Below are 131,259 nucleotides of genomic sequence, written 5' to 3' on the forward strand. Positions count from 1 at the left end.
TAACAAAATGATCGTTCTTTTGTTTCACATTGGAATACGAGCGGCGTTCTTTCCGTTGATCGACCCGAAGTATCAAACGATGACTGCATAATCAAAACAAAATAGATAATCTAAAGTCTTACACGTATACGCACAATTATAGGGCAGTACGAGGAATTTATATACAATATTATATAGACTGTACATTAATGTGTAAAAAGTTATCAATCGAACGCGACGACGATCCGTAAGTACCTTTCCGAGGGAGAAAATAAGTTTTCCCCTCCGCTCTCTCCCATTGTATGACCCTTGACACGTGCGTTATTTGTACATTATTTTTACTTTTTAACGTCGGATACGACAGAGTGATGTCAAATGCTCGACTCTTTTCACACATAATCAAAAACCAATATTAAACGAGTAGTTACTAACGTAAAGAAAAAAAAAGCAATGATTATAGTGGACGTTAATAACCTTAACATTTTAACGGGACGTTGTATTGAGATTTTCGTTTGTTACACTTTTTCGATTCCGTTTACTCATTCGATTTTTATCGTTGCATTTTTCTTTGCAACGTGTTTGATGTGCGTACCTCTGTTGAATGAATTGTAAATATATCTACTATTTTAAGTAACGTATGCGTTTGATTTATCTCGACGAGTTTTCCAACTTTTGAAATAATCTTAGGATATAAGGTAGAAGAAGTATAACAACAAACGAATGTATTAAAACTGTACACATCTAAAAGTCATGTCAATTTTATGGAAAAAAAAGAGAAGAAACACGAATGTTATTCGATGAACCTCGAGGCCTACGTTTTGGCGCAAAACCGAGCTTCGAGACTGTGTTCTGTGTTATTGATATGTTATATTACAATTACAAATAAGAATAAGAAAAGGGAAGGTTATATACACCGATGATCGTTCGGAATTTCGGAAAGAAAAATCCCCAAAGACTCGAAATTTGTCCTCCCGGGTGTCAGCTCGTTTTTTTACGCAATGATCGCGGATGCGATTGACTGCACAGAGCTGCAGATCGCAGAGCGAGGCAGTGCATTATACATGTACAAAGGTATTTGGTATATATTGTCTTTTTGATATGCGTTTTTATTGGAGGCCCGCGTAGCCTCCGCGAAAGCACTTTCTCGACGAAACTCTTCTCGTTTCTTTTCCTCGCTCGCTCTCTTAGAATAGTTTCCCCTTTCGACGACGTGCATTTAAGACTGAGCGACGACAGCAAAGCCAGTGCCAAAGAAGCATCCTCAATAAAAGTCTCACGAACAAAACAAAACTCACTGCAAGCACACGCGATTCCGTGAACGAAGCGCAGACTTAACGTTATAGAGAAGATGAAGAGGTGACTTGGTGACTGTAATCCGCAAGAGTGACTTCCGTTGTATAGGCCAGAGTATTGTAATAACGAGCTCCGCATCGAAGCAACGCGCAAGAACTGATCCGTACGAATTTAAACGAGGACTTTTTCTTTGTCGACACTTTTGTATTCTAGAGAATAAACAAAATTGATCTGGTGCGACCAGCCCCAGTGATCGCCATGCAATAAAAGCACACCTGTCTTTTTTCTTCAGCCCCCGCCTTTCCGCGTCGTTGTTTCTTTGCGCGGAAAACCACCGAAGCACACCAAGATCAGCTCGGTTCTCGTGCCTTCGTGCCTCTGTGAAGGGGCAGCGACAATCGAGAGGAAGCCCGCTGCCAAAGGGAGCTTGCCGAACAAACACCGAAGCAATGACACGCTCCACTTAGCGGCCTTCGTTTGTTTGCTCGCAGCAAGCGATAGGCGGGGATTTTCGCAAGCGGGTCCCCAACGAACGCACCCGTCGAGCCTATCGCGCGGCCGAGCCGGCGGAGCAGCCTAACTCGAGCGAGCGGATGAGTGCGGATCCGGCGAGAGAACCCAGCCCGAGGGTCCTTCCATCGGCGCCCGAGCCCCTCGAACGGCTCGCTGACATGCCCACCGACTACCACTGGGACAACCTGCGCTACGTCGAGGCGGTGCGCCCCGATCGCCGCCGCGGCAGCAGTGAGTACGCCTGTCGGTCGTCGATCGGTTGGCCGGACGCGCGCGCGCCGGGCACCATCCAGGTCTATGAAAACGACATTGGGGCGTGCGGCGCAGTATCGGGAGCAGTTGAAGGCGAGTCCGACAATTGCGCCTGATTAAGGCCGATCGCGGGCGGACGAGGCTGGCCCGGCGACACGCCACCTGCGCGCCGAGTCGTCGGCTTGGACGGACCCTGACGCGCGTCGACAATGAGCGCTCCTCCTCCTCCTCCTCCTCCCCCCGCCGCTCGTGCTGTCCAGATTGACATTCGGAACCTGTGCCGGATAGCACAGTCGCGTCGCGATTCTTCTTCTCGTTGCGCGGCCGCTGCCGACGACGTTGCGACGAGCGCGCGCGCTAATTGGCCCCGCGAGCTCTCGCGTGCACGCCGATGAATATGCATCGTCCCGTCGAATTAGAGCGAGCAACGAGTCTCTCGTAACGCGCCAGCGCCCTGCCTCCGCGCTCATTTTTATCGCGCTCTCTCTCTCTCTCGCTCGCGCTCTCGATCTCCCATTCGCCCGAAACGTTGCGATTAATCTGTCGAGGCCACGGCTCGGGGCAGCGTCAATAGCGCGATAACTCGGCGAGTCCGCGACAGTTTCTCCAATCGGCGCGAGTCGCAATTGCCGCCGACGGCTCCAAGCGGAACCGCTCGGATTTTTGCGTGACCTCCCGGCCGCTCGGCGTGCCGTGCTCTCGGCGTTGCATCGTTAGCGCTCTACTGTCCTCATAAAGTGCCCGTGGCTCGCGACGACCGAACGCGCTCGAGCCGACCTCGTCGCGAAAACAAGCGGCGATCATCGTCCCTTCTTCTCGCTTCGAGCGACGTCAGCGCGAAGCAAGCAGCGACCAGGGAGGATGCGCCTGAGTCGACAGCAGCAGCAGCAGCAGCAGCAGCAGCAGCAGCATCAGCAGCAGCATCAGATCAGCGACGACGAGGACGAGGAGGACACGTGTCCAGCAGCAGCCGCGGGCATCTGTCCGTCCTGCCGCCTCGCCGTCAACAAGGACACGGGCCGACACAAGTACGTTTCCACGCATGCCGCTTCGAGCCGCGCGCGACGGCACGATCAAAGCTCGCGAGCGTCGCGAGTATGAAAGCACTCGAGAGCCCGCGCGAGCGCTGTGTACACACGCTTTCACCCTCGCGAGCTGACTCTTCCGCGGGAGCACTCTCTCGCTCTCTCGCTGAGCGCCGAGGGGAACCGCGCGCTTTTCCCTTCCGCCCGATTGATCGCTTGCTTCTCGCCAGATTCGCTGCGGCAACACGGCACTGACGCGCTCAAGGCTGCGCTCGGCGCTCGTGCGACATCTCATTGAAATTTATTGCCCGGCCCGTCGCGCTCGCAATTATTTCCTAGAAGTGCCGCTTCGACGAGCCACCGGTCTGCCGTTCAACCGCGAAACGCCTGCACTGTCGACACCGTGCGATCTCCAAAGTACAGCGCTTAGCGCGACAATTTAGCGCGCGCGAGAGAGAGAGAGAGAGAGCGAGGGAGGGAGAGGAAAAGCTCGCGGACCAGGCGCGGGCGCTTTAGCGAGCGCGGCACGCAAAGGCGATTTTCCACTTGGCGTCCATTAACGAGGCGAAAAAAAGCCGAGCGCTCTTAGTCCACCAAGTGGCAACGGAGCACCGATTGAAAGCGAGCTATAACGAGCGCAGATGGTGCATGGGCGGCAATGACATTTGGCGGACGAGGATAAGGTTCATGCTGCTGATCCCCGCGGTCATACTACCGCTGACGATCATCGTCATCGCCCTGTCCAAGTCCACTGTGGTCGGCAAACTGTCGATGCGCAACAGCCAACCGCAGCAGCAGCAGCAGCAGCAGCAGCAGCAGCAGCCGGCGCCGCCGCCGAGCGCCGATGACGAGCGCGCCGCCGGCTTTATACGTGAGGAGCTTGACCTTCGATTTTCAGCGCGCGAAGGCTGACCGAGCGACGAATGCCTGGTGATTCACAGCGGGAGCGCGCAGCGACTACGTCAAGCACGCGGAGCTGAGCGTCCGCGCGTTGCAGCCGGACCTGCGGACGAGCTTCCTGCCGGCGGAGTCCCTCGACGCCCTGTGCTCGCTGCAGCGGCGAAAGCGCGACAGCCAGCGCCAGGTAAAAGCCCGCGCGTTGCTCTTTTCTCCGAGACGCCTCGTTAGCCGCGTCCCACATTCCCGACTCGTCATTCTTTATTCCATTGGTCCGCAGCGAGCAGCGCCGGCTTCAATCGACGCCGGCGCCACCACCACCACCACCAGCGCTGCCGCCACGAGGACGTCAAAAGGGCAAGCGGCGACGTCGCCTCGGCGGCATTCAACGGCTGTGGGAGCGGACCTGAAAAGCGAGCAGCCGCTTCGGGAACTGCAAGTAAATTTCTCACGGTAGAACGTCCGAAATAAAAAAAAAAAAAAAAACTGTAAAAGAAAGAGCAGAAAAATGAACGAGCTCTTTTTTTCTTGCTTCTAAAGCCGCCTCTCGCTTCGCTCTGTCAGCTCGGCAAAGCGCTCGCGTGCACCGCCTCGAGAGCTTGCGCTTCTATTTGGGCCGCGCGCGCGCGCGCGCTCGGCTCACCGGCGGCGCGCATTAGGAAATGCATGTTTTTCCGTGGCCGGTCTTTTCGCGGGCACGAGGCATTTGTCCGCTTTCTTCCGTGGGCGCTCCGAGGCTTGATTGCGCTCTTTTCTTCCGCGCGCGCGCTCGGAAAACTGTTTTGATGCGCCCACGCGGCGGTTGCTCGCGCGTCACCTCGTCGCCGTCTGCGCCGTTCCGCATCGCCATCCTCCTGATCGAATGCCACCAGTCGATTATTCGCTCGATCGGCGCGGTAGAATTAACGGTGCCGCGCAGCTGTGTCAATGGTTGGACACTCGATTATCGTTGTTATCGCCACTGCGAACCAGCGCACTCCAACCTTTTGACATTGGACTCGATCGGCGACGAATACTCGCGTCACTCCGATAAGTTTAACTCGATTCAAATGTTAAATTCTTCCGAAGCACGGCTCGTTTGTTGCTCGTATGACGCGTTTGTTGATCGAAACAAGCAGAAGTTGATCGAGACAGGAAGGCTCGCGAGATAGCTAGCAAAAGTAAACGAGTTTGCTTTGCCACTCGAGGTAGTCGAATGTTTCAAGCAGACTCGTGAAATCGAGATAGGCAAATAAGAGATCGACTCGATTGCAGGACTAGGCCCGCGAGAAGCAGCGCCTCGTCGGAGGAGGACACGGAGGAAGAGGATTGCATCGAGGAGGACGGCGACTTGGAGGAGGATGAGATCGCGGACGAGCGAGAAGAGGATTCCGAGGACTCCGAGGACGAGGACGAAGACGCGCAAGTGGAGCAGCAGGAGGAAAAGCGCGGTGTCGCGGTGCACTGGCGCACGCGATCGACCGTCGAGAATTTCGACGTCGACAAGAGCCACAGTCGCGAGGACGACGACGACTCCGCGGTAGGACGCTCCCTCCTTTCTCTCTTTCTCCCTCTCTCTCTCTCTCTCTCTCTTATCAAGGAGAGCCAATTACCTTTGAGTCGAGCGCGCGCGGCTCTTGGAGCGCATCGTGTCCTCGTGTCCTCGTGTCTCTGTGCATCGCGTCTTTCTTCCTGTTTTCTCTTTCGTTCTCGGGCGGTTGGCAAGCTGCCCCCCTCCCTCTCTCCCTTTTCCATCGAACCGTCCTCGATCGATCTGATCGAGCGATGCGTTCGCGTGCTTTCACGGGTAGCCCTACAGCGTCGAGGACCACGAATCTATGGATTATCGTGCCTTTTGGAGGAGCAACTGGGACGAGGACTTCATTCGCAAGGCTCAAGGTACGAAGCTTGCCGAGACAGAGCTGTTCCACATCCATACGTTTACTCTACACCGCAGCTAAGATGATGCTGAAGTACATGGACAGAACGGTAGCGGCGTGCGACGACTTTTATCAGTACTCGTGCGGCAACTGGGACAAGTACAACAGCATCCCCGAGGACAAGACGGGCTACGACGTGTTCGAGACGCTGCGCGAGTCCCTCGACCTCGTGCTCAAGCAGCTGCTCGAGGAACCGGTGTCCAGTGCCGACGCGTACGACGCCAGCGCCGTTCGCAAGGCCAAGAACCTGTTCGACAGCTGCATGAACAGCGGTGAGCGGGCGGGCGACGAGCGACCGAGCGCGGGGCAGCGCGACTAACCGGCTGTGTGGCCCAGGGATACTGGAGCGCCGGCTGGAGCGGCCGCTGCTCGAGTTGCTGGACGACCTGGGCGGCTGGCCGATCATAAGACCCGAGTGGGACTACCGTAGGTTCGACTGGCTGCTGCTCGTCGCACGGCTGAGACTCTACAGCAACGACATCCTCATCTCCGAGTGGATCGGGCCCGACATCAAGAACAGCGAGCAGTACATCATCCAGGTGGGGGAACGTTATCTTTCGGCCACGCGCGCGCGGACGCTAATCGGCTCCTCGCGCGCTCGGCAGCTCGATCAGACGAGTCTCGGCTTGCCCACCAAGGACTACTACCTGGAGGCCTCCAACACCGTCTACCTGATGGCCTACAAGAACTACCTCGTGACGATCGCCAGCCTGCTCGGCGCCTCGCTCAAAAGCGCCAGCCTGCACGCCGAGGAGCTGGTCCGCTTCGAGATTCAGCTCGCCAACGTGAGTACCCGCGAGCGCCGCCTCTCGTTCGCCACTCGTTCACGCCCAGGCCCCGGCAGATCACCCTGTCGCCGAGCGAGCGGCGAAACTCTTCGGAGCTCTACAGGCGGATGAGGCTGGACGAGCTGCACGCCCTCATACCCGAGATCGACTGGCACAGATACCTGTCGCTCGTCCTCGATCGGCCGGTCGGTCTGTCCGAGCCGGTGATGGTTTTCGCCACCGAGTACCTGCAGAACCTGGTCAAACTGCTGTCGCGGACGCCGCCGAGGTACGCGCGCCACCGGCTAGTCTTCGGTCCAGAAATGCGGATTTACTTTCAGGATAGTGGCCAATTATCTGTTGTGGCGCTTCGTGCGACATCGCGTGAACAATCTAGATGATCGGTTTCAAGAGGCCAAGCAGACCTTCTACTACATCCTGCTGGGCAGAGAGAAGGCGCCCTCGCGTTGGAAGAACTGCGTGGCCCAGGTTAACTGGAACATGGGCGTGGCGGTCGGCTCGATCTTCGTGAGGAAGTACTTCGACGAGACGAGTAAAAACGACGTAATCTTCGCCAGCGCCGAGCGACCGCTCGACTCGCCTGGACTAACGACCATTGCCTCTGCTCGCAGACGCTGTTCATGACGCGAGAGATACAGAACGCGTTCCACGAGCTGCTCAATCAGTCGCCGTGGCTGGACACCACCACCAAACGGCTGGCCAGCGAGAAGGTCAAAGCGATGCAGCTGCGGATCGGCTACCCGGACTTCATCTTGCATCCCAGCGAGCTCGACCGCCAGTTCCACGATGTGCGTTTGACCGGCTGTCGAGCGCGACGGCTCCCCTTGGCTTCGATCTAATGCATAACCGTTTCGAGCGCAGGTCCACATTCACCCGGACAAGTACTTCGAGAACATCTTGAACATGCTACGCCACACGACGCGGGTCGAGCACGACAGACTCGGCACTCCGGTCAACAAGACCCTGTGGAACACTGGTCCGGCTATCGTCAACGCTTACTACAATCGCAACAGGAATCAAATAAGTAACGAGCGCGAGTTCTGCTGGCCCGACCACGCGTCGCCTGTCTCTATCTTGAGCGTCCCACTGTTGCAGCCTTCCCGGCGGGGATACTGCAGCCGCCGTTCTATCATCGATACTTTCCTAGGAGCCTCAATTATGGCGGCATCGGCGTTGTTATCGGCCATGAAATCACTCACGGCTTCGACAATAAGGGCCGCATGTTTGACAAGTTTGGTAACTTTCATCGATGGTGGAGCGAGGCAACTATCAATGAGTTTGAGCAGCGAGCTTCGTGCTTTATTGGTTAGCTATGCTTTAGTTTTGCTTAAAGTTTCACTGGCGCAACGCTTCATTGATTGAATGCTGGATTCTGCTGCCGTTGGAAAGCTCCTCGCATGGAAATAAGTTGCAATGTCGGTTACTTTGATTTTTAGATCAGTACAACAAATACATGGTAAAAGATGTAGCTTTGCAAGTCGACGGCTTCAATACTCAAGGTGAAAATATTGCCGACAACGGTGGTATCAAGCAAGCTTTCCGGGTAAATAATATATTCTTAAAATCAATTTAAAAACAAATTGATAAATAAATAAGTATCGTCACAAACTGATTCAGTCAAATTTTAATAAAACAGGCTTACGAGAAATGGTTATCGCAAAACTCGGACGCCAAAGAAAGTTTGCCAGGTATCGACGCAACTGGTAAGCAACTTTTCTTCCTCAACTTTGCGCAAGTTTGGTGTGGCTCGATGCGGCCCGAGGCGATGCGACACAAAATCAAGACGGATCTACATTCGCCTGGCCGCTTTCGCGTGATTGGCACTCTGTCGAACTTTGAAGAGTTCTCAAAGGCTTTTAATTGCCCGTTGGGAAGTCCTATGAATCCTGTGAACAAGTGCCTCGTTTGGTGACTTCCAAATTGCCTAGACTTTTTTTTATCTTCCTTTCTCGTTTAGTTTTCGAGCAATAATCGCTTCGTGCTCATCGCCGAGCAATAATCAAAACATGAAATAGTTTTTAATAAATCGCTCATAAGCCATGACAAATATTTCAAACTACATCGCGTCATATATAGTAAAGAAACTCGAATTTATTATAAAGCTCACATATACAAACAAGTAGTCTAACGCGCGTACACTAGGCAGTCTTCTCCTTGAAGCCTACAACTTTACGTAATTTGCCCCATAACGAGGGTAAATAGCCCTGCTTCTCGATGCGTTTGAGCACCAGCCGCTTGGTAGAAATGTTGTGCAATGGACCAAAGGCCAACGCTACTGCCGTACATGCTAAGCAAATTACGTTGTATGGCATGCTGAAATCCGGCGTTGGTAGACTTATCAACAATGTTTCGGTGCGCAACTGTACCAGATAGCCTTCGCGCGTTGCGTTAAATCTGAAAAATCGAAACGTAAAATCTGATTTATAGCAAACCGTGATGAAATATTTTTGGCAACAAATTTCGTACTTTCACGTTTATTACAGCATTTTTAAATATAAGATATACGTGCAATATATGTTTAAACGCCCCTTTTTTAACGTAACTATAATACTTTAACCACTCGTCATAACACCAATGCTTTGCTTAAAAAAATGAAAAACGAAAAAAAATATAAGTAACTTACGTTGACGTTATTGTACTGCCTTCCTGTGGCAAAGCAGTATAATTTCTAGCGATGGGCAACAGTGCAGTTATTACTGCAGGTCCCATGTAAAATCCATGATTCGCGTCTGGCGGATATTCTTGCCACTTTAGGAACATATACTCGATATCCACGGAGAACTTTGTTACCGAACGCGCTGGTAAGCGTAGGACTAATTCTAAATAATATGGCTGTTGCCTTTCTTTGCCAGGAATGTATCGTTGAGCCACTGCAAGCAAATAATATTTTATTGAATAAATAGAAAATGAGAAACTTTTCAGCTACTTCTTAATGCAAATCTTACGTGGTTTTATGTCCACTCCATTGCACGTTATTTTCATTGAATGTAAATACAATGGTAAATACCAAGGAACATTTTCCAACAAAACTACGTCTATATTCTGCCAGTGATTGTTGTAAAGCTTTGTTACCAGAGATCCCTTCTCCTGTCCATAGCCTGCACAATAGTGATTAGTATGATGATTAAACATCTTCATTAAAATTATTTTATGTATTTGTAAGTGTAAGAATAAAAATTACTGTAAAACAACCATAGAATTTTTATTTACCTATAATGTATCTATTTGCATAGAGAATTGATGGATAATTGATTCCAGAAGACTTTTGCACTTTGTGTACTGTAGCAATACTGAAAGCTCCATCAATCGTATTTGATCTTACATCATAAATTGCATATTTATTTTCTTGTCCTCCTCTTAGACTGGTTGTTATTCCAGATGGTGGAGGTGATATTTTATAAGAGTGAGTAGTACCATTACTAGTGAGGTCCACATATATATTACTTAACGTTGCAAGTGGACATGCACTTCTTAATCCAATCCCAAATAACTTGCGAATTGACCAATCCTAATATGCAAAAGTATTGTTAATACCAATTATATAGATTAAAATCTATTGATTGAATGTTTAGCATGATTTAATTTATTCACCTCTGTGTCAAATGTCACTGTATCATAAATTAGAGATACTGTTTGTCTAAGTTCCAAGGTCAACTTGGTGCACATTTTATTTTGGCATATTGAACGGAAATGAATACCTACTGAGTGATAATTGGTATTATGAATATAAGCTGAGTTTAACAATGTTGCAAGTCCTCTCTAGAAATCAGAATAATTATTATTATTAGTCCATTGTAGTGTAATTTTTGAAAATGGACAATTAAATCCATACTTTTGAATCACAAGGTAGTAATTTTTTGAATGGCGTAAGATTTTCTGTACATGCTGTTTCTCGTGGTAGAGATGAATATCTTAAATGACTAGACTTTGGTGATTTGGTAACCACTCCTGTAGGCCTAAAACTAAATTCTGGTGACAGACTATTTGATGAACTAACAAAGTTTAATGAAGCACACAATAACCCAGAGAGGGCATTTGTTAAACCTATCCACTCTTGATCAACACTGTATTAATAATAATAATAGTTGATATAAAGGATGAACTTGTATTAAGGTGATTGATGTATCAAATTATAACAAATATGATTTACTTTTTGACATTTTCATTAAACCAAGCAGAAATTTCAGCACCAGGTCCAGCATTGTAAAATGGGTATCCATATTTTTCATAATTCCAAAGACCCTCTGTTAGGGAAATATCCATTTCATCAACATGATGCCTACTTATAATCTCTGCTAATCCTCGAGGAAATAAATGTGTATGTTTCACTTTAAAAAAAAATTCAATTGTTTTACAATGCATAAACAATGATGTTATTTAAATATTATAAAAAAATTAAATTATTACTTACAAGTTTCAGCATTATTCTCAGCATTCCACAAAGTTGTAAATTGAAAGAAAGTGTAAAGATAGCCATTTGGCAGAGGTTTCAGCATCAACTCTTCATCAAATGTGTCAATTTGTGCAAACGACAAATAAATTGTGCATTGAAAGATGAAAAATATTTTTATTAGATGACTCATAATTAAATCGATAAGATTTAGTAGACCTTCTCATTCATAAAATCTCATATTTATAAATAATAATTGATCTGAAACAAAATATCGTTATCATCTGATAAGTTATATGATATTTCCAATGTTACCATTTAAGCTAAATTAACACTACTTGAATTAATTGTTATTAAAATTGACACTTTATAAGAACATTTTAAATAAAACTGTATCTTCATGTGTCAACTTTAACGAGGAAGAGTCGTATATGTAGCGATTTCATGGTCCACCTATTTTCTCACTAGATGATAGCGGCCATCCACAAGCGGTAGGAATCTCGCTTTTTGAATATATAAGCCCGCATATATAGCAATCCCATTATTCCGAACGTATGAGATAAGTGTTATCGGCTGTCGATAGTTCATAAGATTTAAAGTTCAAATTCAGTTTTGATATGTATAAAATGTTAACGGACATTAATTTCACTAAACACCAAGTTATATCAATTTCTATGTTTTACATTTTTGTCAATAGAAAATAATATAATAATAAAATGATCATAGTCATCACAAATTTTATTTCTGTTTGTCCCCTCGTTATATAACAATGAAACACGATCTTTCCATTTGTCTTTTTTTCTTCCGCTCTCATCATTAATTACTATCAAAAGTAAAATTTATTGTTTACAAATAATATGCACTTCGACGGTAAATACAATACGAAATTTTTCATTTTCCACGCTATAATCTACATGATACTCTTCATTATATGTGTAGTAATCTGTTTATCGTGTTGCAATAAAAGTGGTACAAAATAAACCGATATTTAAGAATGTTTCTTTTTAAATCGTGAAAAATGTTAAGTAGGTAAATATTTTTCTAATACTTACATTTAATACCTACATACGGAAAAATTTTGAAAACGTTAGCTACAATTATTTATTCCAAATCAGCTTCAGAAGATGAAAATGTAAAAAAAATAAAACTCCAATAGAAATGAACGATGGTGTCCGCATAAACGGGACGTTTCATTTCTGTGTTCCTATAAATTTCTTTCGAGTATCTGGATATCAAGGGGGAAGAGTGGGAGATTTTTTATTAATAAAAGAATAACATTTTTTCCAACAAAGCAGAGTGATTATTCGTTCGTAATCAATGTAATATAAAACTAATTTTAATCACGATATTTATTTTATCGGCGTGGTCTGTCTATGTTTTATAAGCCGCCGATTACGTTCCAAATTATTTTACGCTCTTTGATCGGATTGATAGCTTAATTTATGATTCTAAGTTAAATATTATGTTGTTTTTTTCTGGATTTATAAAATGTTTAATCTTGTCGTTACTTTTTAAGAAACAATGTCAAGTCAGCACAAAATGATTTGTTGGATATCGATATAAACTGTATACATTGATGTGAATTGAGTTTATTGCCATTTGTGTCTGTAAAAATTTCTATCAGATACGAGTTTATAGTAATTTATAAGTCTTGCATCAGTGCATTGTCAAACAATGCGTTTAATAATTGATATAATTAAATAAAATAAGTACAAATAGAGCTCATTCAACAATCTTATATTACATCTGCAGTAGAAATACTAGATATATCACTATTGATGTTTTTTTGGTAACAATTTTAATTAACTGAAAAAGAATTTTTTCAAGTATTTTCAAAATCCCATTGGCAGCTTTCGAGTTCCAAAGTGTTTAGTATATCTGTTATTGCCATAGTATCATTTTCTAAAATTATAAAAATTTAGAAAATTTCATTAAAATTGCGTCTAGTACATTTACATTCAAAGAAAAAGCTACCTAAATTTTGCTTAAAACGCTCGTGAAGAGGTATCACAGGATTCAAAATATCAAGAAGAGTAGTTTCAGTCCTTTTGCATTGCTTGAAAAAGGGATGTTTCAACAAATGGTGAACGCTAGGACGGTTATCCGCTTCGCGTTGAACACATTGTTCAGCTATTTCGTGGAATGTTTCAGAAAATTTACGCGTCTTCATTTCTTCAATATTTCTGTTGGAATTTTCATTTGTTTCATCTCCTAGAGCTGAAATAGTGATTGTCCATTTTAATAAATACATATTGATCGATCTAAATGTATTTAATAGAATGGATAAAAACAACAATTTTCATTTTAAAAGAACAGTGACGAATAGCATTTACATTGATCAATATCCATTGAATCAGCCTGGTAAGTAGATCTGTCAATAATGTTAGGGATAAAACCTCTAACTTTTTCAGTCAACATCAGGGTGTCTGGACAACCATGAAAAGGAACAATACCATTCGCTAATTCACATATTGTTATCCCAAGGCTATAAATATCTGATTTCTCATTGTACCCTCTGAGATCTTGCTGAAGCAATTCAGGACTCAGCCATTTGAGATTATTTGTACTTGATTTAGGAAAATTGAAAATTGTTCGTTGCCATTTACCACTCTTAACTGCTTCGCAAGCATATCGCATACCACAGATAGATGCTTCTCCAATTCCAGATATAAGAATATGACTTGCTCGTAGAGATCTAAAATATATATCACAATTAATAAATCAATGTTGTAGACTCATAGCAATTAATATATTTCTAGTAATCATTTATTTACCTGTGTATGATGCCCTTTCTGTGTAAATAATCTAGTCCATGAAGAACGTCTTTTACAATAAATGCAATTGCAAGTTCTGGAAAACCAGATGTAAAAGATTCTTGCAACAGATTACTGCATGACCCATAATTCATAAGTGGTGAAATTACATACACATCATGACCAGACACAAAAGCATTCAAATAAGCAAGAACATTTGGATGTTGAAGTTGCCTTGTGGTCACAATCTCTTGCTGAATAAGACCATAATCATCTGATTCTTTATTGTCAATGAAGTATTTTTTAATGGCAACATATGTATTTGTTGGTTTGTGATGTGCTATATGAACTGATCCAGTTTCATTGTTACTCCCATCTAAAGGCACATCTGGTTGTTATATTATGATACTCCAATGATAATACTCATTAATAACTTACCTATACGTGGCCCATAGATATAATTATTCAGATTTATATCATACATCTTAATAATTTTGCGAGCTTTTTAAAGAAAACATAAAGAGTTTTCTAGCATGTTTTAATTTCAAAACAAATGAATTTAATATTTAAGTATAAAATAGATCAGAGTAACAGTAATGAAACCTATATCATGTTGTTATTTACTAACTTGTAACCTTACATCATGGCGCCAGTTCAATGAATTAGAAATTAAATATATTTGCAAAATTCAAAGGAAAACAAGCATCCGTATATATTCAAATTATACTACGTTTGTGCATAAACTTTTTGTTTTTTTCATTGATGTATATATACATCAATTTCGATTAAAACTCAATCTATGGAAATATGTACGTTAGGTCTCTGATATTATAATGGACGCTATACTCTATGATGATGCGACTCGAATGGCAAAAGATAATCGTACGCTTTTATAAAAATCAGTTTATGAGAATGACATCGCACAGATGACGAAAATTTAAATAGAATGAAACGAGATATCTGATAAGAATAAAAATGTAAATTTAAATCTATATACGTATGTTTTTAAAAATGAAAATTATACAGGATATTATGTGCATATATTATTTTATAAACAAGTAGTAAAATTCATCATTGTAGGAAAAGGAACATTTTTTTTTAATTTTTCTTGATATGTATGTGATTGGTAGAGAACTTTTCAAAACATAATTGTCCGAAATATATTTGGAAGATTAATTGGGAAGTGCAGACTTGAGATGCCACGACGACGTCATCTACACCGGTAACATGAAATTTATACATTTAAAAAAATGTTAGTTTTAATGCACTTACAAATAATATAGTAAATTACTGAAATTTTTACAGTACATTAGTAAAATAATATTAATTAACGTTTAAAACATACTTTTCGTATTTTTTATTGAACAATGATTTTTATTTTTTATAATTAAATTTCGAGCTTAATTTATTTTTAAGCAACTATTTTTTTAATTCGGATGCTTTATTGATATTTTTTAACAGAATTAGTAACAATAATTGATCTTCTAAATAAAATTGATCAGAGATACAACAATATATATCTGGTATAATTTGCACAAATGTAGAATATAGAGATAAGTATTTTGTTAATAAAAATGAAATGATATAAACGTTATACCGAGTATATTCAAATTTTATAATTTCATTTTCATCATATTCCTTAAAAAATTCATTTAAAGTATTAAATATTTTTAACAGTCTCATCCATTACTAATTTGATCTAGAGATAAAATTTCAAATGAAAATGTTATAGTTCATTTCACATATAAACATTGAATAAGAACACTTTCTACAATATAACATTTGAATTGTTTATAGTAATTTGTCGTTATTTGTCATTTGATACTTCAGTTATTTTGCATAGTATTACATCTATTAGAAAAATTGTGTCTAAAAGTGAACAATGCTTAGCAAAATAGAAATTAAATTACTCAAATAAAATTTAAGTGACTCAATAAAAATACTTTTTTGACACTCCGTATGCAAAGTACGTCTTTCCCGCATACTTAGCGAAAAACGAGCATTGAAAATCGTACTTTCCACAAGTCGTATTGAAAAATACGGTACGGCACATGTTTGGGAAAGAGTTTCTCGTCTCGTGTGACATTTACGCCCGAGCGAAGCGAGAGAATCTACTTTCCCGCACTTGTATCGTAATATACTATTAAGGCAATATAGAGAATCAGGTTCTTGGAAGCTTGATCGAAAATAAAGATTCCAGTGGAAGCAATTAACATTAATATCATAAGGAATTCCGTAGATTTATATGACAAAGAGATAAAACAATGAACTGGAACAAGCAAAATGTTTTTGAATAAAAAAAAGGAATCGTGCCAACGAGTTATTTAACGACATTATTGTTTGTAGATGCTTCAAAAATTTCTATCTTGATTTGTAAAGATTCCTTACTACAAGATTATAAATTTAGCGTTGATAACAACTGACGTCCAGTTTCCATCAATAAAGATTTTACGTGTTCCGCGTGCACGATCTGACCACAAACGTCAATGTAACGCTGAAAGGTTTCATCATCATCTTTAGGTAGGATGTAATGTAAAGACTTAAGAGGTAAAATTTCTGCTGCATATTTTAATGTATCTAAAAAAATTAATTAACATTGTTATTAATGTATACAATATTTTAGTACACATTTTTTAATATGTTAAAAGTAATTAGTTTACCTATCATTGTCTGCTCATAGAACAAATGTAATTCTTGACTAGAATCATTATTTGAAATTTTTTGCTGTAGCAAATCTACCAGTAATTTCCATTCCGTTTCTTTGGTATACATATCCTGTAGTTAAATTATAATCAATAAAAAATGAACATTAAGGATACTCGATGTTTGTTTTTCAATCATACCTTAGCATATTGCAAAACAGCCTGAGGACACTGTTCTATCAACATTTGCGTAACAGCTTCCGTGTTTCTATTGCACAAAGTGTGAAAAGCTAAGCTGCCGTCGATCTCTTCAGTGTTTAAAAATTGTTCGACTTCTTTAAAACATTCAGCAGGTAAAAAATCGCTGGCCATCAATGCTTGTAGCTTCAGTAGCTCAACTCGAATAGTCTTATCGTTATTTGCGTTATTTAATTTCGAAAAATCATCCAAATCCAAGGCATTCATGATTTTTTTGTAATCTTTTAAGCAAGGCGGCATCTTATCTAAGTATTTTGGTCTCTGACTCTTGAAGAGGTAAGCGTCATAATTTTTCCACTCTCCGTCGGCCAAAGCTTTATCTGACTTGTAAACTTTGGATTGCATCAATTTACCTAAATAAGATCTGACTAAAATTGTGAAAGCTTCCACTAAAGCGTCATTGTAGGTGACATCGTTTTTATCCTGCACATTGTCAAAATAACTCTGAAGGTAAGTTTCCAGGAACTGTTGCAAACCAGCTGCTGCATCATGCCCATCACGTCCTACCCTTGATGGCAAATATTCTAAGAAAACCTGTACACGATGAAATTCAAGTATTAGTTTTGTACGAGAAATAAATCAAGCATTCCATTGTACAGTCATGGAGTTTACCTGCATGACTTGATGAAGAGAAAGCACCTCTTCTTCGACTAGTTTTGTAAGAATTTCCGCAAAAACTTGACTTTTACGACAAATTAATTTAGCCGCAAAGTCTGAGAAAGATAAAATAGCTCGGTTCCTCGAATCGAACACATCGTCGTCGAACAGCAAATGCGGATAATTCAATACAGTACGCGAGAGAAATCTATTCGACACAGCTTCCAATGCATTTTCAGCGAGAAATTCTTTTTCCGCTTGAATGTACAGAAGCGAAAGTGCTAATTGAGTATAGTCATCTTTAGTCTGCGACGACAAGAGTTTAATTAATTTTTCCGTGGTATATTCTCGTAGAACAACGCTTCCCAAGACCATATTTAATAGATCTTCGCGACTCTCCGAGCTGATTATTTCAACAATATCTTGACTTTGGAAAAGCGCATCGGCTTCCGGACCACTTTTGACAGTCATTAAAATGTCCCTGATGTAGGTCACCAAGCCTGGAGCATTGAATGTCGATTTCCTCGAAAGAATTTCGCTGGGTTTTAGTCCTGACATTTTATAGTATGGAATGCAAAGACGTCGTTCTAATTCGGAGTCGGATTTGATGAAATAATCTCCTAAAAGGGCACATGACTGATTATAAAGACTCTCCACTTTCGAGTCGTTTGGAGACTGATCATTGTTATTACTTGGTAAATCTACTACATCTTTTGCTAAACGCAACATGGCATGGGCTTCCTCTAATAAATGGCGATAGGTTGATGGACTAGTTGTTCTAAAATAAGATGCATTTTCACTTAACAAAATTTGAATTATTACCTCATTTTCTAATAAAAATATTTGTATTTACCTGTGATTTTTCGCAGCATTAACAATATCATAATAAATATTTTCTGGTTTAGGTAAAATTAAAGAATAGAGAGTCCAATTATTTTCCACTTTAGCTAAGAGTGTGATGCTTTTATCAGAATTTATTAATTTCTGAATGCTTTGAAAGGGACGTAGGCCAATCAAGCAAACAGGTTCAGATATATCTGGACAAACAATTTTCATATGCTGAGGAGACATTTTTGCAATATGATGAGATAAACGTAGTGTATAGGATTCCAATCCAGCTTCCGTTAAAGCATGTAAAACAGTGTACTCTAGTGCAACGTGTATTACTGGAGCAGTAAAGGGATAAGTGGTCAGGCATGTAGGATTAATATCATCACTGCTTTCTGTGTTGAAATGATAAATGTATCCTTCTTGAGTTGTACAAATCAAACATGTTACTCCATTGAGATATTTGTATTTTTCAGATCTAAGTATTGACCTTTTCAATCCATTGTAATTGTGACTAATTTTCATGTACAATGGCTTCAGAACAGAACATGTAAAAAATTCCATATTTGCATCTCCCCTAGGTGTGTCATATGCTTTAGCAATTTTTAAACGTAGAATGCATTTCACCATGTAATTTTCTGACCAACCATTATCTGGAGATGTTGTTTTGATGAACACTTCTGTATCAGCGGAATTAAGTATGAAAGGATTTAGAGTGTGTCCTGGCCCAGCTCTTTCCAGAGAAATAGAAGGTAAATTTATAGAAAAAGGCTGACTACTATGCTCGACGTATCCTTCATTTATTAAAGATTCCAATTCTGGTTTTTCATTGCTTGCCAAACGGTCCCAATCGATATAATTACCTTTCTTTTTTGAAGCTGATAAATTAAAAAGACTGTGAGGATTGGAATTCCGATCAACATTCTTTTGATTAGTATTATTCTTATGTTTCATCAAATTGGAATCATTACTAGCAATAGAGTTATCCATAGTCTCCATGCTACAGAAATCTGTCGATATGGTTGTCTTGTCATTGGAAGAGGAAGTTGTAGAAGTGAGACTACTTAGATGATCAATATCATCATACAAAGGATTGGTAAGTCTAAACACAACAAACTTGGAGGAATCCATCACTGATATGAAATCTTCTACAATTTCTAAATGTAAGGGTGAAAAGTGTAATCCTAAAGACCATGGTCTTGCTTCAAAATCAATAAATTTCAACTTTGATGGATTCTGTGTCTCTATCTTGAACTCATGTAAAATAAGAGTACTACCTGTAGCCACCAACAAGTTACCAGTAGCTTGACAGCAAGCTATAGCCGTAGGCTTGGAATTCAACGGCAACTCAATCATCTCCAGGCTATTTTGTGGCCTATTCAAGCTGGGGGTGACCCTTCCAGCAATCCTAGCCCTCATAGCTTGTCTCTCCTGTGTAGCCCAGTTAACATACACCCTAACAAAGTTGTTGGTGTGCACACTGTCCCTGGTGACCTTGGATTCCAAAGCGGCGACATAGTTGCCCTTGGTGCAGTGCACGAGCTGACAGGCAAGGTCAACGGTGGGAAAAGCAGTGAGGAACTTGAGATCAGGTACGGTCAAGTCACGCACCTCGACACAGTGGCTACTAGACGCGAGTAATAAATATTCAGCGACGTCGGTATTAGCGACGCAACTTGCTGTCGGCTCATCGATTTGCGCAACATTCTGCTCGAGAAAGTTGTGCACCGGTATCACTCGCACCATTTTTCTTACAACTCCGTTCCAGCTAACCGCCGTTGAGTTGACTTAATTAGCCAGCCGAGCATGGCTCCTGTGTTGTTGCGTGTCCTGGACAATTTTTACGGCTGATCGTAGTGACGATAAACCGCAAGAGGTGTGGTAAGTATATACTTACTGGTCGATATCCTATAGCAAGGAAAGTTACGAGACCAAGAGAAAACAAAGGAAATACTATCACGTCGCAGACTGTGCGTTTTTCTGTTTTTGACACTTGCCGCACGCGATTCGTCTGCTAACCTATTGTTGGACTGGGCTGGGCGGCGGTAGTGTAGTAGTACTATATAGTAGCTGCAGCCGTTCTTTTTTCTGCTCGACATAAAAATACCGACGCATGCGTAATGCACGCGCATAGTTCGCGGGGCGCGTCGATTTTTAAAATGCACTTGGGCAACGCGCTAAACTATAGTAAATAATGCAAATATACCGTGTGCAGCGGTACTTACAAGTCGATCGATAGGCCGAGAGCACGTTAGCTGAAAGAAAAATTGATGAAATATATGACGGCAAGTCTGTGCGCGTTCGTGTTACCGGCTCGTTTTCAACTGGGCGCCGCATGTAATACACACGGTTCTATTATTAGCCCGGTTGTAATAACGTGCAAATATTATTCGCGGCGAGAGCTTTATCGCCTGTATAGCGACTTCATTTTTTACGACTTTGTAAAGTACTTCCGAGAAAATTACGCGACGTCTATATATATATATACACATCTGAGTGAATTTTTTGTCGCTTACTCGGTATTATAATTATGAAGTTGGCATTGAGTGCTAAATCTCCTCTTCGTATTGATTTGTCGCTTGCGAATCAATTTCGTCTCCGATTTTAGAACGCGAATGTTTCGAAAGGGTCATTTCCAGCGCTGAGTAATCGACACGTTCTGTCGTAAATTTAGAAGCGTTTAACGAGCAATTTTGCATGCATTCAGACTATCTAGCTGCGTTAGCGTTATAAACGCCGACTGATTGACAATGAAAACAAACGCGAACATCGCAGTGTGCAGTAGCGGAGTCGATTGTTAATTGCAGCTACTTTGTTTGTTTGCTAATGCCAAGTTGCATGCCTCAACGGCCAACCAAGGCATACCGCATCGTGTCGATAAATTGCGTTTTACTGCTGAACTGTATCTTCGTGTACAGGGTCGATTTTTATTTCCCGAAGACTTTTTCTTTCACCGATCGAGCAGTTTCCAATCGTTTTCTAATCTTCTAATCAACGTGAATAGCAAGTCTTCGGTGCAGTGTACTATTTCACGGCGTGTTTCGGAAAGACAACAATGGAAAGGGAAAAGTGAAAAGGACCCGGCGTAGTCAATAAAGAGCGCCTGATAAAAATGCTGTGTCCATGTGTCGTGCATATATAGGCGGCAAATCAATCGGCTCGCGCCCCTCTCAAACCCGATAGAGCGATTTGATAACACGGCGAGAACGCGGAGAGTCTTCGTAGCTCCGTATACGCACCTTTCACTTTGTTCGTCGCGTGTTTTCCGCGCCCTCGAAAGCAAAACAGGTCCCGCTGGATTTCGATTGGGCAACGTACGTATATGCAGTGAAGCGTGGCTGCAAACTGCATGTACGGCTAATGGACGCGTTGATGAAACTGTTCACTTCGCATGGGAGTAACAAGTGACGTTTCACGGCGCTCACCGAGACACTTGATTACGATCGCTTGCCTCCTCCTCTATCGAGCAGTCGCAAATCCGATGACACAACTCCGTTTGATTTTCGAGGCGAATGCACAGAAGTAGATCTGGCCGATCTGGAAGAGATACGTCTACCAGAAGAAGGCATACGCGTGCGTGACGCACGTGTCGAAGCCGCTCCTTTTCCACGGCAATAGGGCGCGCCGTGCGATTAATGTTAAGCTTTCTCTCTTCCAGTTGTTAATCAGCGATCGATACACGAACAGCTTCTCCTCCTCAGCTCTCCCCCAGAATGCTCGATTGATCGCGCGCCCAAGCTTTAATTAGATTAATATTGTCCGGGTGACACGTACGTTCTGTTTTCATTTTTTCTTTCGCGATGATGTTGCACGAGGGAGTGCGCTCGTGGCTGATCGCACGACCAGAAGCTCCGTTCTAATAATACGCTTTTCGATTACGGATTATCAGCAATTGCATACGGCAGAACACTACAGTTTGCGTACCCGAGTCTATGATAGCAGTTGAAATATACTGCTCGCGGTAGGGGAAAAGACCTTCGTTTCTTACAAATGCGTCGCAAAAAGTCAGGCCCCGCTTTTGCACCAAAGAAAGTCTTGCTCTGATATAGTTTGATTAGTGTAACGGTGACGAATAGCCAGACGGTGGGGTGGTGCGCGTGGAGGAGAAAAAAATTCGATCGGCCTATACGCGAGAAGAATAATTTAAAGAGACATAATGCACGAGCGATGAATTGCCGAGGTAAAAATTTAAGTCGTCGTAGCGTCGATGACAAATGAGGGGGTATGTCATAAATGCGAGCAATCGCGAGACGAGTATATCATTAGCTCGCTGTCGGACGACGCAACGAAGCCGAAGAAAAAAGGAATACTTACAACGATCGTCGTATAAGGTGTCATACGGTATACGAACGCGTACGCAGGACACGCGGTTTCCTCGTGAGTGCGTCCAATCAATCGTTCATTCACGATCGTATTCGTCGTTACTACTATAGTGAGGCGGTGATATCCCGCATTACGCATATTGTAGGGAGCCTTAAAAAAACAGTCCGCCGAGTTCATTTTTGGCCTTATATTATGCCTACGGTCGCATGACTGGTGGCGGGCGTATAGAATACAGTTACACCAACCCGCCTGAAGTGTGTGTCGGTGCGTAAGGAGTGCGCGCAGACGTTGCGATAGTCGACGTCGCAGTGGGTATAGCAGTCTACGAATAGTAGAGCACGCGACAGTCGTAGTGCTGCGGCTGTAGGTGCCAGCTGGGTGCCAGAGAAACAGAGAGAGGGAAAAAAGAGATAGATTGTGAACGCGTGTGTGTATGTGTTTCGGTTACGGTAGGCGCGCGCCGCGAGCAGTTAAGAAGTGCTTTAGCCTGCGCATAACATCATATAGTCGATTAAGTAGCTAGCAGAATGGAGCTGGCTCGCAACTTCGCCAAGGCATTTTGGTCGCCTTACGTCTGGCTCCCGCCCAACATCACCTGGTCAGACATTGAGCCCACGCCCGAAAACAAATATGCCAACTACCGGCACTTGCCCTACAGTCTACTTATTGCCTTCGCCTTACTTTTACTCAGATACACTCTCGAGAGGTAATCTTTATTCCTTGTTTCTTTTTCGATGTTAGTTGCCGTTGATTTCTGATGACATCGACGTAATCTACGATCTGAGAATGTCGATGATCCTTCGTGTTGGCTAACGTTTTGGAGGTTAGGTCGTAGATGCGACAAGCACGCGCGCGAAAGGATCCTTAAAAGGAGAGTCCGTTATACATTGTTGACGACTCGAAATTATGATGCCGGCCTATACTCCATTTTTTTGTTATTGTTTATCATAATTTCTCTATTTTTCTTTTAAATTGTTACTTTTCTTCCTATAGTTTTTTCTTGATTTTCTTTCTTTGAGTCACTTTGGTCAGATTGCGAGCTTCTTTTCCTGTGCGAATCTTCGCACGTACCATGTTCGTCGGAATGCCATTCGGTACGACAACGTGAGTCATTCCAATAATAAACTTTGATCTGCGGGAATAACTGGAGTTATAAGCGAAAAAGATGAGAAGTTTTGCGATCGGTTGTTTGTAGCGCAGATTTATGATGTTAAAAGTTGTTGCGTGTCGTCGCGATTGTCATACTTGACAATTTCATGCTCAGACGCGCGTATTACAAGGTGAAATTTATTAAGCAGGTTTCAAGAATTAGACTCTTTAAGTTTATTTACTTGGTCGTACGATACCTGGTTCTTTCTTTATTAGATCTTGGTAGCTCGCGGATTTTTTCGTATAGGGAAATGTATCTTAGCAAGTGTCAAGGGCCATTGGCAGGATTATCAATTACTATCACTTCTTTATACTGATAGTCTGTTCATTTATGCTGATTTTTGTAATCTATTTACTGCTATTTATGGAATTCTTATTTTCGCATTTATTTGGTGGCCAACCTCTTGACCTTCCTGTTAATGATTAGTAATCAGTTTTTGAAGTTCATGTATAGAAGGAAAAGATGTTCCGAACAATGCTATAACAATAATTAATAGTTATATAGTTATAGTTATTATTTTTATTTGAATAATGTATTTTCAAATATATGAATTAATCTTATCTATATATTGTTATTAGTGTTACTTTTTGTAACAAGTATTTCTGAATTAACTAACACTTTGAAAAATATTTAATTTTTATTTTGAGCTTAGGCATTAGTAACTATAATATTATCTTCGCAACAAAGTTTATTCATTATATGAGTCACTTTCTAGCTTATCTATAATATCAATTGATAGTCACGATGACTTATTATAGATTGATAAAGCAGATTTTATTTTTTATGGTAGGTTGGTATTTGCACCATTTGGAAGGAGTTTGGGAATCAAGTTATCAAGAGCAAAAAAAGCAGATCCAAATCCTGTCTTAGAAAAAGCCTATAATGGAAAGAAATGGAAGCAAAAACAGGTAATTCTTAATAAATAAACATAAATATTAGATATGAGTTTAATATAACAAATTGAATGATTTCCGATATACTTTTGAGGAATTTCCAGTTCTGTAGTCTTTATGCTAATTTTATTTTATAAATGTAAATCATTTTATATAGATAACTGCCCTGGCTAAGCAAACGGATTGGACTGAAAGACAAGTAGAGAGATGGTTGAGGTTGCGACGTGCTCAAGACAAGCCTTCAACATTGACAAAGTTTTGTGAAAACAGCTGGAGATGTTCATATTACATTTATTCCTTTATATTTGGTCTCTACGTTCTATGGGACAAACAGTGGTTGTGGGATATTAATCACTGCTACTATAATTATCCTTTCCATCCAGTATCTGATGATGTATGGTGGTATTTCATGGTGTCAATGGGATTTTACTGGTCACTGAGCATATCTCAGTTCTTTGACGTTAAGCACAAAGATTTTTGGCAGATGTTCATACATCACATAGCAACTATTGCTCTTATGATCTTTTCCTGGGTTGGTAACCTTGCTCGGATGGGTTCTCTTGTCCTTCTAGTTCATGATTGTGCCGATATTTTTCTGGAGGTATAAATTCATATGAATACATTTTCAAAATAGTTTCTTTTGAAAAAATCCATCTAACAAGTTACGATATTTTTTACAGGCGGCAAAAATGGCTAAATATGCAAAATATCAAAAATTGTGCGACTTTATTTTTGTAATATTTACTGTACTATGGATTGTTACGCGTATGGGTGTGTATCCATTCTGGATTATCTACAGGTATGCAGCATCTAATTTAACTAATTTACAATTTTTGAACTTTACTCAAGATGCAATACTCATAAAGTATGTCTTCTACAGCACCTCAATTGAAGCACCAAAGATTGTGCCCATGTTCCCTGCATATTACATATTCAATGCACTATTAAGTCTACTATTAGTTCTACATGCATTTTGGACTTACCTTATTCTGAAGATAGCTTACAATGCATTGAATGCAGGACAGGTATTTACAATTTTTATTTTATTTGTTTTTAATTGTATGTTAGACACAAATGAAAAATTAAACTATTTCTTTGAAGATGGAAGGTGATATACGTAGTGATAGTAGCGAAGAAATTTCGGAAGAGTTGAACGGAGCAGCTACAAATAATGTTAATCGCAATAGTAAGCCAGTAGCGCGACAAAAGCAAAACTAGCGTAAATAGTTCATTGTTGCCTCAGCGAACGAAAAAGTATTACGTGGATCAAGAGTCAAGAGTGGAAAGTTGTGTTGCCGCTGACGTATGGTGACGATGAATGACAAGGACGAAAAATGAAGATTAAAGTTTTGTAATTAAAGTAATTAGAAATTATTTAGCTCGAATGAATTGTGGACCGTTTGGAGTGTTTGGATTAAGATTGAATGTGTCACGCACCTTCAGTCGATCCTCTAATCTTATTTTTTACAGTCGATGAAGCGCTTTTTTATGAAAGTAGCCAAAGAAGGTGTTGTGCAGTTGTCGCCTGTTTATAAGATTGTCATTACTACGTAGTGAATTATTCGATTGTTGCGAAATATGTATGACGTTTTCACTGTATCTTTATAACATACATCTTAGTTCGTCGAGATTTATGTATTTTTTTCTTTGATCCTACGCACCTGCCAGTTTGTAAAGAAAAACGTTATTCCACTGTTATTTTGTAAACTTACGTATTAATAAATATTTTGTATTTTACTCTTATAATTGCTTTCATTCATTCAATATCTTAAGCATATTATCATTGAGTGGAATAAAGTTTTTTTCTATATTATAAAAAAGAAAAAAATATGGCTCTGAATTGAACCACATGAAGTTATTATACATCGCGCTTGTTGCAAGGGATTCATTTGAATATTATAAATTCATTCCCAAAGAACATCCAAATGAACATTCGCTAATTTTTAGAAATGACTCAAATAAATAAATCTGTTCCAAATTTGTTTATTTTTTTATTACCTTATTAAAAAATGACATGATGTTATGTAAAAGATAAACAATCAAATTAAGCAGAACATAATTTGTATTATCATTTTTATATTTTACATGGTATTAAAAATACGTAATGCATAAAATACAAAGGAAAATATGCTTAAGGATTAGGATTAGCATTTGGGCCACGTCTGCGGCCGTATGTTTGGACCACGTTGACAAACCTACGGTTGTACTGGATTCGTCTCTTAGCACGTCCAGTTTTTTTCTTACTTTTCTCTTGTTTTTCAACCTGAAATTAAATTTTTTAATATTAATATAACTAATTTACAAATAAATTTACATTAGTGAATAATTTTTGTTCTGAGTTTACGGGGAATAATTCTTTTGTTGGATTAAAAATTTATGTAACAGATGAATGAAAAGTAAAGCTTAAATAGCCACTCTACTTCACTTTAATCTGTAACATTTTTCTTGCACTGCTATTTTACTACACTTTCTTTTTTACAAGCTGCAGCTTAGATCAACCAGTGCCATAAGTCAAAAATTGTAATTGCGTGGGAAAAATAGTTTGAATAATATTTTAAATAGATCCGTTCTTAAGCTAAATATAATATTAACAAATTAAAAACTAATTTTTAAAAACTTAAAAAATATTAAAATTTAATATTTACTTTCGGTGTTTGTCCCTTTACTTTACCAGCACGAGCTAAGGATCCGTGAACCTTACCTGAAAAAGAAAAATAGATAAAAAAAAAATTACTAAACACTTGCATAATAAAAGTTTTACATACGATTTGAAAACAATGATTTTAAAAATCAATTATTACCTCCGAGGAGAGCTACTGACAAGTCTAAGGTATTTGAAGGAAGTTCACTAACACGGACTTCATCGCTCAATGGAGCACCCGCACAGTACAGTTGAAAATCAACATCTTGAAATGCTGTTAGTCTTGCCTATCAAGAAAAAAATTTATTGTTGACAAAACGAACATAACTTTTAACTAATTTATTCTTATATTGTAAAATTATGTTGAAAATCTATGAAAAGACAAAAGAATTTGAATTCATTTCATCTCCCTGAGACTTTCTTTTACTCTTGCATTATTGCTCGTACTGACACTGCTGATATTTACAATTGTCAGGTTATCATTTAATGCATTAATTATCAGAATTATAGACTTAGTTACAATAGTTCCATATTAGATTTGCACTATTATTAAAATTGTTGAGCAAAATATATTGATAAATTTGAGTGCTGAGAAACATACTACGTACGTCAGACTTTATTAGAAAATAACGTAATTATCAAAGAAAAGGAAAGTTATAAAATAAAAATAACTCAACACAATCACATTACACAGCTGTAGGTAATCCTAACCTTGATTTGTGCCACCGTTTCATGATCCTGGCACTCGATTAAATGCGACTCTTGTCCTCTAATGTGAAGCTGCATTTTGTCTGCTTAGAAAATATATTTGATATATTATTTATTTTGCAAATGAGAATAGCGTGAAAAAGTTAAAAATCTTTATGATAAACAATACACGAAGTCACGTGTAAACGAATGCTTTCTATCGGGCCAAACAGTATTTAAGACAGTACTTACGTCACTACTTGAATAAAATCCGTCGAATATACAATGAAAATAATTGCACAATGATTGAGTGCAGTAAAAAACGATAAAATGTTAAAAATAAAGCAACAAATGGTACAGGGTGTTACCTCGTTTCCTCTGTCACAAAGTGAAAAGGCCGAAACCGGAAATCGCTAAATCTAGCTAACCTGTTCATGCGCAGTAGACATGAAATACATATGTATACAAATGCTTACTCTATAGTCTATATAGTCTATACTACTTCTAACTTCCGTCTGTATACGACCAGTTTTGGATATGTATGTATACATAGATGATCGACTGATTTTCTTTAAAATAATTAATAGTAATTGGTACAAATGTTATCTATGTTGTAACGAAACATAACATAAATTTTAAGTTTTTTGTGATGAATAGGTCAACATGTAAGAGATTTTTAGGAAAATTTTTGAAAAATTTACTCCGTAATCATGATCCAAATTATTTGTAAATTTGTTTTGAATAATTACAATATTGTTTCCGCTATTTTCTATCAATCAATCAATCGAACCTTTAATTTATCCTGCCATTGTATACTTCGGAAGGCTAATTATAATTTCGCTTTTGATCTGTTAAAACCTAAACGATTAAGTCTTAAATAGAGTTTATTTCACATTTAAGATCAAAGTCACTTTTGTTTTTAATTGTTCCGATAACTTTTAATCACCTTTAAAGTAATTAAGCTAGGTGAAATTCTGTTTTTCTACTTTGTACAAATTATACTTGGTTGTAAGATGATAGAAGCATGATCTGAACTGAGATCATTAGCATATATAGTGTCAATTGATCTACAATTAAATATTTTTTAATGAGGCTATTGTTTATTGAATATAAACTTATATATAAATTATATAAGTTATGCTACGCGAATGTAAACAATTGATATATTTAATGTAGCAAGATATAGAATAAGAAAGTTATTTTATATATAGAGTGATGGTTTTTATATTCCACCTTAATAAACTGTAGGCCCAAAAAATCTTACTGACCGCTGTTTCACCATTCTAAAATAGAGGGGAGGTAAGTCAAATCGATCTACATGCTAATATAACTATATAGTTAACCTATATATGGAACCAAGCTAAATAATGTCCAGGTACTCTCTGCAGCGTTGATTCTACATGAACATAGTGAATAATAATAATAAAAACAACAATAAATATAATTGTAAAATTACAGTAAAACAAATCAAGCAAATAAATATCACTTGAGCGCATCAAATAAATTTATGTAATTATGTTAGCATAATTACAAAAAAAAGGGGAATATATATATAATGCTTATAGTTCTTACTATTTCAGGAAACATAATACAAAATCATTGTGAAATGTGTAATCTTTTAAAATTACTTATCATAACCAAACTAGAAAATATTCTCTATTGTCAAAAATCGAACAATTTTATTCTCATAGATTCAAAGGTATAAAAACTAGCATTTTTCTCAAAATTTATTAATAGTAATTATTTTTCTCAAAATTTATTTTAAAAATAATATATAATGTATGTACATGCAAATAATTTGAATTAAAAATATGAAAATTATTTTATATATTTATATTTAAGCCGAAACAGAAATTAATATGATTTTGATGAAACGTTTTTAAATTAGATTAGGTAGAGTTAAATATAAACATGCGCACTATATGAGCCAATCAGATTGTGTTTATCTTAGCTTCTCAACATTCGGTCATGATTTTTTGATAAGGAGATGATGATACCTATATATGATTCATCGAGTATGCTACCTATAGGTATGCTGTTTCATATTGCATACGGTGATATGATGCTCAACCAATACCCATACTAACCTACAAGTAATAACGAATTAAAGCAGTTTTCAAGCCTTGGTGATGCAGTGAGGTTTGTGTACTTTTTGAATAGTACTAACTAATTTATTACATGTTTATTTGAGCAACTTGAGGTCGAATTCTTTATATTATTTATAGCTAAAGCTGTGCTTTTAAATTTTGGACGATTTTCAAAATCATTTCATGGACTGCTGAACAAGAATTAAATGCAAAATGGATAGTTTAGCTATCAATAGCTCTAATTTTATTAATATAGTGATCACAAGTGCTCTTAATGAGGCCTACTTTGTAGAACGAAGATTTAAGAAAGACATTACAATACAGGAGTTCAAAGACAAGTTGGAGTTATTAGTTGGTTGTCAATCAAAGGCTATGAAGCTGGAGGTTTATAACAAAAATGATGATGTTGTATGCAAACTAAATGAAAATGACCGTGCTCTAGGTTCATATCCAATTCAAGATGGTATGCGAATACATGTCATTGGTGACAGCGAAACAACTGGAGATCCATCAAATGTTGAAAAATTTGAGTTATCCGAAGAGGAATACTCAAAAAGATCAGACACAGTTAAAGCATTTTTGAAAGAACATAAATTAGGAAAATATAATGAAGAGGAAACTGCGAAAAAGGAAAATGAAAAGAGGCTTGAGCAAGAAAGGGAAGAGCATCTTGCTAAAAGTATGAAAATAAATGATAGATGTGAAGTCAGTGTATCAGGTAATCCGAAAAGAAGAGCAACTGTAAGGTATGTAGGACATACTGATTTCAAGAAAGGATGGTGGATTGGAGTGGAATATGATGAGCCTTTTGGCAAAAATGATGGATCAGTTGCTGGTAAGAGATATTTTGAATGCCCAGACAAGTATGGTGGATTTGTAAGACCAAACTGTGTAGTAATTGGTGACTTTCCACAAGAAGATTTTGACTTGGATGAAGAATTTTAACTGAAACATTTTTAGACATATATAATCCATATTCCAGCGCATTTCTTTATTTATTTGAAAACAATTCAATCACCGAGCTCTTTTATTTTTGGAATTTACGACATATGTTATCAGCATTAGTAATCAATGCACAACATAAAGTGTGATAATAAAACAGTACATTACGTCTTTCCCGTACGCTTGGTGAAAAACGGGCGTTGAAAATCGTACTTTCGATACTCCGTACGGAAAATATATACTTTCGGCACAGAGTGTCGAAAAATACTTTTTGAAGTCCTCATTGCTTAAATAATTTGTACAAGATAATCACAAATTAAAATAAAATGGATATTTTTTAATAAATTGAATGTACAATAATGTTTGATATTTTAGTTGTAAGTCATAAAGAATTCAATGACTTCATATAAAAAAACATAAAAATATATTACAACACTCAAATGGTGACTCGATTTAGTGAATGTTTACAATAGTTTGAAAGAAATTATACATTTTGTTAGAAATGTTTTTTTGAAAACAAGAAATGACTTAAACCATTTCTCATCGAAATGAGTCATTAAAATTATTTATGATTACTGTATTAAGAGGTAATATTAATGAATAATCGAAAAAAGTGCTGAGCCAACCGTTTCGTCATTAACTGATTAATTTTCGCGCAGATGAAATTAGGATAACAATTGACAGCCAACGACATAATTTGATGTGGCCGGTTTAGGTTGAAACATGCCAAAATGATCTCAAAAGTACACTTATAATTAGCGTAATCTCGATCAGGTTTACTATGCTAATTATATTATCTGCAGCTAATATAAGCGGCTTCTCTCCGTACTATTTTACATATTTACAAGATTGAATTAAATTATGCGACGGAGATTCTTGGTACTGCGTAGTACTGAGGCAAAACCAGAAATTAGGAGAATCCTATAATTATTGGCAAAGCTATGCACATGGCAACATTCTCTATAGCTGAATAGACAGGTAGCAGAGGTCAACTAACCAGTGATAAAGTTGTCATATACCAATCCCTATCACCTCTCACTAGTTTTTATGTTTATCGACTTACCTTTTATCTCAAGAATTATCACAGTTGATCGCGTGCACTAATCACGTTACAAATTTTCCGAATATCATAAAAGATTACGAAGCAGTTTCATCTATACCTTCGAGTATTCTTGGCATATACGCATATATATCTTCGGCAATCAGTATTGCCGAAGAATGTAATTTATCCAAATGTTCCGTTGCCTATCTGGATATATTCTAGACATATTATTCTAGAAGAGCTCGACGGAAGAAGGCTATTTGCAATTTTCGGTTTTTTCAATTCTAACAGAATTACGAATCGCATTCGATAGTCAATACTCCATCTATGGCAATACACAAATATAATTTTCCAGTCACTCTCAGACTGATTTATTTAATTATTTATTGACATTGAGTTGTCTGTGATTTTCATTCTCTAGAATAGGCGGGTAGCAGAGAACGAGGCAGAGGTCAACCAGCTGCTGACAATGATCATCAATTAGAGGAATGCTGGGGCTGGAATCTTTCTGTATAAAAAGTCCAAGACGAAGTGAATTGGAACAGTGTCAGTTCAGCCGCAACTGCAGAGAAGAAATGATCTATCTAGTTAACTCTTTGCAGACTGAAATTTCGTTGTAGATTTTTCAACTTGTTGGAAATCAATATATGCAAAGTAAAATGTAGTTCCAGATTCGAAGACAAAAATCTCCATTCTTCGAGTGCGAGGACAGTGACAATGAAACGGTGGCTTATGTCAAAGTTGGTATTATTACCTACAGCCGTCTAATGTGATTGTGTTAAGCTATATTTTTAATTAAAAACTTACATTTTCTCTAATAATGACGTTTTTGCCAGATACTTTTTATTTTCTATTCAAACAAATGTTCATTTGAATATAATTTTGGGACTGAATTTTCAATGTTTAAATAGTATATCTCTTGCACTAAACGCGATGTGTAATAGCTATTATGTGATACATTTCAAAGATCCACATTTTTTTATAATACGCAGGAAATAACGGTATTCCATTTAGCGATCACGTGCTTAAGAAATTGAATGAATGAGGTAATTGTAAAAGTAAAATACAAGATATTTATCAATGCGCAGGTTTAAAAAGTAACAATGAAACATAACATTTTTCTTTACAAACTGGTACGTGTATGGAATCGAAGAAAAAAAGTATATAAATCTTGACGAATAGATATGCCTATTATGAACATACGGTAATAGCGATATGTAACTTACTACATCACGCCTTTTGGCTACTTTATAATAATTTAAAAAAAATGCTTCATCGACTGTAAAAAATAAGATTGGAGAATCGACTGCAGGTGCGTGCTACATCCACTCTCAATTCAAATCTCCCAAACTGTCCGTAATCTATTGGAGCTAAATAATTGTTTCGAGCTATATAAATAATGTTTTAACTATATAACTTTAATATTTATCATAATATTCGCTCTCTTATCATTCATGGTCACCAAGTACGTTAACGGCAACATAGTTTTTCACTCTTGATCCATGCAATACTTTTTTCGTTCGCTGAGGTAATTATGAACTACTTATGCTAGTTTTGCTTTTGTCGCACTAATGACTTAATATTACATTATTTGTAGTTGCTCTGTCAATTCCTTCGACATTTCTTCGTTACTATCATTTTCCATCTGCAAATAACAGTGTTCAATTTGTTATTTATGCCTGAGATATAATCGAAAACAAATAAAATAAAAATTGTAAATATCTGACAGAATTAGAACCAATTGTAATCAAAGAAACTTTTTAAATATTTACTTTACGATTAATTATAATTACTAAAAATAATAAATTATACAACAAAATTTTGTTAATTTATTTCATACTCTGTAAATAAATGTGCTGATGTTTATAAGCTGTAGCCATTCGCAAACAATTAAGAATATTGCTCCAATATACGAGGTCTGTCCCAAAAGTATCCGATTGATTTAATCTTCGTCATCCGGGGGATGTTGTCTCGACTTTCACGGGCTTTTTTCGGCCGTAGCTTGGATGAAAGCTTCCACTGCGAAGATTGTTATTTTGTCATAACTATAAACCCATGATATATCTCCAGTAATAATTTTTTTTTAAAAAGTTTTCATTACTATTGATCATTTCCAGATTGTCCTGAGTGATTTCTAATTGAAAGTTTTTTCGCTGGTCTGAGAGCAGTTTCGGAATGAATTTTGCACACGCACGAGTCATTCCCAAATTCTCGGTTCAAAATTCGCCAAAGAGTACTTTTTAGTATTCTAACTTCATCTTCCAGTTCTTTCATAGTTAAATGATGATCTTGTTCAACTGCAACACGCACACGCTCGACATTATCCGACGATGTTCCCGTCAAAGGTCGACCACAAACAAGAATTACTGTCAACAGATGCGCGGCCACTTTTGAACCACCTATATCTTTTTTTATTTGTGTTTTGCCCATGCACTCATCTTTAAAGGCTTTTTGCAACATTTCAATAGTTTCCGCACAACTTTTACTGAGATTAAAGCAAAATTTTATGTAAATTCGCTGTTCAGTTCGTTATTCCATTTTTGGCAATGAACGAATTGCAACGAACACAAAAAAGTCATTGTAAACAAATACAAGTTGGTCAGGAACTAAGGCGTTTCATCGGTATCTCGGGCTACTGACGAGAAGGAGGAGTTGCTGGTGAGTGGTGACGTTCGTATACCTTTCAGAGATTGCCTAAGTCCGCGCGAAGATATGAACATAGGTCGGACACTTTTGGGACAGACTTCATATACAATAAAGAGGAAAGTAAATAAGAATGAATTACAGAAAAGAAAATTCGTGAAAGCTTTAATATGATATTAAAAAGCTCATAAAAGTCTTATAGCTAGAAGACTTGGAACCTTAAAAAAATACGATATCAATTTTAGGAAGAGATTAGTACAAAGCAAAATAAAAATATAAATTTTCAAGTAACTCTAAAATAAAATTCAAATGTTGAATTTGAATTCAGCCAGGTATAATAAGTCTGTTAAACATAAATTAGCATAAAAAAACATTGCAACGTCACTTTCGTTCCACTTCATCAAAAGCGGGCTAACCCCCCCCCCCCCCCCCCCAACCCCAAATGCTTAAAAAAGCGACATGTACGAAGAATTGGCAGCCAATGATTAAAAGTCCAGCCAGTACGCCTTACAAGACACACGGCTGCTCGCGTGGCGGCATTTTTTGCTCTTCGCGCTCGCCCTCGCGTATAACCTAACCAACAATCAAAAAGAAAAGGAGCAGAAAAGAAATATCATAAGTAGCGACTTTGGTAGTGAAACGTCGTCGCCGTCGCGATGCCTATTTTCCGAGCCAACAGATAGTACATAAGAAAAGGAACTATTCGAGCGTGAAGCGAGACGGCAGAGTTGTCGTCCACGAGTGAAGGAAGGATATATTACAAGGAAAAATGAGGTTACTTTTAACGAGTATATGGCTTCTGCTGGTTATTTCTATCAACTCCGTCTTCGCCTGGGACACTGAACAGCTTGAGGTTTTTGACGTCGTCGAGGAAGTCAATCAGAATTTCTACGAGCTTCTTGGCGTGCCACAGGTATATTTTTTATATTGTCAAACGAGACTGTTCTTCTGTGAGTTATTTCAGCTGTTTGGAATGATTAATGGAAATTTAATTGAGAAAATCAGTTTTAAGCACTTTACTGTCTGTCGAGCGTCTTTAAAGGGATGAAAGTAATTTATGAAATTCAATTGTTTATTTAATAGAATATGGCATTGACTTATCTGATTGATAATGGATTATTTCTAAGCTGAGTATTGAATCAATGAAGAAAAGCCAAATTTCTATATAAGATCTTGATAACTTTTTTCGTTTATATATTTACGCTGTAAATACTTTTAATAATGATTATTTTGAATCATAGTTTTATTTTTCTTGTTATCATAAACAAATCTAGGCATGTCATCTGAAACATATGGCTGGTAGGATACATATATTTAAATAGCATAATATTATGGAATATGTGGAAATAGAATTGGATATTTTATTAACATATTCTATAATAAATTATTTCATTTCAAATTCTAGAATGCTTCTTTACAAGATGTCAAGAAAGCTTTTCGAAGGCTATCGTTGGTACTCCATCCTGATAAGAATGATGCTGAGGATGCAGAAGTGCAATTTAGAAATGTAATTATAAATATATTTGTACATTTAATTAAATGTAATTACAAATAAATTTACTGTATTATTCTTTCAGTTAGCAGCAGTTTATGATGTCCTTAAGGACCCTAAAAAAAGGGAACATTATGACAATGTTCTCATTAATGGACTGCCAAACTGGCGGTCTGGTGTATATTATTATCGTTATGTTCGGAAAATGGGCTTATTAGAGACAAGTATTACTCTACTGATTATAATAACCATTGGTCAGTATTTGTGTTCTTGGGCAGCTTATCTTGAAAAAAGATATACATATGTAAGTATACCTATTAATCAAGAATTTTATTTCATTAGAAATCAATGTCATTACAAATTATTCCTCGCTTTGTTGCAGAAAGAAGTGTTAGGTAGTAAATTACAAAAGTTACAAAAGAAGAACCGAAAGACGAAGATGGATGTTCCAGACTTGGCAGACATATTGGAAAAAATTCCAACTCCTAGCATGTGGAACACCTTACCATTTCAATTGCCAAAGTGGATGTATACCTCGATTGTTGGTATTCCGTCCGCCATTCGTAGTATACATAGAATTTTAGAGGAGCGAAAGCAAAGGAAAAAGCAGGAGGAAGAAGAGGCTCTGTTAGTTTTTTAGTAGCATGTTCTCTTACTGCTTACTTATTTTATTTGGCAACTCAAATAATTTTTATGTGCTCATTAGAAACATTATTGTAATGTTCATTATTATATTCACGTAGTATTTTTTTTAAGATTTTAATCATTGAGCATAAGAAAAAGTGATAGTGATTCAATTCATGAGACAAGTCAAATTATACTATCAAGCTATTTTTTCAAAAGATTTTATACTAAGTTGCATTGAGTAACTGCTCATAGTCGCTTTAGATCTTGAGCTGTAAACCTATCATCTCTAAACATGAATTAATTCTAAAGAGACCTGTTAATATTCATTTTAAAGAGAACTTAATATTACAGTAAAGCACAAGAAGAGGAGGAAGAGCCGGAGCCAATACCGCGTGGACCAAGAAGACGAAGGCAAGGATTCACGCCGCAAGAGCGCAGTGAACAACCTATTCGAGAAAACTATAACAAAAAGCCAAATGAGACGTTGAGTAATCATGTCATGGAAAAGCAAAAAGTTGGCGGGGGTCTATGGACCGACGATGACATACTTGAGCTGATCAAACTCGTTAAGAAATTCCCTGGTGGCATTCCAGATCGCTGGGAAAAAATCGCTGATACAATGAATAGAACTGTTGCCGAAGTTACACATATGGCCAAAAAAGTATTGTTTCATATTTTTTAGTTTATATTTTGTGTTAAAGAGTATTATATATTTGAAGGTTTATTTGTTACTAGGTGAAAGATGAGGGCTTGAAACCCAATCAACCAACCGAAGAAGTTCCTGTTGACGAAGCTCCCAAGAAAGTGAAAACACGCGCTGAAGTTACTGATAATATCACTGAGTGGAGTCAAGACCAACAAAAAGCACTTGAGGGTGCATTATTAAAGTATCCAAAGACAGGTTCGTCAGACAGATGGGAGAAAATCGCTTCATGCATTGAAGGCAAAACGAAGGTTCGTAAAATTTGTACTAAAACATTAAAATTTGTCATGTGACAGTTATTACAATTTACAATATTGACTGCAGGAAGAGTGTCAAGCTCGTTACAGATATTTAGTCGAAGTGGTGAAGAAGAAAAAGGACACGCAGTGATCGCGAATGGTTATATTAAACTGAAAGAAAGTGTATAAAAGAATTTGGTGCTGCGTCAGTGCGATTGGTGTTATAACTGTCTGTGTGTGATCTCCAATGTGTGCGAGTTGATCTTTAATACAATGATGAGTTTTGTTACACATATACCAATTGGTGATGTATTTATTGAACATAAATTTAATAATTTATAAAAAGCAAACATGCGTCATTGCCGTCAACCAGTAATAATTAAGTTTATTAAAAGACTTTCCTTATTAATCAAGTGGTGGGGGAGATTAGCCTATTTACCTCTCATGATTAGGGAATCAATGCTAAGGCACCTTTACGTATCACTGCAGAGTTCAAATGAAGTGGCAATAACAAAAACAACAACAGTCTATTAAGTGAGCCGTAATTAATTTTATTATTCGAACTTTGCTATTGCTTTGAGCAGTCAAGACAGCTACAATCTAAATGATTTCAAAATTTGAGATTAATAAATGTGATTAGCTATTTTTATAGCAATAAATTTTTTTTTACTACGTCACACTTTATACTATTTAAAAAAGTAATGTTATGGTGTGTTAAACACGTGGTATAAATCAATTTATATTCATATTTGCACAGCACTATTTTATCAGCATATTGATACATGATATAAATAAACATAGAATGATAGAGTTCGAACTGACTTTTACCAAAGTAATATTTATAGTTCACATAGCTGACTAAAACTTCATTTCTTCATCGAAAAGTAACTACTACACATGAAAATTGAAATGAAAAATGAAAAATACTACTCATGATTTCAAAAAAAAATAGGACATTTTACATTCGTAATCTTGCAAAATGTGAATAAATAAACTTGCTTTAGGAAAAAAAGGAAGAAAATAGATAAACAGAAAGTAATGATTTGATTTTCCTTCATTTGTTATAATTAGACGTAACTTTTGCTTACGTCTTTAACTTTGTTCAGTTAATAATTCAATTGTAACAGCAACAAAAAAGTTGAAAACGATCTCGAGTTACAATGAAAACAAAAGAAAAATGCAAATTACAATCTAGAAGATGACAATTGCAAAATCTTTGCCATAAGTTTGCACATCTGTTGTAAAGATATCGTGCAAATCAGTCGAGAAGTAGGTGTACGTGCACCCGTACGGGAGCACGTCGAGTTATTAGTGGATAAGCATTTGCTAAAGTCGAGATGAATTACAGCTAATTGAAGACATTTGGCTTCTACCTAGATTATTACTTACTCTTGTTCGATGTCATTAATTAATTTGAATTTACTCGTTTCGTCGCAATCGTTGGCTTATATATTGTGGCTTATATATATATATATATATGTTGTTCTTATCACATCGTAATATTCTAATTCATCAACGTTTGCTCGAAATCATCTTTACTTGATAATCACGCAAATTAGGCCCATTTGCAAGGAATAGCATTCGAAGATATCTCATTGGCGAGAAAAAGCTGTGGAGCGATGTTTCAGGCGACAAGAGGTCAAATATGCCAGCGTTGCGAGATTTTCGAAGATCTTTTCGGTGTTGCAAAACAACGAGTACGATTCATGAACTCGAGTCGCTTACGGAGATTAGTGTATATTATCTTAATAGTAATAGCTCGCAAGATCGGCCTTTATTTACAGCTCCAAGGCACATAACAGACAGTCCTATTCATTTGATTTTCCCCTGGAAGTTGAAAGTTATTACCACCTCTCGTGCGCACACACGTGAGTACACGAAACTGTCGTACGGCAGTTTCATCCTCGTACTCCCAGTGTAGCGCTCGACACTGTTGAATCACCATCCATATATCGCGGCATCTAAGAGCTTTAGTACACAGGAAAGCCCAGCAGCAATCGGCCGACATGGCCGGTCGACGAAAACAGGTAATGGCACAAGCATAGGGGGGAAGGGTCGCGATATCGAGGATCTTCCCTGTGTCATCACCACTCGGAGCGTGACAATTTTTCAACCACCAACAGTATTTGCTTGCCGCGTTGTATCTTTTGAGAATGTTTATTTCGAGTTCGATGATAATGTAAATATTATCGGTTGGCGCGATGCCGATTTGGGATTAACAGCGCTTGACGTTACCATAACTTTTCGACCGACAACATTGTGGCGCGATTCCTATTAAAGAAAAAAAAAAGAAAAATTTGGCGTCTTCGCGTGTCTTGTCATTCGTTAACCCATGATATTTCGCAGGCGAGGCCACAGGCGAAGTCGTACATGAAGTCGCAGGAGAACTCGCAGGAGAACTCGCAGAATAAGTCGCAAGAAAAATCAGAAGAGGAGTCGCGGGAGAACTCGCACGATAAACCGCAAGAAAAATCGGGAGAGGAGTCGCAGGAGGATTCGCGGAAGACGGAGGAGGAAGAGGAGGCGAAGCCGCGGCCCATAAGTGCCGACGGCCACGTGGCCGTATTCCCGACCTGCGACAAGCACAAAGTCCCTATTCCGAAGCGAACGCCGAGAGAAAAATACCTGATAACGAGCATAACGCTCATGGTGGTCTCGTATTATTTCTGGATGTTCACTGGAACCTGGCTGGCCTTCAACGATACGTTCGACAAATATGCCACTTATCTGAATCTTACGCGGTCCGTGCACGTATTCATCATTGACATGGGCTCGGAGGGCAGTCGCATCAGCTACTTCGAGTTCCACGTGCACGCCCTGACGGATAATCTAGTATTCGACCAGGGGGCATACACCGAGGCTACGCCCGGACTGAGCACCTTCTTCGACGATTCCGAGAAGGTAGTGGAATCGCTGAATAGATTGGTGACGCAAGCAAGAGACACGTTGCCAAAGGAACTTTGGAGGTCAACGCCAATATGGCTGAGAACTTCCGAGGGTCTGACCCTGATGCCCTTGGAAAAAGCACACATCATTCTCGATGAGTGCAGTCGCGTGTTGAACAACTCGGGTTTCATGGTCGACGACGATTCGGTCGACGTCATAAGAGGCAGCGACAAGGCCATCTATTCGTGGTTGACCATCAACATGCTAATAAGAGCATTCACGAATCGGCCCTTCACGGTCGCCGCTTTCGACTTAGACGGTTTCTCGAACAACGTGGCCTTCGCCGTGGATTCCAAAACCATCGATCCCAGGTACGGGAAGAAGTTGTACCACGTGAGCGCCTACAATCGAAACTTCACCGTCTATGCCGACAGCTTCTTGACCATGGGGATGTTCGTCGCAAGGAAGAGAATATTGACTCATCGGGACAATAACAGAAATAACAAAGTGCCGTACGCAAACGTGACGACCATTCACCTGAAGTCCGAGTGCATCTCTCCATCTATACCCGAAATCGTGTGGAATTTCCGTAAAAAAACTCTCATCGTGAAACCACTGATTGATGATCGCCACGCGACCGATAGAATAATCAAGTGCTTAGAAATTGTTCGCAAAGTCGTTAAGAAGGTTATCCCCTATCCATTACCAATTCACCCAACGCAGAGGGTTTACGCGTTCTCGAATTACTTTGATCGGCTGCAGGAGGTACATTGAAACTCGCTGTCAGCTCAAGCCTTCAGAACCTAAATACTACGTATCTAACTTTTTGACAATTATTTCAGGTTAAATACTTACAGCTCAGTAAAGGTGCAAGAGTGACCGTTGGGCACATTCAGAACTTAGCTGCAAAGGCTTGTGAACAACCTGACTTGATGCATCCATTCATGTGCTTAGATTTGTCCTTTATATATGTCTTACTTCACGATGGATTCGGTCTTCATTTAACAAAACAAATAATTGTAAGTGTTTTTATTACGATACTTGATTATCTGAATGAAAGTTTTGTAATGAATCACTTTTTAGGTAACAAATTATATTGAAGGTCAAAATTTGGATTGGGCATTAGGTGCTGCATACAAAGTACTTCAAAACAGAATGAAATAGTGACTAGCTCTTCGTTTTAGATTCCAAGGTGCTTTATACACTCAAGCGAATTATTACATTTATAAATATATGACCCTTCCATGATAATATAGAAGGTTTTAACGATCTGGATCTGTGCGATTGGACGTTGTAACTTTTAAACGAGTAACCGTTTGCAATATAATATCGATTGTGTATAATGTGCCAATAAATAATGTGACTTCATCGAATTAAAAAATGTAGTTGTATTTTCATGTTGTTTGTTAAAAATCAATTAGGAAAACATTAGTATGTACAGTGTGACGAGATTTACCGTTACAAAGTCAATATGATTGCGTTCATTGTACGTCGTTATTACTAGTTTACTCTACGTACTTAATAGTCTACAAATCTTACCTGAGAATTACTTACATTAACTAGGAATTAACTTATTAACTATGAGTTTTTCATTTTTCTCTCTTCCTTGTATTTCTGCAACATCTGTTTTAAGCCATGATGTTTCGGATGTTTCTTACCAGTGCAAGCTTCGCAAGAGCAGATCGTTGGTACAGTGAGTACTCGCTTAAACGTTATGCCGTCTTCGCACGTCAACTGGACATTGATCTTCTTGTAGTCTAACGGCTGGCAACACGAGCAATCGATCACTTGATCCCAAGTTTCTGCAGACAATATTTGAGCGTTAAACAGAATTGATACGATTGAAAATTCCGATAGCAACCGAACGAGTAAACATACTAGTGTCATAACGCGTCGAGGAATCGCAGTGCCCGTAGCATTCCGCTAAGCCCTTAATGGGCTCCATGTTTTTACACACGCCGTGATGTCCTTTCTTCTCGGCGATTAGTCCTATAGTTTCGGAGAAGTCGAACACCTCCGCGACGCATTCTACAATGAAGCAATTCGAAAATAGTCCATCCATTGGCAATAATTGAGTGCTTAATTGTTTACGGCTTACGTTGTTGGGGCTCAGCTCTGTATTCGCATTTTTGGCAACATCCGTCGTGTATAATCATTTCCGGAGCACAATCTATTTTCGGACATACGGGAGAACTCGTGGTTATGAGTAGCTGTAAATTAAGAGCAGCGACGTGAATACTTATGCTGGATAGGTAAGTTGAACGAAATTAATTGGCGTTGCGTTGATCGATCTACCTGATCGCTCTTTTCGGCGCAAGAATATGTCGTGCAATTGTCGCTGGAGTACCAAGTTTGACCAGGTTCGTATAAGTAGTCGTCGACGATGCAATATACTTGTTCGCATTCACCGCAACATGCTTTGGGATCGGCTGACTTCTGGTACTTCCAACCCTTGGAAAGCAAACATTTGATTGTCAATTTATTGTCAAAAAATCAAATATTGTTGTTTGTTACTTTCGGGCAAGCCGTGTTACAAGTCTTCGACTCCTTATTCTTGACGATCTGACCATCTGGAGTCTCAACGCAAGACTCCAATACACAACTGTCTAATGAATTATTCCACGAGCTTCCAGCTTCATATACCAATCCATCGGCGAGACAGGCTATTCTTGTAAGTTTCGGACAGCATTTACCGGGTACCGGTACCATCTCTATTTGGTAATTAATTTTGTCCATTGGATTGATCGTTTCGCAAGTTTCGCTCACAGATTTCACGTGCAGCTAAACACACGAACAAATTCAACGATTGTAAGTGCGAGAAAATGCCGACATTCATAAGAGATGAAGTCACTTTACCGATCCGTTCTTCTTTTCGCAAGTACTCTTCACGCAATAATCGTCGGAATACCAAACGTCGCCCACATCCTTAAGTATACCATCGACGACGCAAGCGTAAGGTTTGCACTCGCCGCAACAAGAAACACCACGATCTTGGCTCTCCTGATATTTGTAGCCAAGCTCACAAATGTCCGTGCAAACCTTCGTGAACGTCTTCTTACGCAAACCGTTCGAGTCTAGTAGACATTCTGTGGTCACGCAACTGTCGTCCAACAGAGGATACCATTTTTCTCCAACCTAATTGCCATTAAAAATAGCCACGAAGATTTTCATTTGTTTATTTTCTTTCTATTTTCACGTCAAAAGTGCGTAGGGTACGTGCCTGATAAACGCGATTATCGTCCTTGCAAGCGATCCTTTCGAAACTAGAACAGCACTGAGACTCTAAAGCGTTACTCTTCAACACGTAGTCATTTGCATCCGGGTGGTTCTCCAATTTTATGCAATCCTTCGTAACACATTTCGATGTAGGTACGCCATCGTTGAAGTCACATGTGCAAGTCTTGCATAATCCATCTAGCCAGACATCACCTATTTGCTTCGCTACGAGGTTTTCATTGAATTCGAGATCGTTGCTCGAGTCCATATAGTACAAGCACAAATCCTTAGGTGGTTCTGCAAAACGACATTATCGGTAAATTCAAATCAACTCTCCTTACTTTCGTTTTACGCAGCGATTTTTCTACGAACCACAGATAATTCGAGGGCAACAAGCATTTGGATTATCTACAGTTACAACTTTATAATACTTTTGACATATTGGTACCGGAGGACACGTTTCTGGTTTACAAACTTTCGTCGTCTTCGGACAGCATCCAGATATGTCGGTTGTCATCGCGTAACCGGGCTCTAGTACGTCTGAGTTCGATCCGACGTCGTTATCGTACAGCGAGCATTGGTCTTTCGGTACACATTCTACAACAAAACAGATTTCAGATTCGTACCAACTGAACACGCAGAAGGAATACAAGGTGATATAGTACTCACGACAGATGAATTTCTGGCAACCGTTAGCGTCTACGGTTACTTTGAGCGTTTGGGCATAGCCACATTGCGGTTGTTGCATTTCCATGCAAGCTGGTGCTTCTGTGGGACGAGGCACTGCAAAACGCAACCGAGCAGACGAATTTATTTGAAGAAAAAAAAATACAGTGATACAACATCTTCACTAACCGCACAAGTATTTCGGGCAGCAATCGGTCTCCGTGCCCGGCACTATCACGGCATCGGAGTGCTCGTTGCAGACAGTCTCGATGGCAGGACACTCGGCGTGACTGCAACTGATCAGTCGTTGCTTACAGGTACAGTGAGTGCATTTATCAGGTTGCCAGGTGTCTCCGTCGACGTGACCTTCCTCGTCGCAAGCGAAGCAATTGCGCGTCGGTATGCAAGTGCCGTTCTGCCAAACGAAATCCTCGGGGCAGAAGCAGCCCTCCACCGGGTCGGCTCTGCACGCGACGGAGCTTTCGATGGTCTTGCAGGTTTTTGCGCAGCCTGTGCCGCACGCCTGGTACTCCAAGTCTGTCGGCAACGATGAAACGTTCGATTGGCAACGAGAACAACGACAGAGGTGATGGAGCGAGTCGCTGCGATACTCACTGTCGGCACACTCGTAGGGGCAAAGCTGCGGAGTACGCCAGGCAATGCAAGCCCCGTTCATCGTGCACATCCTGGCGTAGGCTTCGAAGTTGGCGCAAGCGTTGCCACCCTGACAAAGGGTGTCCTTGCAGGCGAGGTAGTAGGGCGACGGGTTGACCATTCCGTGGCAGCGGGCGAACGCGACGTCCAGCAGCAGTTGCTCGCAGAAGCCGTTCATTGACGGCTGTTCCGCGCAAGATTTGGGCGTCCTACTCGAGCACTGCTCTGCGTCGACGTTGAGGTTCAGCGAGTCGGGCAAGTTTTTAGCCGCCCAGCTGTTGCCGAACTCCTGCTGGTCGTTCGTCAACTGAAACGCCGCCGAGTAGTCGCATTAGGCGAGTACCTCTCGCTAGACGGTATTCCGCGATCGCCGTATACCTGGCCGTCGTGCATCTTCAGGTCGTCGTGTTGTCTGCCGTTGCAGTTACCGCAGAGACCCTCCATCGCACCACCAAAGGTATGCGACGGCAAACGCAAGACGAACGCCAAATTACGCTTGAAAGCGACGATCTCCATCTGTATCTCGGGCATCAGTAGTTGCACGTCTCCACTGGGAGTCAATCCGATGACCAGCCATGTTGCATCGAATGGATAATAGGCGATTTGCTGATCGTCGACGTACGCAATCAGCTGACCTCGATCGCTGTTCTTTCTTATCTGAACGATATGGCCATCGTAGAAGGTCGTAATCACTTCGGTGCAGATGCCTTCGTCGCACGCACCATTGGTAACTAGAATCTATCGTAGGAAATCACGCGAGATTGTTGAGCCGTCGCGGGAGTAAGCGAGTAAAGATGTTATTCACTCGCGTACCTGATACTTGTGTTTGCCATCAAAAGCATCGGCTACATCTCTCGACAGCATGTACGTGCAGTTAGCATTGAAGAGCACGTTGCTACGATCGAAAGTCACGAATCTGGAGTTACCAAGACCGTCGCAGACACAATCGCGACACTCGGCCGGCGGCACGCAAGTGTCGCCGTGGCGTACCATGCCGTCAGGACAGAAGCATCCCTGCACGCAGACGTCGTCGACGCTCGGGCAGGGATCGGATTCCAGTAGGTTCTCGCAGCTCAGCTCGCACTTGCGCCTGCGACGACGCGATCAATCGTAGTAGGACAGATAAAAGCTTGCGCGGAGATTGAATTGCACGGCGAACCTCACCTGAAGCAGTCCTTTGGTACGAAGGGTGCGTCGCACACAGCGGGACAATCGTACACGGATCTCCAGTTGGTCAGGTCGACGCTGCTGTCAGCGGCCAGGCACGTCGACACGTAAGCCGCGAGCGCGTCGCAGCGGCACTGCTGGGCCGTGAGGTTGCCGCCGGTCATGCAAGCGCAGTGGCTCTCAAGACAGCTCGCCACGAACTTCTCGCGATCGTGGGCGCTCGAGCAGGCGTCGAAGGCCGGATCGCGCGCCATCGTGCATACCCTCCACGTTTCCTGCTGGACCTCTCGTGGACAGACCTGCGCTTGTCAATCGTTCCCGCTTGAGCGGTGCTCATCGTCTTGGTGGTTACATATATTCTTCCCAGAGATAAGCACTCGCCTGTAGTCTACACTCGGCGCTGTCCAGCACCTTCCAGCTGTCGCCGAACTCGTGCGCGCTCTTGGCCAGCTCGTGGCTCGGCGTCTGCTGGTCGTTAACCATTATACCATCCAGGTAGCCGCACATGCCGTCGACGCGGTCGACGAGCTGCTCAGAGACGCCGATCTTGATGGTGCCCGAAGCGTCGAGCAGCGTCCAGAACGGATAACGCGGAGTCTCGAAGCGCAGTGCATTGCCGACGCGCGATATCTTCATCGCGGGATTCTTGTCGCCGAGACGCTTGACTTCGCTCGGATTGTAGCGCTGACCATCGATCGTTACGTACATGTTTGGTTCTAGAATCACCACGTGCTCATCGAAGCTTACGGTGAGGATCTTCTGACACAGCAGGGTTTGGTCTTGGCATACTTTCTCCACTGCAATCGCGCGTTTTTGAATAAGAAAAGAACGATATAAACTCAAGCGACCAACTCACCGACGATGTACCACTTGTTGAAATCCATGTCTCTCGCCAAAATGTGATTGCATACGTCGTATTTGTAATCAAGTCCGTCGAAGGTCGAGAACGACCTGCCTATCATCGTGCACACTCGCATTTTCGGGGGAATCGGTATGCAAGTATTGTCGCATGCAAGCGTCTTTCGTATACTCTTGGCCGGATCGTAAGTCGGTTGATAGCCCGCCGGGCACTCCAGCTTCTCGCAGGTCGCGACCTCCATTTCCCGTTTACAAATGATCTTCGGGCAGATGTGCGGCTCCTCTTCTTCCACGTCGGCGAATCGAGAGTCGAATCTCGGCGGCGGAAGCTTTACCCTGAAATCAGTCGATCCGTTATTAAACCAGTCGCGGAAAACGACGGAAAACGAGCAGGTTTTCCTCGCTCACTTCACGAAAGTTGACTGCTCATAAGTTTGATTTTGCGACATAGTGATGCTGAAGTTGGCGAGATTAACGCCGTCGACGATGTTATCCACCGTGACGAATCCGGGCGGGCAAGTGGTGACACATTGAATTTCTAAGCAAAGATAAAAAATTTGTGAGTCGATAGATGGAAATTCACGTCACCCAGCAATTTCGACAATTGACCTACTCGTAATAGTGGTATTTGTGATGGTCGCGTCCGACGAGAATTCGTACTCGCAGTCGTCTGGCTCGTCGTCGGGACAGTCCTTGACTCCGTTGCACCACTTGTCCGCGTCGATGCACAGGTCATTGGTGCGACACAGCCTTTGACCGGCCGGACAATTCTTGCAGAGACAAGCGCACAGTTCGCCGACGACCGGGCGCTGTTCTGGAATCGAGCATGCCGGGCAGACTTTGGGATTGCACATTGGGAAGCCACTCATGGCGCAGGTGCAGATCTGACAGTCGGCTGTCTCGTAGCTCGAGCCGACCGAGTACCTGAGAGTAGGCCAAACGACCCGTTACCACATCTCAACGATGGCGTACAAGCTACACTGCTGCATACTTACGAGATACCGTTGACAACGCAAGGACAATCCTGCATGGCTACGCACGACTGGCCGTTCCACCAGAGAGACTCCCCGCACAAACACTGGCCCTCGGTTTCGATGCCGGGGCAAACGTCGCAGTTGGCTGGCGGTGGTGCCGCTGATGAAGGTCCGACAATCGGAGCTGCCGATCATATCCACATTACGCGTTATCGACCACGCGACATGGATTCCCATTCGGTTGGCGCTTCTCAGTCGAACACTTACGATAGGGAAGGAAGCAACCGCGTATCTCCACTCTCATGCCGACGTGGTTGTGCCAACTATAGGGATGTATCCTGAGCAGTCTCGCAGAAATCGGCAAATCGAAGTAGTTGACACGGCTGCTGTAATCGTCGACGTTCGCCAAAAACTTTCTGTCCGCGCCGAATTTGTCGAGAATGGGACTCCAGCCCAATCCGTCTTGGCTGTACTTGACGGTATACTGAGTGACCCAGGTGTCGTCGCCTCCTTTGGTCTCGACGCCGGTGAGATTGCGCGGCTCCAAAAAGTCGAACTGTACGTACTGGTTGGGATTGTCGAGGAACGGATGCCAAGTGTCCGGATTCGACAGTCGGAGATTGGGCTCCTTGCCATCGTAGCTGGATGCGACCATAACTTGATGCCTGTCCATTAGGCCGCTATCGTAACCCATCGGGTCGTCGCAGACTGACGAGGGAAATCGATGGCGATTAGCGCTGTGTATTCAGGCTTGGAGCATCGCGTCGGAAACACCTACCTGGTCGAACGACCGAAGGCGTCACCACGATTGGTGGAGCAATGGTGCTCGTCGTCCGCTCCTCTGCGCAAGCAATCAATTCGACTTGCATGGCGATCGCGCCGTGCCACTTGGCTGGATAAACTCTCACGAACTTAGCCTCGATCGGCGGATGAAAGAACTGCTGCACCGGCGCGTTACTCTCGGCCGGGCCGCGAAGCTCGTCCGGCGTTGTCCAGTTGCCGACGACCGAAAACGCGTAGCCGTCGTCGGAGAATAGCACGTAGTAACTGGTGACGAATATGTCCGCGAATGGATCGCCACCGACGACGATTCCGTAGATCGGTTGCGGCTTAACCAGCTCTATTTCCAGCCAGGGCTGCTGGTCGTCCACCGACGGTCGCCAAACGAACGGCGTGGTCGTGCGTTGGAGACGTATCATATCGCTGCTCACGAAGGTGCTGAGATAACTACTGGCGCTGAAGTTCACGTCGAAGGGCGACTGTTCGGTTAGCCACGCGTAATTCTCGCCGAGACAGTCGCGTGGTGGACTGCTCACGTGTGGCACGATTACCACGTCGCGAAATTCATAAATCCTGTTAACATTCGAACGGGCTTTTAGCTTTCATTTTCAGTTATGATAAAAATCAACAGCGTGGTAAATTTCTATAGCAACTGTAATGAAAAATCTCAAAATCACTCTTAAGAATTACTCACTTTGGTTTCCGAACAGTAATCGATTCAGATACATTTCGCCTATTACACAAGGATTCATCGCAAGTGTAGTGGTTGTTAAGACACTGGCAAGTCTTGCAATCGTTCTCTTGAACTTTCCGGCCCGGTGGTACGATTTGGCCATTTTCGGATATGCAAGTGCAATCGGAACTATGGACACACGTGTTTTCGTTTAGCCAATAGTTATCTTTAGCCGTGCAATCTGTACGCGAATTCGATACACAGCCTGGCAAGCAATCGATCGTCCTATTGCACACTTCAGTGGTCGTCAATAAATGATTGTAACCGTGGCAAGTTTGACTGCATCTTATGGCACAATCATCCCAGTGCTCGCCTGGGTTGCATCTTGACTCTGAGTGATAACAACAGATCGTTGGTGTTTATCATCGCGAAGAATGACTAAAACCTTGCTTAACGGATCGTCGAATTTTCGAAATCGATACACGAATCACGCAAACCAAAGCAAACAAACGTATTTGAAATAAACGCATTCGTCGACACTTACCAGGGGTTTCAGCAAAGTGTACACCTAGACATTCGGGTCTGACAACTTCGACATTAGCCGGCCAATCGCAAATATCGATCCTGTCGTTAAACATCATGTCGGGAGCGCACGTCTTGGGTATCCACTCGTTGCTTCCAGAGGGTCCGATTCCGCAGTGAAAGAAGTCGAAGCAATTTAACGGACTGGATTGGTACGTGTTTAACACGCATGGATCGATCGCAGGCGGCGCAGTCATTGGAGGCGGGTCGTCGCCGCAGTCACAAAGAACACTGATCTCGAAGTCCGGACAGTTCTCTCCGCGATTGTCGGACAGTCGGCAAACGAAGCCGGTGTCGATGCCGCAGTCTACGTTCAATCCCACCTAGAGTATTGCGTTGCTCAATCGCGTGCTTTGGGGCTTCGAAGCGGTTTACCGAGTACCGACAAACCTCTTTGTGCGACAGCGCCGTGTTGACCTTTCGGCACCTGATGTCGATCATTTGCGTTCGATCGCACACTGCCGTCGTTGCATTGACGTTCAGCAACTCTACTGTACTAGGCATTTCTTCGATTTCATTTCTGAATCTATCGTCCTTCGGCCGGTCTCTATTCAGCCACGTCGTCCATCCACTCCTGCACTTCTCTTCCTCGGTGCTGCAATCGAAATTGATGTTTTGTTTACATCGTGTGAAATCCCCTCAGACGACCCCTCCTGCGTTTGAACAACTCACCCGCCGACTTGGGTATAACTGAGCGGCGTCGAGAAGGGCACTTGGCACGGCAGTCCTTTGCACAGCACTTTGCCTCGGCTGCAGAAACACGAGTGGCAGTCGTCACCCTTGACTTTGTCGCCCTCGTAATATATAGTTCCGTTGATGATCGTGCACACGGGCTTGCAGTCCGTTCGCGGTACGCACTCGGCATACGACGAGTTGAGGTAAACTTGGCCTTCCGGACAGCTTTTGGGTTTGCAGCCTTCGACGCAGGTGTCTTGGTCGCAGAGGTGCAACGAGTCGACAAGCGTGACCAAATTGTCGCAGGTCTCGCGCGGACAGGTCGTCACGCATGACGAGTACTTGGAACACGTCTCGTCGCATTGCATGGGGCAGAGCTGTTGACTTCTCCACTGAGGCGCGTCGAAAAAGAACATCAATGCATCATCGCTCGTTTGCCCGCGTTATATTCCACGCTCGATTGAACTCACGTGTACGGGCACACCCATCGCGTTGCACTGTTGCGCGTAAGCAGCTATGGCCGTGCAGAGACACTGGCAGTCGCCACCCTCGTCGCAGCCGCAGGTGTCGTAGATGCATCTCTCGATGTACTGCTCGGGCGGCACCTCCGAGTGGCAGGCCTCGAAGACGGCAGACTTCATGATCCTGCACTGCTGCACGGCCCACAGCTGCCTCTCGGGTCGTTGCGCGCAGGTGTCGGGCGGGTTCTCGCTTGGCTCGGCGCAGAGCTCGCTTAGCTTCCACGAGTCGCCGAACAGACTGGCGGAAGCCTCCGACAGACCGCCCGACGGTGTCTTGAAGTCATCCTCGGCGTCGTCGTTAAAGTCGCCGCACAGGCCCTTCGTGCGACTCTTCCACCTGGCGTCCAGACGGACGTAGGCTCGCGTACCCTCGTCCCACTGCACGACCAGGCCGAGATCGGGCACGTCGAGGAAGACGAACAGTCCCGCGCGGCGCACGGCGACTCGTTCTGCCAGGAAAGTTCATCGTCAATGTGCGCGCGCGTTGCTCGGCACTAGGTCTAGGTCGGCACCGCATCGTTACTTACGCAGATCTTTGAAGTCATCGACGCTCATGCTTTTGCCGCGCGTGAGCGTTACTCGCTCCTCCAGCGCGTGGTCGTTCTTGCCGACGGTCAGGGTTACGGATTTGGAGCAGGTGACGCCCGTAGTGCCGCAGGGCACGTTGCGAACGGTCACGTCGAAGGCCTCGTCGTCGTTGAGCCTGCCCTTGGCGAGCACGTACTCGCAGGCTCCCTGGAAATCGAACAGCTTGTCGTCGAAGCTCTTGTAGTGAGAGTCGCCCCACACCGAACAGACTCCTACGCAACCGATCCATTCGTCGCCGAATGCCGTCAATCGAACACACGGATTGTTTATTTTAGAGAGATAAGAAAACTACCCGGGCAGCGAATATCCGTGCAATTCCATTTGCCCTGAGTGCACTTGCAGCTGTTGCACTCCTTCTGCCTGACCGTGCCCTCCTTGTAACTCCTGCCACCGTGGTAGCAAGGACATCGGTTCTCCGGCACGCACTCGCCACTCGGTGCGTCGAGTACGTAGCCGGCCTTGCAAACACATCCAGGTCTGCAGATCGCCGGCGTCTGGGACGTATGCCGATGCATGTTACCGCAAGTGCGCTGCTCAACCGGTTCGCAAGTCGTCACTTTTTGGTGCTTCGTTGCGCTGCATAGAGACTTCAGCTGCGTCATCGCCGGGTAGTCCGATATCTCGTCGGGCGTTGCCGGCTGACAGCTCCACCTTCCACCTTCGACAATTCGCTCATTTTTTTCGCTTTCACATCTTTCGCTCGTCTTTCCTCGTAAGCGAGACTAAATTACTTGCGCAAGTGCAGAGTTGTTGACCCTTCGTGGCAGGCCTGACTTCTTTGTAGCCGGCGAGGAACTCCAATCCACCGTAGGTGCAAGGACAATGATTTATGGGGATGCAATTGCCGTTCACGTCGAGGGTCGAACCCTTCGGGCAGTTGCAACCCTCCACGCACTCTTCCTTGCATTCTCCGTGGAACGAGATGTCGGCGCAAGATCTGGTGACACATGACATTTTTTACTCGTGTGATTGTACGCAGATATTTTGGCGCCAGTTATTTTCATTAAGCAGTAAGATGCAAGAAATATGTAGTTCAAATCAATTGAAATTAATTATGATGGGGTGAATTGTCTTTTCGCGAAATATAAATTTTCCATATAGAAAACTAATAGCTTTGCCGGAAATCGATTCTTTTTTTTTCATCAACCAATCGAATAATCTCAAAAATTTCAAAAAAAGTATTCAAATGTAAACTTAAACTGAGTAATTACTAAGCCGTTATACATAAAATAATGTAAATTAAGATTAAAATGAGCAATCTTAGACGATGACGACATGTAAGTGATGAAAACCCACTACAAGGAAACGTTATTTTTTCGCAGTATATACGACTATTTGATTACCGCTACTGCTTGACCCTCTCATTAACATTTACTAAATTTGCATTTAACAATTAATTTATAACAAAACCTTATTAATTTTCACATATTTTAATGCACGTAACGAAACGAATTATATTACATACGCGCCTATTATGAATCCGTAGTCTTCCACGTCACAATTCGAGTAAATAGTCGATTCGACGAATGTGGCCATTGTCGCTTTACAAAACTTTGTATATAATGTTTCTAATAATAAAAATGGATTTTCATCGTTCCGAAAACTGGCATCAATAATTTTTGCAACTTATACGTTGCATGGCGTAGGGTGAACTGAATATATATATAAATTGACTGCCGAGCACTTGAGCAAATCACCACTATTGGACGTCAAAAAATCATCGATATTAGACAACGCGTGTAATTTTTGTAAGTGAATTTGTAATCACGCGAGAGCTAAGAGTTCTGACAGTAATTTTTATTGATATCGTATGCAAAAAAACAATCGAAAGAATTGTTATATATCATTTTCTTAAGAAAAAGTCGAGAGGCCGGAAAGTAATGTCGTTCACTTCCTGGTCTGTTACATTTTGATTTTTGAATTTAATGAAAATGATCGAAAGCAAGGTCAATTGTGAACTCTACTCTACAAAATGATGGTACAAGAAGGTCGATAACTTACATGAATAATTAACAAAATCGATTTGAAAGTAAAAAGTCGGTAACAATTGCAGTAGGAAACGAAAGCGCGGGATTGTCCACGACGACTGAGTCTCTCTACGAGGTCCGCGCTCAGTTCATATAAATGTAAAAAGGGCCCGCAACTCGTCAATACAGTTTGTGTTAGTCACGTCAGTAGCAGCAACGCTCTTATATCCGTTAGCATGACTGAGACAGCAGCAACTCTAGCTCCAACAGCTGAGGCTCCTGCAGCCCAGGCTTCACCGAAGAAGACCAAGACCTCGAAGAAAGTCGGAGTAGCGAAGAAGCTGGCGACCAAGCCGAATCATCCACCGACTGGTGAGATGGTCAACGCCGCCATCATTGCTCTCAAGGACAAGAAGGGATCTTCTCTTCAGGCCATCAAAAAATACATCGCTGGTAACTACAAGGTCAATGTAGACAAACAGTCCATCTTTATCAAGAAGTACATCAAGTCCGCCGTTACCAAAAAAACCATTGTTCAAACCAAGGGAACTGGAGCCGCCGGTCGTTTCAAGATCGCCGCTAAATCCGAGGGTGAGAAGATTGCTAAGAAACCAGTTGCAACGAAAAAACCAGTTGCCGCCAAAAAGCCTGTAGTTCCCAAGAAAGCTAAGGCAGTAGCTAAGCCTAAAGATGACGCGGTGAAGAAACCAACTGCCGCCCAGAAGCCTGCTGCAGCCAAGAAACAGACCGCAGCGAAGAAGGCTCCAGCTAAACCCAAAGTGGCAAAACCAGTAAAAGCAAAGACCACGAAAACTCCAACAAAGCCTAAGGCACCCAAGCCCAAGAAGGCTGCAGCACCAAAGGCTAAGGCCGCTCCCAAGAAATAAATCTTTTTATAAACCAGTCCTTCTCAGGACTACTATAATCGGCCCTTTTCAGGGCCACCATTTTTTTTTAACGTATAACAAACTTATTGCGTTGAACATATATATTATTTTCAAGGATGAAGAATCTAATAGAAAAACTAAATATAATCAGTAAAGATATTAAATTAAATAAGAAAATATAAATATAAATTAATAATAAAGTATAAATGAGCAGTTCTGTCGGTACGGCAGATCACTAATTTTTCAACGGAACAGATAGGTTCATATACAAACTGTAGTATATGAAACCAAAGGCGAGCAATTGAAAAGTTAACTAACGGTATTTGATTTATAAAAAAATGAAGATACCTAGTGCAACTGCTACCGCAGGCTTGGTATTCTTGATCACCGGGACAGTGTATTCGACACTCGTGTACTTGTTGACGCCAAGGAACGATTACGCCCAAATGAACGCAGTCTTTCGCATAGGCAGCCAGAGTCGGACACAAACAGCGCTCAATGCTGTCCTCACAGGCACACATGTCGTATAAGCAGTCTTTGTAGAACGGCTCAGGATCGACGTGCCAGTGACAGCCTAAAATTGTAGCGATCGTCTACAAAACTGTTTGAAAGTACTCGAAGGAAATGACAATAGTGCTTGCCTAGGAATATCTTTGTCTTCAGAACACCACAGTACTTCTCAGCGGCATCTCTCTTGTGGGCGTTGACGTCACAGGGATGGTCCGAGTCTTTCTTGATGTCGGCGCAGTGCTCGTCGGTCTTCCACTTGTTGGCAAAAGCGACGACTGCTTGCTCCACGTCTCCGTCGGGGGTCAAGAAGTCGTCCTTCTGGCTGGCGCTGAACGTGCCACACAAGCCCTTGGTTTGGCCTGTCGAAACGAGCGTTTAGTACTGGATCAACTCCGAGAAAAACGCCGAATAGCGAGACGATCATGGCTGTACCTCTAAACTGAGGGGGTGCATTGATGTAAACTCGCGAGACGCCGTCCCACAAGACCTGCAGTCCGTTCGGTAGCTCGACTGCAACGAAGATGCTGCTGACGATGCGCACTCTTATTTCGCCGGCGAGCAGCGGCAGCTTCGTCACGTCCTCGCCGTTGACCGAGATCTGGCGATTCTGCTTGAGTTTCACCGCCACATCGTTCGCTCGGATGGTCACCGTTTTGGTACACGACGGATCACCGTCTCGGTAGCCCCTCGCCAAGCCCATCATCTGCGGCCAACGGAGCGCATAATTAATCGACGACCAAGGCGCGACGCAACGAGGCGACCATCCCGCGCAAGACGCACCTCGGAGATGGAGCTGCTGCACGGTGCATTTTCCGCCTGCACGCTGTAGTCGTGGCCCTTGACCAAGTAATAGCTACACTCGCCCATGAAGTCGTATCTCTTGCCATCGAAGGTGGTGTAATGGGGATCGCCGATAGCCGAGCAGCGAGCGCCGCACTTGGTCTCGGTGCAGGTCCAGCGGCCGGCCGCGCAGACACAGGTGTTGCAGTCCTTGGGCACAGTGGCGCCGGCCGCGAACGACCTGCCACGCAGGCGGCACGGGCACTCGGCCGGCGCGACGCAGCGGCCCTCGTGCAGTACCGTGCCGGCCGGGCAGAAGCAGCCCTCCTCGCAGCCATTCGAGTCCACGGCGGCGAGGCGAGCGGACGAGTCCGCGGCGCAGGTCGGCTCGGCCGCCGGGCCGCAGGCCGCGTACTCCCGGCCGCCGTCGCACCGCATCGCTGGGAAACACGCCGAGCGAGGTCGATCTCGAGGCCGGGCGAAAGCGCGCGTGCGCGCACACACACTCACGGCAGACGCTGCTGTCCCTCCAGCCGGCCAGGGCCACCAGGCCCCTGTGGGCGCACTGGCGCACGTAGACGCCCATGGTGTCGCAGGCGCAGCTGCTGGGCCCGGCGTCGGCGCACGAGCAGTAGTCCCATCTGCAGGCCGCGTGGAAGCCCGCCACGTCGACGAGGCCGGCGCAGCTGCGGTAGCGCGAGTCGGACAGCAGCCGCGCGCAGAACTCGTCGGCTTCGCGCCCCAGCCGGGCCGAGCCCGCGGCACACGGGTCCTGCGCGCTCGGCGGCTCCTCGCAGCGCTCTGCAAGCAACGGGCGTCGGCGAGAGCTGGCGCGTCGCGATCGTCGCGGGCCGCGCGAGCGCGCTACCTGCGATGTCGTCGATCCGCCAGGCGGCGGCGGCGCGCAGCGGGTCCTTCGCGCCGGGGCCCCGGTCCGCGTGCCGCCGCCCATCCAGGCTACCGCACAGCCCGGCCGTCCTGTTCCACAGTGACTCCGAGGCCTCGATCTGCGCCAGTCGCGCACCGTCCCACTTGACCTTCAGGCCCAGCGCGTCGAGCGTCACCGCGAGGAACCGGCCGCTCTCGGCCTCCAGCCGCAGGCTCGGCAGCTGCGACGGCACCGCCAGCACGCGGCCGCCGCTGCGCAGCTCCGGAGACCCCGTCGCGGCGTTCGCCGCCAGCTCGTACTGTCTGCCCTGCACCAGTAGGCGCAGCATCCGCGGGCAGCCGGGCGCACCGCCACGGCACAGCGGGTCGCTCTGCGCGACCACCGTGAACAGACCATCGCGCGCGTCCTTCAGCAGCGTGTACGCGCAGTCGCTACCTGCAATGTCGAACGGTCGGACGGTCAGGCGCGACGACTCTCCTCGAGCGCGAACCGGCCGCGCCGCTGCTCACCCGCGAAGCTGAGCACCCGGCCGTCGAAGGTCTTGTAGTGGGCGCCGCCCCAGGTGAAGCAGGCGCCGCCCTCGGGTCTGGCGAGCCCCACTACTCCGGGGCCGCCCCCCTCGACGCCGGCGACGTCGACGAACAGTCCGTCACCGTGGGCGAACGCGGTCGAGCTGGCGTCGCCAAACGCCGCGCCGCCCGACTCGATCCGCCACGAGGTGTTGAGGGTGCGCGTGACGTGGGTCCGCTTCTCGATGCTGCCGAGGCTGAAGATGCTCGCGCCCGCGGGCGGCACGCACTGCGGCACTCGGCGCGGCTCGAACCGACCCACGTCGTAGCGGCACACGTATTGCGCCGCGGGCGCGTACTCGAACGGCACCTCCGGCGGGCAGGTCAGGTGGCAACCAACCGAGAAGTCATCCAGGGTCGCGCACTCCGTGCCACCGTTGAAGTTCAGATTGGTCGAGCTGCACACGTCCGCACCTAAATACGCCGAGGAAGAGGAGGAGGCGTGTCAGCGTGCTCGGCACGTTACTTCGCGCCAACGTGTCTCTCGACTCACTGTATTGGCACTGCGCTCCCACGAAGTCTTGAGGGCACTGGCACACGTTCAGCGAGAGACACACCGCTCCGTTCTGACAGGGCGGGTGGCACTTGGCTGAAAGTACGCAAGGTTCGAGCCTGAGCTTTCTAGCAAGTCGCTCGCGAGCGTCGCTGCTTACGTTGGCAGTCGGGCACGGAAACCCAGTCGGTCCTGGTCGGCTCCCAATTGCCGTGCCTGCAGATCATGTTCGCGATCGTCGAGCCGCCCGGGAAGGTGAAGTCCTTGTGGCACGTTATCGTGCTCGTCCTGCAAACACAACGCGCGGGCTTAGTTCGAGTAGCGATGTGGCGACGCGATCGTCGAGCCAAGCAATTTACTTGGTGTTGAATGCCATCTCAGCGTTCTTCACCGTGGGCGGCGCGTTCAGGCACGGCTTGTTCTCGAATTGACACTGTGGCCCGGAGAAGTTATCCGGGCAGTTGCACTGGTTCGGCCGGATGCAGATCCCAGTGTTTTTACATTCGGGTAGGCAAACGGCTGAAAGACCATTTCGTCGTCGATATATGTCAGAGAAACGAAATAAAGTATAAAGAATTGTTTATGTGCGTACGTTCGCAATGGGGTATGCTCGCGTCGTAATCAGCGCCTTGAACCCTCCACGCACCGTCGCGACAGACGATCGCAAGCTCCGTTTCGCCGTTCGGAAACCGGTGGTCCGGCAGGCAACTTGCTCGACAGCCTCTGTAAGCAGAAACATCGTTGGGACCGGGTAAAACAAACGATTTCTCTTCCAAGCGTACGTACTCTGACGAGTGACAGCTCAAGTTGCCATTAATCACGTAATTGGGCGCGGAGGTGCAGCCACCGTCGAAATCGATACCACCGATTCGACTGTGAAATCGGTTGGAGGATTCATGCGATGACTTGTGCGAGTAACTTTCCTGTTTGTAACGTTGGTCGTTTACCGTCAATTCGTCGTCATAGTCGTCGCTGAAATCATAATAAAATCGAAGGATTGCAATTATGTCAATGCTTTAATCTAAGCGACTCGTATCATCGGTTAAGAAAGGATCGAGGTTGTTGGATAATCGAAGTAATCTTTCCCCTTTTGATTCTTTCGAGCCATTAATTTATTTTACAAGTCGTGCCAACATTTCGGTCACGTTGCTTATCATAATTTTTAAAACAACAAAGTTAATCTAATATTACAACGTGATAAAAAACTTGTTACATATATGTATTGCATCAGTAAGACAGCAGTCTAAGTTGCACATGACTATAAAAGGCAACAAACACGTAAAATAAATTAATGCTTTAAAAGAATACAAAGGGGAAAAATGGTTTCCATTACCCAACAACCTCCTTTTAAAGGATAACAATCTCGGCGCGAAAGCAACGCCGATGATGAATCTCTTACTTTCTGAACATAAAGTCCGATCCTGGCTCGGCGTCAACGAGTTCGTTGAAGCTCGCTGCCGCGAGGAAACCTGCAACCAACACGATCCTCAGCATCATTTTGGCGACTTTCGAGGAGGGAAACACATGCCCCGCCGACGAGATCCTGTCGCTTATACTAAGGCACGACGCGAGGTCGCCGGGCGGTTTATATGGCGAATTTCCCGCAGGAAGCTCCGATGATAAATCTAGGTCAGGCACATATAATACGCCTTACTTGTGCTCTCTGCTGCCCCGACCGCGTGTGCGTGCGCTCTTGGCGAGATTATCATCGTGTGCTCACCGCAAAATTTTTTACGCAACAGGATGCCAATATGTACGCCTTCGTTCTAGCTGATTTTTTTTTTAATTAAGAGGAATTTTCGGTGGATTGCGGTTTTCTTTCGACGGCGGCCTTCGGCAATATAGAAATAAATGAACGATCGTGAGAAATATTTCAAATAATCTTTGGTGAGTGAGACTGGTAATGATTGATATTTCAAATTCATACAAGTATATGTTTATTTTTTTTATTCATTAATTTGTAATAGGTGAGAATTAATTAATAAAATTTAACAGGCTAGTTAGCTCAAAAAGCTCGAAAGCGCAAACCCAAAAATGACAAAAACTTTAGATATTACTGGGTTATCGAATAGAGTTTTAAATTTAATTCCACTAATATGTACGCGAATAAGTATGACGCATCAAAAAAATATAAATGTTTAATAAAAATACTAGTCATTCGGGATATTAATTAATTAATTAACCAAAATTTGTTTTTAACAACCACTACATTAAAGTAGCTGTAATAATCGATTCACAGTACTTTTATTTGAATAATTAACTACGGATTTGTATTTAAATTACTAGTCGTAGTCATGATTTAGTTGTTTTTAAGAAAGTTAATCCGTGGTTTGGAGGTCTTGTCAAACTTTTCATAAAAATTAATCGGTTTCAGGTCAGATAATAGATTGACAGTCTTCAGATAGAATTGTTTCAGCTATAACGTTGACTATGGACACGAACCTTGCGTTCCATGATTTGTCATGTTTTTTTGTGTTTCTATTGTACATTATTTAAATTAAAAATATTCTTATCAAAAAAAATGTCTAAATTTCTAGGTTTTAGCTATTTTGATACGTGCACTGAGCTTCGAAAAAACTTGGAGCTAAAACTGCGGTTTTGCAATAATGAGTGGATATACTTTTTTTTAATTAATACTTCCTCGTGTACGTATGGTTTTCCGTGGTCTTATCACTAACTTGGGTATTCCAGAGCAGACCTGAAAGCTGTATAATTATTTTTTCCTATAATATCCCGCATGCTGTAGGTCATAGCTGCACGGGATGAGCGTGGCTTTCATCGACATTTTATTACAGTCACTGAATAAAACCAATGACTGCCTATTTATACGATTTCTACTTCAATCAAATTTAAATTATTTATTTAATGCGTACACACGTTTCATTCTACCAAAATTAAAAATATGATGCGAATGGAATTCATGCTGATGCGAATTCGAGTTAACTTACCACAAAATGCAATCGAAGTTTTCCATAATTTTCAAAATTCAATATTTAATAAGTTGAAATTAAAATAATTTTATATATTGAAGAAAGTATAAGCAAAGTTGGTTACAACAATTATCTATCAATTTTATAAAAATCGAGTAATTTTGACAGGAAATATCGATTCCATTGATTAAACAAATTTTTGAAAATTCATTTTTTTACTATTTGAATTAAATGAAAAGTAACATCTCTCTAATCTCATTTCATTCTTCCGTTTAAAAGCGATGATACATTGAGTAGCTTGTGATTTACAAAAAAGGAAATATGAGTAACAAAATCCTTGACACAATGTTAATTATCCACAAATGAAGTTGCTCCATATTCGGGACGCCTGGAAGCTCGATAAGATACAACATTTTTTCGGCCTGCTATTTGTGAGATATAAACATCAAAGTGCATTATCACAGTATTTTTATATATCAGCGTGAACCAGACGGTATTGATGTCTGCAAAAAATTGTAACAATGGCCGTGAATTAGATAAACTTCGTTCTGAATGAAAATAGAGATGACATTGATCTTCTTTTTCAAGGGTTTTACAAATAAATCATTCTCAATGTGTAGTAATAAATAATTTTTAGTGTATAAAAATAGTCTATCGGTCTCAGTAAAAACATTAATAAATAAGTATTGAACTATAGTCTAGAGATTAGTTCTGCAGTGTATAGTCTTATGTGTATCATGAGTTTATCTATGTTGATTATTATACATGTGGCTTGCTATGAAAATTCTTAGCTATAAAATGCTCTGGTTCTGAGTATTTTGATCGCCAGATCTGGAAGTATTTATCATTTGAAATATCTTCTGTATCAGTTAGATTGAATTCATCACGCAAAGCAATTTTCCATACCTATAAATTCAATTCAATTTAACTCACATAGAATAAGTAATGATCTCTTGCATACCAAGTATAATTACTTTATCTTCAGGTATAGGTGTAGGAGCTGGTTTATTTCCATAAATTCCACTTTCAAAAGTATTCAAGTGATACAGTAAATAATTTATTGTTCGCATTTTTTCAGCATCTCCATTACTAAACGTGACTGTTCTACTTGAACAACATTTCGAATTCGGCTCGTAAATAGCGCGGCTATAGTAAGCGCCTGGTTTAGCTATACCCCATAATAGCACATTCAATGGATATCCATGAAAAGTCGTTTTATTTTCTGAATCTCGTGTGTCACTGGGATGAACACCCAAAGATCCTAGATGCTTTCCTACAAATTCATAAAAATTAATATTTGAGTATCATTCATTTTAATCTTATTTTAATATTAATTTTAATCTTATCAATTCAATGTTTACCTAAATAGTAATCCTCATTTTTCCAATATTTTCCACCAGCAGCACATTTCTTTGAAGTATTGAATAATTTTATAACTCTGCGCAAAGATTCATAGCTAAGTACATATCCAGCTTGAGCTACATTGTAAGGTGTACCCCAGAGTACAATAGCATGTCCTAAGTAATAAGGTTCCATGTAATTAAGTGCAGCTAAATTGTATTGCAAGTTCTCGGGTACAACAATGGTGTCATCCTTAATAAAAATAATCCAATTCAAAGGTATCTCATTTCTTCTTTTCCATATATAATTCATAATTTCGCAAAGAAACTGCCATGCTGAAGTATATTTAATTCCTAAGTTAATCACAGAAAAGTTGGAGTCAGATAAGTTACGTGAGAAAAATAGCAATTTGTTGCAGTGCTTTCCCCATGTGTCTGTAATTGTAGCTACTAATTTTAACTTCTCCACAAATACAACGCAGGTAATAGGTACTTTGGTCCTCAACCATTTGGATTCTAAAACTAGCTTTTTAACGTCTAGAAAAAATAGTTAGATTCAATTTGAATTCACAAAAGAAGAAGTGATTCACATTGTCTAGTGTAATATCTCACCAGAATGGTTAATTGACTGAGCTCCATAAGCGTACTCATCTAAATTAAGTTCAGAGAGTTTTACATTTTGATTTTGACACCAAGCTTCATAATTTTTAGCACTCTCTGACCAATTCTCTAAGAAAGTCCAGACAATTTTCAAGGAACTTTTGTGCAATTTCGGAGACTCAATAATAGAGTTAACATACTTGTATATGAAAACTGATAAAAAACCAAATAAAAAACCAATAACGAATACTACTTTTGGACGTAAAAGGATGTTCATTGTTCTAATATAATCATATCATCATCATTGTACATAATGGCTGATTTGTTTCTGAAAGAAGAATCAATTATTAAAATTAATTTATGGCTTTCATATTAGTAATTGCACTTGTAACTTGAGAGAGACACTGGTTAATATGTTAGATTATTCGTTAATTATCCAAGTTCTTCACTGAGAATAAAATTAATTTTGTTAGTTAACCTCTGCAAATTACCTAGTAATCCTTGAAACGGTAACACATAGTTTCTTTAATTAGTCCACATTTATTCATGTATAATACTTTTTTTCCACGTGGTATCAATAAGGCCGTTTAGTTTCATAGTATAAGGTAAACCCAAAACCTGTAGCCCGTAAGACACTTGTTGCTTTGCATTTTTAGACTCACAAAGGATCGGTACCACGGAAGTTACAATTTGTTATCTAGATGATCATCTATCTACCGTATGCAAGATTATATATCTGTCTTAATTTAAATATCACCAGTCGGTTTATATTAACAATAAAATGAACAAAATGAGTATTTTTCAAAGTAAACAATATAAAATTTAATGCGAATTGATGTGGAAATAAAGAAAGTTTTATTAATATAGATTTGATTTACTGTTTACGCTCAAGTATTAGAAAAAGTAATTAAAAACTCGTATATTTCATATATTCTTAAATTTTTTTCAATTCTAAAAAAACAATTATATTTTATATAATTCTTGAATTAGTGAAATAATTACAATTATACAACATAAAGTTTGATAATACTATTTGGTTAGCTAAATGGTCAATCATATTGAATTTGAAGCGATGATAACTAATGACAAATAATGCAACAACTACTTTTTGACAAGTAAAAATTCGTAAAATAATAATTTATATTCTTTAAAGGAAAATCAGAAAACTGTTATAAGCGTTTGTTAGATTTATTTAAGGTAATCCATATTAGCTCATAAGAATATATTGATTTTATTTTTTCGCATCCATTAAACGTGATTTATTTTCATTTGCATGCAAATTATCTTTTGTCCATTTATCTTTTAAATTTTGAAAGCTTGAATAAATTTTATTTAGCGTTCATAACAAAGTATAACTAAAATTTTACCAAATTAAAGTTAGACAAAAAACATTTTAAAAATTGAGATTAAGGATTTCAAATTAATAAATAGTAATACTTTGATCCATCTAAATTTATTTATATCAATTAATATTATATTAATACTTACAATTAATACTATATCATAACATTTTTCTAAAATTGCACTGACAAGGCCATTCGCACCGACGGAGCAGTGATAAACCTGTAAGACACCAGGTTCCTTCCTAACATTTCGACTCTAGTAAACATAATATAAGTACAATGACTGTTATAGTCATATGATGATATTGATAATTATTTGGATGATTACGAGAAAATGTTGAAATTTTCTTTCACAAATGTCCATACATAATAAAATAATACAGCGGCAACGATTTTCAAAACGTGATAGAAGGCATAGGCCAATAAAAGTTTTTTTACATTCTTACCCTCTAATGACATTTTTTTTCCTCGTTCTTTAGAAAATATCGTTAATTACGGAATGACAAAAGTAGTGGAAAATTTTTAAGGGAAAAAGAGAACCTATCCTACTAAGAAAACTGTATCAGGAATTTATTTAAAAGCTGACTTTCCCCCGGATTTTGAAAAACCCTAAACCAGTACGATTATGAACTAGAGATCCTATGCCGACGTAATTTTCAATTATTATTGGATTTTCTAGCTTTTCGCAACTTACTGACAATAAGTCTTGTAGGGCTAAATGTAGGGCATTTACATCATATTTCATTTTATCAGAGTCTGATCCTAAAATGAATGCATTTTCAAGTTCAGTTACTATTTCACAAATAATCACTCACATGATCTGTTTGCATCTAATACCTTTATGCCAGAAAAGTGGATGGTTTGTGAAAGTCATCCATGGAATATTTCTTGCAAATGGATTCCATTTTTTATCCATAGACAAAGGTTGTCCTTTGTTCCACATTAATCTTAGACCAAACATATTTCGACCCCTATTTAAATGTTTAGTTATTAGCAGGCTAATAGATAAAAAATATTATTTACTCTGTGCAAAATAATTTTTAAAGAACTACAAACAATAAATTAAAGAAAAGCAAAGTAAAAACTGGAAAGCTAACACAAACAAGATGAATGGTACAGCAAATACAAAAACATACAAATCAAAGACTAGACAACAAACCATTTCAATCAATGCAAAATGAACAAGTATACAACAAAGACCAACAGAAAATACAATTGTGATGATAACAGACTGATGAGGAAGTACCTAGGTTCGAATTGAGCAGTGCTTGAGAGTGATGTAAATGATGACCATTCTTGTCGAATGACACTATGAATAAGAGAAGAAACCCCTTCTGCCAACCCATTTAAGCGTCTGGGAATTATCATATTTTGAAAAATATGGTTATCATTCTTGACTGCGATTTTTATTTAAATATAACATTAAAGCAGAAGTATAATACGTAGCTATATACTCACGGTAACAGTGATGTTGGTGGATATATCAGCTCTCCAGCAATCAAAGTATCAATGACGGCTAAATATACTTTCTTATACTCTAATATTTTCAAAGAGATTAAGTCATATTTAATAGCATACAAAGAATTTTTCGTTAGTAAAATAAGTCTCTCTTTTTCTGTGTCCCATATACTGATTCTGGAAATGTCAAGATAGAAAATAAATGATAAATAAACTATTAAAGTCAAATGATTCCATGAAACTCAAAATAAAACTCACTCTGTCAACAACCATGAGCCTACAAATTCATCTTCTTCAGTACTGCTAAGAAGATCCCTCTGACAATCAGCAAAAGCTTTCTCTACAACTTCATTTCTATCAGAAAAAAATGTATGGCAATCTAATCGAACATAAGGTATACCAGGTACACTAATTCCCGGTTTAGCTTTCGAATTGTTGGGCTTACTATCTTTTACAGCTGTGTAAATAAAACAACATTGTCAATCATACAGTTGATGCATCCTCGATAAATACTGGAAATTAATCAAAAGTTACCCTGTGAATTCAATTCCTCGCTGTTGTCGTTTTTAATTTCCAAAGTAGCCCTATCAAAACTCGGCCCTTCGTCCTGCAAAAAGGTATCGTCCATTGTGTTTATAGGTTATGTCAAAATTTTAGTTTCTAATCTATTATATGTGCTCCAAGCTCCATCCACGCGGTGATAACTGCCTCTCAATTTTTTATCTACATTTAAAAAGCACGCATAAAGTATGTTCTTACTGCGGCTCCCCAAAGTTTAATGATTCAACGTCAAACTCAGCTTGTCAAGACGAATATAGTTTTTATCAGGTTTTTGTGTGCGGGTCGATCAGCATCAGCCGCTCTTTGACGTTTCACATATGTTGTATGTATACAGATGTTCTGCCGCACAGGCGCACTTATGAAACCGCTTTTTTTTATTTGTTTTTGTTTTACGGTTGACTAGATCGTTGATTATTATTGAAACACGTTTTCTTGTATTATTTCAATATATATTTTAAGTATCTAATGAAGCAGAGTTTCGAGAAATTGTCTCCTTTTTACAATGCTCCAATAAATGTTTAGGAGTAATTTTGATAAATAATTTTTCATCTTAAAAGAAAATTATGAAAAATATTTTTATAATTATTTTTCAATTTAGAAAAATGAATTTATATAGGGTATATAAACAAAATATCAAAGTGTGCATGAGTCTTTTATTAATAATAAAAAGCGTTTTTGGTTTATAATAGAACAAATACATTCATTGTGTTATTTTTGTTAACAATTCTACTTTTTCTCTAAAATATATATTTATACAGTCCTCTTATATACAGTTCAAATACCAAGTGTGACGAAAACAACAAAATAGGAAATACTGTGTCAGTAGTACAGAACTTTGGTGTTGCATTTTTTTAAACAAGCATTTATAGATACGTCATCAAAAGGTAAATTGAACTCTCGCATAAAAAAAGAAACTCTTCCAACACTTCTCATCTACACATTATGTACACATCTCTTCCGTTAATCATACTTAGTACGTCAATAGTACTTTCGCATTTGTGAAGTGCAAAAAACAATGGCACTAGGCAATAACAAAAAAAGGATTGTGACATTTATTTCTTGCTTACGTCAGTCTTGTATTCATTCATTTATAATTGATTGATTAGGTAACTAAAACGTCGATACTTTTTCTTTTTGAAAGTAGTAAAACTTTGAGAAATGCAAGCTAAAATTTTGCCAATTTATATAAAATATCTTGTGTGATAAAACTATAACTTTAACTTTGTTTCTCATTTACTTGTAAATCTGAATATCGTCCAGTAGATTGTCCGAAGACATTAGTGTTAATCGTCGTTCTTCGTGCATTCCTTTAGCGTAGTTTATTTGTCTTGAAACCTGTGCATAAATTTAAATTAATATAATATGTAACCATATAATAAAAATACTTTATTACAATAACTCATACCCATTTAGCAATATCTTCGCTATCACAACGAACTTTTGGTCTTCTTAAAATTTCCGGACCATCAAAATGTATTGTGCCAACATCAGCCCTCGAAGTAAGCTCGATGTAATGTAGTGTCATGCCATTGCTCTCCAGTCGATGAGTTGGTTGACAGTGCAACAAATTAGCCAGACTTACTTCGGTGACAATACCCTTACTGCCACCAGATATCACAATCACACGTTCATTCGTTACAAGTACTTTTAGATTATCGAATCCACTGCGCAAACATTCATACGCAACAAATAATTCGGAGAAGTCATGGTCATTGATGCTATATAAAAGTTCTTGACCCTTAGTTTGTTGTAAGTTGTACGGGGGTAGTAAGCCTGCGGGACCACTTGCTACACGTGGAAGTCGATCGCGTTTCGGTAATTGCCTGTGAGCACTGAAAAATGCACAATAAATAGTAGTACTCTCATTCTTTCTTCTCAATCAAATATTAAAAAATTTATTTATTTTTATACCTTCTGCTTGTCTCTCGTAAAGCGGTGGCGCTCTCAGTAAAAAAGTCCAATATACCAACAGCTGGTTTGGTCACAGTTCCAACTGCACCTTTACCAAGCCCAGTAATAAAACCCTGTAAATATATTTCATTGAAATATTTTATTAGCAGATGACTGAAAATGTCAGAATTTCATAATAACATACAGGAAATCCTTCGTTAATTGCTCCGTCGTAAGTTTGCTTAAATAAACTGGTAGCACCGCCAAGCATACCAAGACCCAAACCCTTGAAAGCTGCCTGCAAGTGATCCAAGCTGCCATTAGTATTGGAGCGAATCTTTTGTCTCGTTTCTTCGTGCCTCTCATCCATGATGACTTTGCCGAAACCATCTGATAAAGACTCAGTAAACTTGGCTGTTGAACTGGAGAAACCATGAGTAACATTCTGTACGAAAGTTTTAACGTTACGCTCGTTGACTAAGCTTGACAATCCCTCGGATACGTCATTGACGAAACCTAACGGACTGCCAAGGAAATCAACGGAACCCAATATTACCGCCGCTTGCCATTTCAATTCCTAAAATAAAAAAAAAAAGAAACAATATAAATAAATAAAGATACTATTTTATTTTTATGCACGAAGAAACGGTTTACTTACATCTTTGTAATGTTTAATAATAGAGTGAATAAGAAATTGACTGCTCTCAAAGGGATGTTTTCTAATAAACGGTTCTAACTCGATAGTCGCATCCTCGAACCTAATCAACGTAAGCCCTAATTTTCTCTTCATTGCCTGTAGATATGGTGGAAGTTTAGTGGTCGTCAATACGCTAAGTTCTACTTGACTGGGAACGAGTTTGAGAGCACCAAAATAGTAACGTTTAGCGTGTGCAGCAGCAACATTAGATATGAATCGCTGCGCATTGAAGTCATTTTCATCCACAGGAGCTTCTTGGTCGAGAAATCCTGCACCAACGAATGCTGCCATTTTCAAGATAAGTCGCTCTTCTAAGTGAACGCATACGGGTTTTACACTGACAATCAAGTGTTTGTAAATTTCTGCGTTTTCATTCTTAGAAGGAAGTTTCTCGGCAGCTATGTGAATCGCAGGCCTACAATCGCCCTCGTTTCTCGAATTCCTATAAATTCAATTTTTTCAACGTATTTTTAAGATAAAAAAAATATTTCAAGATATTTTCAAGATAAAAAAAGATAAAAGTTTAAACATGGTCGTCACAGAATAGAAATCAAGAATTACCTTGATATATAGAGTACAGATGTGCACTGTGCCTCGAATAGTTGATTATCAATTTGAACATCATGAATACTCAAATCTAAGCTCTTGCTGGCAGGTGTATCGACAAAGTCAAGGGTAATTCCAGCGAAGCGTGAAAAAATAGGCTCCTCAGTTGGTTTTCGTGAAACGATCGACAACCCCAAACCAGCTGGTAGATCGACGCTTAAATGTAATTCGCGAGCATCAATTTTCGCTACTTCAGTTTGCACTTGGGTGGGTCGATGAGCTATTGAGATATTGGACCAATCGCGCTCTTCTAATAGAGCAAAGGTCTTTTTCTGTAAGTAGATTAATTTGTTAATAAATTATTTTCATTCGTAGAATACAGATGTAAGAAAAATTTTTGTACTTACTCTTTCTTTGATGTCCAATACTTGCAAAACTCTGGTTGGTCCATCAGTTGTTACGCGGACTGACAAATATCCAGAACCTGGTCGTAGACGTTGACGACTGACTTTCTGTTCAATTGGTGGATGGGTGCAATGAGTTTGTGGTCCCAAAACAGCTTCGCTCCCTGCATAAATTTTTAGGTATTCATAATTTGACATTGTGGAAATTTGTTAAACGAATTATGTGATTTTCTTTTGTTGTGTAGTTATTCTAAATAAAATGTTTCAGATAGAAAAGTATTTGAAATTTTTTTATACTTGTCTATCCGAATATTCATACACAAATGCGAATACATGTATGTACACGTAATATGGATACATTAAACGCCTGATCTAAATACCTATTAATAACATTAAAGGTTATAAAAAATATCTACTGAATTACTTGTAGTGTAAAAAAGTGAACATTACAGAAAACAAATCCTGCCAGTGCTAGTGAACGTGCCGTATGTGAATGTATGTAAAAAGCATAATTAAAATTAGTACATGACGCTTAGAATTTAGAAATTGTTAAAAAAAATTAATATAAATATAAGTGCAGCGAAATAACACTGCGAGAACATCCGTAAACAATATACGTACACATTTGCCAACGGGCGACTCGGCCGCCTGTAACATCGTACACTGGTTTTAGATTTCACATCAAGTTTTCTTTGTTCTAATTTTTTAGTTCAACTTTGGGAAACAGCGATATTGGAAATACATGAACAAATAAACAAGAAACATGTAGTTTATGGAACCAAACGTCAGTACTATAGGAACAAAAGTTTAATTTTTTGTAAATGATCCTGGCTAGACATGATGAAATTAAAAGCAAACATTCATTCATGATATAATAATTAATTAATACTGTATATTATCATTAAAATATTTCTGGAGATACGAAAAAAAAAGTCAAATTATATGGTGCATCCTCGAATGTCTGGTTAACGTTCAAAATCAACAATTTAACCATAAAATTAATTTTTACGAAATAATAAAAAATAATCCAACCATGCGTTAAAAATGCTTGTTGCCCATTTTAATAATCAAAATATATTTGATCTTACTGTCTTGCAATCCCATGAAACCATCCTTCGACTGCACACACATATTTGCGTGAGCGCAGCATAAACGACCGTCATCAGTGAAACGCCAAGTTTGAGTTGATCTGCGTCTTGGATCAGGTCTCCTCAATGCCAGTGGACAGTACGTGAATGGTTGTGGAGCTGTTCCAGCGATGTCCAGGACTAATACCTTATCTGGAGCTCGACTATATTTATCTGTAGGTGGGCTAGACCCTGAAAGATAATTGCAATTTTGCAATCAGTAAAGTTATTTCACAGAGAAATAAATTATCATACCTTCGTGTTGTAGTTGACCGTCGCCCGTCATACGCCAGAGTTGCGATCGGACTCCGTATTGTTTTCTTCGGAGTGCAACCCAACCACCAGGACCAGCTTCAAGAACTAATCGTTGAGTTTCAACGTCAAGAGGATCTAAACTACTGTCGTCGGTTCCGAGATCAATATCAGTTTTAAATGTTCCTATACAGTAAAAAAATGCCTATGTAATCCACAATAAAATATTTTTTCAAGCAGAGTAATATCCAATGACTTACCAGTGAATGCGATATATATAAAATTTTCATAAGTCAATCCTCTACACTCTCCAAGCACATTCAAATCGTACGTAGCAGTAACTCCACCAGGTGCCGTAACCGTAAGTGCAGCTGGCAAAGATGGTTCATCAAGAGCGTAAGGCACAGAACTATGTGAGCGTACTGCCCATTGTAAACTTTCAGATACTGTAGTCTATAAAAAATAATATTCATATACCTCAAAGTAATTTTATCAAAATTCGTTAATTTTCTCAACTAACTAAATACCTGATTAATTGTTAAAGGAACTTCTGAAAAATTATCAACTCTAATCGGTGGTGGCATGGTGTGTGCATCAGTGAACACAATGAAATATGTGCTTTCTTGCAGAACAACGTCGACCCGAAGAAAATACATTTGTCCGGCTCCATCTCTAACATTGATAGTAAGCGAATGATTGCCCTGCAGCATTATTCCTCCGGACCACATGCAATTCAGTACGTTGACAATACGAACGCAAAGTAATTGGTCTTTATCGAGACGTGGCCAGTGAAACGGCATATGGCATTCGGGCATTGCTATTAAATAAGTTGCTTCAGCATCGAGATGTGTCTGAAAATGTATATTAAAATTAATAAATTACGTTGAGAGAGAAAGTAATGACGATAAAAGAGACTTACAACAGTAGTTGTGAAACACTTTTGAGCGAGTTCCAATTTGCAAGATGATTTATTATGCAGTTGATATCTAGGAGATAGAGTAACAACTGTTGTCGCGCGATATCTGCCTCTGGCAGCTCTTGTAGTGATGCCAATCACATACACGATGTCGGGTCTGCCATCCCGTAACGTTACTCTTAAACGATGTACCTATAAATAACGTTTTACGTATTTATATATTTTTTGAACGTTAAATAATTTAATTTATAAAATTACCTGTACACCAGGTTGTAGATGAAACTGCTGACACCACTGTGGAATACCATTTGGATGAACACCAGTACCAATGCGCACAGCAAGAGTTCCATTCATCTCCTCGTCGTTGAATGAAAACAACAAAGGAGCAACCATTCGAGCTTTCTCGTGCTCCTCGAACTGACCTGCAAACTCTGTATTTGCACCTTCTTGTTTGAATACCAATGGTAGACCCGTTTTATTGGTGATCCAGTATGGTGCGGTGATATTTATTCGCACTGCAGAACCTTTCTCGACTAATACTGTGGCGTGGATGAATAGGATACGGCCGTTTGAATCAGAGAGACGCATGCGACCGGTAAATGAGCCGCTATTTTGTGGTAAAATTAGCTAAAAAAAGGTCGCAATAGAATTTTAGAAATTTTTTTCGACTCAAAGTATTCATAAAAATGTGAAACCCACTGTTCCAGCGCCGGAATATCCATCAAGCTGTACAGTTATTTCCAATTGATTGTTGATATTTGGACTTTGCAAATCAGCAGAGTTTCCAGGCGCGATTCTACCATTTTCTGTACCAGCCGAATAAAACAACTCATTTGGAAGTAAATTCGTTATAGTCATCGGAGCCAAAATTAAAATGGTATGTCCAGGTAAGGCTTGAGTTGTATCGGGTGGATAATTATCTCTTCGTACAGCCACACACATCCTGAATATATCTTGTTTGTTCGTTCTACAAGTTGTTTGTATTTCGATAACTTCAGCGGGTTTCTTCACGCATGTCCAGTCGATTGGTTCTACACAATATTGATATGGAAGACTTGAATGTACTGGTCTTAGGTACATCTGAACGTCCGTGTGAGTGAGTGGGATAGAAATTCGGGACTGCGCTTGTACCTGTAGAATTCTACCGCCGAGTGTTGATGAGTATGTCGGAGAATCTAGAAATTGCATAGAAAAGATCAATGTATTTTTAGCGCTATAGAGCTAATAACACAATTGTAAGTAATCTCTACGTACAACCATAATAACTTAAAGATTTTTCCAATTTCAAATCAATATTATAACTCAATTTGTTCACCACCTGCAGAGCTGACCTGACCGTAACAAGTTTTCTTGCGGATCCTTCTAGCTCGACGTTAAATACAATTCTTGCTTTTGAAGATACCATCTAAAATATAAAAGCATTACGTACATCGAATAATCATCGCACAGCATTAAAATAATTAAAAACTAACCTCTGGGCCTTTAAAATCAACATGGGCATGCCGGAAATAAATGCCAACTCTATCAACTGTAACAGGATCGACAACCTTCCATCCTTCAACAACCACAGCTACCTGGTGTCTTCTGGCAATATGTGTCAAATGATGCCTCAATTTTCCCCGATTTTCAAAGGTAAATGGGACGGTATCTCCTGCAGATACTTCCAGCCAAGTTTCATCTTTGTTTAGAGCATTTTTTCTTAGAAATTCTCTATCGATAATCTTGTCATCCTCAGCGGTGGCTAGTAACGTTTTGAACCAGATCTTTGAGCCAGTTTCATTCTTCAAAGCGAACGGTACGAACGGCGATCTCCTCCTGTAGTTTTTTTTATTACTCGTACTGGTGTCGGTAAACAATGAATAATCCTGAGTCCAGTTTTCTTTCACCATTGTAAACAATTCTACAAGAGTCGACGTTATGTTGACATTCATTGAGTCTTGAGAATCCACTCTGATACGAAATCTCTTTGGGCTTAAAGAACTGGATAACGTTTGTTCCCACTGCATCGAAGCACGCCACTGTTCGACGAATGGTTCCCATCCGCTGAGTACTCGATTGTAGTAGTCAATTGCAAAATTTGCTGATACGTCACCTGGCCCTGAATACTCTTGTCTCAATGACAGATCAACGAGTGTCAATTCTAGTAAAGGAACGTCAGCGTCTCTACAATCGTCGATTGTACAGATTTTCAAACACGACGTTTCCACGACAATGACTTTTAATGGGAACTCGTCGCCAGTCGCTGCTTTCTCGGCGTTTGGAACTGCGTTTTGAGTAAGCCAAAGCGCTGCATCGTCGAGATGCCCGTTACATTTATCCAATGCAGTCTCGCAGTCGATTTCGGCGAAACCCAAGGCAGACAATTTAAGTACGTGACTCTTGGCATTAGCTGGTGGTTGCCCATCCACGGATAATCTCTGTCTAGCCAATAATGTTTGCTTCGGCAAAGAACTAAGCATTCTTGAGAACATATTGACATCGTGGTAACTGAGCCGCACGCTCAGCGGTTGTAAATGTACTTCCAGACACTTATCCTTGGTAAGTTCAAGACTCGCGCCGACAGGATCGATGATGGACAAAGCGGTTTCCTCTTCAAGACCGAGAATACACGAAAACAGCTCGCAGTGCGACAGATTGCAGCTCATCGGTTTCTCATCATTCTGTGGATTCGATCGATAAGCTAATACGGCCGTACTCTTGAGGATCACGGCATTGGTATCCCACATGGAAGTATCTTCAACGAGAACTAGCTCCGAATCTGTGATGTTGAGTTTGAGTTCAAAAGGTAAAGTACTATTACCATTACCATTGATTTCTTGTGACGCAACAAGCGGTATCGCGTTGATGATATGCACTGGCTCTGGTTCCGGAGAATTCAATACTAGAAAGTCTCGAACAGCTTCCCACCAGTCGAGAATCGCGGTAAGTCGCATACTGTGTAACAAAATCGTTGTGGCAGAGCTGCCCATTCTCTTGCGATGATGTACTTCCGCCTGAACTCGGTCTTCCACGGTCGAGCTTTCGCGCAATGGTTGTAGGATGCTCGTAAAAACATTGGATCGTCGATTAACTGGTTCGTCATGGAATCTCGTGTCGGTAACTAAAATCTCTCTTGATACTAAATCAACATCCTGCGAACCGTCGCTCAACGAGTCAAGGATCAGTCGTGATTTGATAAAATTTACACACGCCAACGCTGCTATACTATGATGAGGATGTAGTTTAAGCGTGACATTAACGAGTTCAAGACTGACAAATGACGAAGTCCATGCCTTGCCTTCGGAATCAATTTGCGGCATTGAGTACTCAACAGTATCTCGCATGAAAGCTTTTAAGTCATCCAGATTTTCACCGATATTGTAGGACAACAACCCACGGATCAACATGTACTGCGAAGGATCTAATGCGCAGTCCATCGTCGACAGTGTTCCATGAATGCTTAAATCTGGAATCTCTCTACTCAAGTAAGTATCTAAATTTCGCTCAACTCGCAATTTCAGATGACATTTTTCCGTTAAAAGCGATGGTCCAATTTTTCTCACAATGAATCCGCCTACTGACAAACTATCTCCGTCATCATTTGCGTTGCTACTACCGCTAACTCTCTTCGCTGCGTGTACATCCATGTTAACAAGTTCGAGGTTCATGATGTCGAGCAAACATTCTGGTTTCACATTCGAGAAGACAAAGCTGTTGTGCGCAGTTAGCTCACCGAGATCCAAGAATATCATCTCCTCTGATCTAGAACTAACGGGCAATAAAATTACTGGAGCAGCTGCATGGAGTTCCAACGACAGTCTCATGCTTCTCTTGTTGACGTTGATTACAGCACTACCACCAGCCCGAATGTTCGCCATGACCGTGCGTAATTGAGAAAAGTGAGCGAAGAAAGCTTGTAATTCGGCGATAAATCTTTGCGTGTGTACGTAGTGTACCGCTGACATTTGTAGTTTCAACTGAGCGTCATGAGGTCGTGACTCTGAGTCGACGTAGCTCGAATACTGGAAGTTCAGAGCCTTCCTACCGGACGACAAGAAACGCTCGCGGTAAAATCTTCCATGAGGCGTTAGATCCAACAGCGACATCGAACCTAATGAGCCTGAAACTTTTGTTGTTCCATCTATCTTAACGATGTGCGAGCTAACATTAGAGATATTCACTCTTGCGATTTCCCGCTCAGGCTGAGTTAGTATGAGAGTCAACGAGTTGATTTCTACGTCAGTTTTTGAATGAATGGGCAACTCATTACTCTGATCGTAATCTATCACGTCAATGTTCGACAAAGGCGGTACTGGTGTTACGGGTTCACAGCTTGGCGAGCCAATACCCAAAAGGTCCAATACAACCATCCACGACTCAACGCTAACGATCAAGTCGAGGCAGTTGAAATCAACGCTGACAGTCTTGTGTTTTACTTGCAACGTATTGTCGGGTTCGGGTTCTTTCATGGTAATGCTGATAAGAACGAGATTTTCCTCAGTGGTGACGGCACCTGGTGATGGCGGTGGCGTATTTGGTGTTTCAATTAGCGAACTGACAGGTGGTCGACGCCAATGTGACGGTACTGCTCCGAAAAGTTTGTCAGTTTCGAGGCGATCTGGTAGACTACCATATACGGTTGAATTGCGTAATAGACGGTTAGATGTCAAATCGGGACATGAACGAGATACCCCAGCGAATGGACGAGCTCGAGTTGGTGCGGATGATTGCATCATGTAACGATGTCGAGAACCAACCGGACAAAGTAGATCTTCCATAAGTAGAGAGCGTAAAGCTACTTGAGTTGTAGATTCGTTTCGCGTAAGTTTCTCATACTTGGCACACAAGTCGCGCATTGAAAGTTCGACGAGCGGTTGTTCCAAGCGACCTTCTTGTTTTAACTCGATGCTAAGAGCGGGAAGTTCGAAGAGTACTTTTATCGGCAAATCGAATTTGTCAGAGTAGGATGGTTTATCGATGACTCTCGAACTGCTGATGTACGTATCGGACTTGGATAATGGTTGCGGCGTCTTTGGTGTGACAATTTCAGCTACCTTGGCTGGCATCGTGAACAACCTATTGATCGTATCAAGAAATTGCTCGTACTGTCCACGCGAGACAGAAACCTTTAGGGGCGTTACAACCACACCGTGAATTTCCACAGTTCCTCTCGCAGTTTCAATTTCAAATGGGAATCCAGGACTCTGACATCGACTTCCAATATCTCGTTCGACGGTGACTCTCAGCAGAGTGTCGTGTAAAATAGGCTTTCCATTTTCCTTACACGAATACATTTCTTCGGCTCTCAGTGGCAGATTTGTTTGATTCATTTGACCAATCCTTGTTGCTATATCGAGCGAGTGTAAATTCATATCTCTGACTTCAAGATTGATCTTCTGCTTGGTCGAGTTCGATGACGGTGGCTCGTGCTGCAGTGTCATCGTACCCAAGTGAGTAATAAATACCTGCGTACTTTGCGACGACCTTGGTATTACAAGTACGGGACTGTTCAAAACTAAATCAAGTTTCAACAATAGATTTGTTGATACTTCCGAGCCATCCAATGAAAAACTAGGCAGTCGCTTTCGCTGGGGTATCGCCCAATCTTCCGCGTTTACCAATCCGATAGCCATGTCCGTTGCCGCGGCACCAATTTGCCTAGCAACGTTGCTCAAATACTGTTTAAATTCATCAGCGCAGGAACGTAGCTCCGAAATCAAATGTGGTGCGTGAGTGTACCAGACACTACCAATTCGTATACTGATATCGACCAATGTTTCAGACGTATCAGCTGTCAAGTTTTGTCTACAGCTACGCGTGGCAAGAAAACGTAAAGCTTCGGATTGTTCGCCTTCTACGAGCGTACTGTTTGCAAAGTGGTCGAAATTATGATGATGGTGATGATGACCAACACTCGGTGGATCGGCAATGAGATCGCGACCTACGCTGATTATTCGTTGATGAGTTTTGCCGATCAAAGTTTGATCGAGAATTTGTAGACCACCAAGAGATCCGGAGATCGAGTTGTTTGTTGCGAGAGTTGCTTGTATTCGAGCGTCTGACATTGTCGCCGTGGCAATTTTTTGACCTACTAAATGACTATCTTGCATCACAGCTCTAAGTAGTAAGACATTTAATCTATGAAAGTCGAAGGTAATTTCTGTTCTTGTAGCTTTTCCTTCGGACGTCAAACTTGTCAGCGATTCGTATCTTTCCATTCTTCTGACTTTAGATTTCTTAGGTGGAAAGAGTCTCCTCACGAATCCCATAAGCTCGACGATTGTTTCTTGATTTGCGATGATATCCAAATTGTTGAATTGTATATTCGCAACTCTCAAACTTTCGAGTGGCTCATCAACGAACATCACCTCCACAACAATTAGAGCTTCCGAGTCGAGTTGTTCTAATGCGATAGAAGACGCAGTTCTCGCAAAAGGACTTTTTGTATCGTGATGCGCAAGATTGGTTAAGGCATGTGATAGAGCTACAGGCGAAGTAAGTCTTCGAGATAGAGTTGCATCTGGAGACCCAGGTGATACAGGCGACACAGGTGATGTAGGCTCTGAATCTCTTAAACTACCGGATACACTGTCCATACCGACGTGTTTGTGACTCGCCACAAGAAGTTCGAAATCAGGGCCAAATTCTTGCAGAGCATCGACGAGCAGTAAGCCATGTACAGATAACGAAGCACTCAAGTCTGCTGGACGTTTACTCAATGCTGCTTTTACTCCGGATACCTGTCAAATTAATTCAAATTTAGACAAAAGGATCCAATTTCCAAACGTATGTACTTCATATGATAAAGTAAGTATTACCTGAAGTTCAGCAACACTTCTACCCCGCGACTGCAATTCAAATGTCATTTGATCGATGATAAACTGGATCATCATCGCATGATTCAACATTCTGTCCAGACCTTCCTCTTTCTTTGGACTTTCCGGTTCCTCTTGAACATATGCTCCGTTAGTTTTCGTAGTAACAGGTGAAGTACTTGACAAACTCCATAGTAAGTGATACATCGATCTTATTGACTCGACTTTTTGTTCGTTTACGTGTACAACCAATCTAGGTAGATTTCCAGATACCGTGACCGACGGAAAATGCGGATCGGTCGTTGTAACGACTCTTCTTTCGATTTGTAAGGATATATTAAATCTACAAAGAGATATAACTTAATACATTGATTCAACCATCAATATCTAAAAACAGAATAGAAGAGAACTATAGAATAGTAAAGTACCTTTCCAAAACATGAAGACTTGACATACCCCTGGTTCTCGCGTGCTTCCAGTTATCTTTGACTTTACCAACTAAAACTTGCAAATCCGACAAATCTACCGAATAATGGTCGTACAATTTCTTATGAAGCGCTGCTTCCGACAGTCCCAGCTGCAAATCTTGTACCGAGCCATTTTCTTCGCTACCAGGTGGAGTTGAACAAGGCGTTTCGAATCTCTCATCCTCCTCTTCCTCTTCGACAGTTTTTTCTATCTCACTCGTTGGCGATATGAGATTTCTCGCCGTTATTACCGACTTTAGGTCTAAATTGTTCGATAGGTGTAATCGACCGAAGTCAACAACGACTACTGTAGCGTTGGTGTCGGTGAATTTTTCGACAAGAAGAATCTGCGGCGCAGAAATATTGAGTTGTAGATCCCAAGACGACCTAACAACAGTATCACCCTCGAGAATCTGTTCCCAATTCTTCATAAGCTGTCGTCTTGTTCGCCGTTTCATTGCCTGTAATCTCAAATTATTCGAACCGTCTGATCTGTGTGGTTCGCATATGAAATCGACTAACCATCTCATGGCTAATGGATTGTATACTACATCAAGTGAACGAGAATTAACGTGCAACGAATGGTCAACAGACAAATGCAGTGGTCGTTTTTCATAAACGAGTTCGAAAAGTGACTGAGCAGATTGAGAGTTAAGTTTATCTGATGAGTTGCGAAGTCGAGAAGATGAACCACCGCCTCCAACGCTGGATTGTGGTTGCACGAGAATTGGGAATGTTGAATTTTCCGTAAAGTGATCATGAAGGAAAAGTGCCCCAAGACTTATGGAGAATTTGTGAGATCCAGAACGAGGACGAGATTCGTAACTTAGGTGTACGCGCTCGAATTGCAACTCCATTACTGCTTTGATTTCTGGGGATTTATCTAAATATGAAAATGATTCAATAATTATTTAGTGTTTGTATCTTTGGTGTTAAACTTAAATACATTAAAATAAATTAAATAAATACCCGATTCACTCTTGACAACAGTACACAATGAAATAGCACCCTTAGATAACGCAAAATTAAAAAGGCCAAAGACTGTATCTCTTCGCAGTAAAGTATCGTCATCTACAGTATCCGCCAATACATCAAGTAATTCTCCATCGAACGTTGATGAATTAGCCGTCGGTGAAGTTTCAGTATTGTTATTTGGTGTTTTAGCAGAATACCAGCCCCACCACTGTGGAAACCATTGCAGAAGCATACCCTGAGCTTGTGGTGGTGTGGTAGTGTTCTCGTTTTGCGGTGGCTTTGGTGATCGCACTTTCATCATTGCTATTGACAATAAAAAATTAATTAATTTATATTTTGTATTTGCTATTTACATGGAAATTTTATAGCAATATTTACCCAATTCACGTAAAATTCTAAGTTCGTCAAAACTGAGCTCAGCCTCCATTTGATCCTTTAATTTTTTCAAATCAGATGGTAAACTTGAAGTAGGATTCATTAAGAGCTTTGCGCAAACATCGACATAAGTTGTATTATTTTTTCCGCGTTGAAGAATATCATCCCAAGTCTTTTTGGGAGTGAGAGTTTTTCTACCGATGTAGCAACGAGCTGCATACCTCCACCATTCTTTTGGAGTTTCCTTAACCGACGCTGTTGGTCGACATCTTCTCTGTCGGCGTTGTCTGTCAATTTCATCTAAACCTTTTATACATAAAACTATTTGTTCATATTGGACCTGAAATATTAAAGATACACTTGTTAGCTGTAGCTATGTATCTCATGAATTAGCAATCGTTCAAATACTTACATCTGTTAATGATAATGGTACTTTATCCAAAGAAAGATCAACAACAATTCTTGGTTTATGTGCTGAACGTAACGGTCTTTCTGATCTGTCTCTTTTTACATGAGCCTTAGCACTAACTGGTAAAAGAATATAACTTTTGCTTTGCTTCTTCGATTCGCTCATAGCAACCTAGGGTATTTTAAATAATTAATATCTCAATTAGAAACCTAAAAATTATTTGTACAAATATATTTACAGCTAAATTTGCCATGTCCAAATCATGGAACATATTTTCTTTTTTAATTTCATTCCAATAGACAGAAAGGCCATCAAGTTCCATCAATTTGAAAGAAGAATCTTGCAAATTCCAAGAAGTGGATCCAGGAACCCAACTTGCATCACAACTCTGGGCACTTAAAGCCCCTATTGTTATACCAAAAGCTATCCCTGTACCTATGCAATATTTTATAAAGGTTATTATTACATAACAGCAATATAAAATCAAAAGATATTTTTCCAAAACATATACCATTAGGAAGAGTAGCTAAATCTTCATAACGAATATGTACATCTTTTATATTGAGCTGCAAATTCTCTATAATGTTAGTGACTAGGGAGGTACCATAATTTACCCAGGTACTATAACTAGCTGCATAATAGCCAGGACCTTGTTCGGATTCTGCACGCCATCTTGCTTCTAAAGAATCCAAACGACTTAATTTATAATCAATTATTGCTTGTTCTTCTGCTTCGATGTCGTACTAATAAAAATAAAAAGATTTAATTTTACAATATCAGGTGGTTAATAGTTTTGTATAATTCTTCGCAAAAGTTACCTCCTCTAAATTTATAGGCCCTGCCACTAAATATAATTGTTCTATTGCTATCACCCATGATGCTGTTCTTATTTGTGTGACAGGAACTTGTAACCGAACTTTACCAATAAAGCCAGCTTTGATTTCAACAGGTAAACCAAGGTTCCTTAAAGCTTCTCTTTTGAGTGGTAAATTCTCAAGTTCAACCGCACCTTTAAAAATAAAAACAAAAACTCTTATTAGTTTTAAAATATTTATGAAATGTATTATATCAAGTTCAAGTATTTCTTACATCAAAATACAATAAAATTAAGTCTTAAAATATTTCTCAATGAATTAAATGTTATATTGGCATAATCTATTACTTTCAAACCTAAACCCATATTTTATTCACCTATCACCCAAATCAACTCTAAATATTTTGTAGTTTTAGCTATTTGCTATATTTTACTGTACATTACATCAGATTCCAGATAAAGAAAATTATCTTAAGACTGGTTAAATGATATTCAATAGCAAATACATTGAAACATTTCATGATACCGTTTTTTTTTATTCCTATCTTGTAATTTTTAATTTATCTAATGATAAGAGTAGATACTAAATAAATTAACAAAAATGATAAATTAAGATTCATTTTATCTTATTAAACCTTATTATCAGTAACAAATTATAATTAAAGTACTTTACATAATTAAAAAGATAAATTTACAAATTAATAAAAGTATGTTAATATAAATTAATGAAAATATTTTGTCAGAAATAATGATGAAGTCATTTAAGTGAAATATAAAATTGACTTATGAAATAGTACAGTAAGCTTTAAAAGTCTTGAAATATGCGCACAACTTATTTACAATGCAAGTCAGCATCAATGAATGTTAATGCGTCAAATCAAAACATATAGTAAAACACTGTATAAACAACAAACATCACAAACGATTGTTTTTTTATTACCTGAGAGTAATGCGATGCTTAACTGATCGGTGTTGAGGTTCTCCACGTACTTGCCCAGGTAATTGTTAAGCACCCAGGCGACGAGGCCCTCGAGCATGTTGTCGGTGGCAACGCAATTTTGTTATAACAATGAACATGTATAAGAGTATGAAAAAGGAGGATAGAAAAAGTTTCACGCGCGATATGTATGTATTATATATATATATATATACACACACATATATATATATATATAAACAAGGTTACGATCTAAATGGAAATTGATCAATGTCTTGTCTTGATGATAACAGCACTACCCGTGTGAATGACATAAGAGGGAAGTGCAATATTTACTTTCTCACCACTCCCTCATCCACTTTAGCTCATTTCGTTACGGAACACTACTGAAAGAAACTCGCGCGCGCCGCGAGTGGAGGTTCCTAGATATCGCACTCACACATGCAGCCTATACGGTATGCATACACAACAGGTTAATCCCGCGAATTTTCACTAACGTCTGTACCGATTGAGGGATCCAAGTCTAATTTTATGTGTAATCATCGGCCACAATCTTGATTCTTGACTTTCTTGCGTTCGCGCGGCTGACGTCAGGAAATCTCAGCGCTATTTTTAGAAAAAGGTATTGAAATTTTCGGAAGATCAGGTAAAACAAACAAAATTAGTCAGAGAAATAATGATAAAATGAAATTTGTGATTATTTTAAAATCAATTTTAAACTATATTTTTCAGTTTAAACATATTTATATATTAATATAATCTTTCTTATTGCAATTAATTTTTGTTTGGCATTTACACAATTGTCTATAATATTATTATAATAATATACCTATATGTACAACACCAATATTCTTTATTACAAGTCAGACATCACAAATTCACAAGAGCCTGAGATCATTGAGATCTTATTTATTTCCAAGTTTAATGTATGCATCAAATACTGTTTTAAAGTAATCATTTAGTTTGAGTGTACCCTATATCAAGAGCTGCTCATCATTTGATTTTGTATTTGGAAATACAATAAAAAGTACAAGTTGAAATGCACTTAATATACACCCAAGTAAATTAGGTGTTTGTATAAAAAGATCATTAATCAAGTATCCATATAGGAACCATTGACATGATGTAACAAATGAGGACATTATTACAGGGAATGGTAAACTTTCTGTACTTTTCACCCTAATTACATGAGCCTGTAAAAAACATATCAGTTAATTACTACTCAATCAAATTAAGACTATTCTTAAAACTTACCAACAAAGTTAATGGTGATGCAAAAAATAAGATTGTTAAAGTACAGCTAAGAAGTCCGATTCTTTTAGTAACCAATGCTACATCCTCAGAGACAAACCAATATAAGTACATCAAATTGATGAATAGTATTGCACTAAACATTTGTTTTACTATAACTTTCTTGTGTATGGTATAAGTGTAAAAGGTAAAAGCATAAAAAAATTGTAGTGATGACCCAAATATATTAACAATCATAACAGATTTATCTTGAATTAATATTCCATACAAAAGCCATAAACTACACCTGAAAAACAATAATTATTTTGAAAATAATTTGAATAATACACGTTCAGTACTAAAAACTTACGACATAAAACATGTTACAAATGCTAGTCCTGATGCATCACCAGTAGATTTGTTTTTGGCAAACTTTCTGCACACTAGTCTGAAAACAATAAATACAATATGTAAATAAAAATGAAATACCTTAAGAAAATACGTAATAATATCCAATCACTTACATGCCAGATAGAAACTGCAAGATAGTACATATTGATGCAGTGCTTGCCAAAATATCTTTAAATTCTACCAAGTTCATCTCGACCGTCCAGGAACTTTCATATTTTTTCGACGTCGACAAAGTAAATTCAATGTAGCTGAACGTCTCGGTATAAACTTTATCCAAAACAATAATGATTGCTTACATACATGTGAAGTGCCCTAGCGTTATTTAATATAAAAATTTTATTTTATTTTATGGATTATTTTACATTTTACTTTTATTTACATTCCTTATTGAAATTAAACAATATTACTTAACAATTTATTATTTTAAATCATCATTATATAGGTTACAAAATTTAATTTACCGACTAAACAGAACGTCATCGCACAATTAAACATGCCGTTATATATCGAATTAAAAATGCCGTTATATATGTATATATATATATACATATATTCGAGAGAATGTTTTACCGATAAAACAGATTTATAAACCTAATTAGTTTTGAAAACAAAATTATTTTATTTTATAAGAAATCGTAATAATGATCAATAAATCTTTTTGTCATAAATTTAATTAAAAAGGAATCATAATAGCTGATAAGCAACCGGGGAAAATTAATTAAAGATCTTTCAAAGATTAAAGTTGTAAAATATTTATTAACAGCAATCAAAAACTTTACATGTTCTTTTACAAAAAAAAAGTTTGATAATTAATCAATAAAATTAGTATGTTAGTTCTAATCACGCTTTAAAGAGGATCTTTTTCGTTCTTCAAAATTCATTATTTATAACTAATTTTTTTAATTTGCTATTAAAAATAAATAATGTTTTAACATTGCTCATATCGGATCTAGATAAGGACGACTCAATAACAATCAATAAAGCAACAATTTATGATTCCCCAAATCTAATAAATCAGCTCCAAATAGCGGAGAGGTACAGAGAGGGGGGCGCAATGTGTGTGCAACAAACGGCGCTTGGAAAGACAATCATTATCATGCAGTAGTAAAGCGCAGTTGAGCAAAAAAGTGGGAAGTTGAATAAAATTCTCTGACCCGTAGTGTAGGAGCAGCATAAGCGCATATACCCCGAAAAAAAGACGTCGCTCCATCTCTATATCCAATCAAGAGAAGAGACAGATCGAGCCACCGGATTTACATGCAAGCTACGCAAGCTACTCACAGCTACTGATTGGAAATTCGCATAAATAAATGCAAGCAGTCGACGGTGGTCGGCAGCCGCAGTATCGGAGGCGGAAGAATCCGTAGTCTTCCGATTTTCATCGAACGTATTTATAGTGTCGCTGTTTATTTTTACATTCGCTGCTTTCTCTCTTTCCTCGTCGCCGTCGTATAGTTACACATACATCTATCCACGCACTTGTTCGTGTGTGCGTACATGCGCGTAACCTATACTACCTATGTGTGAGAGAGTGAGTGAGTGCGAAAGAGGAGAGCCGTCGTCAGCGATGATGATGATGCTGCTGGTCGCCGGTTGAAGGAGTAGGAAGGAAGGAGGACGAACGTAGAAGTGAAGATACATAGCAGTAGCTAAGCAGCGTATAACCTCGACTTCAACGACGTGAGTCTTCTGCGTAGACACGTGCCTTCGCTTGGCTTTGATTTCTGCTTCCTTTTTTCTCCTAAAAGCCATAATGCGCAGGTGAGAGAGCGAATGAGATAGCAAGAAAGAGACAGCAAGACCAAGATTTTCGCCCGAGCAAGCTTTATTTGGCAGTCGTCGCCAGAGAGCTCTGTCTCTCTGTGACCCTTTTCAATACGCCTAATACAGCGGAAGCAAAGAGTGCAAGAAAATAAGAGAGAAGTGGAGAGAAAAAAGCGGGGCTCTCTCGTTCTCAATTGAACTTAATGAGTCGACACCTTGTTTTTTTCCATCTCCTTTTCTCTCGTATACCCTCACTCTTGTGTGTGTGTGACTGTCGACGACTCTCGAATTAACGATGACTTATTTATACATCTTGAGCCTCTCTCATCTGTCACACTTGGTTTTACGCGCTCTATGAACCTGATAAGGAATCCCTACACCAGCCTTATGTATATCTTTTCTGCTAATGCATTTAATCATTATTACACCTGTACTCTTATTTTTTTATTTGCCTGGTGGTGGTGGAGTTTCGTGCAGTGGATTCTTAGTGAGAATTAGCCTTAGATTGTGTGCTTGATGTCATATCTTACTTTTGTGTTGTATATGGTACATTGGTTCATTCTTAAGGGGTTCTCTGTTCTATCTGTGTTTCGTCTCTCTAGACAGTGATTGATGACTGCTGAGATGGTATGACTGAAGGTGTATTGCCAGCCAAGCTTGTCCTTATGATTTGTTGAGAGGCAGTATTGGCTAATAATTAACAGCACATCTCAAATTGCTTATGATGGAGACGTCAGTGGCAGGACGGAGGCGTACTGCCACTAGGCATTCAGCTGAAGATCAAGCTCTAGATCAGATTGCCAAAGAGGTACATTATATTCAACTCTGCTGCATTATCTTATATAATTTTTTTATTCATTTTTATCATTCACTGTCAATTTGTCCCCTAAAGCATGCTTCTAATTTTCGTCATTATTGTTTTTTTTTAATTTTATTTTGTACACTGTGACAATAGACTGTTATATTTAGTTAACATTTTGTTACAGCTGCTTATTTGATAGAGATTGTTTTAAGAGGTTTAGTAAAAAATAATACTATAAGGCTGGTAATAAATTACTTGTGATTGTAGGCAGAAGCAAGATTAGCTGCTAGAAGATTAGCCAGAGCTGAAGCAAGAGAAATACGAATGAGGGAATTAGAAAGACAGCAAAAAGAAGCAGAGGAAAATGCGGATAGAGTATTTGACATGTGCACAGGTGAGTCATCAGGTGTGATTTAGCCTGGTACAAGGCTGAGTTATTTTTACATTTACCATACATTCTTAATTATTGAAAAGTAGTTTGAATTCATATAAACATTTGATTATGTCCAAAGCTGATGCTAACAGAGCCATGAGGGTCACACCAGATCCTATTCGAGCTTCTAGACTCCTTGCAAACAGCAACAACTTTCAATCAAGTCGAAGATCTTCTGAAGATTCCTTGGAAGATGCTGGGCTTGGAAGAGATCTTAGAGTGTGTATTCATTATTAAAATAAACTAATCACGTAAATCAAGTGTACATTTAAATGTTTAATTTATTTTATTTAGATGGAACTTAAAGAATTTGAAGAGAAGTTCAGGAAAGCAATGATAGCAAATGCTCAATTGGACAATGAAAAGTCTTCTTATGCCTATCAAGTTGATCTGTTAAAAGATAAGTTAGAGGAGCTTGAAGAACAAACAGCCCAATTAAGGCGCGAACTAAGAGAAAAAAATCGTGAGGCTGATCAAGCTAAACGTCTTGGTCAAAGACTGGAAGAAGATTTAAATATCTTTAAAGCAATGCTTACGGAAAGGGATGCTTTAATACAAGAAAATGGATTGGTTATAGTAGAAGATGAATGCAGTGAAAATGAAGAGATACATAAGGAGAATGGACCTGTTTGCCGAAAGAAAGTGCTAGTCAGTACAGAAGCTGCAGAATTATTGCAAAATGCTGGAGAAGGTTCTCTAGGTTTGTAACAAATTAATTTTGTAATATTTGTCTATTATTCATCCTTGATAAGTAATTTCACCAGTAAATACAAAGTAATCTACTTGTTTCAGTCATATCTGATTGATTATATATGGATTGAATTATTTATATTTATAGAAGTATTACTTTGTATTGTTTTTCTTTAACAGATGTTAGACTGAGGAAATTTGCAGCTGACAAGAAGGAGCAGCAAGATGAGATTAGGCATCTTAGACTAGAACTGGAAGAAGCAAGAAATAGAATGAGGCCAGCGCGATCTTCAGATTCTGGATTAGGTAAGAAGTTGTCAAGAACATTTAATTTTGTTTATTGATGATTGAGTTTCGGTTAATAGCGATTAAAATTTAAAGATTCTGAAGACGCACAGAGAGAAGCTAACAAATTGCTAGCTGATTACAAATTTAAATTGCAAAAGGCAGAACAGGATATGTCTACTCTTCAAGCAACGGTAGCCAGACTCGAGAGTCAAGTAATTCGCTATAAGTCAGCAGCTGAAGCATCTGAAAAGGCCGAAGACGAATTAAAGATTGAAAAAAGAAAGTTGCAAAGAGAGGTAATTAAGATTCGTTTTGATAATTAATTCATACTGAGAAACAATATTGGTAACGTTTAATTGCTTCTTTTAGGTCAGAGAATCACAAGGTCGCGTCGAGGAGTTAGAAACCGCCAATTCACACTTACAGCGACGCTTAGATAAGCTGAAAAACGCCAAATCAGCGCTACTTAAAGAACTTTGATAGTTTTTTGAATCCTCGCATGCCGAGTTAATTATATGTTTCGCAATTAATTTGCGAAGCGTTGTAAATACGAAGAAAGCACATATTTAGAAAAAAAAACGTGTGCAAATGAAAGCCTAGTGATCGTCTCGTGTTTACGTGCGAAAGCAAAGCGAAAGAATCTTTCCTGCATTTTTAAATTAATTTCATTTTTTTTTCTTATTTCCTTACACTCACATTGTACCAGCAATCCTCGTTAGCGGTTTATCGAATCCTTTCTATAGACTTATTTATTTGCAACAACAAAAAGAGTTAACCGCGTGATTTTAAAATGTTAACGAAATGGAAAAAAAATATCAAGACTATATTGTTTTTACCGTTTACATTATCTATATTACCTCGATCATAGTTAAAAATTGACTTAACAGCACGTTATAACATTACAAGCATTTGAAATAGTGAAAGACTTACGTATTTAATAAAAGCACACAGTGCCTACGGCGATAATCGAGGGAGAGTCCAAGCTGATATTCGTACCAGGCAAGAGAAATTCCATCCATGTAGTAGCGCTACAAGCTACAATTATTCCCGACGACCACTTATTACAATGAAACAAAAAAAATGAACGAATGCGGCCTAATGTGACAAACACATTATTAACGCGAAGAGACTCTAATTGAATTCTTTATTAGTAATTATTATTTTAGAAGGCATTAGCTCAAAAGAATGAATAACCTTGATTTTATTTTAATAATTGGTGATGATTTTGGTTTCCTCGCCAAAAATCTGTTTTCTTTTCTAAGCGATTTTAATTGTATTTCGTCTTTGTACCATAAGATGTTTCTGTATTATAATGCGAATAAGAGTGTACCGAGTTATATTCGATTTAGGGCGTTTTTACCACGATGGTATAAACTGTACATCTTTTTTTCTGTTATAAAACGATCAGCGATAATTGATTAAAAACTTAGTATTTGTTTCATAAGTCTTGATTCATTGTTTAAATCGCAAAGAAAAAATATATGTATATCTTGTTTAAGATGGTATGTCATGAAATTTTCAGCCACGTATGAAATTGCATTTGTTGAAGCTGACGAAATCGTGTTATGAAAACTCTTTATTAAACAATTCATATTTACTAAAAGAAAACGGTCTTTTTATTTTATAATAAAAATTTGATACACTTATTTAGTACATATATACCTTGTTAGTCAACGCTATACCATTTTTTTTGTATCAATATAAAGATGTATGCATTTGTTAATTTCAAGCAAATTAAATATTATGTAAACAATATTCACGTACATGCATGACGCAACACGATACGATACGCTACATTAAATTTTCAAGTTAGTCAAATGAAAAGTAAAAAAATCTCGTGGCCAAAAATTAAAAAATCTTCATGCTAGTGTGATCCTTTTCGTTTCGCCCATGCAGGACTCTGCGCCTCTGTTAGTGGTTTATTTGACTTGACAACGTTCAATGGCTTATAAACTGGCATTGGCCTTGCTTTGACTTCTGCTTGTTTTCTCAATTCCAATTTTTCAGCCTTTTCTCGAACTAATCTGTCCTCTTCGTCCTGTTTTTTTTTCTCCTCGTCTTCAATTTCTTTCTTTTTCAGTTGCTCATCAAATTCTTTTCGCTGTTTTGCTCGTTTGTCCGTATTGAGTTCCGTCAAAATGGCCATGCTTTTCTGCGATATTTTGCATTTAGGTTCGAGAATCTTAGGTACAGCGCCACGATTATGATTTTCTTGATTCTCTAAAACTTTGGATGGTGCAGTTATCTTTTTCGGTGCTACAAATGGAATTGACAGAGATGGCTTGATTAAACTTTTTGATTGCGTTGACAAATTCTCGTGCGATCTCTTCAACTCGGCATTTGGTATTTTCTTGGGAATATTTAATGACTTATTATTACCATTACTTATATTAAAGGATGGTTTAATTGACAGATTTTCCATTGATTTTTTCAATAAATTATCTCGTGATCTTCCCCTAACAAGTACCGGTTTAAATTCTGGAACTTTGTGCGCTTTGAAAATCCTCGCCTTTTTCTCTTCCTCTAACACTTGTTTCATTCTTTCTTCTTTCTTTTTTTGCACTTCTTTGACTCTATTCTCAAAGCTAAGTGATCGAGTAACTGTAATTTTTGTTTTTTTAATAGAATCATCTTTTGGAGCAGCTTTATTCATTGGTGTTTTAACAATAGCTGGCACTGGTCTGGCATGAAATTCAGCTTTAACTTTGTGCTTTTCTTCTTCTTGTATAGCTCTCAATCTTTCTTGTTTTCTTGCTTGCAGCTCCTTATTACGAGCTTCAAAGCTAAATGGAATAATTTTGGTGTTTTTTTTTCTACACTGAGATGGTTCTATTGGAATTCCAAAATGTAAAATTTCTTCATCCTGAAACCACAAACATGTATTTATTATAAATAAATCAGTATTTGTAACATAAATTCCTCTTACCTTGATCAAGACACCTTTATCTGTTGTGCTGACGATAGTCGGAACAGTTTTGGTGTGTACTCTGTGAAGACGTTTGATGTCTTTCTGTGGTGCTGGAGGTTGATTTTTTTTCATCTCTGTCAAATGGAAAGGCTCTGGATTTGTAATTGTTTTTTTCTCAATTTTTTTTAAAGGTGCAGGCTTTCGTAAAATATCCTTACGAACAGGATTAGCTTTAATTGCATTCTGACGAATTTTCTCAAGTTCTAATTTTTCTTGTTCTTCCCTACTTAGTGCTGTAACAGGCCTACTTCTTTTCTTACACATTAGAGCTGGTGATTGTGCTCTTGTTAACTTAAATGACTGTCTACGTAACTGTTCTGTTCTTGTAGTTTTCACTGTTGAATGGAACCTTTGCGGAGTCACACGATGGAAATTTGTTATAGCTTCTGCCATACTTACATACTTAGTTTGCTGCACTGAAACTTTGGCAATACTCAATCGACGTTGATTAGTAATGCTCATACGGCGCTTCATTTGCCTATGCCACGCTGTTCCAGTCAAGGCTGATATTTTCTTTTTGCCACCACTTGCAGGAGCAGTAGTATTTTTGGAAGCAAATGTTGCAACAACTTTGCTTTTTGGAAGTTGCTCAACTCCACTGGCCTTGTGAGTTGGAACTTTTTCTATCTCTTTGGGCTTATTAACTTCTTGTATTTGAATTGGTTCAATTTTTTCCTGCTCTATATTCTCTGCTGGTTTGCCTTGTTTATCTTCCTGTTCTATTTGATCTTGAGAAATTTCATGTTCTGAACTACTTACAGTTACTTCAAGATGTATTTGGGATGTTTGATCAGAAAGAGGACTCTCACCTTCTTCTGAATGAACATTTTCTTTGTCATCCTCACAATATTTGTGTACATGATCTTCAAACTTAACAGATTTCTCCAAATTCAGTTTTGATGTATTGGAAGCTTGTGCGCACATAGATCTTGTTACCCTATTAATAGGTGTTTTAAAAATAGGAGAATCCATCAAACAAGACTTATTGATAGATTTATCACCTTTACTTTTGAAAGACAACTGCAAATTGCTCATAGCTTCTGATAAAACTTTCTCATATGTAGTTTCTTTTATTTGACCTTTTTTATTAATATTAGAAATTTTTGAAGTTTTCGCACACATAGATCTTTGTGGAGTCTTCTGCATTATACTTGTATTATTATAAGAACTCTCATTCAAAGGCTGTTTACTTGAGTTTAGTTTTTTCTGAGAAACATTAGGAGATTCTGAATCAATTGTGTCTAGTTTGTCTCTGTATTCATGCTTTTCATGTTTTTTCAGAAAATAATCATCTAAACAAAGCTGAGGGCTAGGGGTGATAAAATCTGCCCATTGTGGTGCATCTAAGTCATCCATCGGACTGGCTATCAGTTTTCTTAAAATTACAGACTTTGAAAGTGATACAGGTGTAGATACGTCTACAACAGATCTTTGGCTACTATCATCAGTCACCCAAGATTCATCTGTAGCATCAGCATAATCTAGAAAAAACATTACATGAAAATTCAGTTGAACAATTTTCATATAACATAATTTAAATTTTAAATTAATTTAAAATTATCTTAGATGATCAATTTATACAATTTAAAGACTAAAATTTTGAAATGGCATTTTTTTAATTTTAAATTTTAATATGATCAGCATTCTTTGAAATCATAATACTGTCCTAATATTCAGTATGAGGTTTTCTTTTCATAGGGATGTTGTAGCAAATTTATGCTTAAGGATAAACTATTATACGTCAATAATTTGCAGTTACGTAAAATATAGTCATCCTACATTCTTTAAATCTTAAACTAGCTGGAACATCTTTTAATTGTGTCAAAAACTAGATATTGATTGATAATAATGAAATATATGATACGCGTTTATTGAAGAGGTCTCTGTACGTCGTGTACTTTTTTTATCATTGCTGCTTGTTTAATATTCAGTTTTATTCAATTAATAGTGTTATCCCGCATATACTATGGTCTTAAGAATAATTAAAAATTTATAATATGCCGTAAAACCTGAAATTACTTTAGTATGATGAAATCTACAATATATATAGGTTATATTTACCTACAATATTCTCTTAAAGACAAGTAACGGAAAAATTGTATGGAAAAATTGAATACAGATCTTTAATTACAAACTTTAAGCAGAAACATTATTTTATGTTTACCATGAAATTGGTTTGAATGATAACAGTCCAACAGATATCCATATAAAAATTCAGAAAAGAAAAATAGCGAAAAAACAAGCTAAATAATATTGAATTACACATCATACCGTTTGAGGATTCTTTGTTAGGTTTTGCAAGATACGACCCCACGATGGCAGCGTTATAAAACTACAAGTTAAATAACAAAATTTTTCATCTGAAACGAAGATATTCTTGCAACAAACACCACTTTAAAGCATTCACTGATAAACATACAGAAGCTAGCTAGAGAGGACGTGAATCAGGATAGCGCAGAACAACTGACTTTGAATTCAAATAACACAACGGACATCATCAAGTTAAATTCAAAGACGAAACAGACGATTTTTAAGCTTCTCATTGGTCGTCGGAGTTATCGATGTCAGGTTAGCAAACATGCCCAATCGAAATCCGAGAATTACAAAGTCACTATAACTTTTCATTGTTTTTTATTTTGATTTTTTAGACGCATAATATAATTCATTCTGATTCTAATAATACGATAAACGATTGATAAAACTATTTTTTCCAATTTTATTTCTGAAGAGAATGTTTTATTTTGGATTTAAGAACATTTTTTTAAACAATCTTATCGGACACGTATATATTTCACATATCTAACAATATTTTATTTTCATTTGGTACACATTTATTAATTAAAAATTTATTCAATTTTTGTGTATTTAAATTACCATTGCCAACATTACAGACTTAAATTTAAATTTTTAAATTAAAGAAAGGGCATTACATACTTCTGCTCTCGTAGAACTCACTGGAAAGATTTAACCCCCACTCCATAAGATGAAAGGCTCTATCGACGAGTATGTTTTTACATGTGGTTCTGTCGGTTCAGCAGCATTCAGTTCACGGGCAGTCCACCAGTCGCAAGCAATTTGTGTATAGTAAGCAAGCAGCTGTGAAAAGCTAAACAGTGAGCAGAAGATAAAAAAACGTTTCGCTATAGTTCTATCTGAGCATGATTGCAGGAGGCGCTTTGTTATTTTTCCATCCGGTTAGCAAACAAAGCGCTTTGCGTCATCACTATCACTCTAGGAGTGGTTAATTTTTCTGCGTAGTCTAGTAGTTGAGCAATAACATTATTGCCGTCGCACGTGTGTGTTGTGCTGTATTACGCAGCTACGTCATTCGCCTCTCAGACAAAGGATTTTTGAAAAGATGTGGAAACCTTTCGAGCCTGGCAGCTCGCCTATCGACTGGTGCGAGAGCAATTATAACATTTCGCCAAGCATTGCTGAGTTTATGAATACTGTAAGTGTTTTATCATATTTGTTTCCGCGTATAATTATTTATACAACAATCGTCACGCGCTTTTCCTGTTTAATATACAATACATTTCGCTCTTTTAATGCACTCTTGTATAAATGAATTATATATTGAAAATGTTTACAGGAATTTACATTAGTATTTTAAAGTTTGTTTGAATTAACTAAGATTGCGAGATTTTCGGTAAATTTTTTCTTTTATATTTTTTATCTATGTTTGCTTCACATTGTGTGACCCACTCATTCTTATCTTTATTTTATCAAAACCCCTCATTTTCAAGATTAGTATTTTCATTTCCAATTAATAATTGTCAACAAAGAAATTAAAATCTAACGTGATGAAAATAAGTAATTAATTTATTTATTTGTGAATCATGCAGCTAAGCAATGCTCTCTTCTTATTGCTGCCACCTGTGCTGATGCATCTGTTTAAAGATTATGGTCGATTTGTTAATCCTGGAATACATGTAATATGGGTTCTGTTAATGGTAGTTGGAATAAGCAGCGCATACTTCCATGCTACACTTTCATTAGTTGGTAAAAATGATATTTATTAACCATTCATATTTATTATTCCAAGTATGTAGAAAACAATATAAATATTGAAATGGTCTTTCACTTGTTAGGTCAACTTCTTGATGAATTAGCAATTTTATGGGTATACATGGCTGGACTTTGTATGTTTCTCCCAAGAAGATACTTTCCAACAGCAGTAAAAAATAATCGCAAGAAGTTTTCACTATTTGCTAGTATGGCAACCTTGGTAGCTACTGTACTAGCAACTTTTCATCCAGCAATAAATGCATTTGCACTGATGACTCTTGGAATACCAGCTTTTGGATTTATGATTCTTGAACTTAGAAGGTAAGATTGTAACTTGCAAACATGTCAGCAATTTAATGAAAAACAATTTCATGAGAATTTGTAGAAAAAGAATTTTAATAATTTATATTATTTTTAACAGGACAAAGTCTGCCAGAGTTTATAGACTGGGACTTCGTTGTGGTGCTGTTTGGGTCTTAGCAGTTACATGCTGGCTTAATGATAGATTGTTTTGTGATACTTGGCTTAATTTGAACTTTCCTTATCTTCATGCTTTATGGCATTTGCTTATTTTTATCGCGAGTTATACAGCAGCCGTACTATTTGCGTATTTTACTGTTAAAGATGAAAAACCTCATCAGTCACCAATATTGAAATATTGGCCAAGAGATGATTTTGAGCTTGGCATTCCATATGTAACAATAAAAAGTTACATCAAAGTTGATACCAAGAGTTATATATAAAGATTTCATTTTTCCATATATGATTCGATGTTTGTAAACCAAAAGTCAAAACTAATATATATTCTAAGGAGTACTATGAGATGGATTGTGCTATTGAGACTGAGATGAGCTTTTTATAATTATTGTAATGACCTATATAACTTATATAAATCAATTAGTTAAAAAGGTCAAAATCACCACAACTTTTATATAGTTGAATGTAATACTGATCTGTGACTGAAACAAAGAGAATACTATAACGTATTCAAGATTAAAGAAACTTTTATTAGAAATATTTGTGATATAAATATATATGGTATAGTTATTATATATACGATATACACTTGAATTTCAATGAATTACTTTAAGAAATATGTAGAAAAAAACGATAATTTATTTATGAGTGATTATATTTGATGCTAATATATTAATCAAGTTTATTTTTTAATGTTATTGTCTTACTATAAGTATTTGTAAACATTGTTTTAGATCGTGAGTGAACTATGCGAAAAAAAATTTAAACAGAAATTCTATTAAAAATATTTATACCAAGAAAGTTTTTACTTAATGTACAATATGTTTTTAGAATAATTACTAACATATTTTTTTAAATAAAAAGTTGGTTCTAAATCTGCCATCATCTTATTCTTTATAGACTTATCGTATTACTATTGTATAGACCTTTTAAGTTTTGGTTATCAAAGCCTGGCACCTTATGTTAGGATTTCACTTAGATACATACTAAGGATCGAAATCACCTGGTGGAATTTCTGTAATTGTATTTTATTAAACATATATTCGTTACAAAAGCCAAAAAATTATTTTTCAATTTATCACAGAACTTTTGTTCATAATTTAACTATTTTTAAACGATATACAAATAATATAAAGAATGTTTTGAAATACTCTATAAACAATTACATCGATTCTCCTCTATATATAACAACGTTATTGTCAGTTTCATAGATTTTAACTTCGTAAAGCAACTCTGGTTTAGACAGCAATTTTTTAATTTCATCAAATACGTAAATAGCAACGTTTTCAGTGGTGGAAACGATATTTTTGAAGTACGGAACGTCTTTGTCTAAATTTTTGTGATCGAGTTGGTCCATCAAAATTTTTTTCATATATACCTTCAAGTCGGAAATGTTCATGACCATTCCGGTTTTTAAATCTACAGGACCTCTCACAGTTACTTCCACTGTAAAAAAAAAGTATTGGTATAACACATTCATATTAAAAATCAAGTTTTTTCCATAATGACATAAAGTTTCTTATCTCTTAACGAAAAATCTTACCGGTGTAATTATGTCCGTGACCCCAAAAATTATTGCACTTTCCATAGATGTTTTGATTCTCTGCGTCGCTAAGTTGAGAACTACAATTAAAAAAAAAAATCAAAAATTATGAATTTGCACAATTTGCAATCACTGTTATAATTCAGTTTAATGTAATAACGTAACTAAAGAACGGTACTTAGAAACACAAGCAGAGAAAAAAATCAACAAGTGTTGCTCAACAGGTTTGTTACATAAAAACAGCATTAAGCATGATAGTTAAAGTTATCATAACTGAAAATACATTTTAATAATCGAATTGACCAACCTATGAAGTCTGTGGCATGAAGATATGGACTCTTTGCGCGTCAAATAAGCAATTGGCCCAGTCATCTTTCAATATCTTAACGTATTATTACGAAAAGCTCTTCACTCGTTGACGCGTAAACTGAGACTAACACACCGCGTTCCATTCATGCGCGTAGACACGGAATACCGTATAATATTGATCGCAAGGCTTTAAAACAGTGTGAAGTTGGCTTTATCCTGAATGAAAAAAGCTGTTTTCTTGTCCGTGCGCGTGACGAATTGATTGATCCATAGCTTTTTCTTCGTGAGATACAATTAAGGCGAATAAAAATTTGTCACTCTATAGGAAACTCCAATTAGCAACTAAATAAACTTTAATGAAAATTCTCTCCACTTGATACTAATTAGCTCGTTTTAACGATAAACCTACATTTTCCATTTACTTAAAACTTATTGATTCAAATGACTCGAAATGTTAAATTGGTAAGATACATTAATAATTTTATGAATAAAAATGACATGCATTGAATATTATATGGATTATTAAAATTATAATAATAAAAATAAAAATAATATCTTCAATTTGATCAAGTATAAAACAATGATGATCTTATAACATAAATTTATTCTTTGCTACTACACAAACGGTATACCAGTTGAAATGTTCTAAGAAAATTTCCAATTTTTATTTGCTTTCAAAATCCAAGAATAAAATATATGCGCGGATATATAGACTATAGACATATAGAATATAGACAATGAATTTGTTTTTCCACTATCAATGAAAATATTATATCGAGATTAGGTATTGCAATTCGCAGTTTTCGCACGTCACATAGACCAGCTCAAATATTTTAGTATTATAACGAATAAAAACTATGAACTGATGTATATCTTTAGTTGCGAAGTTTTATATAAGCTATTATTATGTAATAATTAACGGGTTCGATGTGTGTGCAATAAGATGCATATTAAAGTAACGTTATGGATTTTTGTAGAAAGACGTTATTACAATTTTCTTAGTAAAATAGTATTTTTTCTATACAATACCGCAGGATAGAATATTGAAACGAACTCAAGTAGTCTCAATCAATATTTCATAATCATAAAAGTGTTAATTGTGAATATCTGGCATAACGCATTTCTTCTACGTAATATTCTTTAAAATTTATGTTTATCAATAATATATTATAGTGAAGAATTTAGCAATAATACAAAACACTCGCAAAATAGAGTAACTTGTTACTACATTAAAATGGACGCATGCATACAATGTTCAAAAATATTTTCATTTTTTCAAGTAAACATTGGTTAATTATTTCACCGAAATATATAAGAAATTAATTTTCATTTAAAAAAGCTTATGTTGTACGGTTCAATTTTTATCATCTTAAGCACGCATGTACAACATATTTCTATATATTTGATCGTTGTTCAAACCATATACAGTCGCATTCGAACAAGTCGAGAAATTCAAAGTGTCATGGTCGACACTGCACACATGCGCATTGGGTTATCGGCATTTCAGACAGAGACTCACCGCCATCTAGTAAAGTAAAGTAAAACTCCTTACTCCATTATACGTATTAGTGGTCAATGGTCATGCCATTCAATGACAGAGGGAAACGTGCGTCTAGTTCGCTACTTTGCCAACACGGGACGCTCGAACCAGTCGCCTAAATATGGCACGCACTACAGCATTGCGGTTAGCAGTGCTGGGCATCGATGGTTTATATCGAAAAAAAGAGCTCCCTAGAGCTGACTTCAGTTTGTACACTGGAGCTCTTTCCGATTCCACTCGTTCCACGGTTCCGTTCAGTTTTGAATTGAGAAAAAAAAGATTGTCATGCACTTGCATGTAAAAAGTATTAAATTACAATTATTTTCTAATTTTTTTTGTATATCTTAATTTTTGTATTAATAATTTTATTTACTTTATTTGGATTATTGTTTATATTTTTGTTTTATAAATTACTGAATTGTGTAATGCAGAAAATTTATTACTAGTTATTATTATTGTTATTATAAAAATGTTCTAATTAAAAAAATAAAATGATACTATCAGTTATTATATTTTGTTATAGATTATCTAGAAGAAATTATGATAGGAGTAGTATAATTATAATTTATATAATAATTTATAATAAATACACATTTTTCTTACGTTATTTATTCAACATTGATCAAATTATATATATATATTCTGATAACAATTCCTAAATACTCTTATAAAAAATAATATATATATATATATATAATTTATTGAATAACTTAATCTTATTGTATTTAACCGAATATCGAAAATTATGAAAAATACACATAGCTAAATTGCTTAGATGTTTAAATTTATATTTATTATTTGCTTAATTGTTTAAATATACAATATGCAAGTCGGTCCAGACGATCTCCTTGCAATGAATACAATAAAAATACATTTTCAATTATTAGCAGATCATAAATGTTGCATAAAACTAAAGAAATAGTTGATTCAACAGGTTTCCATACTTTTTTTTGAAGAAATATTCGTTTTACAATTATCCTAGAATAAACAGCTGTTGACAGTCTAATAGTCGGCCCAGATGATCTCCGTGCAAAGAGTGCATGAAAAATACATTTGCAATTGTTAGCAGATCATAAATGTTTATTAAACTACGGAAATAGTCCATTAAACAGTTTTCCATACCTTTTTCAGAAGAAATACTCATTCTACAATTTATACCAAAATAAACAGCGATTGACAGTCCAATACTCGGTCCAGATGATCTCCGTGCAAAGAGTACATAAAAAATAAATATGTCAATTTTAGCATATCATAAATGTTTTATAAAACTAAGGAAATAGTCCATTCAATCTAAGATGGAGTTTAGCTAAACATGAATATTAGAGTTATTTTTATTGAGACAAAGGTTACATTAGAAAATATTGCTAAGAAAATAGTATACTCAGCGTGGGTGTAATCACCGCAACTAAAGAAAGTATCAACTTCGAAAAGAAATAATTAAACTTCAAATGAAATTTCGTTTGTGAATGTTACTTAAAATGACAATTTGTGACTACTTTCGTATACTTGCCGAAACATATTCAGATAATGGCTTCAGTAAATGGAAAATCAAAATTAATTTATACTTCGATTGCTGATAGCGCTACCATTTTAACACACGATATAGCTTTTATAGAACGTTTATTGGTACCTAAGCTCGAAACGAACATTCATGCCCTTGATGTGAAAGACATCGCAAATAAAAAGAAACATCGTTGAAGACAAACTGTTCATGTAAAATTCGACAGTTTTCATAACCCTGATTTGACAGCTAATTTGTATAACAAACTTCCTCGCTCCTCTCTTTGAAGCATCGATGTTCGATTGAATGCTACAGTGAGCAAAGATAAATTGAATTTAATAAGACGAGAAAAAAAGCTTACTATTAAAACACCATTTACATTATTGGCTTAATTTTTTTAAATTACTTACCACTGTTAGTTTACCTTAAAGTTGAATAAAAATATAAAAGTCTTAAAGAAGCCTTTATGAACGATAGATCGTTTGCAACCTGAAAAATGCATTGATAATATTTTAATATTTACCAATTAATTACGTATTCGTAAAACGCTTGAAAAAAATTTATAAATGAATCTTTCTTTGACTCTGCATTAATTGTATATATAATTATAAATATTATTAAAGAAATGTTTATTACTTACGTGTATTGCAATGTACGTATAACTTTTTAAATATCAAAAAATGGATTTACACAATAATATCAATAATGTCAATTTCTGAAATTAATACAATTTTTATGCACAATAAACACTCTTTATAACCGTTAAAAAAACAACTGATACTAATAGAAGCACGATGTTGCTCTCTAGCCGGCACAAAAGAAACAAATTCGCTCGTTCGATCGTCATTCGGCGGGAAGGCTCGGGTTGTTTTGTTTACATTGCGAATTGCGGAAGTCGTGTATATCATAATAGAATGGGAGTCTGGTATTTAAATAATTTTTATAATTTCATTTCAATATTTAATGACAAATTAAATAATACTCTGTAAATGCTAGAGAATAATTCATTTTTAATAATTATAAAATCAGAAAAGAGTGAAAACAAGGTTACTAAAAAATTACTTTTTATAATTAATTACAGTTTTTATTATTTATTATTTATTACTCTTCAACAATTTTACAATACATTGTATATATAAATAAAATTTTTTTACATGCTAATATGCGAAAAGTATTTTCTTTTAGAATTCATAATTCAGTGGAACCTTGGAACGAACGAAATCGGAAAGAGCTTTTTCAGTGTACAAACTGAAGTCAGCTCTAGGGAGCTCTTTTTTTCGATATAAACCATCGATGCCCAGCCCTGGCGGTTAGCAATCTCTCCGGCTCTCCCAATAGTGGACTCAAAGACAAATGCATGCTTCCAAACATAACCTATTATGTAAACAAATGTGATAGCACTAATTGGTAGCAAGTTGAAAATGTTTTCAAAACAATTTCATTCTTCTCCATTGGTTTAAAGAATTTGATAACGTGAATTTGTACATGAAACGTGTGTACTATTATTAAAAATTACAGTTATTAATTCTATTTATTTATATTAGAAATTATTTATCATTATTTCATGTAAAATTGTAATGAATATAATTTTTATTTTCAGAACAAAATGACGAGACCTATAGATTTAACTATTTGGAGAAAAATAAAATCTCTACTTGGAGTAACTACTGGTGCAACAATTATTTTTAGTGGAATATCTTTGTATCAAGGAAATGAAAAGTATTACAAAGAAATTTTTATGCCTCTGGTGCGGTTGATTGATCCAGAAACTGCTCACAGAGCTGCAATTATAACAGCCAAATTGGGTTTGATACCAACACAGAAACATGCAGACCCTCATATATTACATTCAAGCTTGTGGGGTTTACACTTTCAAAATCCCCTTGGTATGGCTGCTGGTTTTGACAAACATGCAGAAGCTATTGAGGGACTTCATAAGATGGGTTTTGGTTTTGTTGAAATAGGTACATGTATTTTCCCATAATGATTATCTTATGCTAAGTATAAATATGTGTCCTCTTTTACAAATAACTTAATGACTTAATAATACTTACATAATGTTATACATATTGATATTTATGTTCTAATAGTTAAACCGAGTACTGTTTGTATGTTAATTTATATAAAATTATTGTATACCAGATTATCATTTAGAAAATTTGTTCATTAATTTTAATAGGTGATGAGTTATTTTATAGTTATTTTTATTGAATGTATTTTAATATTATTGAATTGTTAACATTAATATATATTTCAGTTTAATATTATTCGCTGAGTAGAATTCATTAATATTACATTTTAGTTTTGTATTAATCTTTTTAAGATGTCTTAAAAAATGTAACGTGAAATATATTTAATTTTGAATGAATTAATATTTTCGACACTCCGTGCGGAAAGTGCGTTTTTCCCGCACGCTCGGCAAAAAACGTACGTTGAAAATCGCACTTTCCACACGTCGTATCAAAAAATACGGTACGGCACATGTTCGGGAAAGAGTTTCTCGTCTCGTGTACTATTCCACCCTCGCTTTGCTCGGGCGTAAACGCTACACGAGACTAGAATCTACTTTCCCGCACTTTTATCGTAATGTACTAATTCTTTGAAATTTTGTATTTTGAAGTATATCAGTATGATATTCAATCCATTCTTTTGATATACATAACTTATCAGATATCTTACTTATCAATTTAAAAATGTGTAATTAACAAATTATTTTAAGTACCCATTACTAACAACGGAATTCAAGAACTTATGTTTTAAAATTTAAATATTAAATCACAATAAATTATAAAAATAAAATTAGAAATATTTTTAGGCTCTGTAACACCAGAACCACAACCAGGCAACTCAAAACCTCGAGTATTTCGATTACCAGAGGATCAAGCTATTATCAATCGTTACGGTTTCAATAGTGATGGTCACGAAGTTGTCCACTCGCGCTTGAAAGCTCTGAAAAATTCCAATTTTAGTGGTATCGTTGGTGTTAACCTCGGCAAAAACAAACTAGCTACGGATCCCGTTCATGATTACGTTGAAGGCATACGTAAATTTTCTGATGTAGCTGATTACTTCGTTATTAATGTGTCTAGTCCCAATACTCCTGGTTTACGAAATCTTCAAAGAAAAAATGATCTTCAAGAGTTGTTACAGGAAGTTAACAAAATCAGAGCAACAACAGACAAAAAGCCACCTCTTTTACTCAAAATAGCACCTGATCTTTCCAAAGACGAACAGCAAGACGTTGCCGATGTTATACAGCAAACAAATACCAAAGTTGACGGAATCATCATCTCTAACACGACTTTAAGTCGTAAAAGTCTCATAAATAACACTGTAAGTTATAAATAAAGTTATTACAAAAATTCATTGATATAAGTTTAAAAATTGTATTGTACGAGTTACTATATTTGTTTTTTATTTAACCTACTGATTATTACAAAAAACACAGAATTTTATTAAAATACATAATAAAATCGTATTACTCTTTGAAATTCGTTATAATTATTATTTTGAATTATAGGCCAAAAATGAAGCTGGCGGATTAAGTGGAGCACCAGTATCTAACATGTCAACAGAAATGATTGCTAATATGTATAAGCTTACGAAAGGTCTCATTCCAATTATTGGAGTCGGTGGCATATTTGATGGCGAAGATGCTTATACCAAGATCAAAGCTGGAGCGTCTCTAATACAGATTTATACATCGTTTGCATATCATGGACCACCAATCGTTTCAAAAATTAAAGAACAACTTGGACAGTTACTTACCAAAGACGGGCACAATTCAATTGCCGATGCAGTCGGAATAGAAGCAAAAAAGGTTTTGTCTGAAGTAAAGTAATAAAACACAATGGTAGCTTTCGTACATTTATATGTTTCTATATTTCAATATATTACATTAAAAAATTTGATCGAATGAAATACTGTAAATAGAATTTCTTTATTTAGTTAAATTTTATTCTAAAAGTTTAGTCAATAGTAGAATTTAACATTCACGAAATTTTAAAATTACATTCAAGTCGCTTTAATGATAAAAGATCGAAGCTATCAGATGTAATATTGTATATTTATCTGATCTAATATTGTATACACATTTATTTTTATATTTTTATAACATTAGCTTTATTAGCGTATACTCAATTCTGGTACTCAAAGTGCATCATGTAAATATTTTTTATTGCATGTTTAAACATTCTGTATAAAACTATTTTTATGATTGTTGAAATAAATGCAATGATATAAAAGTTTTAGTTTATTTTACATATCATTTGTAAAATATTTTTTTGGAATTCATTTTTTTTACTTCTTCGGAAGTTTTTTTTTTAATTTATAATAGTAATCTTATAGATTTTTGTATTTTTTGTTTACATGTTAATTTCTCTAGACCTAAAATTTATGAAAGCTTTAGCTGTATATTTTACAAAATACGGTAATATAATTATGATGTTCTTTTACACTGCCCAATTATTACAATGAAGTAACTATTAAAATGTAGGATCTATTAAGAAATTAATTAAATTTCGCGACGGTCCTAGACTATTTTCATGGCTTAGATTCACACTAATTCAATCCCGGGAGCGGTTGATCATTAGTTGGCGAATGTGTAAATATACAAAGCATGAGTCATTCGCAAGAGCGACTAGATCGAAAACATGAACAGCTAGACAATAAACTCGATCAAAAGAAATCTATGTAAAAATTTCAAGGTCTTTCAAAAGTCACTTTTGAAATTTATAAACGATTTGAATGCGTTTATTAAGAATATTACTAACAATTGAAATAATGAATGATTAGAAATACAAAATTTCAAATAAAATAAAATTTATAAAATAAAATACACTATAGAAAATGAGAATTTGAATTGTAAATAACTGTTTTTACATGAAAGTTAGTCAACAATTGAGTATGAGTGTGTTATTTAAACATTTTATATTGATTATAAATTTAAGCGAAAATCACAAGTAATGAAAACTCTATCATTGTCTGAGTTTAATTATTTATAACTATGAAATTGATTTGTTTAATGCATAATAGAATTATTAATGCAATCATTTATTTAAAATTCCAAAGAAACTAACAAATTTAATTTGGTATCATTTAAAAAGTGTGTTTGATGAATACAAATTATTCCTCAGATATTTATTATACTATTGTTGAACATTTGAACTATATTTGTTCGGGATAAGGAAGAGTGAAATGGTAGTTGATTGACAGAGTGATGGTGTATTTAAAGGTATAAATGTTGTCATTTAATGGTCGAATAAATTCATTACAAAACAAACTTGATTAAGTCCCTAAGTACATGAAACACTTAATACTAATGCGAGTTGAGACGAACGTTAATCTCATTACAAACTAAGCCGCGACGGAATTACTAAACACGCTCGCACCTGTGAAAAACGGCCGCTCTGAGCAACAAAACCACCCGATCGCTCAAGCGTCCGAAAGAGAGAGCGCAACTGACTGTTTCGGCCGCCGAGAGAAGTCTTTTTTTGCCTTCTCTTTCCACTCCGTCTCCCTGACTAGGACGTGTCCTGTTTTCCGCCGGATTTTCCGCTACGAACCTCGATCACCCTGGCCTCTTCTATATGGCCCAAATAGGTGAGGGCGTAATTTTCTTCGGCCGTTTGGCCAATTGTGCGCGCGGCGTACCACCCCGCTCCTCGTGTGACGCTGCCGATCGGCCTCGGTGAGGCCCGATTTGGCCCCCCGTTCCGCAGATTCGAGTGATGGGAGCAATGGGCTCCCAATCTTTTCGGGTATCGGACGCGAAAACCGAGATGTTATCGTCCCAATACCCAAACACGGCCGCGAGCTCGCTTATTTATAAGTGCTCACGGCGCGTGGTGGCATGCGTCGAGGGCGGTGATAGTGGCGTTGCGTCTTCAACGACGAGGCAGGGCATTAGCCACTGCATGACGTGGGCATACAAAGGGAATGAAAGCGTGGGAGACTACTCAGCGGCCGGCGTTATTTGTGAAGCTGCAAAAGGCCCAAGGTAACGAACGGAAACTCGGGAGCTTGCGCGATGAAGTGGTTTTGCTTCTCGCTATTTACATTTTCGCTGTCAATACAATACATATCTACATCCACATTAAATACATAAATAACCTCTGCAACTATTTCTGCTTTCTTACACCTATTATAATAATTATTATTTTAATTTTTATTCCACATTGTTAATCTAGCAACATTAAAAAATATATAGCATATTGTTGGTATTATTTTACAATTCAAGTAGAGCTGTTGAACTAATTTTTCTCTTTTTCGATATACTTTTTTGTTGGGAAGAATAAAATTGCATTAAGATTTAAGTTCCTACATCTGTAAATACCAATGTTTAAAAGATAGCTGTGCTATCTCGCCGTGACATCGTCGTCGATCAAAACGTGTGACACACACGCTCTCCGCCTGCACCCTCATTATCTTCTCCGCATTTCTCTTTAATTCGATTGTTTGTACAACCCGCGCGCGCTCCATCGACCGCGCCAAATTCCCCGTAAACGCGTTGCACACATTTTCGGTATGTGCTAGAAAAACGCGACTTTTTCGAACTATAACGCGCGCTAATGAATGTCTATTCCCGAAGCAGTTACTTGTCCGGAATAATATTTTAATCAAATTGCAACATTATATAAGCATCAAAATCCGAAAAGTTCAATGGCAAATTTAAAATGTAGTGAATTCACAAAGCGTGATAGCGAACTTTCGCAATTTTAATGTTAGGGATAAATTCACACACCCACCTCATGTATAAATTTAATAGGCCCGTTCGCGTCGCAAACAACAGCACTCTTAATCCAATCTTACGTGCGGCACGGTCAATCAATCAATTTCAATGAATGGTCGGAGTTCTCTTCGATCTTTATTTCAATTTCGTTTGCTGTCTTGTCTAGCGAATCACCTCCTATCCTTTAATACTAGATAGACATCTCTGGGAATTTATCCCTCCTAGAGAAAGATCCTACGAGTGTTACTTCTTACTTAATTTATCAACAATATTGAAATCCTTGAGAAACTCTCCAAAATTTCTCATGACGCTGCACAGGCTCTTTGCTTGACAGCACGATTGAGTCTTATAGAGATTCTCACAAACAACATCAAACGAAGGTTTAGTTTTGCAAAAAACTAACTATATCTTTCGATGAATTTCAATTAATTCATGGTAGAGAGTGACGAATTAATGCCCCGATGCTGTTGAAGCCAGTATTCCTTACAGCGAGGGTAGAAGTTCGTAGACATATGGCCTACCATAATTGAAAATTACTACAATTTATTCAAAACTGGATTAATTTCCAGTTATTATTTTAAAGATTACAAACTGTAGAGATTGATGCAAAATGTTGTGTGATGTATGTGCATCCAGGTATTGCGTGTGCGTATCAGGGTGCCCGCCAGTGGTTAGCAGCAGTGTGCGTGCGGCTCAGATTATCGTCGATGGTACGAGTACGCAGTAGTCTGACATAGCTGATTGCCGCCTGCAGTTTTATCGTCGATTTCCTGGTCGTTCCAGGTGTGACAGCTTTCCCAGTGTGTCTGTGCTAGTGCCTGGAAGTGTAACGTGTCCGCAGGTTTCGCTCACATGCATTTTTGTTGAATTTTCCAGTCAGGTTTCCCGTGTGTTTTTCTCCAGCCGGCAACACGTGGTCGGGAGTGTGTGTGTGTGCGTGCGCTCTCTTTTTCTCGTAGTGCGCTCCATTTTTCGCTCATCCGTCAGATCGCACAGCTTGTCTTGTTGCATCGTTTTTCCGGGTATGGGCGGGCGAATTTGAAAATAAAGTAGGGTTTATTTTAGGGCGCGAATAGAATAATTTTGTTCGGCTGGTTACGGGGCAGCAAGAAACGGCGTAGGCTCCCCTGAGGTGTTGCAATAATGCAAAACTCTCAAGTAACGCCTTGTAATGCACCGCAGTACAAGCCTAATCGGTATACATGTAGTATGAAGTATTATAAAAATTATCCACCAGCCTACAAATTATAGGACTAGAGATGTATACATATTTTTTTCTTTTTTTTTGGAAGGGCGACGGAGGGAGAAACCGCTATAGGCACCCATAATAACGTGGACAATGTCGGATTCTTACCGACTAAAACCCCTTCCTTCGTGGTTACCAGCCCAAAGGCTATAAACCAAAATGAAAAATGAATAGAGATTAGGATCCAACACGTGAAAGTTTTGGATCTGTACGCCAAAGCGAAGCTAGAAATTATGCGTCGCTAGGGACGAGAGAGCATGGTCTACTGACATTGTCAGAGGGCTTGCTAGCGTAGGAAGCTAAACGTTGGATTAAGGGGTTAGTGTGGTCGGAGACAGAGCTTCTTAGACTATTCGCGTAAATAGATACGGCTTCTTGGATGGAGGGGAGATCAGTTTCCTTCGGAATCTGGGAATTTCTGATAAACCATGCAATATTGAGGGAATACGGAGAGCTTTCATGCAGGTATCTCCGAATTTGTCGATAGCGTGGGAGTGGCGTGGGCTTTAGCACAGAAGGCGAAAGCCTAGGCGGCTTTGCAGTAGTTTTCCGTGTGTCTAAATTGTTGACAGCGACGACATTAGGGGTCATTGGGGAGGCGTGTTTTTTCTAGACTTTGATATCTAGTCCGGCTAGGAGTTTAAGGTCGAAGATGGAGCGAGCAGTTGGCGATTTGGCGTCAAGATGTACCGTAACAAGTGGCCAAATTTTTATGCCTTTGTGCATGCGATAGTCTAATTTAACAAGGAGCTTTTTTCTTTTCGAGCTCGAATTTGATGCTATCCCGAAAAGGGTTTCGATGAAATTGCAGATAACAACTACAAAATTTGTCTTGGTGGGTTTGGTTGGTGGTATAGTGAAAGTTTTCTGCATCTAATTTATGGATTATAAGACGAAAGTCGTCGATAGAGAAGAGGTAGATACGGGCACAGTCCGTGGTTGCGATGGCGCAGTGATAAGGGATGTGTTCGCCAGCAAGGTACTGCTGAAGAGCGAACCATAGCTCTTTCTGCTTGATGCAGATGGGAGGAAGGCGACCGTGGTGGTCTTTATCTAGTTAATCTTCGGACGCCGAGGACTCGGATGAAGATCGGTCTGATAGTATGCGGGAAGGTCTGAGACGCTTAGTACCTGATTTTGTGATAGCAAGAGGGGATGGGTGTAGCCTTTGAAAGGCGTGATTTTTAAAGCGTTTGATTTTTAATCATCAGCGTCATATCTTCATAACATTGCGACTGATCTTTATTGGAGGGAAACTGTTAGTAAACCAAAACCATAGTGACGTTATAAACTATTGCGTGACATTAAGGCCTCCGCCACATATGAGCATACGCACGCATACGAACGCAAAGAATTACGTACAAATCACTAAAAGTGTTTAGTTATATTTTGTAATGCTAACTGCAGAAATTATCACTACATCTCTCCCAAAATCCCGATATTTATAAACAAGCTTATAAGAAGGTACTGAGGCGTATAAATATGGTACATGATCTCACAGCGTTAATAATTGCTATTAAACATTAAGATCTATTTTTAAATATAGTTAATGATTAATAAAGTGACATAATTGTAAGTCTCAATGAATTTCTGAGTTATTATGGATACAAGGAAAAGGAGTATGATTAATATAATTCAATGATTAATTTTTATTCAGCATAATGTTTCGTCAGCAATTCCGCTGATTTCTCGAGTAGTCAAATTATTAAATGCTAGAGGAAGATACTTTTCGCCAGTTAAATGACAATTGTAAGTATTGTTAAAAGCAATCATCAACTATATTCAAAAATAGATTTTAATATTTATTTAATAATAATTATTAACACTGTGCGGTTATGTACCTTATTTATGCCTCAGTACCCTCTGGTAAGCTCGTTTATGAATAGTAACTGATAGGTGACAACTCGCGCGAGGCGAATTGGTCCCGTACGAAGGCCTTTTTAACAGCCGAGCGGCATTAGATTCGGGCGGTAGTCAGGCTTTCGGGCACCCCGGCCCGTTCGCGCGTCAATAATTAAATCCCTGTTAATTATAATTCGACACTCGATATCGTTTTTGTAAAATTAATAATTGAACTTTTTTAACGTTTTTCGCTTATTTATTAAAAGGAAAAATGTAATAGCGATTTTCTTTAATATAGTGGGGAAGCATATGGATACACTTATAGGCGTTTATAATTATAATATTTATTCTAGTCTCTTTCAAAACATAAATAAGTTAAGCAGAATAGAGATATATATATATATATATATATATATATATATATATATATATATATATATATATATAAATTCTCAGACGCGTAATTTTCGCCTCGCGGTGTCTATTATTTTTTGGTTACATAAAAAGTATTACTCACTTTGTATTAATATTGTAAATATAAATTGTTCCAAAATATTATTCGCTTCGTGATGTGGCTAATCACTTTTTCTTTGAATCGGATCAGATCAACTGGTCCAATATATTTTTTATACAATACTTTAGCAACACGCAAGAAAATGATAATTCCTATGATTTTCGTTGTCCAATATATTCTTTATCCAATAGTGTAGCAACACGCAAAAAAAGGATAATTCCTATGATTTTCGTTTACACAAAATTATTAAAACAATTGTACTTGACACTTCTAATACTTAATCGCAACTCAAACAATTATATTCTCAAACTCTTATTACGGATTTAACTTCAGTAGGAAAATATGCGGCCTTCTTAGTCGAGCGCTCACTCCTAACTGACTAATTCTCCCTGTCTGTTTTCGCCGGTTTATTATATAGCCTTTGTCCCTTGCATACCGTCTCTCTCTCGCGCATATGCTTTAGACGTTTACGCTTCTCGTAGCGGCTCGTCTTACCTAGCTAAGCACGCTGACTGCACCATGCTGACGCAGCGTGAATCAGCCTCTGCCGCTCATTCCCACCGAGTCGCGCACACGAATACTGCTAGCTATACTATGTCCGAACGGAAATCCCGAGAGCAAAATATTATTCGATAGTATATAATTGTAACATAATAGGACGTCACGTAACATCCCTCCCCCCTTAGAATCGTTGCCGTCCTCGGTAACGTTTTGGATCCAATTAGGATAGTACAAAAATAAAATAATAATATACACAATAATGATAAATAATATAAATGGTTATAAGATAATGTAAATGGTCCTCTTTATTCATATATGAACAAAATGATTAATGAAAGAAGGCAAAAGCTCGTTAATTCGGTCCAATTGTTACTTGCGCAACGCAAGTTGACGGCTATCGTGTCCGGCTGTTAAATCTAGTCCCTCTAAATCTAGTAGACAAGAAGCTTGATCCTGGAGTAACAAATCCTGGTCTTTTGGATTGGCTGAGGGAGTTTGCAAGAACAAGGTCAGCTTGTTTATATTGTCAAAGGGGGACCCGTTGTAATCGTAGGTCCCTAAATTACACTCTTGTAAATGTTGGTCCCAATCGGAAAGGTACGCACTGGCCTTCCACAGAACCAATGCGTTCTCAGCACATTTCTGTTTTGGTATCGGCAAATGGTCCCATGTGCTTCCAATTCTGTCTTAGTAACGTAATGTCCGCAGGCACTATGATAAACATACATGGACCTGTTCCGGAGTTTGGCTGTGAGATGACGAGGTGGCCAATGTTTCGCCTTATAACGTTTATTTAGGTTGCTTAATGCTGAAGTGACACTCCAACTAAATATGTATTTGATTACTCCCATAGGGCCGCAAGAGCCTTGCCATATTTCAATGTAATCTACTGGTCCAAATCGCGTGAAGTCGTCGTGGACCCGTTGTTCTGGCCATGGTTTATTTTGTTTATCTCGGTGCGGTATCAGGAAATGCAATCGTCGATCGGCATCACCCTCCTTCGCATGGGCTGGTGTGGTCGATCGTGGCGTGAACCCAATTGGGTTCGTTGTTTCATCTTTATCTTCCGAAGAGTGCTCATCTGAAATGTCAGATGACCATTCCCCTACGGTACACGGGAAGAATCGTAATACTGCTGCAACGTAATCATGCTCATGAAGAAATTCAATAATGGTTTCTCCATAATGTGAGGAGGATGGGCCTGCTACCGTTGTAGCAGATCGTATGGTTCCCACGGTACTAAATAGTTTGATGACGGCAGCTTCTTGTTGCGGGTCATCAAATTTGACTCGAATTGCGGTGGGGGAGTCGTCTACCGGTGCAACAGCTCGGAGGCGAATTCCGTTAATTTCTTCCATCCTAAGGTAAAAATATAGTCCGGTTAGTTGCGTGGTCAAGAGAAAAGTACATAGATTTAAGACTAGACATAGACTAGGTCAATTCGTCGGGCTTTTCGTAAAGTTGCCCGTGGATTAGGAGTAGGGTCCATTGATTTAATTTCTGTGAGCGTAACAAGATCTGTAAAGGGTCCATTTTTGTCTAATCCTATATTAGGTCGGCTTGTTTCGGTAGAGTTTATTTTATACACTCTTCTCACTTCTAATTTAGGGTATTGTTTTTTCATTTTTCCTTCCCTGAGTTTATTTTGGTGCTGCCATTTGCAGGTGGTATCATGTTCCTCATAGATTGATGCGTCTATCCATTCGTCGCAAAGCCAGTGGTGCCTGGTTTCATCACTATGGTTCCATTTTCTTTTCCTTACATCAGCGTATCTAGCGCCGTAAATAGGGTCGCATTCTTTTAAGGCTGTTACGGCATCACCAGCTTTGTAATACTGAGCGTAGCCTATAGAAAGGGCTCCTTTGCTATCTCGCACCACTTTATGATACACTAAGGGTTCGAACTGTACGAAGTGTTGGAAGAATGAGGCTTCTCTATAACTCTCTTCAATTATCCAGGGAAGTCGACAAAATAGTCGGGTTTTTTCCGTAGACCTGGAATCATTTGTTCGTAACGGTTTCGGTTTTCCAATATGGGCACGACTTATTTTGCTTATATTCCAGTTTTTTATTTTTCTTGCTTCAACTGCATGTATAATTCTAGTAAATTTGCAGAGAGTAATTCTTGTACCGTTGTTCGTGAGATTTTGTAGTGAATGAAACTCCTCTATGGGTCCGATACTCTCTAATCCTGTCAGGAGTTCGCTTAGCGCCTTATGCTTTAAGTACCGTATCTTGATGCAGGTCGGGTCTATTATGGAGTGGTCGGACATGTTACTCATGGCGATATTGGGTACTGAAACAAATGATCAATAATTTATTGATTAAAATTCATACAGACTCCGCTGTTTGGAATTGTAAACCCGAAGAATTTTCAGATTTTGCCGACAGATTAGATACAGTCGCGGAGGGTTTCAATTTCTTCGAGGGTTGAATGTGAGGGGTTTCAACTTGAGTTAGTTTCTTGGATCGTTCTTCAGGCATCCGGGCAGGCGTTTGCTTCTTCGTAGTCAGTCCGAGGCTATAAAAGATTGCTCTGTGTCGAGGATGCGGTGTATGCACGTGAGGTGATTCGTGTACTATGGTATTATTTAGTGCTTTTGTGCGTACAATGCAACATTTATAAATTATACTGATAATTATTATGATTAGGATATTAATACTGAATCCTCCATAAATCAGTCCTGATTGCGTTGTTGTGATTTTTTTATGATTTCTTATCATTTGCGTCTTTTCCATGAAGTCGCTTAATGTTTTATCTTGGCTGGTCCAGGTTTCAGCTTGTGGGGTCCATTCTTCCAATTTAATATCCGTTTCAGATAAGTAGGTTAGTGTCGGGTAAAGATTCGTTAGGTTAAGGGTTAAATTTGGTTGATATAGGTAAACATTTGTATTGTCTTTCCTCACTTCCGTAAACATGGTCGCATCCTTGGTATAACCGATGCACCCCGGGGCAATTCTTAATATTCCTATCCCTTGTATTTCGGTGTTTTGGTCCACTTGGTTCGGGCAGACAATTCGGACTGTATCTTGTTGGTTGGCTGAGTATATCCATGACCCATCCGTTGATATATAATTCCAACTGGTAATTCGTTGTATTCTTAGAACTATGTCACTGATACGTGACGGCCTATTATATTACAATTATATACTATCGAATATTATTTTGCTTTCGGGATTTCCGTTCGGACATAGTATAGCTAGCAGTATTCGTATGCGCGACTCGGTGAGAATGAGCGGCAGAGGCTGATTCACGCTGCGTCAGCATGCTGGGACAGCATGCTGCAGTCGGCGTGCTTAGCTAGGTAAGACGAGCCGCTACGAGAGGCGTAAACGTCTAAAGCATATGCGCGAGAGAGAGACGGTATGCTAGGGACAAAGGCTATATAATAAACCAGCGAAAGCAGAGCGACAGAGAATTAGTCAGTTAGAAGCGAGCGCTCAATTAAGAAGGCCGCATATTTTTTCCTACTGAAATTAAAACCATAATAGAAGTTTTGAATATTTAATTGTTTGAGTCATAATTAAATGTCATAATTAAATGTCATAATTAAAAGTCATAATTAAAAGAAGTGTCGGGTACGAGTGCTATAATAATTTTGCGTAAACAAAAAGCCACAGGAATTATCCTTTTTTTGCGTGTTGCTACACTATTGGATAAAGAATATATTGGACAACGAAAATCATAGGAATTATCATTTTCTTGCGTGTTGCTAAAGTATTGTATAAAAAATATATTGGACCAGTTGATCTGATCCGATTCAAAGAAAAAGTGATTAGCCACATCACGAAGCGAATAATATTTTGGAACAATTTATATTTACAATATTAATACAAAGTGAGTAATACTTTTTATGTAACCAAAAAATAATAGACACCGCGAGGCGAAAATTACGCGTCTGAGAATTTATATATATATATATATATATATATATATATATATATATATATATATATATATATATATATATATATATCTATTCTGCTTAACTTATTTATGTTTTGAAAGAGACTAGAATAAATATTATAATTATAAACGCCTATAAGTGTATCCATATGCTTCCCCTCTATATTAAAGAAAATCGCTATTACATTTTTCCTTTTAATAAATAAGCGAAAAACGTTAAAAAAGTTCAATTATTAATTTTACAAAAACGATATTGAGTGTCGAATTATAATTAACAGGGATTTAATTATTGACGCGCGAACGGGCCGGGGTGCTCGAAAGCCTGACTGCCGCCCGAGTCTAAGGCCGCTCGGCTGTTAAAAGGCCTTCGTACGGGACAAACTCGACTCGTGCGAGTTGTCACCTATCAATTGGGAGCAGAGCGTGGTTATCAGGCTTGGTCTTTTCGCTTTTCCCTCGCGTTGATAAGATTTTCGATGGTTTATCGAATAACCATATAAATTTATTTATATATTGGGTAGCACGAGTATTAATGTAATGAGTATTAATACACTATACTATTAGAATATATGTATTATTGATTAGTGTGTAATATATAGTAATACATAGTATTAATATGTTGACGCGTATTAATTAATATTAATACATATTAATTAATCCGCCGTCTTTTTCATCATTATTAATATTAATTTTTTTTTCTTTTATATCTCGAAACGCGATACGGATGAATAGGACGCTCGTTTTTGAGCAAGCTAAAGCCACGCCGGAGACGCGAAAAAATTGTTTTTTCACACGATCGGGCGCTCAGGAATTCATCTGAGTTTCGTTTTCGGTCGCGTAAGCGTAATCAAAGTCTTCGCGTCTGAAACCGGGTGCGTCTCTTTTTCGTTCCCACATTTCATGATTAGTTGACGGAATAGCATTGGGAACGTGATCCTTTGCTTACAAATATTTGAAAGTCGAAACGCGGCTTAGGAAAATTCCCTTGATTTATGAACGATCGTTTAAAATTTTGACGTGCGCGTTTGCGAGACATTTTATTTCTTTTTATTCCATTGTAATAGGGGACTCACACTTGGCATTATCCCGTACCATTCAGTTATTAAAATTTCCCTTAATTATTTTTATTTTTACTTTTACTACTAAAAGCATTTATTAATTTAAGAATAATATATTTATTAGGAATAATATTTTATTAATATAATTTATTTATTGATTGATGGAACAATACCAATTAATTATTAAAATAAAACTTATATATATATATAATAAATTGTAACTGATTGATAATCATTGTATTATCGACTTTACTCATTTATTATTAAAAAAAAAAAAAAAAAAAAAAAGAGAAAGAAGAAAGAAAAAGAAGAAAAAAAAAGGAAGAAAAATATAAGGCTTAGGACCATAACGAAATGGAGTCGGCGACTCTCCAGTTATTGTCTAGTATGTCGGCAAGTTTTACTCTACAGAATATAATACAAGGGATTACGAAGTTTGATGGAAAAAATGTTCCGCTCAAGGACTTTATCCAAGATATCCGCAATGGAAGAGCGTTGATTACAGATCCACAGGAACAGAATTTTGTCCGCTTACCAATTGCTAAACTACGAGGACCCGCACGTGACTGCATTTATGGAAAATCCATTAAGGCAGTTGATGACTTAATCAGGATCTTAAAGGAACGATTCGCACCTTGCAAAGACTTCGCTTACTACGACTCCAAAATCCATAGCCTGCGTATGAAACAAGGGGACACTGTTGGGGACTTTCATGACAGGATAAACATCCTTTTGAACTGTGCACAGAACGCGCTGAAACAAGAGCTCGGAGAAGAGTACACTGAGGCGATGATGACTCCAATGCGCAACTCAACTATTAAGACATTCATAGATGGATTGCCAAAAGAAATTGGAGACTTAGTGGACATTAAACAGCCTAAAACCTTGGAGGATGCTTATAAAGAAGCATTGCGTATAGAAACAAGAAATAAGTCAAGGGCGAGTGTAACGGCGGTTCAAAAAAAAAAAAGAGAGAATAAAGAAAAAAAATACCGACCACACATTTAGCTCGTAAATTAAGATGAAAAACTGCGTGCGGATGAATAAAAACGATTTTTCCTGTGAACGGCAGTTTTCGGCTCGTGCATCTGGCGACTTTCGGGTACTGGAGATTATCAGGGCGATTTTACGATCGCGTCATCCGGAGTAGTCAGATTGCGCGCATGTTTAGAAAGAAGAGATCTGTAGCGTACATGTGCATCCTGCCAACAGTACTATTATTTTATTTTAAATAATTTATTTTCATTTTTGCTAATTTCTTTTAAATTAAAGGAAACAGATTTGCTTGCAGATCTCTCGAAAAATTGCGAAATTTATCTTCCCGTATTTATTGGTTCATTTTCTTTACGAGTTTCGTATATATAATTGTTGGGTGCGCTCAACTTTGCGTTAGACAAATTAAGAATGACTTGAATGAAAGTTATTAATTATGTTTGTTGCAATTAACTCTGATTTTTTTTTCAACATTTCTCAAAACTTTTTAATAATCAATTAATAGTTAAAACTATTAATATCCTAATTGTTCTTAGATAAATGTAATTCTTAACTTTTGTTCTATCATTTAGTTTTATTATAGATTAAGAAACATTTTTGTAAAATTAGAGTACCACACACACAATTAATTTTAAATAAAATTAGTTTAAATAGATAAAGGCCAGAATAGTACATAGAGGGCCATCTATGCGAAGAGGGCCCAAAACACTAAAATGAAGCCACACCCGCATACTCCGCCCCCGGCCAATTAGGATTCGAACCTTGCTTACGCTGAGATACTCCCCAAATTTTCCAACCAATTAAGTTGAGATAATTTTAGTTCTTCCTGCCCAAAAATGACAAAGATTTTCGAGTGGTTGTCTCTTGTAAAAAAGTATAAAAGAGATCTTTTCACGAAAATTCAGGCATTACATTATTAATTTTTTCGAAATTCAGTTCGTTCAAAGTTAGTAGCTCAGATTTAGTTCATTCAGTTCGTACAATTTATTTGAATTCGTTAGCTATTCTTCAAGTTCGTCCAGACCCAGTCAATCTTTTAGTGTGTGTGTGGGAAAACCATTATAAAAGTGAGTAAGAAAAATTAAATAAAATTTTTTTACATTCTAACTACTCTCCTTTAACTTCTCTCTCCTTACTCTTCCTAGTTTCGCGTACGGGATTTTCTTTCTTAGATAGTTACACTCGATTGCCAAGCGTGTGGTCGAGTGCATATTAGATAGGCTCCCTTTACGTTATTTTATTGCCAAGAGTGTGGTAAAATAACGCGAAGTATTGCTATATTGCCTAGCGTGTGGTACAGCAAAGCTTCGATCCCCCGTCGCCGAAAAAAGGAATTTCCCGCGATAGTGGTAACGCACGTCCCGGTTATTGTCCGCAAGGATAGACCAAAAAGTGCGCCTGAGAATTGTTTCGTCAACCGACGTCACACGAGGCATGGGGAGTGGAATCCTAATAAATGGACGAATTTATTGCGCAGCCTCAATGTTAACTTTGTTCAAGATCAACAAAACGACCAAGAGGAACAATTAGAGGATGAGTGGGATGAATTACCCGCAGAAATCCAACAATTATTTATACAAAGAAATCAAGGACAGCAATCATATACGAATAATCAAGGACAGCAACAGAGTCGATCTCAAGGGCAGAAACAAAACCAAAATAGGAATTGGAAGCCTCGTTACAAAAATCCTCAGGACAGTGGACCACACGCAGGACGGCTATACAGGGTGTCCCATTTTAACTTACGCACCAAGATAACCCAAAAACTATGAGAGCTAGCGAAAAATGTTTCGAATAAAAGTTACTCGTCTCCGAGGGGGACATATTATGGTGACCTTGACTTTGACCTCCAGGGTCATTTTCAAGGTCATTTGAAGGTCAACTTTGTTTTTTCAAATAGGAACCCCTATTTTCGACCCCGGATTCGGAAAGAGCGGAAAATCCTACGTTTAGATGACCTACCATACGTGGGGTCCGGGAGATACGCCAAGGTCATTTGAAGGTCAACTTTGTTTTTTCAAATAGGAACCCCTATTTTCGACCCCGGATTCGGAAATAGCGGAAAATTCTACGTTTAGATGACCTATCATGCATGGTGTCCGGGAGACCCGCGGTCATTTGAAGGTCAACTTTGTTTTTTCAAATAGGAACCCCTATTTTCGACCCCGGATTCGGAAAGAGCGGAAAATTCTACGTTTAGATAACCTATCATGCGTGGGGTCCGGGAGACCCGCCAAGGTCATTTGAAGGTCAACTTTGTTTTTTCCTGGAGTACCCTACTTTTTTTATCACGGATTCGGAAACAACAAAAAATTCTACGTTCAGGCAAGGTGTAACTTGTGGTTGATCACTCAAGAACATGTGAAGGTTAACTATTTTTCATAGGAATCGCTATTCTCGACCCCGGATTCGGGAAGTATGGAAGGTTGTCCGTTCTGTCAACGTCGAGATGTAACGTGTATTCAATTCTTTATGCTCATTTAGAGGTAAAAGTAAGTTTTTGAATAAAAACGTCGATTTTTGTTTTGAACGGAGTGACGAATTTAGTGTTGAGATGAGTGATTATTAATAGTAAGCATTTTTTTAACAACTATTGAAAAAGTCGTTGAGCGTTTTTCATGTAAGTATTAACAAATTATTACCACTCTTGTGGTTAGTGTTATCTTTCAAATATGCATTACGTCTTTGATATTTCTTCACAGAATGACCAATTATTCAGGAAATGAAGTCGTTGAAGTATTGTTAGTACTTGGTGAATGTCGCCGGAACTACCGAGCTGCTGCTCGGCTCTATGCTGAACGTTTTCCGAACCAGCGCCATCCTAATGACAGGCAAATCAGAAATATCGAAAGACGTTGCCGTATGAATGATCTTCATCGACAGAGAGGTGGAAACAGAAATGTGAACAACAATGATCCAAGACTTCTTGCTGTGTTAGCAATGGTTCATGTGAATCCTCACATCAGTACAAGAGAAATCGAACGTCGGTTGGGCGTACCTCGTACTACTGCTCATCGGATGTTAAGATCCGTGGGTTACCATCCATACCACATCATCCTGCACCAAGAACTCAATGAAAATGATTATTTACTCAGAATGAATTACTGTAGGTGGGCTCTTAATCAACTGGACGAGGATCCCAATTTCTTTTGGAATGTTTGTTTTAGCGATGAAGCTACCTTCAAAAGTGACGGTAAACTCAATAGACATAATTGTCATTATTGGTCACCTGTCAATCCTCATTGGCATCGTCAAGTGATAAATCAACACCGTTGGAGTCTTAATGTTTGGGTGGGAATATTCAACGGGCATATTATTGGTCCCCATTTTTTTGATGGCAATGTCAACGGCCAAGCGTATCTTGATTTTCTGGAGAATCATCTACCTGAATACTTGGAGGACATCCCACTGAATGTTCGGCAGCTCATGTAGCTACAACAAGATGGTGCTCCAGCTTACTTTGCTGTAAACGTTAGAGAATTTTTGAATGCTCAATTACGTGACCATTGGATAGGTCGAGGTGGTCCAGTTCCCTGGCCACCTAGGTCTCCTGACCTGAATCCACTAGACAGCTATTTCTGGGGATATTGCAAGGACGCTGTTTACAAGGATGCACCTACCACTAGATTAGATATGATGGATAGAGTGAGAAGAGCTTGTGCAGCTGTTACGCCTGAAATACTTACAAACGTTCTCAATAATTATCATCGGCGTTTGGAAACATGCTTAGCAAACAATGGGGGACCTACTGAACATCTCATGTAATTGTGCGTGCGCATCATTCATCACCAACTTATTGACAGATCATTATTATTGTTATTATTGAGTTATTCCTCATCAGATTGACTAATACTGTTGATTATTACTACTAATGACTAATATTTTTTTGTTAAACTCTGTACATAAAAAGTTGAATATATTTAGTGTGTTCTAAAATTTACGCATACTTTATTTCTCATATGAAAACATGAAACTGTTCTGAGTAAAGTAATTTGCCATTAATTTGACGTTTAAATGGCCATGGAAAGTTGAATTAATTCATTACATAAAATATTTAGGATTTTTTGTACTTTTCGAATCCGGGGTTAAAATTAGGGATTCCTATTTGAAAAAACAAAGTTGACCTTCAAATGACCTTGGCGGGTCTCCCGGACCCCACGCATGATAGGTTATCTAAACGTAGAATTTTCCGCTATTTCCGAATCCGGGGTCGAAAATAAGGGTTCCTATTTGAAAAAACAAAGTTGACCTTCAAATGACCTTGGCGGGACTCCCGGACCCCACGCATGATAGGTCATCTAAACGTAGAATTTTCCGCTCTTTCCGAATCCGGGGTCGGAAATAGGGGTTCCTATTTGAAAAAACAAAGTTGACCTTCAAATGACCTTGGCGGGTCTCCCGGACCTCACGCATGATAAGTCATCTAAACGTAGAATTTTCCGCTCTTTCCGAATCCGGGGTTGAAAATAGGGGTTCCTATTTGAAAAAACAAAGTTGACCTTCAAATGACCTTGAAAATGACCCTCGAGGTCAAAGTCAAGGTCACCATAATATGTCCCCCTCGGAGACGAGTAACTTTTATTTGAAACATTTTTCGCTAGCTCTCATAGGTTTTGGGTTATCTTGGTGCGTAAGTTAAAATGGGACACCCTGTATAACCCAGATACAGACTCTTATCATCATCCGTCTGGAAAACGCTATGGAATAATAGCTTACGACCAGCAGCAAAGAGGCGAGCTTAGACCTAATCCAAAGTACCAACAATATACTTATGCTAGTAATTTAAACTCAGATGGGGCTCGCCCAGCGGCAAATGGAACGGGCCCCTGTCAGACGTGCCGCCAGAATCAAGAGAAAGTTCAACCGAATGCGAAGACGATGTTGACCGAAATTCAGGAAGTATCGACGTCCGCAAAAACCGGGAGTACCCCCAGCAAAAGTAATGATAATACTAAAGAATCCACAATCGTTAACGAACCAGTCATCGCAGTTTCCTCAAATTGGGGACTTGGCACAGGAAATAATCAGATCTATGAGCTAACAAGAGTAAGGGTTCGTATACCAGAGACCAGTAAAAAGTGGACCGTGTTCATGGTTGATAATGGATCGGCCGTGAACTTAATTAAGTTTAGTGCATTAAATTGGACTACGAGGTTTGATCCGAGGGAGGTCACTACCTTGAGCGGTATTACGGCACACACCGTTCCGACCATAGGTACGGCGATATCAACGATTAATGGAAAATCCGCAAAATTCCATATAGTATGGAATAATTTTCCTATTGAAGAGGTCGGGATGTTAGGCAGAGATTACTTGATCGAAACCAATGCAGTGATTTCGTATTATCATAACAGCCTAATGGTAAATAGCGACGTAATGAACCCGATATCGTTTTTACCGAATGATGTTCCCATTGACCGATTACAAGATGACCTGATACAAGCTATGAGTATTAGAGCTCGTAAAGATGAGGTATCGGATATTGAAACTACAGTGGATCTGGACAGAGGAATAGAACGACTGGATTGTAATGAAAACGTGAATAATAAGATTATAAATGGCAAAGAGGGACTGCCGGTTGGCACGGTACGATATACCTTAGCACCAAGGACTCGCCAAGTTATACAGATTAATTTACTGAAGAGCACACTCGCGGAAGGATATTTACCTAGAATAAATGTGGCGGATGATAAAGTATTTCTTGGGGAAGGCATAGTTATTAACGATCATGACACCTGTAAGATTATGGCCATCAATACCCACGAGAGAAAAGTAACCATAGAAGTTGACCTAAAGGAAATTATTCCATTTGGATTATAGAAGTCGGAATTCTCTAGTGACACGAATTCAGATCAGAAAGGCTTTCAGGGATCGCGGACTATGGATCAACCCGAGAAACGGCGTAATCAATTATTGCAATTGAATAGAACAGGACACCTTAACTCGCACGAGCTCAAGAGTATTAAACGGCTATTGAAGAAATATCCGAATGTGTTTATACTCCCTGGAGAACCTTTACCATGTACTAACATGATAGAACATGAAATACACCTAGAAAACAGAGTACCAGTTAATACCAAACAGTATAGGCATCCTCCTGTGCACCGAGAATTTATATCGGAACAAATAAAAAAACGCTTAAGGGAAGGAATAATCGAAGAATCTAACTCACCTTATAACTCGCCGCTCTGGATTGTTCCTAAAAGCCCGGCAAGTGATGGCACACCGAGGTGGAGGATGGTCATCGACTTTAAAGAATTAAATAAAAAGACTATTGGTGATGCCTACCCTTTACCCAATATTGCTGATATTCTAGATCAGTTGGGAGGTTCGAGGTATTTCTCGACGTTTGATTTAATCAGTGGATTTCAACAAATTCCCTTAAGAGTTGAGGACAGGAAGAAGACGGCATTTTCAACTTTTGATGGACATTTTCATTATATCAGAATGTCGGAAGGACTAATGAACGCGCCAGCGACGTTTCAACGAATGATGAATGCGTTGCTGCGAGGACTACTAAATGTAGAAATGTTAGCGTATTTGGATGACGTGATAGTTTACGCTAAGAATTTACACGAACATGAAGTTAAGGTAGGGAAGTTGTTTGAGAGACTTACCGACGCAGGGTTAGTCTTACAACTGGAAATTTCCAACGTCAAGAAGTAAAATTCTTGGGACACATTGTTAGTGCGCAAGGAGTTCAGCCGGACCCTAAATTGATTGAAGCCGTAAAGAAATTTCCAACGCCCAATGGAGTGAAAAGTGTCAGATCTTTTCTTGGACTCTCCGAATATTACCGTCGATTTATCCAGGACTACTCGAAGGTAGCCAAGCCTCTCAGTGACTTAACGAAAAAAAATCAAGCATATAACTGGGGACCGCCACAGAAAGAGGCTTTTGAAAGGCTGAAGCGGATGCTTTGTGAGGCCCCTATCCTAGCTTTTCCTGATTTTAAGAAGACTTTTACCTTAACCACAGATGCTTCGGATTATGCGATAGGAGCGGTTTTATCACAAGAAGTGGATGGTCATGAAAGGCCTGTAGCATATTTTTCCAGGTTGTTAAATAAAGCAGAAAGAAACTATACTACCACGGAAAAGGAGTGTGTTGCAGTTTTATACGCAATGAATCAGTTTAGACCTTATCTCTTATGCAAGAAATTTACCCTGATTGCTGATCACGAACCTCTAAACTTTCTGCATAATCGCAAGGACCCAGGACAAAGGCTTATGAGATGGATGTTTAAGTTCACAGATTACTAATATACATTCAAGTATAAACCTGGAAAATTAAACTGCAATGCAGACGCACTTTCAAGGAATCCGATTAACTTACAGGAGTATTTGGACGAGAAGGCTCGGAAAGAGAAAGAGCTGAATGAAAATATTCCGAAGATTCAAGTAATGATGCTAAAACGTAAGACCGGAGGAAAAGAAATTGACGAACAAGAGACAGTAGAGCCACGGGAATCGATTGGTAAACGTAAGAGGGCTCATACGATTCCAAATGAGCCAAGGACAAGAGGAAGACCTGCTGGGGCCAAGACGAATAAGGAAAAACCAAATTTAGATCATAGTACCATTGCTGAAAGAACCCGAAGCAAGAAGCCTGTCAAAACCACAGAAAAAACTCTCCGATTACCGAATGAGCCCAGACCCGGCACTTCTGAACTCAAATTGGGAGTTGAAAAAGGGACTAAATTAGACAAGGATAAACCCTTACCCAAGAGGCTAAAGGCGTTACGAAAAACTACATCGGATGCGGCAATAGATGATCCCGGATTAAAAACCGGTGAATCGGACAAGCAAACCTTGCCTAAAGTTACAGAGTGGGAAGGAGTAACGTCGACTGATGAATCCGCCATCGAAGTTGTCGTGAAGGAGATCGATAGCAGCGAGTTCGTTAAAGATTCATCTTTTGGACAATACCTGCCGAGTGGACGACACAAACGGGTCCAGGATATTTTAGATCGACTGGAGAAGGAAAACATTAGTGCCAGTGTTTCAGACTCCGACAGCGAAATCGGAATGAAACGAACAAGCACCTCTCAGGGACCCTTGTTATCCTCAACTAGGATGGAGGATAAAGGTCCGAAAAATGTCCAAGACAGTACGGATGACAGACCCCCGACAGAAGATCCGCGGCATAGTGGGATGAGAAGAGAAACCGAAACGGAAGGAGACGACTCAAGCGATGAAGGTCAGAGTGATAAATCAGAATCTACTGAACGAATAGAGCTAGAAATTAGTGGACCTTAAACTATCGGGAATTCTGGGGAAGACGATGAATTATCAGAAAATGAAAGTTCTACTAAAAGATGTGAAGAACGGGCCCCGGCACAGAGGACTAGTTTGTCGGCAAACGAAGTGTGGGAATCGGCAGAAAAATTCGAAGCCAGTTTGCAAAGACATAAAAGTTTAGATAATGAATCCTACTATTAGGACGATATGGGCCTTGCGCGAGACAACCGAACCATAGAAATGCCTTCTCATTTCTCAGATGGAGACGAGCCCCCACAAGAACTACAAGAGACATTATGGAGGCTTGATCCATATGATAAAATAAATGATTCTGATGAGGTAATGGCGAATAGGATAACGAAGCTAGTGGAAGATTCGCAAAAATTAATGGAAACTCATCTAGAACATGACAGTGGCTCGGACACAGATCGCCCGGATGAAGGTGAAAATCAACGTCTCTCGGATAGGACTAAGGAAGAAAGTCCCGAGAGAATTGAAAAAGCTGAAGAAACCTTAAGGCAGCCACGATATCGAGAGATATCAGTAACTCCGACTATTAAGACAGGAATACCGGGAGCCAGAAGTACTCCTATGGTTAAAGGACCTCGACTCATGGAAAGATTCGGAGGGCTTGACGGTATACCCGAAGAGTCAGACCCTAGAAACAAGAGCCCTGTGGAGTTACATTTCTCGAAAACACCCGTAGATGATGAATTATTCTTCCCGTTGCCGCCGACAGGACCGATTAACCAATATCGAAGACCGGAAGACTATAAGAACCCGAGTTCGAGTAGTGAAACCGGGAGCGGAAATTCTTCAATAGGACCTGCAAAATATATCTTACAAAATAATGTAAGCACAAGCCAACAATGTCTAACCTATCGACGAGATAACATTGTACATTTTATATCACGAGACTGTAATAACTAAACTGCTATCTCGAAATTATTAAGTGAAATTGGAGCCATAGACCTACGCAATATGAAATCTTTGAAACCTAAGGTCGGACAAATATTAACGACCAAATATAAAAACCATAATATTTTCTCTGTAGTTATAAAAGACAGATATAATGATTCCATTACTATAGAGGCTATGAAAGTTGGACTTACAAATTTGAAGAAGGTACTGATTAAAAGAAATATAGTAAGTTTCCGGATTGCTAGTCAAGGGGACTATACTGATGACCTTGGACCTGGATTACTAACGGAAATATTAATAAGAATTTTTGAAAAGAGTCCTATAAAAGTAATTGTTTGCTATGGGAACATGGTTCTCCCACCGGCAAACCAGCGGATGGAAATAATTAAAACACTACATGACAGCCTAGTAGGTGGCCATAAGGGCATTAACCAGACATACCAAAAAATTCGAGCAAGATATTATTGGCCAGGACTACGAAAGGACATATTAAATTATGTACGGAAATGTCCAAGTTGTCTTGAGTAAAAAATTGATCGCCACAAGACTAAGGAACCGATGTTGATTACGGACACACCAATCGAGGCATTCGACAAGGTATCAATAGACACCGTAGGAAAACTACGAACCACTCCTGGTGGAAACTCTCACCTGTTGACCATGCAATGCAATCTGACCAAATACTTAATTGTAGTACCAATAAAGGACCTTAGAGCGACTACTATCGCTGATGCGTTAGCCAGACACTTAATATGCCAATTCGGTGCCCCTAGAGCGATATTGTCGGATCGCGGGACGAGCTTTCTTTAAGAAATTGTAGAATCATTATTACACTTATTCAAAATCCATCATTTAACAACTTCCGGATATAGACCTCAGACCAATGGGTCTCTTGAAAGAAGCCATGCACCATTAATCGATTTCTTACGAATATACTCGGAACGTTTTGACGATTGGGATCGATTAACCCCCTTCGCGGTTTTTACGTATAATACGAGTATACATAATGAAACTGGTTACACCCCCTTTGAACTAATTTACGGACGAATCGCTCGTTTCCCCATGAAGATACCTAAGGAGGAAAAATTAGGGACATATAATCAATACCTACGCGATCTAGTCTTACGTTTGACAGAACTAAAGATAGCGGTGGGTGATAATCAAATTCGTGAAAAGGAAAAATCTAAAGACCAGTATGATAAACACGCTAGACCCTTTAAAGGGAAAGTCGGTGATTACGCCTGGATACTAAACGAACCTCGGGTAGGAAAAGCTGATAGTTAGTATAAAAAACCTCTAAAAATCGTTGAAATTTTGAATCATAAGAACGTTTTATTAAAATTACCCAATGGAAAAACAATACGGAAGCATATGGATAAACTTAAACTTTAGGCGTAGCTATATAAGTACGATTACTCTCTTATCTTATCTGTTCTATATTCTTCGTCTATACCATTTACTTTGTTCTGTTCTTTCAGGTACTATTTCTTTTAATATACTTCCTTTCATTTAGTATGTATCTAATCTTACTTTCCTTTCTCTCCGTATTTGCCCCGTCTATTATGGACCCCCAAAGTTATTCTATAGAGAAGTTAAACAACAACCCAGGAATCTACTACGAAAGAATAGATCCAATGAGAATAAAGAGGGCGGATTGGAAAAAAATATACATATCTATCAACTTCAATTTGTTCTTGGCGAAGACCACTGCTATAATTGACCTACAGTCACTACTGCAAAATTGTACTGGGCATCTCAATGAGGAAACTTGCGGTAATATAATCGGCATGGATCACGTTGATCTGAAGACAATAGCTCTTGAACAAATACAAATGAAGATTCAAGGAGCCATTGAAAACATGGGACATATTCAGCCACCCGATGTCCAAGGACCTAAAAATATCAGGCCTAAAAGACTGGTACCTTTTGGAGGCATAGGAAGACTGAGTCATAGTTTATTTGGATTAGTGACCATTGACGAAACTGATAAAATAGAAGCCAACATAGATCAATTATATGCAGACCAAAAAGATATCATTAAACTCTTTAATGATAGGATCCATATAGTTACCACGGGAATGGATAAACTATATAAAATGATGGAAGTCCACGGGGACAGGATTTATAATTTAAACCTCCAAATGCGACATAAATTCAGGAAATTAGAAAATGAAAATGCCCGAATGGAGTACATGTTTTCAATACATTCACTTAGAAGAACGCTAGAGGCAAAATTAGATTATCTTATCAAAAGCTCGGAAAAACTTCTTAAAATTATTCATGCGCTAAAAAGGGGCAAAATACATCCGGATCTTATAGATGCTAACATGTTGCACCAGATAGCAAATGATATAAAATTCATGGTAACGGACCTCAATTTCCCTATTCCAACGGAACACCTCCGGATTGAAGAAATTATTAAAATCTCCAGCATTGACGCGATCCAGCGAGAAAGGAAGACATATATTGTCATTCATGTACCCTTAGTTGACAAGAATTACTATAATCTATACCGTCTGCACTCAGTATTGGTACCGCAATCACCAAGCTCAACTGGAAAATCTGCATATATTATATACGAATACCCGTACTTGGCATTAAGTTCGGATCAAAAACAGTATATACAGATGGACAGTATATACACCATTCATTGCAAAGTTGTGTGCGAACACACTATACCTTTATATGTTCGGTAGGGGGACCTGCTTTAGATGCTAATCTAAATAGTAAATGCGAACTAGGACTACTACTACAACCATCCAGGCATGAAATATACCATTGTGACATAGTTCTGAGAATACAACGAATTACCAGTTGGAATTATATATCAACGGATGGGTCATGGATATACTCAGCCAACCAACAAGATACAGTTCGAATTGTCTGCCCGAACCAAGTGGACCAAAAAACCGCGATACAAGGGGTAGGAATATTAAGAATTGCCCCGGGGTGCATCGGTTATACCAAGGATGCGACCCTGTTTACAGAAGTAAGGAAAGACAATATAAATGTTTACCTATATCAACCAAATTTAACCCTTAACTTAACGAATCTTTACCCGACAATAACCTACTTATCTGAAACGGATATGAAATTAGAAGAATGGACCACACAAGCTGAAACCTGGACCAGCCAAGAAAAAACATTAAGTGACATCATGGAAAAGACGCAAATGATAAGAAATCATAAAAAAATCACAACAACGCAATCAGGACAGATTTATGGAGGATTCAGTATTAATATCCTAATCATAATAATTATCAGTATAATTTATAAATGTTGCATTGTACGCACAAAAGCACTAAATAATACCATAGTACACGAATCACCTCACGTGCATACACACCGCATCCTCGACGCAGACCAATCCTTCATAGCCTCAGACTAACTACGAAGAAGCAAACGCCTGCCTGGATGCCTGAAGAACGATCCAAGAAACTAACTCAAGTTGAAACCCCTCACATTCAACCCTCGAAGAAATCGAAACCCTCCGCGACTGTATCTAATCTGTCGGCAAAATCTGAAAATTCTTCGGGTTTACAAATCCAAACAGCGGAGTCTGTATGAATTTTAATCAATAAATTACACAGGCCGACAGAATTTGACAAAAATATTTTACCAAGAACCCGAGTATAGTTTTCCGAAGGTTTTTTGCGCGCTGAATCCGAATCCGAGGTCAGAATTACTCTGGTGGCTCCGGTTTTCGAGATATCCTAACCTTAAAGTGCAAAAAACGCGATTTTTGCCTATATTTGAGGTTATGTAGCCAAGAAAAGAAATTTTTTTTCAAAAAACTGTATACATCAAATTAAAGTATGAGTTTTCTTCTTTCAAATGCCGTTGAGTATGCTCGGATATCTTTTTTTTTCACGAAGTTACACAAATTTGAAAATTTCAAATTTTATGAATTTAAAAAGCACCACATCATTCAGCCCAAGCTATCTAACAAGTAACCATATTAAAGAGCCACTCACCAATTTGAACCAAACTTGGAAATATGACAAAACACTAAAAAATATTGTGAGCATCGTGCTTCTATTTACAAAATGCTCTCTTACGGGTAGAAACCACCCCTGCCAACCCCTAAACAGGCTCACCCACATAACCCTGGGTAGAGCAAGTTTAATTAACTGCTTTTTGATAAAAAAACTCATTTTCTAATCACAGGTATGCGTGCTAATATGATCTAGATAGGCCTCATCCCCAAATACCTCCTCAACCCTTTAAAACCAGCCCTCCCAACCCCTAAGCAGGCACACCCACATGACGCTGGGTAGAGCAAGTTAGCCAAGTGCTTTTTATTTCAAATTTGTGTAACTTCGTGAAAAAAAAAGATATCCGAGCATACTCAACGGCATTTGAAAGAAGAAAACTCATACTTTAATTTGATGTATACAGTTTTTTGAAAAAAAATTTCATTTCTTTGCTACTTAACCTCAAATATAGGCAAAAATCGCGTTTTTTGCACTTTAAGGTTAGGATATCTCGAAAACCGGAGCCACCAGAGTAATTCTGACCTCGGATTCGGATTCAGCGCGCAAAAAACCTTCGGAAAACTATACTCGGGTTCT

General features: G+C 38.9%; 20 protein-coding genes across 38 annotated transcripts in view; 9 read left to right on the forward strand and 11 right to left on the reverse strand.

Moving 5' to 3' along the window:
- Positions 1–69, forward strand: part of LOC131667715 (segment polarity protein dishevelled homolog DVL-3) — a 13,470-nt gene extending 13,401 nt beyond the window's left edge. The window contains 1 exon segment of the mRNA XM_058941348.1: positions 1–69. This exon segment is cut by the window's left edge and continues 786 nt beyond it. The gene's annotated coding sequence lies outside the window, so the exon portion shown is untranslated.
- Positions 70–2,323: 2,254 nt separating this feature from the next.
- LOC131667714 (neprilysin-4-like) lies at positions 2,324–8,799 on the forward strand. 6 transcript variants are annotated; one of them, XM_058941345.1, is made up of 16 exons: positions 2,324–3,065; positions 3,704–3,933; positions 4,004–4,146; positions 4,240–4,394; positions 5,214–5,478; positions 5,750–5,837; positions 5,896–6,150; positions 6,215–6,417; positions 6,484–6,663; positions 6,723–6,934; positions 6,987–7,209; positions 7,278–7,454; positions 7,528–7,690; positions 7,762–7,897; positions 8,103–8,209; positions 8,303–8,443. In XM_058941345.1, exons 1-15 carry the CDS (start codon positions 2,899–2,901, stop codon positions 8,167–8,169), a joined length of 2,664 nt encoding a protein of 887 aa, XP_058797328.1. In that variant the 5' UTR covers positions 2,324–2,898; the 3' UTR covers positions 8,170–8,209; positions 8,303–8,443. The 6 variants fall into 6 exon arrangements, 5 of the variants coding, with proteins under 5 accessions (XP_058797328.1, XP_058797330.1, XP_058797327.1 ...); XM_058941344.1 differs by having other exon boundaries at positions 2,364–3,065; positions 6,517–6,663; positions 7,762–7,971; positions 8,303–8,799; XM_058941343.1 differs by having other exon boundaries at positions 2,366–3,065; positions 7,762–7,971; positions 8,303–8,798.
- Positions 8,800–8,801: 2 nt separating this feature from the next.
- Positions 8,802–11,513, reverse strand: LOC131667716 (GPI transamidase component PIG-T). The gene is made up of 9 exons (XM_058941349.1): positions 11,372–11,513; positions 11,078–11,317; positions 10,817–10,994; positions 10,499–10,730; positions 10,258–10,425; positions 9,877–10,174; positions 9,612–9,764; positions 9,290–9,536; positions 8,802–9,060 (listed from the first exon to the last, which is right to left on the reverse strand). Exons 2-9 carry the CDS (start codon positions 11,247–11,249, stop codon positions 8,805–8,807), a joined length of 1,704 nt encoding a protein of 567 aa, XP_058797332.1. The 5' UTR covers positions 11,250–11,317; positions 11,372–11,513; the 3' UTR covers positions 8,802–8,804.
- An 840-nt stretch (positions 11,514–12,353) lies between these two features.
- On the reverse strand, positions 12,354–14,872 carry LOC131667718 (STE20-related kinase adapter protein alpha). 2 transcript variants are annotated; one of them, XM_058941352.1, is made up of 6 exons: positions 14,438–14,872; positions 14,248–14,337; positions 13,831–14,185; positions 13,390–13,751; positions 13,031–13,273; positions 12,354–12,958 (listed from the first exon to the last, which is right to left on the reverse strand). In XM_058941352.1, the coding sequence occupies exons 2-6, from the start codon at positions 14,291–14,293 to the stop codon at positions 12,879–12,881; spliced, it is 1,086 nt and encodes a 361-aa protein (XP_058797335.1). In that variant the 5' UTR covers positions 14,294–14,337; positions 14,438–14,872; the 3' UTR covers positions 12,354–12,878. The 2 variants fall into 2 exon arrangements, with proteins under 2 accessions (XP_058797335.1, XP_058797334.1); XM_058941351.1 differs by having other exon boundaries at positions 14,248–14,872.
- Positions 14,873–15,015: 143 nt separating this feature from the next.
- On the reverse strand, positions 15,016–20,187 carry LOC131667713 (BLOC-2 complex member HPS3). The gene is made up of 6 exons (XM_058941342.1): positions 20,032–20,187; positions 18,160–19,964; positions 17,322–18,084; positions 16,653–17,243; positions 16,470–16,584; positions 15,016–16,386 (listed from the first exon to the last, which is right to left on the reverse strand). The coding sequence occupies exons 2-6, from the start codon at positions 19,878–19,880 to the stop codon at positions 16,205–16,207; spliced, it is 3,372 nt and encodes a 1,123-aa protein (XP_058797325.1). The 5' UTR covers positions 19,881–19,964; positions 20,032–20,187; the 3' UTR covers positions 15,016–16,204.
- Positions 20,188–22,734: 2,547 nt separating this feature from the next.
- LOC131667717 (ceramide synthase 6) lies at positions 22,735–26,473 on the forward strand. Its single transcript, XM_058941350.1, has 6 exons — positions 22,735–23,163; positions 24,398–24,515; positions 24,658–25,101; positions 25,181–25,299; positions 25,381–25,525; positions 25,602–26,473. Exons 1-6 carry the CDS (start codon positions 22,985–22,987, stop codon positions 25,716–25,718), a joined length of 1,122 nt encoding a protein of 373 aa, XP_058797333.1. The 5' UTR covers positions 22,735–22,984; the 3' UTR covers positions 25,719–26,473.
- LOC131667720 (ubiquitin-like FUBI-ribosomal protein eS30 fusion protein) lies at positions 26,468–28,256 on the reverse strand. Of its 4 annotated transcripts, none has more exons than XM_058941355.1 (5): positions 28,197–28,256; positions 27,853–27,935; positions 27,302–27,428; positions 27,146–27,201; positions 26,468–26,763 (listed from the first exon to the last, which is right to left on the reverse strand). In XM_058941355.1, exons 2-5 carry the CDS (start codon positions 27,925–27,927, stop codon positions 26,632–26,634), a joined length of 390 nt encoding a protein of 129 aa, XP_058797338.1. In that variant the 5' UTR covers positions 27,928–27,935; positions 28,197–28,256; the 3' UTR covers positions 26,468–26,631. The 4 variants fall into 4 exon arrangements, with proteins under 4 accessions (XP_058797338.1, XP_058797340.1, XP_058797337.1 ...); XM_058941357.1 differs by having other exon boundaries at positions 27,853–27,932; positions 28,197–28,245; XM_058941354.1 differs by having other exon boundaries at positions 27,853–27,932; positions 28,081–28,219.
- Positions 28,257–29,784: 1,528 nt separating this feature from the next.
- Positions 29,785–33,590, forward strand: LOC131667719 (tubulin-folding cofactor B-like). Its single transcript, XM_058941353.1, has 2 exons — positions 29,785–29,967; positions 30,054–33,590. The coding sequence occupies exon 2, from the start codon at positions 30,129–30,131 to the stop codon at positions 30,858–30,860; it is 732 nt and encodes a 243-aa protein (XP_058797336.1). The 5' UTR covers positions 29,785–29,967; positions 30,054–30,128; the 3' UTR covers positions 30,861–33,590.
- A 1,481-nt stretch (positions 33,591–35,071) lies between these two features.
- Positions 35,072–41,870, forward strand: LOC131667783 (uncharacterized). Its single transcript, XM_058941480.1, has 10 exons — positions 35,072–35,455; positions 35,948–36,049; positions 36,120–36,338; positions 36,417–36,661; positions 37,013–37,322; positions 37,397–37,615; positions 37,689–37,727; positions 40,010–41,254; positions 41,332–41,508; positions 41,573–41,870. The coding sequence occupies exons 1-10, from the start codon at positions 35,312–35,314 to the stop codon at positions 41,651–41,653; spliced, it is 2,781 nt and encodes a 926-aa protein (XP_058797463.1). The 5' UTR covers positions 35,072–35,311; the 3' UTR covers positions 41,654–41,870.
- A 137-nt stretch (positions 41,871–42,007) lies between these two features.
- On the reverse strand, positions 42,008–59,892 carry LOC131667782 (hemocytin). Its single transcript, XM_058941479.1, has 41 exons — positions 59,338–59,892; positions 58,531–58,910; positions 58,298–58,457; positions 58,099–58,226; positions 57,939–58,034; positions 57,386–57,859; positions 56,856–57,311; positions 56,498–56,788; positions 55,988–56,427; positions 55,640–55,910; positions 55,339–55,566; positions 55,046–55,271; positions 52,575–52,780; positions 52,136–52,501; positions 51,783–52,055; positions 51,205–51,704; positions 50,732–51,126; positions 50,450–50,654; positions 50,022–50,382; positions 49,499–49,868; positions 48,803–49,377; positions 48,292–48,732; positions 48,046–48,208; positions 47,664–47,974; positions 47,459–47,588; positions 47,049–47,386; positions 46,574–46,989; positions 46,190–46,491; positions 45,839–46,115; positions 45,404–45,763; positions 44,987–45,332; positions 44,561–44,908; positions 44,375–44,488; positions 44,078–44,302; positions 43,710–44,002; positions 43,346–43,624; positions 43,004–43,270; positions 42,785–42,940; positions 42,588–42,699; positions 42,368–42,517; positions 42,008–42,291 (listed from the first exon to the last, which is right to left on the reverse strand). Exons 1-41 carry the CDS (start codon positions 59,433–59,435, stop codon positions 42,068–42,070), a joined length of 11,751 nt encoding a protein of 3,916 aa, XP_058797462.1. The 5' UTR covers positions 59,436–59,892; the 3' UTR covers positions 42,008–42,067.
- LOC131667786 (histone H1-like) lies at positions 54,019–54,844 on the forward strand. The gene has a single exon (XM_058941484.1). It carries the CDS (start codon positions 54,047–54,049, stop codon positions 54,695–54,697), a length of 651 nt encoding a protein of 216 aa, XP_058797467.1. The 5' UTR covers positions 54,019–54,046; the 3' UTR covers positions 54,698–54,844.
- Positions 59,893–61,065: 1,173 nt separating the features above from the next.
- LOC131667784 (C1GALT1-specific chaperone 1-like) lies at positions 61,066–63,465 on the reverse strand. Of its 2 annotated transcripts, none has more exons than XM_058941482.1 (5): positions 63,300–63,465; positions 62,821–63,136; positions 62,230–62,745; positions 61,775–62,141; positions 61,066–61,699 (listed from the first exon to the last, which is right to left on the reverse strand). In XM_058941482.1, the coding sequence occupies exons 2-4, from the start codon at positions 63,083–63,085 to the stop codon at positions 61,798–61,800; spliced, it is 1,125 nt and encodes a 374-aa protein (XP_058797465.1). In that variant the 5' UTR covers positions 63,086–63,136; positions 63,300–63,465; the 3' UTR covers positions 61,066–61,699; positions 61,775–61,797. The 2 variants fall into 2 exon arrangements, with proteins under 2 accessions (XP_058797465.1, XP_058797464.1); XM_058941481.1 differs by having other exon boundaries at positions 61,067–61,774; positions 61,843–62,141.
- A 777-nt stretch (positions 63,466–64,242) lies between these two features.
- LOC131667785 (tumor protein p63-regulated gene 1-like protein) lies at positions 64,243–66,456 on the reverse strand. Its single transcript, XM_058941483.1, has 6 exons — positions 66,144–66,456; positions 65,868–66,066; positions 65,610–65,786; positions 65,398–65,505; positions 64,989–65,122; positions 64,243–64,913 (listed from the first exon to the last, which is right to left on the reverse strand). Exons 1-6 carry the CDS (start codon positions 66,235–66,237, stop codon positions 64,726–64,728), a joined length of 900 nt encoding a protein of 299 aa, XP_058797466.1. The 5' UTR covers positions 66,238–66,456; the 3' UTR covers positions 64,243–64,725.
- A 359-nt stretch (positions 66,457–66,815) lies between these two features.
- Positions 66,816–83,111, reverse strand: LOC131667707 (intermembrane lipid transfer protein Vps13D). Of its 3 annotated transcripts, none has more exons than XM_058941329.1 (26): positions 82,777–83,111; positions 81,841–82,031; positions 81,534–81,765; positions 81,261–81,457; positions 81,026–81,193; positions 80,617–80,953; positions 80,233–80,541; positions 79,225–80,146; positions 78,800–79,139; positions 73,475–78,721; positions 73,257–73,407; positions 72,702–73,177; positions 72,261–72,629; positions 72,006–72,194; positions 71,614–71,937; positions 71,347–71,539; positions 71,090–71,272; positions 70,796–71,026; positions 70,329–70,355; positions 69,711–69,871; positions 69,319–69,635; positions 68,719–69,199; positions 68,266–68,637; positions 68,082–68,194; positions 67,576–68,002; positions 66,816–67,505 (listed from the first exon to the last, which is right to left on the reverse strand). In XM_058941329.1, exons 1-26 carry the CDS (start codon positions 82,871–82,873, stop codon positions 67,404–67,406), a joined length of 12,156 nt encoding a protein of 4,051 aa, XP_058797312.1. In that variant the 5' UTR covers positions 82,874–83,111; the 3' UTR covers positions 66,816–67,403. The 3 variants fall into 3 exon arrangements, 2 of the variants coding, with proteins under 2 accessions (XP_058797312.1, XP_058797313.1); XR_009302213.1 differs by lacking the exon at positions 66,816–67,505 and having other exon boundaries at positions 67,864–68,002; positions 68,266–68,358; positions 68,420–68,637; XM_058941330.1 differs by lacking the exon at positions 70,329–70,355.
- Positions 83,112–83,547: 436 nt separating this feature from the next.
- Positions 83,548–85,836, reverse strand: LOC131667703 (sugar transporter SWEET1-like). 5 transcript variants are annotated; one of them, XM_058941324.1, is made up of 5 exons: positions 85,696–85,836; positions 84,528–84,681; positions 84,374–84,451; positions 84,028–84,310; positions 83,548–83,966 (listed from the first exon to the last, which is right to left on the reverse strand). In XM_058941324.1, exons 2-5 carry the CDS (start codon positions 84,602–84,604, stop codon positions 83,748–83,750), a joined length of 657 nt encoding a protein of 218 aa, XP_058797307.1. In that variant the 5' UTR covers positions 84,605–84,681; positions 85,696–85,836; the 3' UTR covers positions 83,548–83,747. The 5 variants fall into 5 exon arrangements, with proteins under 5 accessions (XP_058797307.1, XP_058797306.1, XP_058797304.1 ...); XM_058941323.1 differs by having other exon boundaries at positions 84,528–84,726; positions 85,696–85,780; XM_058941321.1 differs by lacking the exon at positions 85,696–85,836 and adding an exon at positions 85,569–85,685.
- A 120-nt stretch (positions 85,837–85,956) lies between these two features.
- Positions 85,957–89,989, forward strand: LOC131667701 (leucine-rich repeat flightless-interacting protein 2). 2 transcript variants are annotated; one of them, XM_058941318.1, is made up of 8 exons: positions 85,957–86,094; positions 86,781–86,986; positions 87,248–87,374; positions 87,493–87,632; positions 87,708–88,113; positions 88,284–88,409; positions 88,485–88,687; positions 88,761–89,989. In XM_058941318.1, exons 2-8 carry the CDS (start codon positions 86,900–86,902, stop codon positions 88,869–88,871), a joined length of 1,200 nt encoding a protein of 399 aa, XP_058797301.1. In that variant the 5' UTR covers positions 85,957–86,094; positions 86,781–86,899; the 3' UTR covers positions 88,872–89,989. The 2 variants fall into 2 exon arrangements, with proteins under 2 accessions (XP_058797301.1, XP_058797302.1); XM_058941319.1 differs by having other exon boundaries at positions 87,526–87,632.
- Positions 89,990–89,998: 9 nt separating this feature from the next.
- On the reverse strand, positions 89,999–94,420 carry LOC131667700 (targeting protein for Xklp2-like). 2 transcript variants are annotated; one of them, XM_058941316.1, is made up of 3 exons: positions 94,294–94,420; positions 91,318–92,840; positions 89,999–91,254 (listed from the first exon to the last, which is right to left on the reverse strand). In XM_058941316.1, exons 1-3 carry the CDS (start codon positions 94,337–94,339, stop codon positions 90,256–90,258), a joined length of 2,568 nt encoding a protein of 855 aa, XP_058797299.1. In that variant the 5' UTR covers positions 94,340–94,420; the 3' UTR covers positions 89,999–90,255. The 2 variants fall into 2 exon arrangements, with proteins under 2 accessions (XP_058797299.1, XP_058797300.1); XM_058941317.1 differs by lacking the exon at positions 94,294–94,420 and adding an exon at positions 93,631–93,904.
- Positions 94,421–94,675: 255 nt separating this feature from the next.
- On the forward strand, positions 94,676–96,615 carry LOC131667702 (alkaline ceramidase). The gene is made up of 4 exons (XM_058941320.1): positions 94,676–94,810; positions 95,205–95,361; positions 95,451–95,688; positions 95,789–96,615. The coding sequence occupies exons 1-4, from the start codon at positions 94,718–94,720 to the stop codon at positions 96,108–96,110; spliced, it is 810 nt and encodes a 269-aa protein (XP_058797303.1). The 5' UTR covers positions 94,676–94,717; the 3' UTR covers positions 96,111–96,615.
- A 255-nt stretch (positions 96,616–96,870) lies between these two features.
- LOC131667704 (6-pyruvoyl tetrahydrobiopterin synthase) lies at positions 96,871–97,862 on the reverse strand. The gene is made up of 3 exons (XM_058941326.1): positions 97,695–97,862; positions 97,388–97,467; positions 96,871–97,290 (listed from the first exon to the last, which is right to left on the reverse strand). The coding sequence occupies exons 1-3, from the start codon at positions 97,757–97,759 to the stop codon at positions 97,007–97,009; spliced, it is 429 nt and encodes a 142-aa protein (XP_058797309.1). The 5' UTR covers positions 97,760–97,862; the 3' UTR covers positions 96,871–97,006.
- A 4,217-nt stretch (positions 97,863–102,079) lies between these two features.
- LOC131667762 (dihydroorotate dehydrogenase (quinone), mitochondrial) lies at positions 102,080–104,889 on the forward strand. The gene is made up of 4 exons (XM_058941432.1): positions 102,080–102,229; positions 102,338–102,701; positions 103,553–104,070; positions 104,258–104,889. Exons 2-4 carry the CDS (start codon positions 102,344–102,346, stop codon positions 104,576–104,578), a joined length of 1,197 nt encoding a protein of 398 aa, XP_058797415.1. The 5' UTR covers positions 102,080–102,229; positions 102,338–102,343; the 3' UTR covers positions 104,579–104,889.
- The last annotated feature ends 26,370 nt before the right edge of the window (positions 104,890–131,259 follow it).

Source organism: Phymastichus coffea, unplaced genomic scaffold (assembly GCF_024137745.1).
Source record: "Phymastichus coffea isolate CEN01 unplaced genomic scaffold, Cenicafe_Pcof_1.1 PCOF00070, whole genome shotgun sequence".
In the NCBI taxonomy this organism is placed as follows: Eukaryota; Metazoa; Arthropoda; class Insecta; order Hymenoptera; family Eulophidae; genus Phymastichus; species Phymastichus coffea.

Bases quoted from the DNA above. Each gene is read 5' to 3' on its own strand.
- LOC131667700 (XM_058941316.1), bottom strand. From the start codon at position 94,339: ATGGAGTGGGGGTTAAATCTTTCCAGTGAGTTCTACGAGAGCAGAA. The intron at 92,841-94,293 runs GTATGTAATGCC...TGTTTTTTCTAG, and splicing joins TGAGTTCTACGAGAGCAGAA to ATTATGCTGATGCTACAGAT. The intron at 91,255-91,317 runs GTAAGAGGAATT...TTGTGGTTTCAG, and splicing joins ATAAAGGTGTCTTGATCAAG to GATGAAGAAATTTTACATTT.
- LOC131667717 (XM_058941350.1), top strand. From the start codon at position 22,985: ATGGAGCTGGCTCGCAACTTCGCCAAGGCATTTTGGTCGCCTTACGTC. The intron at 25,300-25,380 runs GTATGCAGCATC...TGTCTTCTACAG, and splicing joins CCATTCTGGATTATCTACAG to CACCTCAATTGAAGCACCAA. The intron at 25,526-25,601 runs GTATTTACAATT...ATTTCTTTGAAG, and splicing joins ATGCATTGAATGCAGGACAG to ATGGAAGGTGATATACGTAG.
- LOC131667784 (XM_058941481.1), bottom strand. From the start codon at position 63,085: ATGAACATCCTTTTACGTCCAAAAGTAGTATTCGTTATTGGTTTTTTA. The intron at 62,746-62,820 runs GTGAGATATTAC...TATTTTTTCTAG, and splicing joins TCAGTCAATTAACCATTCTG to ACGTTAAAAAGCTAGTTTTA. The intron at 62,142-62,229 runs GTAAACATTGAA...ATGAATTTGTAG, and splicing joins AAATGAGGATTACTATTTAG to GAAAGCATCTAGGATCTTTG.
- LOC131667720 (XM_058941355.1), bottom strand. From the start codon at position 27,927: ATGCAGCTTCACATTAGAGGACAAGAGTCGCATTTAATCGAGTGCCAG. The intron at 27,202-27,301 runs GTAATAATTGAT...TTTCTTTTTCAG, and splicing joins GTCAGTAGCTCTCCTCGGAG to GTAAGGTTCACGGATCCTTA. The intron at 26,764-27,145 runs GTAAATATTAAA...ATTTAATTTCAG, and splicing joins TAAAGGGACAAACACCGAAA to GTTGAAAAACAAGAGAAAAG.
- LOC131667782 (XM_058941479.1), bottom strand. From the start codon at position 59,435: ATGATGCTGAGGATCGTGTTGGTTGCAGGTTTCCTCGCGGCAGCGAGC. The intron at 46,492-46,573 runs GCGAGTGCTTAT...TGACAAGCGCAG, and splicing joins GCGCCGAGTGTAGACTACAG to GTCTGTCCACGAGAGGTCCA. The intron at 42,292-42,367 runs GTATGTTTACTC...TATTGTCTGCAG, and splicing joins CTCGACGCGTTATGACACTA to AAACTTGGGATCAAGTGATC.
- LOC131667785 (XM_058941483.1), bottom strand. From the start codon at position 66,237: ATGGACGATACCTTTTTGCAGGACGAAGGGCCGAGTTTTGATAGGGCT. The intron at 65,787-65,867 runs GTGAGTTTTATT...TGACATTTCCAG, and splicing joins GGCTCATGGTTGTTGACAGA to AATCAGTATATGGGACACAG. The intron at 65,506-65,609 runs GTGAGTATATAG...GATAATTCCCAG, and splicing joins CCACCAACATCACTGTTACC to ACGCTTAAATGGGTTGGCAG.
- LOC131667718 (XM_058941352.1), bottom strand. From the start codon at position 14,293: ATGTATGATATAAATCTGAATAATTATATCTATGGGCCACGTATAG. The intron at 14,186-14,247 runs GTAAGTTATTAA...ATGTGCCTTTAG, and splicing joins TATCTATGGGCCACGTATAG to ATGGGAGTAACAATGAAACT. The intron at 13,752-13,830 runs GTAAATAAATGA...TATATATTTTAG, and splicing joins AGAAAGGGCATCATACACAG to ATCTCTACGAGCAAGTCATA.
- LOC131667713 (XM_058941342.1), bottom strand. From the start codon at position 19,880: ATGGTGCGAGTGATACCGGTGCACAACTTTCTCGAGCAGAATGTTGCG. The intron at 18,085-18,159 runs GTAAATACAAAT...ATCTTATTTTAG, and splicing joins AATGCTGCGAAAAATCACAG to AACAACTAGTCCATCAACCT. The intron at 16,387-16,469 runs GTAAACTAATTA...TAATTTTTTTAG, and splicing joins CTATGAGCAGACAATGATAG to ATACATTAAAATATGCAGCA.
- LOC131667719 (XM_058941353.1), top strand. From the start codon at position 30,129: ATGGATAGTTTAGCTATCAATAGCTCTAATTTTATTAATATAGTGATC.
- LOC131667704 (XM_058941326.1), bottom strand. From the start codon at position 97,759: ATGACTGGGCCAATTGCTTATTTGACGCGCAAAGAGTCCATATCTTCA. The intron at 97,468-97,694 runs GTTGGTCAATTC...TTTTAATTGTAG, and splicing joins TCATGCCACAGACTTCATAG to TTCTCAACTTAGCGACGCAG. The intron at 97,291-97,387 runs GTAAGATTTTTC...TTTTTTTTACAG, and splicing joins TCACGGACATAATTACACCG to TGGAAGTAACTGTGAGAGGT.
- LOC131667702 (XM_058941320.1), top strand. From the start codon at position 94,718: ATGTGGAAACCTTTCGAGCCTGGCAGCTCGCCTATCGACTGGTGCGAG. The intron at 94,811-95,204 runs GTAAGTGTTTTA...TGAATCATGCAG, and splicing joins TTGCTGAGTTTATGAATACT to CTAAGCAATGCTCTCTTCTT. The intron at 95,689-95,788 runs GTAAGATTGTAA...TATTTTTAACAG, and splicing joins ATGATTCTTGAACTTAGAAG to GACAAAGTCTGCCAGAGTTT.
- LOC131667701 (XM_058941318.1), top strand. From the start codon at position 86,900: ATGATGGAGACGTCAGTGGCAGGACGGAGGCGTACTGCCACTAGGCAT. The intron at 87,375-87,492 runs GTGAGTCATCAG...TTATGTCCAAAG, and splicing joins AGTATTTGACATGTGCACAG to CTGATGCTAACAGAGCCATG. The intron at 87,633-87,707 runs GTGTGTATTCAT...TATTTTATTTAG, and splicing joins GGCTTGGAAGAGATCTTAGA to ATGGAACTTAAAGAATTTGA.
- LOC131667716 (XM_058941349.1), bottom strand. From the start codon at position 11,249: ATGAGTCATCTAATAAAAATATTTTTCATCTTTCAATGCACAATTTAT. The intron at 10,175-10,257 runs GTGAATAAATTA...TTTGCATATTAG, and splicing joins CAGTGACATTTGACACAGAG to GATTGGTCAATTCGCAAGTT. The intron at 9,061-9,289 runs GTAAGTTACTTA...TCGATTTTTCAG, and splicing joins GGCAGTACAATAACGTCAAC to ATTTAACGCAACGCGCGAAG.
- LOC131667703 (XM_058941321.1), bottom strand. From the start codon at position 85,596: ATGCGCTTATGCTGCTCCTACACTACGG. The intron at 84,682-85,568 runs GTCAGAGAATTT...TTTTGGATAAAG, and splicing joins ATGCTGCTCCTACACTACGG to TTTATACCGAGACGTTCAGC. The intron at 84,452-84,527 runs GTAAGTGATTGG...TATTGTTTTCAG, and splicing joins TTGCAGTTTCTATCTGGCAT to ACTAGTGTGCAGAAAGTTTG.
- LOC131667783 (XM_058941480.1), top strand. From the start codon at position 35,312: ATGAGGTTACTTTTAACGAGTATATGGCTTCTGCTGGTTATTTCTATC. The intron at 37,323-37,396 runs GTATTGTTTCAT...ATTTGTTACTAG, and splicing joins TTACACATATGGCCAAAAAA to GTGAAAGATGAGGGCTTGAA. The intron at 37,616-37,688 runs GTTCGTAAAATT...TATTGACTGCAG, and splicing joins GCATTGAAGGCAAAACGAAG to GAAGAGTGTCAAGCTCGTTA.
- LOC131667786 (XM_058941484.1), top strand. From the start codon at position 54,047: ATGACTGAGACAGCAGCAACTCTAGCTCCAACAGCTGAGGCTCCTGCA.
- LOC131667714 (XM_058941343.1), top strand. From the start codon at position 2,899: ATGCGCCTGAGTCGACAGCAGCAGCAGCAGCAGCAGCAGCAGCAGCAG. The intron at 6,151-6,214 runs GTGAGCGGGCGG...TGTGTGGCCCAG, and splicing joins CGACAGCTGCATGAACAGCG to GGATACTGGAGCGCCGGCTG. The intron at 6,664-6,722 runs GTGAGTACCCGC...AGGCCCCGGCAG, and splicing joins TCGAGATTCAGCTCGCCAAC to ATCACCCTGTCGCCGAGCGA.
- LOC131667762 (XM_058941432.1), top strand. From the start codon at position 102,344: ATGACGAGACCTATAGATTTAACTATTTGGAGAAAAATAAAATCTCTA. The intron at 102,702-103,552 runs GTACATGTATTT...AAATATTTTTAG, and splicing joins TTTTGGTTTTGTTGAAATAG to GCTCTGTAACACCAGAACCA. The intron at 104,071-104,257 runs GTAAGTTATAAA...TTTGAATTATAG, and splicing joins AAAGTCTCATAAATAACACT to GCCAAAAATGAAGCTGGCGG.
- LOC131667707 (XM_058941329.1), bottom strand. From the start codon at position 82,873: ATGCTCGAGGGCCTCGTCGCCTGGGTGCTTAACAATTACCTGGGCAAG. The intron at 79,140-79,224 runs GTACTTTACTAT...ATCTCTTTGTAG, and splicing joins AGTCTTCATGTTTTGGAAAG to ATTTAATATATCCTTACAAA. The intron at 70,356-70,795 runs GTAAGATCAAAT...ACGATGTTACAG, and splicing joins TTTCATGGGATTGCAAGACA to GCGGCCGAGTCGCCCGTTGG.